Raw genomic sequence first — 123,259 nt, forward strand, 5'->3', positions numbered from 1 at the left:
TTACATAGACTTCCGTTGATTTTATAACAAGTTAATGATATTTTCTGTCGCCTAATCCAACCCCTGCACTTACTCATCACAGAAACGTGTGCAAAACACTAGATATAAATAAAAACATGTTTGGCCGATTTGTAAGCCTTTTTAAGTGAGAACCAGTAAAATGTCCTCACTAGTCAGTTGTCATAATATTTCACTATATAAGTGAGGACATTTGGCCCTCGCAAGTATAGTCAAACCTGTACACACACACATAGGCGTAATAGTTTTTATAGTGAGCTAATGACATGTTCTATCCCCTAACCCTAAACATACCCTTCACAGAAAACTTTGCAATTTTACATTTTTAATACAAATTTGTTTAGTATTTTTATTTAGCGATTTGAATTATAAAGACATCGGAATGCCCTCATAATGTAGGGGCCGTGGCCTGAATACACTCTACAATATAAGAACTTTGGGTGCTCATATTGCACACCTTCCAGCCAATCAGAATCAAGGTTTTCTCCAGAGCGGCTATATATATAAATAGACTAAATTAATAACTTTTTTACAACAAAAATGAATCATCACTGAACTTACTTAAGCTGGACTGAGATGCTATTTTCTTCTAACTTTGTTGCCAAAAGCCCAGTCCATATGCTTGCGGCATTGTAGGCGCTTTGGACGTTGGACAGGGATCATAGGCACTCTGATTGGTCTGCGGCTACACAGCCCCTTACGCAGCAGAGTGCGGTGCACTGTGTGTTGTGACACATTCGTCCCATAACCATCTTTAAAATTTTGTGTGTCTTGTGCCACGTGTTGGCACGGACCAGACAGGATAGCCTTCGTTGCCCTCGTGCATCGCTGAGCCTTGGGTGCCCAACACACCCTGTCGCCGGTTTGCAGTTTGCCCCTCCTCAGACCACTGTTGGTAAATTCTCACCACTGCTGTCCTGGAGCAACACACAAGCCTTGTCGTTTCAGAGATAACAATTTGGCCCTTGTCAAAGTCGCTCATATCTTTATTCCTTCTGCATCCAACACATTGGTTACGAGAACTTATTGTTTGATTACCATCTAATCTACCCAGACCTTAAAACAGTATGTGGCCAGTATGTTTTGGCCCATGACTGTATATCATAATGTAATTTATTTCTGTGATTGCAAAGCTTAATTTTCAGCAGCCATTACTCTAGGTTTCAGTGTCACATAATTCTTCATAAATCATTCTAATATTATGATTTTGGTACTCAAGAAACTGGTTTCCCCCTGAAGCTAAGCAGGGTTGAGCCTGGTCAGTTCCTGGATTGGAGACCTCCTGGAGGAGGTGTTAGTGAGGCCAGCGGAGGTGCTCTGTGGTCTGTGTGGCTCCAAATGCCCCAGTATAGTGATGGGGACACTATACTATAACAAGCACCGTCCTTCAGATGAGACGTTAAACCGAGGTCCTGACTCTCTGTGGTCATTAAAAATCCCATTAAAAAACCCAACTGACTCTATCACTCACTCTCCTCTCCACCTGTAGCTGGTGTGTGGAGAGCGCACCAGCTTTGGATGTACAGTAGTACATAGTATGTACATAAATGCTTCATTCATTCAAAACAGCTGTGCTGCTTAATTTTTTTGTGGAAACCATGATACATTTATGGGGGGTTCTTTGATGTATTGAAAGTTCGAAAGAACAGCGTTCGTAACATTTATAAATGTTTTTAGTGTAACTTTTGATCAATTTGAATGCATCCTTGCTGAATTAAAGTAATTATAGTTTATAAAGTTATAAATATGGATATTTTTCTTACAAAAACACTTTGCTGCACTTCATGGCCTTTATTAATCCACTGGAGCCATATGGATTACTTTTATGATGGATGGATGCGTTTTTTGGAGCTTCAAAAATTCAGGCTCTACTCACTCCCATTATAAAGCTTGAAAGAGCCAGGATATTTTTTTAAGATAACTATATAATTTTTTTTTATATAATTGTGTTTGGCTGCAAAAAGTAAATCATATACACCTATATTGCCTTGAGGGTGAGTAAATTATGGTATAATTTTAATTTTTGGGTGAACTATCCCTTTAATTTCTTTTAAAAAATCGAACTGTCCCAAAATTTTGATGTGTAGAGTAGACTAACTGTAACTCTATTACTAAAAACACCAATAAGCAGCTTCATACATAGACATAATGAGAATCCAGAATGTACGTCAGTGACCACAACAAAGCTTTAACTGCTGAGAATCATACACTGTTCTCAGAACTGGGTTATTTCCAGTACTATGTCTCAGGTGCACTTTAAAGGAAATAATAAGAAAAGAAAAGAAAAGAAAAAGACACCATAACTGACAGCACCTGGTTGAACAGAAGACACATGCAGCAGTTAGAGGAAGTTTGTTAAGGGTTGTTTATTTGTCATTACTTGTCACGCACATGTCCAGACAAGTCTATAGTGACGTTTTGTCACACTCCAGGATTCTTGTTTCAAAGAACATGCCATTTCTGTATGTGGACTCTGTATCATTGTCATTTAATGTGCTCTCTGTCGTGTGGAAAGGCTCTGGCAGTTGTAGCGTCTGTCCTCTGTAACTAGGATTCGGATAGCAACAGGATTTCATAGAACTCAAGTCAGTAACTTCATCCTCCTCGTCTACCTCGTCTTCCTCCTCAAAGACGACAAGGCCAAAGCCTTGCAGTAAAGTGCTCTGTTCAGGAATCACGTTTTCACTGGGTTTGCTGAGGTCTTGACGCTGCAAGAGAACAAATTCATGCACTTCCTCCGTCTGTCTCAGGTCCTGCAACACAAACATTTTCTCATTTGGAATAACATGCTCTGATGAATCATGCACATTAAGATCAATTTAATTGCAAATATACCCTCCATTTATTTTGCTTCACTTTTCATTAGTAGGTCAACTCTATAGTTTATGTCAATCAGTTCTGTGAGAGGATTTTGCAAAATAACTTTTCTCGGTCTGATAGTTGCTTTTGAGGTACGTCACTGCAAATGCGCTGATGTGACGTTGTGGTTGATATTTTTACCTCACCGCAGTTTTTTTGTTTGTTTTTTTGCTAACTGTGATGGAAGATTTAGATTGTGGGTCATTATGTAGCATAATCAATCATGCCCTTTTTAAATATTGAGGTTGTTTCATTGGAAATATGTTTCGATTCTTCAGCAGTTTGTGTTGCTAACCTGATCTTGCGGACATCTGATTTCTGATGTATCAATCACAGGACTGGGTACTTTAGGTATCAACTTACTCTTAAATCTGCAAAGCAAAAAAGACAGTTAAAGAAATGTTTTAGTTAAATACATTTACATATAGCAGATGGTGCAAGTCTCTCTCTCTCTCTCTCTCTCTCTCTCTCTCTCTCTCTCTCTCTCTCTCTCTCTCTCTCTCTCTCTCTCTCTCTCTCTCTCTCTCTCTCTCTCTCTCTATATATATATATACAGTGCTATGCATAAGTTTAGACACCCATGCTAAAGTTGACTAAAAAGAGGAATAAAAAATCATCTTTTGGAAATTGAACTTAATGCCTTAATTAAAAAAATTAGGAAAAATCCAACCTTTAAGGACACCAATTTTATTTGTGAATGAATAATGTATCGTAAATAAATAAATGTTCTTCCTTAAAATACAGGGTGCATAAGTTTGGACACCACTATGTTAAAGGAGCTGTATGTAAGAAATGTATTTCAATTAATCATAAAATGGCCCTGATATGTCACTAGACATTAAGAAATCATGTTCATTTCAAATACTTATATCACTGAGAAAAGTAGTACGGCAAGGATATTGTCATTTAAAAAGTGAAGTTGCAGCCCTCAACTGATGTTGATGTTGTCATCTTGTGTTTTGGCCTGAAGCGCCGCCCTCCATCTATCTACCAATCACGAAGTAAGTAGTGTTTCTGCATCCGGGTTGCCAGCTCTGCTCTAGTTACCACAGCTGCAGCTACAAACTGCAGCCTACGTTCCTGCTGGATCCTGCAGCCTATCTGGCAACCTCGAGTCAGGGGGAGGGGGAGGGGATACACCGCTCTATACAGTAATTTGAAAGTGATTGCAGTACCAGTTTTGGCCACAATCTTACATACAGCTCCTTTAAATTCCCATAGAGGCAGGCAGATTTTTATTTTTAAGTATTTTTTTTTTTTTTTTTTTTAGGATACTATGCATCCTGATAAAGTTCCCTTGGCCTTTGGAATTAAAATAGCCCCACATCATCACATAGCCTTCACCATACCTAGAGATTGGCATGGGGTACTTTCCATAAGATCATCTCTCAATGCAAATCAAACCAGCTATTAGGCTAACTGAAATAAAACCATGCCAATCTCTAGGTATGGTGAAGGCTATGTGATGATGTGGGGCTATTTTAATTCCAAAGGCCAAGGGAACTTTATCAGGATGCATAGTATCCTAAAAAAAAATGGGAAAAAAAAATACTTAAAAATAAAAATCTGCCTGCCTCTATGAGAATTTAACATAGGGGTGTCCAAACTTATGCACCCTGTATTTTAAGGAAGAACATTTATTTATTTACGATACATTATTCATTCACAAAGAAAATTGGTGTCCTTAAAGGTTGGATTTTTCCTAATTTTTTAAATTAAGGCATTAAGTTCAGTTTCCAAAAGATGATTTTTTATTCCTCTTTTTAGTCAACTTTAGTATGGGTGTCTAAACTTATGCATAGCACTGTATATATATATATGTTTTTTTTTAAATGTGTAATATATGTAAAACAATAAAGTTGTAACAATACAAGATTAAAATTGTAAGATTTTGAGAATAAAGTCAAAATTACAAGAATAAAGTGGTAGAATTATGTAGTAATATTTTGAGAATAAAGTCAAAATGATGATCAAGATGAGATTAAAGTTGTATGTTTTGTGAATAAAGTCAAAATTACCAGAACAAAGTCATTGAATTATGAGAATAAAGTTGTGATATTTGTAAAAATGAGAATAAAGTCAGCAGTGTAAGATTAAAGTTGTAATATTTTGAGAAAAAAAGTGAAAATTAAGAGAATAAAGTTGCAGAAATGCAAGATAAAAGTCATAATATTTTGAGAATAAAGTGAAAATTAGAATAAAGTATAAGATTAAAGTTGTAATATTTTGATAATCAAGTGAAAGTCGCAGAAATGCAAGATAAAAGTCGTAATATTTTAAGGATAAAGTCAAATTGATGACCAACAATAGATTAAAGTTGTAATATTTTGTAAATAAAGTCAAAATGACCAAAACAGTCACTGAATTATGAGAATATAGTTGTGATATTTTAAGAATAAAGTGAAAATGAGAATAAAGTCAGCATTATAAGATTAAAGTTGTAATATTTTGAGAATAAAGCGAAAATGAGAATAAAGTCGCAGAAATGCAAGATAAAAGTCGTAATATTTTAAGAATAAAGTCAAATTGATGACCAACACAAGATTAAAGTTGTAATATTTTGTAAATAGTCAAATTGACCAAAACAGTCACTGAATTGTGAGAATAAAGTCGTAATATACTGAGAATAAAGTGAATGACTACAATAAAGTCATAGCAATACGAGATTAAAGTTGGAATATTTTGAGAATAGTCAAAATTACAAAAATAAAATTTGTAGTATTACGAGAATAAAGTGGCAGAAATATGAGATAAGTCGTAATATTTTGAGAATAAAGTCAAAATTACCTGAACAAAGTCATAGTATTACAAGATTATAGTTGCAATATTTTCAGAATAAAGTCAAAATTATGACAACAAAGTCATAATATTCCTTAAAATTACGAGAATGAAGTAGTAGAAAAACGAGATTAAAGTTTCAATATTTTGAGAATAAAGTCAAAATTATGAGAATACATTTGTAGCATTATGAGAATAAAGTAATAAAGTTCTTATATTTTGAGAATGAAGTGAAAATTTCAAGAATTGTGCCGTAACAATATGTGATTTAAGTTCAATGTGATTCAAAAAATTTCAAGATTCAATGTAATTAAAAAAAGTAAATAAATAAAGTCAGATATTTTTTTTTAAACAGTGTTCCTGAAACCATGGCCTTTTTTAGCTCTGTGGTCTACCAAAAAAGCTACAGGTTATGTACAATATAACACAATAACATATCTTGGTGATCAGTCAGTTCATCTGTGATAATCTCACCTCTTGACAGCAACAGAGCAGATTATAGTACACAAGAGGGCAACCACTAAGACGCTAAGGATGGTCTGCTCCTGCCATGATAAGCCTGAATGAAAGGGCAGAACACATTTGCTGTTGGCAGGTATATTCTCACACTTCATTGTGTTTACTTCACACAAAAGCAGATAAAGGTGTCAGTTCTGCATAATCATTTCTCATTCTGAAATGACTGTTTTAGTACCCATTTCTTCTGAGTGTGTTTCAAAGTTCACCGTTGAGTTCGGCCCTTTACCAGCCATTGTTTCTCCGGCTATAGAAACGGTGTAAGAGGCCCCTGGGTGGAGTTTCTTGATCTCGAAGCTGGTTTCATTTGCTTGGACTTCATGGAGTGCTGAAGCAAGAGGAACGGAGTTATAAACAATTTGTTTATAACAGGTTATTTTGTTGGCTATACCAGTAAAAACTTGTATCTGCAGTTGTGACATAAAGGTTTCATAGCATATAGATGATCAGTAAAGCTACAAAATTTGCCTTACTCGTGTTTCCCTGTCCTGAAATCCAAATGAGATGATGCAGTAGAAATCCTCGCTGCTCCGCCACAGGAATGGAAAGCCAACTCACCACAGCTGATTCATGTGTCACATTAGAAATATTCACATTCCCTGGACCTTCAATAGGTGCTGAAACAAATGCAAACATTCCATTGTGAAAACTAGAGATAAATCTGGATTATATCTTACATTGTGGTCTTCGTGTTTCAATAACCTAAATACACTCTTGAAAGAAATGATATCTGCGAGGATTTCCAGTCCGGATTTAGACCGTACCATAGTACCGAGACAGCTCTCATTAGAGACACAAATGATTTGCCCTTATCATCCGATCGTGGTTGTGTCTCTCTATTAGTGTTACTCGATCTTAGTGCTGCATTTGACACTATCGACCACAACATTCTTTTAAATAGACTCGAAAATGATGTTGCCATTAGTGGAATTGCACTAGCATGGTTTAAATCATACTTATCTGACCGTTATCAGTTTGTAGCAGTAAATGAAGAGATGTCTCATCGATCACAAGTTCAGTATGGCGTACCACAAGGCTCAGTACTAGGACCGCTGCTGTTCACTCTGTACATGCTACCATTAGGAGATATCATTAGGAAACATGGAATTAGCTTTCATTGTTATGCGGACGATACTCAGCTGTATATTTCTTCAAAACCAAACGAAACCTACCAATTCACAAAATTAACGGAATGCATAGATGATATAAAAAATTGGATGACTAGTAATTTCCTACATCTAAATTCTGAAAAAACAGAGATTCTAATTATTGGACAAAAAACTCCCTCACGTAATAACCTAGAATACTGTCTAACACTTGATGGCTGCTCTGTTAAGTCTTCGTCGTCGGTTAGGAACCTGGGTGTGCTCTTTGATACCAATCTTTCATTTGAAAGTCATGTGTCTAGTATCTGTAAAACTACATTTTTCCATCTTAAAAATATATTTAAATTACGCCATATGCTCTCATTGACAAATGCGGAACAATTAGTTCATGCTTTCATGACCTCAAGGCTAGATTATTGTATTGCTCTACTGGGTGGTTGCCCCGCACGCTTAATAAACAAACTACAGCTAGTTCAAAACGCAGCAGCTCGAGTTCTTACCAGAACCAGGAAGTATGACCATATTAGCCCGATTCTGTCAACACTGCACTGGCTCCCTATTAAACATCGCATCAATTTTAAAATATTGCTGATTACTTACAGAGCACTAAATGGTTTAGCTCCGCAGTACTTGAGCGAGCTCTTAACGCATTATAGTCCTTCACGTCTATTGCGATCTCAAAATTCCGGCCAGTTGGTAATACCTAGAATATCAAAATCGACTGCTGGCGGTAGATCCTTTTCCTATTTAGCACCAAAACTTTGGAACAGTCTTCCTAACATTGTCCGGGAAGCAGACACACTCTGTCAGTTCAAAGCTAGACTAAAGACACATCTCTTTGATCTAGCATTCACATAATACATTATAGACTTCTATAATTCAGTGTTAGGCTGCATAGATTAGGTCAGCTGGAACCGGGAACACTTCCCATAAATCCTGATGTACTCGTTACATCATAAGAAGAATGGCATCTACGCTAATTTTAGTGACTTTTGTTTATCCCGAGGTTTTCCCGCAGCCTGCCAGATCCAGGCCGTATCCAGATCTGATGAAGGACCTTCGCCTGGACCCGATCCAACGCAGTGCTGAAGTGCCAACTAGTCTCTCCCTATGGAGGATCCCTTTACCACTCTACAGATAAAGCGTCGTCGGGAAACTCAATTCGCGTATCTACCCTAAGGAAACACCAGTACTTTGTTTAGGCTTGGTTTGTAGGGAATTCCAAACCTGCGCTCATATATTCAAACGCACATAACTATAGAACCAATTCTTAATGCGCATGTGATCGCCATCAGCGTTTCTCACAGGATCGCGTTTAAAGTCTGTGTAGAGAGAATGGTGTCGTCTTAGCGGCCCCTAATTTAATAACAGATGATTGTTGCGACGGAAGCGAATCAATCAAAACTAACTTTAGCTGGAAAATAACTTTATTAAAGAACCGCTATAAAGCCAAAACAATCTCTGTTACCTTAAATTATACGTTTGTCTCTGTAAAGCTGCTTTGAAACAATCTACATTGTTAAAAGCGCTATTTAAATGAAGATGACTTGACTTGACTTGACTAAACAAGGGATGCATGACATACCAGTACCATATCGGTTATTTACGGAGCCCCGGCCTAAAGGGGTGATGAAAAAATATAAGATGGGAGGGACAATTATTTCTCAATTTGTGAACGCAAAAGCATTGAAATATAATTTTCCTTCTTATCTCATTATTTTTCCATCACCACGTCCCTTTAGGGCAGGGTTCCTCAAATCTGGTCCTGGAGGGCCACTGCCTTGCAGAGTTTAGTTCCAGCCCTAATCAAACACACCTGAACAAGCTGATCAAGGTCTTCAGAGTTACTAGAAAATTGCAGGAAAGTGAGAACGATAAACTCTGCAAGACAGTAGAAAATCCAGGGCTGGATTTGAGGAACCCTGCTTTAGGGGCACCGTAGTTATTGGCCAACACATCGTCCAATATAGGATATTTACTAGAGCAATTAACCATAATTTTACATTTAGCTGTCATCTAACGCATACTTAAAGGGGACCTATTATGCCCCTTTTTACAAGATGGCCCCAGAATGTGCCCCATATTCATGCTGTAAATGCCCATTTTTGAGTGGAAGGAAAAACATGCTGTTTTCATGCCTGTGTCTTTAAATGCAAATGAGCTGCTGTTTTCCAGAAGAGGACACTGCTAATGATTTATGGGGATTAAAAAAGGAGGAGTGGGTGGATATTTACCACTATAGGGTGATTGTGTACACACACTGCAGACACACATTTATGTTCAAACACCATGTAAAAGTGAATTTTGCATAATAGGTCCCCTTTAAATATAATCTTTAAAAACACTAATAATTTAACTGTTAAATATAATTTTATCAAATCTCACAATACTGTACATTCTAATGATTTACTTGATTTATTTTAGTTTTAAGTGTTTTATTTCAAGAATATATTTAGACAAAATTGTACAAAATTTTAATATCGACCATTTATTGGTCATAACAAAAAGTTATCAGCTTATTGATAATGGACAGAATCTTATGGCTGAACGTACCTCCCTGTTCTGAGTAAAAAGGACACATGTCAACAGTTTGAAGATGTTTCTTTCTCATGATGTGAAGAAAGTAATAATGACGTACAAACTTCTCCACCCCTGTAATTAAAACCAAAGACACGAATTAGCATACGCAGCACATGTTAATATGACACATGAACATAGTGCTCTACATTGGATGAATGATTTATCTCTACCTTTTTCAATATCCTTGAACGATGCGTTGCCTGAGCTGTTTACTGTACTTGTTCGGGTCTCACCGTTTTCCAGCTTGTACCATTCTAAGCAGGTTTGATAATTCTGGGTGATATTAGAGGGCTTGTCACAATCTGAAAATTAAAAAAAAGTTTCCATTGAACAGTTTTTTATTTTATTTTTCTTCTTAAAATTTTTGTTACATGAGTAATTTATGACTTAACACTTTAGGACCCCCTTCACCAAAAAACACACACACTTTTCACTTCCTTCCTGCTGTAAGCGCACACACTCAGATATTCATTCACACACAGTACATGAAAACCCAAGCTAACACACTCACAGTTCACACTTGCAGCACACTTACTGCTCAGATGTTTCACAGCGGGAATGGTGATCTCCCGTGGAGGTGAACTTCCAACCTTGTTAGTTGCAATAATGGAAATCCTGGCCTCTGAATATGTTATTGAGGTTTTATAGGTTCGATCCAAAGTTCGCTTTTCCTTTCTCTTGGGTTTTTCACAAGCCCAAACACTGACGTTCAGCTTGTACCATACACCCCCAACAGACTCTTCAGCAGATGGTTCCTAAAGAAAATCACATTGGAGCATCTTTCAAATCAAATTTCATTCATTTTACACCAACAAACAGAAACATTTCTGATGTCCAATGTTCTTCTTATACTTACATCCCAGGTGAGATTAATATGCCTGGTCCCATTTGTCCATTCTTCTACAAGTTGGCGTACAAGAGGGAGGCTGATTTCTGCAGAGAGGTGTTACATTTGTTAACCAAATATTTTCAGATGCTTAAACTTATTAAAAACTTCTTATTTGCACTCTATTGGCAGATACAGCTGAAATCGAACCTAAGGGAACATCCACCACTGGGCTCCAGTCACTCCAGAGAGTTTGTAGTGAGTCTTTACATAGATGTGGCTGCAGTTTGGCCTGTCGTCTCAGTTGGATCTGGTAGATCTTCTGTTTCTGTAGATGTAGCTTGTAGGAATCTATAGAGATTCATCTCAGTCAGTTTTTATGTTTTGTCATTTATTTGTCTAATCATTTAAAGGGGTCATACATAATCATACATTTTTTTACACACCAAAAATAATGTATTTAGTTTAACTAAAAGTATTAGCTTTTCATTCCTAATTTCCAACATTTCTATGACCTTTAGAACCGTTGTCTGTTGCTGTACCTTTAAGAATCCATGTAGCCTAAATACAGTCAATGTATTTGTCAAATTGTTAAAGACTCAAAGGATCAGAGACAGAGGGCCCTATTTTAACGATCTGAAACGCAAGTATCAAGCGCAAACGCAAGTAACTTTGTGGGCGGGTCTTGGGCGCTGTTGCTATTAAACCGGCGGGATAAATGACTCTGCAAATCTAAAATGGGTTGGTCTGAAGTAGCTGCATTACTCATAGGTGTGGTTTGGGCGTAACGTGAAATAAACCAATCAGAGCGACATCTCACATTCCCTTTAAGAGCAGGCACGCTTGTTCCATGGCAGATTGCTATTATAACGGCGGATTTGCCAGGCGCACGCGAGGATCAGTTCACAGCCGAGGAGACCGACGTTCTCGTCAGGGACGTTGAGGATGGAGAAACACACCCAAATTAACTTTGGTTAAACAGGCGTATGATAATTTGGGTAAATGTGTAAGCTAGATGTATGCTTTTATAATTATCTATCTATCTATCTATCTATCTATCTATCTATCTATCTATCTATCTATCTATCTATCTATCTATCTATCTATCTATCGTAATAATGTATGATTTGCAAAAATGAAATGTTTGTGTGTAGATGAGATAATCAAAGTGTATGCGCGTTGTGCACACGCTACATTGATTATGGCCAAGCATGCGCCCTTAAAATAGCATCTGAATAACATGCACAACATGCCACTGACTTTAAACTAGTTTTTTTTCGGTCAGTGGCGGAATTGTTTTCTAAACCTGCAAAATAGCATGAGGGAACGTTTGCGCCGGAACACGCCTCCTCTTTGCGCTGAACCGCCCCGGGGAGCGCAAGTGTATTTCTGAAACCGACGTGCGTCTGTGGAGGGAAAAGTCCGCTGTGCGCGGGTGCAAAATAGGAATGATACATGCGACGGTGTACAAAGTTAATTGCGCTGGGTGCAAGATAGGGCCCAGAGACTGCATAAAAACTGACCTCTGAAAGGATCTGCAGAGCAGTAGGTGCTACACAAATCCACGTTTGACAAATGTTCTCACATTTTACTGTTAAACTTTTTATACTGTTAAACGTTTTTTTATGAGCGTTCAGGATATACAGCAGTGCATTGTTTCGCACATCCTGTGGCAGCAGGTTCCATAAATAAGGAGCTGCATAACTAAAAGCTTGGGACCCCATAGAAGTAGTGTGAGTTCTAGGGAGAACAAGTGTGAGTGAAGAAGATGATCTTAAAGTCAGAGAAGGAGTATAAATATGAAGAAGGTCTAATAAGTATGAAGGGGCAAGGTTATTGAGTGCTTTGTAAGTAACAAGAAGAATTTTAAAATTAGTACGATATTTTTTCGGGTACTCTGTAGTTCAGGTTTGAACGACAAAACCAGACAGATACCCCTTTTCCACCAAAAAAGAACTGGTTCAGAACTGGTGCTGGTTCAAAGTTGGTTCAACTTGCGAACCTTCTCAGAACCGGTTTGTTTTTCCACTGACTAGAGAGCCCAGCGAACGACGTCGTTACATCACTGTGTACGTTGCCATAGGCTACGTCTTAGCTTTCCTAGAAATGCTTTCGCCAAATTCAAGCATAACAATTACAATGGCGGACTACATCGTCTGTCTGCAAATGTTTCTCCTTGCTTTGCGATCCTATATTGGGGTCAGAAGAAGACGTTTAGAACACATTTGTGCAGCTCAATGTATCATTCAGATGATCTTTTTTCTGCACTTTATAAACAGAGTAAGGAGTCTAACCTTGGATAGTGCTGTCCTCAGTTTCAAATGTCGCCTATAATTGCAGAACACATCATTAACAAAATAACAGATTCAATTCAGGATATGAAAATATCAGATTTTCTTAAATGTCTTACATTTTTCCATTCAGAGTCTCTCTCCCTCCATCTGATCTCGTATTTAACACTTTTATTATCCTTTGGTTTGTCCAGTTTGAGAGACAGGATTCCAGCTGACCTTTTCATTCTGGTAATCTGAGGTGCACTGTATTTGACTGTTGACAACATGAGAGTGACACGTTAGGCGCGACATACCATGCAAAATGTTATGCTGATAATATAATTAATTATTTACAATTAAATTTATAATAATGTAACTAATAATTAATAGAATTTATTAATTAATTATAATACAAATTTAAATGATAATGTATTATAATATACCATATTACCATATCATATACCAATTTATTAGAAACAACTTTAGAATCCCACCATATAAACTATCAGAAAATAGCAGTTTGAATAGATCTCTAAGACTGGGTTCTTACCCAAGCATTCAAAGATGACTGAGATTTTGCTAGAATTGCAGGTGAGATTGTCCACTTGTGTTTGTACCCATACGTCCGTATTTCTTTTTGTGTTTCCTAGTTCCTCCAAGGGAATATATTTCTCTGAATGATTGCCAGATTTTGCACACATAATAAAACTTTTCTTTTCACTGTCCCTGTGCACACCAGGAATTGAGATTTAGATTCATGCAGACTGACATACATAATCAAGCCTATGTATCTGTTATTTAGTATAGTATAGCAATAATAAATACATTGTGGCAACTCAATTTAATCTGTTCATCATATAAAGCAATCGAGTTTCTTCAGAAAAAAATGGATTCATATCATATGGATTAGTTTTATTATCTCTTTATGAACTTTTTGAAGCGATAAATAGGTAATTATGTAGACTGTCAATGGAGGGTCAGAAATCTCTCAGATTTAATTTAAAATATCTTTATTTGTGTTTTGAAGATGAACAAAAGTCTTACGGGTTTGGAACAGTGTGAGGGTGAGTACTTGATGGCAATTTTTTCATTTTTGGGTGAATGGGTGAAAAAAGATTTTTTACCCAAATCCTTTAACTTTCAAAAAGAATCTCTCACCCTAAGAAATATTCCTGGAGTATAATGTTTGACAACTAGCCCCGGTCTCCCAAGTATTGATTTGTTTTACAATATGTGGCACATTCTTTAACTCGGAGGTTTACAATGTTTCATAACTATAAAGACAATGAGATTTGTTCATGTTACTTTTTAATGTGTTGGTTGAACTTACCTGATAAAAAGAGTGTGTGTCTGATTCTCCTTAGGGTTTCTCTTATCCCATTTACACATAAAGTCCTCTTCTGGCAAAGTTGAATTTTTGTAACACCATGGACTAGTTGTAGGTATACATCCTGCTGCTTTAAAAACATTTACATCATGGAAAAACAAAATCTGTAAGTTTGACTGTAGTAACTCACCTGATCCCAGCAAATACGTTTCTTAAAGAAGTTTATTATGGTCATTAGGGCTGCATTTATTTGATCACAAATACAGTAAAAACAGTAATATTGTGAAACACTATTACAATTGAAACACATTGTTTTCTATTTTAGTTTTGTTTTCTATTTTGATTTTAAAAATGTAATTTAATCGTGTGCAGCAAAGCTGAATTTTCATCATCATTTCTCCAGTCATCAGTATCACATGATCCTTCAGAAATTCTAAAATGCTGATTTGGTGCTCAAAAAACATTAATATTATTATCAATGTTGAAAAGAGTTTTTAAGAAAAAGAAATTTTTGTGAAAACCATGATACACTGTATTATACACTGTATTTAAAAGTTTGGGGTAAAAATTATTCAACAATGTATTAAATCGATCACAAGTGAGAGTAAAGATTTTTACAATGTTACAAAAGATTTCTATTTCAAATAAATGTTGTTTTTTAAAATTTTCTATTCATCAAATAATCCCGAAAAATAAAATCATGTTTTTCACATAAATATTAAGCAGCAAAACCCATTTTTAACATTGATAATAACAATTGACAATAATTGAGCATCAAATCAGCATATTAGAATGATTTCTGAAGGATCATGTGACACTGAAGACTGGAGAAATGATGCTGAAAATTCAGCTTTGCCATCACAGGAATAAAATACATTTTTAAATATATTCAAATAGAAAACGTTATTTTAAATTGTAATAATATTTCACAATATTGTTTTTAAAAACTACTGTTTTTACTGTATATGTTTGATGAAATGCAGGCTTGGTGAGAGCAAGAGACACAGAGTCCTCTTGAAATTGTAATTATCGCAAACATTTGACTACACAAAGTATTTGGCTTTTTAAATCAGATTAAACACCTTAAAGAGCAGTTCCTTGAATTTGTTTACATCCTGTGGTTTTATAGTTGTTTAATGGTGGTTTAGGCAAATGGTGACTGGGTCACAGCTCTGATAAAATCTACACACCATCACAATCTTCTGAAAACTACATTCCTACTACTAGCATAAAGTCTATCAAGCTGATCTCAATATCATCTTCCGCTGTCTGCGGTGTTGTGTATGTGCCGTTCGCGCTGATAACATCAGCAAACATACCTTCAGTCAGACTGACAGAAACAACAAGCAACAGCACAGCCACTCTCATCCCCATCGCTTCTCGTGTTCGGAAAGGTCCTCACTCATAAGACATGGCGAATACACAGGCAGTTCAAGACGATCTTTGTACCCTGAGTTCACATTAAAAATCGTTGGGTTGGAAGTCATCTGGACTAGACTCATGAGGGGTTAGTCTGATATGTATGAACTACTCATGTGTCTTTCTGGGGCAGAATGAGGTGCAAACTACTGCATCACCACAAACCACAACACGAGAGCAGCAGGGGAAGCTCATCGCACTTCATGAGAATTAGCAGGTTTGGTTGCCTGCTACACCCCTGTTTTTTACCTTCACTTTCAAACATGAACATGCGAGGTGGAGATGCTACATGGGTTATATTTACAAATTAAATCATAAACCTAATTGTACTGTACAAACCTATTGAGATCGCTTTCCAACAAAATCATCATTAACCCGACGTGGGTGGCTTTTAGTAAAGTGCTTTAGAGTAATCAGGATTTGACTCCTGAAACTGACTCCATTTTTACATCCTCATTTCATATGTAGCACACTACATTTTCCTTAACACACACTTCCTTGAAAACTTTTCATGAACTTAGAATTGAAATACTTAAAAACAATGTGAATACTTTACACTTGAGTCAGACAATGACAAAAAAATCCCCTTTCACTCATTCATTACAGCAATGAAACTTTTAATGATGCCTCATAATCCATCATGCCAACTATTAAACCTCCTAAATGTTTTGTTATGCTGGTTTCTGTCAAGTGATTAGTGCGATTTAGTTTCACTTCTTTATAGGTGTGTTTGTGGGTGAGATGAATAGGAAGGCTTCAATAACCGCACTCTGTATGCGGCCAGTATTACAAAGATATAAATTGCTTCCTTAGGTTATTAATAGTAACTGTGTAGCTAAGCAGTGGTGGTGCATCGAGTGTTCGTCTGAGAGAACTTTCCAACTTCACTAACCTTCTTTTAGAACTCATGCAAATTTAGATTGAAAGTAGATCACAAAAACATGCTTTTATGTCTTGTTTATGACTGCACATTTTTTAAAAAGGTCACTGAAAGGTTTCCTGGAAATGGTGAAATCAATTTCCTTTGACGTTGACTCTTGTTCAAATGTCAAAAAAAGTGATTCACTTGTAAAAATTTCCTTAACAAATAAATAAATAAATAAATAAATAAAAATAGAAAAAGAAAAAAAAACTGACTGTATGTTCCTGGCTACTACTTGTTTCACTTTCACATTAAGTGAAGGTTTCCATGATGCACTGCGTTCAGTATTATATAAACTCAGAGAAAGTTAATTTAAGTAATCAAATGAGTTCAAGTAAATCTCAAATTCCCAGAAAAACAACACAACTATACTTGTCACTCACTATGGACTGTAATTACACACACCTGCAATTTATCATCTGCTCATTTGGACTTCCATTTAAGCAGCACTCAGTCACACAGGCTGCGTCCGAAATCACATACTCTCTTAGGTACTTGTTTTGTAATTAAGTAATTACTTCACGACCGCTAAACGCTCAGTACGTTCTATATAGTATGAATGTGTGTAGTATGAATGTAATCTGGACTACATTCTACATGTTGTCGTCATCATGTGACCTACCAGCGTCAGTTATGTCACTTCACTGTCATTTACAAATTCTCTCCCGTGGCCTCATGGGATAGTAAAGTGTCCATCGAATGCACACTTAGAATCTCGCTGGACGTATAGGACGTCCGGGTTGTTTTTACCTACTCTTTTATGAGTGCTGTGTTCGCAATGAGTGCGAATTGCACAGCTTTTGTCACATACTGTTTTTCGCCTACTTTATAGTAAGGAAGTACAGTATGCGATTTCGGATGCAGCCACAGTCATTGGATGAATCTCAATCAGCTCCCTAGCTCCCAAGCTCATGAATCAGTACGAATCCAGGTACTGGTACTGTCTTGCGATGTGTTTATGCTGACATATATTTTAAAAAGTGTTTTCTTTTCAAATCTTCTATCGCATGTCATAATTGAGTTGGCACATGCACTATATGTTTCGCTTCAGTAATGTGACGGAATTCTGTTAAGGGAGCATAGTGAGCGTCGATGCTCCCTGTTTTTTGTGGAGCATTGTGGGATTTTTTATGGCGCGAACATAACGGACGTAAGCCAGTAAGAGGTGTGTGTGTGTGTGTGTGTGTGTGTAAAAAATCCCACAATGCAACCTCACTCCCCTGGCCTCAAGAGGCGTATAGCGTCTGCGGTGTTTAGCATCCTTGTTAGCGCAGCCACCTCCCACATCGGAGACCCTGGTTCGAATAGATTAGGACCGATTACATTTGGTGCCGTGACCCAGATGGGAGTGAGATTTAGGGGGGTGAGTGTAACAGACGTAGGCCAGTAAGAGCTGTAAGAGTAAACCTCACTCCCCTGGCTTCAAGAGGCACTAGCAGCTGTTGTTTTTAGCTTTTTTGTTAGAGCGCCCGCCTACCACGCTGAAGACCCCAGTTCGAATCCCACTCGGAGCGGGTCGAGTAAGACCGGTTACACGAATGTTCCAGTGCAATGGATCGATTTTGCGATTGAGACAGCCTTTAAAATGGCCGACTCCCTGATCAGTGCCCTGACTATTGAACTAGGGATCTGATTGAGATTCACCCATTGTCTGGCCTTATTTGTGTTTGCGTTAGTGTTGAAGGATTACAGACTCACCTTCTCATTTATGTTTTGTGCCAGAAGGATTTAAATGTGTTTGCTTCTCTTGTAGTGTTAAATCTCCTGGGCTATCAAAGATAAGTGACTGTATTGCTCAAGTATTTTCTTCTTAAGGATTTGAATCTTACCTTAGTCTTGTTCCTGTCTCAGTTATCCTGTTCCTTGTGTTGTTAATATAGAAGAAGAAATGTTGTACTCTGGTGTTTTGTGGACTTTTGTATTTGTACGTTTGTACCTGTTTATGTACCTGCATGCTCTCACAAACTGTTCCACAGAGTATCTCTACATTCATGTTTACGTTTAAAAACTGTGTGCACTGCCTATGCATGAACCTGCATACTCAACTGCATTGTCATCCAGTCTTGCATTAAACTCCCACTCCTAGGTTCATCTCTATTTCCTGTAGTGGTGTGTTACGATATATTAAACACAATGTACAATGTGTTTTGTTTATGATTTGTTTAAATTATCCTGGAAATGTACATCAAACTTTCTGTGGGGAAAAACAAGTCTATAACCTTTTTTTGTAAACTAAAAAAATCTCAAAAGTTGCTAGTATTGATGTATTATATTCCTGTTTATGTATATTTTGCACATTGCTGAAAATGCTTAATCAACTTAATAAAACCTAATAAAAAATGTTAAATAAATATTGATTTATTTTATTTAAAATAACCTACATTTGGTGTTAATTACTGAATAAGATGACGAAAAATCATGATATTTGTCATAATTTCATGATCAACAATTAGATTTCTCTGACTTTCAGATATATGTCGCCATCTCGTGTTCAAAATGTGTATTGATCATAACAATTTCTATATCTACCTTTGTAAAACTAAAAATAGTAATGTAAAACTATTACTAAAAAATGTAGGCCTAATAGGTTAACCAGCTAAAAGTATTTTAAATACTCACAATGTGATTTTTCTGTTGTTACAAGCAAAAAATAAAAACATAACAGTGGCTAAAACTTTTTTGTTTCATCATAAGATTTGTCAAGATTATATTAATATTAAAGCATGTCTGTGAATGATGATGCATGAATAAGAATCTGTGGTCAGGCTGAATTACTCATATTCCACTGTTGCAGTATTGTACCACCACTAATATATTTTATTTTTGAATTAAAAAACAGAAGTTGTTACAGTTAGTCATTCTCTGTGTTAGCTGAGTTCACTTTTGTTTATCACCGATTTATAATCAGCAAAAAAGAGAGGGAGAGGAGAAGGTAGGTCCTCATCTCCATGGTAACTGAGAGACCTCAGCTCTCTTATTTTGCGGTGTTCCAAGTCCTCAACACAAATTGAAAGAGAGCAGAAAGGAAAGCCTCAAAATATTTACCATAATTTCTGTTGATGTAAATATCAAAGCCAAGTGCATATTGGAACTCTTACTTTCTTCTATTACATATTTGTCAGAGGATTTAAACTATACTGTTTACAAGGATGTGCATGCAGAGTTAGCTCATTGCATTGATGTCAACATTTGTAATCAGGAAGCAGTACTTCTGGTATATGTGCAAAATGCAAGTCTGCACTCCTGCTTGTGCAGCCAGAAGCCAATGCAATCTGCTGATTGGTCAAGAGCTGCCCTGACCATGAAAACTGTAATCATTCATTTCATGCCAAGGTATCAAGATAAAATATCTAATAGATACTGAAATGACAATATTCCAATTTTAGTAACAATTCATTAGGTATTTATTCATTAGTTTCTTGTAGTATCTATATTACTAGTTAGATACGAGTAACGATCTTTGGTTTAAATTTAACTATAAAGCTAGCTTTCTAACTATTCATTACATGTGACAAGTAAAAAAAAGCAAATGGTAAGACAAGAAGTATTAACAACTGACATGGATACTACCTTAGGTACAAGTGTAACGGAGGCCAAAGACTGCAGTCTTTGTTAGCGCACCCGCCTCCAGTGTAGGACTGATGTCCCGGGTGGGACTGAGGTTTAGGGGGGTGAGTGTAACAGAGGCAAGCAAGAAGGAGCTGTGCGAGTAAACGTCACTCCCCTCTGGCCTCAAGAGGTGCACTAGTGACTGCCGCTTGAGACTGCGGTCTTTGTTAGTGCACCCACCTCCAGTGCAGACGCCAGTTCGAGTCCCACACGGAGTGTGGCGGGTAGGACTGGAAGGGTGACATGGTGCCATGACCCGGGTGGGATTGAGGTTTAGGGGGGTGAGTGTAACGGAGGCCAGCTAGTAGAAGCTGTGCGAGTAAACGTCACTCCCCTGGCCTCAAGAGCTGCACTAGTGACTGCCGCTTGAGACTATGGTCTTTAGCGTCCTTGTTAGCGCACCCACCTCCAGCGCAGATGCTGGTTCGAGTCCCGCTCGGAGTGTGGCGGGTAGGACTGGAGGGGTGACATGGTGCCATGACCCGGGTGGGATTGAGGTTTAGGGGGGTGAGTGTAACGGAGGCCAGCTAGTAGAAGCTGTGCGAGTAAACGTCACTCCCCTTGCCTCAAGAGGTGCACTAGCAACTGACGCTAGAGACGCCGGTTTGAGCGGACGAATAGGACAGGGTTACATTGGTGCCGTGACTCGGATGGGTCTATTAGAACAATTGCCTGCAACGAGTCACTGAAATAGGTAACAGCATAAAAGATTTTTGTATAAGCTGCATCTGAAATCGTATAATTCCCTACTATATAGTAGGTGAAAAACAGTATGTGACAAATTAAGTTTACCAATTCACTTACTTAGTAAGTACCCGGGTGACCTACTTCTTCTGGTGAGATTCTGAGTGCACATACAATGGACACTTTAATATCCCATGAGGTCACAGATCGTGAGGATTTGTGAATGGCAGTGTATTCACCACTACATTCACCATGCTGTCATAATAATGTGACCTACAAGAATCAATTATGTCACTTATAATTGATTCTTGTAGGTCACATTATTATGACAGCATGGTGAATGTAGTACATCTGGATTACATTCATACTTCACACACTCATATTATAGAACATACTTTTTTAGCAGGACTTTGTGAAGTAATAGGCCTACTTATTCAAAATAAGTACCTAGCCTAGGCTACTCAAAAGAGTATGCAATTTTGGACACAGCCTCTACTAGTTGAATGCCAGATAGGCTGTCATTTAATTTGAGAATTCAGCAGTGTTACCAGTAACAATGGAATACTGAGTGGTGTAGCAAAGGAGTGTATTGTATGACTAATTGAAAAGACACTATCAGATCTCTTAGTATAAAAATAGAATAAGTAGCCTGGTAAAAACAAAATTGATAAGAGTTAGTTTTAAAGAATGTAAAAGGTCTTGCCAAAAGCTTGCCGACTTATGCCATGCAAACTATAATAAGCTATGAAGGTAAAATGTCTTTCGGGGGTTTTAGTGTTGTTTGGTTTTTTTTCAACCGCACGTTTTTGAAACACACCTCCTCTGACTCTGAGCATGCAATCACATGGGAGATGTGACCGCACCATTCAATCTCAATCATCATCTCTCACTCCACTTTCGCTTAGAAGCATGACATCACTTCAACTAAAAGTGTTCCTAGAGAATCTGTCTATTTTAATGGAGTATCTGCACTAGTACAACAGAAAACCTCACGCTGTCGTTTGGCAGATGTTAAACGACGATGTGTAAACAGTGGGCACTTTGTGTGTTCTCGCGTGAGATCTGAGACAAGGTTTATTTTCACCTGGTCGTGCTTCAAGGGCTTCTTAAAGATGAAGAGGAGAGACAAGCTGAAAATTCCCTCCCTCACTTTAGAGTAAGCTCAAATATTCTTTTCGTTATTCAAATGTTGGTGATTAATTATTTACTCGCGATGGGGGAAACCCCTCTCGGAACTGTTGTGAGAGACGAGCCGACAGCCACAACAGCGAAATTTAAAAAAATAATCAAACGTTTAATAATTTCTCTTCGATTTCTGTGTGTTTTTGATGTTCGATATTGATGTAAATTAAACAGTCAAATAAAAGTAGCGAAGTATCTGTGGCGCGCGATGTCATTTAGTGTTTGCTGTACGGAAGAAAATACTGCGCTGTAGGATATATGGGACACACTACGATTCAACATTAAGCGATAAATGTGTTTACATTAAAGGTTAAAATACTCCATTATGGATTAAATGTTTGTTGTTTGTTTTTTAGCAAGAAACATTTCCTTTTGTTTCATGCGCAGTATTCAACCACACAGAAAGGATTGTGTTTTTAGACCTAAAAGTCTAAGTTAAATGTTCTGTGATAAACAACAACCTATGTTTATTTGTTCATGGCTTCTTCAGCTTTATGTTTGTACACTTTTGGAATTTAAAATTCTACAGTAAAACTGTTATCTGGTTAATTAACTGTAATATCTTTACAAAAGAAAAGTTATAATACATTTAATTGCACATTACATGTAACTTTACAGTAAATACTTTAAAATGTATGTTCATCGACATATATTTATAAATTACTGTATAAAATGACAATGTATATACTTATACACACACACACACACACACATATATATACAGTAATATATACTTATATATGTATATTTATATATATATATATATATATATATATATATATATATATATATATACACACTCAATACTTTTACAGTAAAAAGAAATTAAGAAAAAATACAAGTCGCCTTACAATTTACAGTGAAAACCCAACACGATCTCATGAAAGTGCGTATCTTTACCACAAATTTTATTTCTCGTGCCATTTATACGCCAAAAATGTTTTTTTGCATGCATATGCTACGCACTGTAAACCCCTTGGTTAGGATTAGGGGTGCGGAGTGCGTGTGTATTACACGCCATAAAGTGCATGCACGCGAAAACTGCGTATCATATGCGCGCAAAAACTATTTTTGGCGAATAAATTGCACGAGAAATAAAATTAGTGGTATAGAAACACACTTTCATGAGATGGAAAAACAGTATGATGCATAATGCTTCACATCTAATCTTATTTTAAAAAAATTCTTATATATTTCTTAGCATTTAATTTTTTAGGGTGTTACATTGTATGTTGTTTAGTTAATGTTTATTGCGTCATCCTAATATGTTTGTATGGCACTGTGCACTCTCTATACAAGTATTGGCGGTCTATGGATAGGCCCACTTGTTGTTACCGTATTTGAATTAGTCATTTTTAGAAACCACGGTTTTTACAGTAAATTTAACAATATTGTACATTGCCATTGCCTTCTAGTCAGATTACATGGAATCGTCTTCACTACAGTGACTTTTCATTGGAATCATTCCACATCACGTTTAATAGAGGGTTGCAGATGTGCTTTCTATATTGAACTCTATAATCACAGGATCCTACTATGATTGAGCTTTTTAGTGAGAACACATGTCTGAGTGTTCTGACACTCTCCTTATCGCATCCGTATCGTTCTTGCAATGTTTTTCTGCTTTTCTGACACTTGCTTCTGCCTGCCTTCAACATGATCACTGCAGCTTTCCAACCCTGTCCTCCCACTCTGGGCTTGGAGTGAATATAGCCGACCCCACAACCCACTGCATTTTCAATCCCAGTGTGTAGGAGCACACATCCGAAGCCTTCCTTCGGCAAAAGCATATCCAAATATGATTGAGGATTACTGCTGATTTGTAGGGATTTTCTGCTTTGGGTTCCAAAAGCACTGCATCGGATCTGTGAGAAGATACAAAGCTGTTTGAATTGTGTGTTTTATCGAAGACTGCGTATTTTGAAGGCAAATGAAACAGAGAATGGTTGAAAGCGGCATAACATCAGATTGTTGAGCACAGGGGGGTAGTATTCACAGTTGGGTCGTCTCCAGTTTTCTCTCTTCACCATGACAACATCTTCACACTTCCACAGCGCTCGTTGCTATCTGTTGCGGTGAGAATATACAGACTGCCAGATGGTGGCAGCCCTATTTGTACAGTCACACATATTTAACGTTCCAGTTAGCTTTTAGGTCACCAAAATACAAATTTGTTATACAAACCAAAGTTCATCAAAGTTTGACCGGAGCACTTCTAGAATGGAATATTTTAGAACGGCCAGTACTAAAACAGCACATTACCCTCATCAAGGTCACACTAATCAATACCTGTCTAAACTGGCTTCCGCTAACAACATGCCTCGTGTCTATTTTGATTTGCTCCATTCAGCCTGACGTGTAAATACCTGTCGGGTTAGCCTGAATGTGTTTTAGGCTACTTAGCTGATGACAACATTGAATGGCATGAAGGAAACATGAGAAATTGTGCTTCCAGCAGTTAATGGCCTTATCTTGATGCCACTAATGCATTTTGTGGAACTGAAATTCATGGTGGCAGTAAACAGTAAATGACTTTGAAGGTCACACATTAAAGTAATTTACTGAACTTTATCACTGGAAAACACCTGCCGCCTGCAGGACCAGACTGAAAACTGTTGACAAAAACAGTGGACATTTGAGATGATATGCTTTTATATAGCTAGAACCCTACTAATAATCCAATTAATATGCTGTTAGATCTCTGATGAATCATGTGGCATGTGTGTTCATCATACATGATGCATTCCATCTCATTGCCTGACATTTTCCATCCGGATAACTGCTGCTTGTGGAAATAATTAATTATTTAAAGATGCTGTTAGTGATGTTTGACATCCTAACCTTTGTCAGACTACTGGTACGAGTATGGGTTCAACGATGTTTACACGAAATGATAAAAACTGAAAACGTTTTGCTTTGTGTTTTTCGTGTACAGGCGACAATGTTTTCAAAACGATCCCGTTCACACAAATCCGCAAAAACAACTAAAAACGTTGTATTCTGCTGCCAGGCCAGTAGTGGGCGATGTCACTTTTTAATACACATGCGCGCATGACATCACCATTGTCAGAAATTCATGCTTTTGTAGTTTACACGGAGACGGTAATGATGGGTCATTCATGAACGATCCGTTCATTGCGTCTGTCACGTGACAAATGAACGAAAGACTCGGATGGTAAAGTAATTATTTATGTTCCCTGTAAATTATGTTTGACTGCATTATAATGATTTCTTAATTCAGGATAACATTTAAAAGTATAGCATTTAAAGCCACTTAAATGAACGAAATGACTCGAAAAAAGATTCGTTCATTTTGATGAACGAGATCGAACAAGAGAGTCAGTAAAATTATCCGAACTTCCCATCACTAGGAGACGATAATGGTATCCTTTTCAAAAACTTTGAAACCCTTTTTCAAAAGTTTGCATATTCAGCCCCCAAAACGCCGTTGACGTATAAATGAATGGCCAAAACGGATAAAAAGTTTTACGCTTTTAGGGTACGTTTACACAACAATAATATATTAAAAACGGAAAAGTTTTTCTTTTGCGTACAGATGACAGCATTATCAAAATGAAGTCGTTCACATGTATCCGCAAAAACAACGAAAACCGCTGTATTATGCATGCTAGACCAGTAGTTGTACACGTACTACACATGCGCATGACGTCACCGCTTTCACAAATTTGCGTTTTTGTTGTTTAGACGGAGACGATAATGGTAGTGTTTTCAAAAACGTGCACTTTCGTGTAAATGAACTCCAAAACGCATACATTTTTTTCCTGTTTTTAGTTGAAAGTGGTGTTCTGTAAATGGCCCCTTAGTTGAAAACAGTGTCGTGTAAACAACCCCTAAAATAGACTGTTTTCATCTATTCATCCACACGGCGTCTGTCCAAAACCAGACCCCCAAAGACATGTCAGCACACAGAAGAACTTCCAAGGTTGCTGATTGGCTAAAAAAGTCCAGGCCACGCTCCGATTTTTCTTTTACTGTTTACAAAACCTGTCACAAAGACAAATGTGATTTCTCAGGACACCTATTTGAGTGATACACTACCTTTCAAAAGTTTGGGAGTAATACGAATTCATATTTTTACTCAGCAAGGACATATTAAATTGATCAAAGACATTTAATGTTGCAAAAGATTTCTAATATAAATAAATAATGTTCTTTTATCAAAAAAACAGCTTCTTCAAAAATATTAAGCAGCACAGCTAAATTTCAACTTAGATAATAATAAGACATGTTTTAGGAGCACCAAATCAGCATATTTCTGACGGATCATGTGACAATGAAGACTGGAGTAATGCTGAATATATAACTTTTCGCAACAATTAATTTTAATTGCAAAATAAATGTAGAAAATAAATAGATTGCAAAATGCATCCAAAATAAAAGTTTGTTTACATAATATATGTGTGTGTACTGTATAATTATTTTGTATATATAAATGCACACACATGCATGTATATATTTAAGAAAAATTTGTTATTTATACATAAAATATTTATATATATAAATATCTATACAGTATATACATGAAAATATTTATTAAATATATGTAAGCATAAGCATGTGTGTGTATTTATATATACAAAACAATTATGCACAGTACATCCACATATGTAAACACAAACTTTTATTTTGGATGCGATTAACCACGATTAATCGTTGCACAGCCTGATCAAATGCCTTGTTGAACATAATACTTTTTTTCCCTGAAAACTTTATGCATAATGTTAAAAGAATCGCTAACAGCAGCTTTAACGTGGCCTTTTCAAAGTCTCTGTTCATCTCATTCATTCATTTGTGCATTTATTTTTTCTTTCATGTGTAATGTTTTGCAGCACCATGATTCCACTTAATTAATCCCTTAAGCACTTTAATTTGCAGTGCTGCCCAAAGCATGAAGAAACACCAACAGAAATACAGTCTACATGCACTTAGTCAGAGTGCTAATGCATGTAAACGTGTCTTGCTTTTCAGTTTGTCACCCAGCCAGAGCCCCATCATCCTGAGTCCATGCAGTCCAGGCAGCCCCTGCAGTCCTTTACAATCCCTTCATCCCTGGAGGTAAGACAGCCGATTCACAAGCCAAAAACATTACATAAACCTGCGCCGGTCTAGAGAGGCAGAACTGTCTCCAGTTAGTCAGCATGAAAAACACATCTTATTGATTTTTTTTATACTCATATCTATATGTAAAGCTCATGTCATATGTGTATGATTCATTTGGACACCAAAAGCCCCAAATGTGTTTTGCCCATGCACATTGCACCCGCATGACTGACTACTAGCTGATACTATGTATCTTCTTTTTAAAATCCCATTCAGTAAGACAATATTATGTAGTATGAGAGTATTATTTAAAGGTATAGCGGAGGATTTTCCCGAATTTTAGAAAAGAACCGCCCTCTCCACTTTTTGAAAAAATGCACATGCGCAACACTCTACCTGCTCCCGAGAGGGAACGCCTATTAAACGTGTGCACGAGAGAGCATGCACGAGCTAATAGCTTACATTAACTTTTACTAGCAGTGATTTTAAATGGATTTCTACAAATAGCATGCCAAATTTTACCTGTCAAGTAGAAACTTCACGACTGAGGCTCAAAACTGTGTTTTGAGCGCATGCCATCGTGTGAATCGTGTGCACGAGCACGTACGACGGCCTTACGTAAACATATCACCAGAATGATTGACACTTAGGAGGACCAATAGTCTTGATGATCCACCCGGAAAAAGAAAATCCTCCGCTATACCTTTAATTATAATTCAAAATCACATGTAAAAACCAAAAAAATAAAATAGTATGACATGATATATGGAATATAATGATATACTTTTTCATCATATAAAACTCAACCACTTTTGTAATTTAAACATTTTAACTTTTACTTAAAATAGTTGATTTATCAGTTTGAGATGGTTTATCCAAAACTATAGCTTGTCAAAAATAATAATAAAAAGTTTTGTTATAATAGTCTACATATTTTTTATTTATATTCATATTTTTTTAAATCATATATACATTATATAGCCAATTTGATGGTCTATTTTGACTAGCTCTCACGTGAAGATTTGCCGTCGGTGGAAAAATGCTTAAGCTAGGCATCTTAACGTGCAAAAATGATATATTTAGAAGATTTCTATGACAAAATAAAAATAATGATGAACAAAAAGCTTTTATTTAAAGCTGTTAAATGTGTGTTACATAATCAGATTCCAAAAATGAAGTACTTGTAATTAATTATATTACACTTTAAAACCTTCGTAATTAGACTACAGTTACTTTTTTATTGATTACAATACATGATTATATTATTCACACAATGGCAGTAAATCAATCATCATTTATTGATTATCCCTAATCCTTCTTTTTCATGTTTTCAGTTTTCTTTCCTTTAAAAAAAAAAGCACATCGCTTATATACATTCAGAAAGTCTTCTAGTTTTGTGAAATTGCACACAGAGACCCCAGCCACTAGTCGGGTGGCTAAAATTAGTCTACACGGAAAATGGAGAGGCCACAAAGCATTTGAACTAATGGATTTACAAACATATTTTTACCTTTAATGAGTGTTTTCTCAACACTGCATATTGAATCAACTCCTGTCAAACACATAAATTATTATTTTCAATTATCACCAAGTACTTAATTTGTCTTTGGAAGGCTTTTGTCTTTTAAACACATTTATTATTTATTTTATTAGGCCTATGTTTTTTTAAATTATTTATTTAATTATTAGCTTTTCATTAAACTCACAACAACCTCCTGAAGTTCCCCTCACGAACCCTCAGATTATATTACCTAAAATGTGTAATGTAATGACTTATATATAATTTGACGCTCTATTATTTTGACCAGCTCTCACATGAGGATTTAACGTCACTGGTGAAACGTTTACGTTAGGTCATACCATCTTTCAGATTCCCTATTGCTTCTATCTTATTCATTAAACGTCAATAAAATATATATTTAAAAGATGGAAACAATTTTTTTTTTCGACAAATAACAAAACGGTTAGTCGGTCAAAACAGAGACGTTTTAGTCAGAGCCTCGGCTTAGACTCCACTCCCCCTCTTCGCAGCGAGATGGTACATCCCAAGCGTATCACCCGGCAATCAATCAACACTTGAAACAACCTCAACAACACAGCATCTTACTCTCAAACATGGGCTCGACCGCTCCTGTTATCCGATGCAAGTCGCATTTTGGAAAGTAATTAATTAACTTGTTGCTATCTCAAGACGATATCGGAAGGTGCTTTCAACAGAATGTGAACGTCTAAACTTTTACGAAGTTGCACGGCGAGTCCAGGCAAGCAAACAGCAGCGTGCCTGCCACACAAAGAACAGAGATGAACCGCTGCGCGTCAGACGCAGTCTCCCGCACGACATGATACAGTCAAGAGTTGGACTCTTCTTTCGGGTTCTGTTGCTCGGTGTTGCTTGGACGGTGGTTGACACTCTGATCGTGTGCGATTATGTCTGATCCAAGTTCCTGGAGCGCGTTGCCTGGCAGCAGCAAAGCTCATTTTTTTACGGGCGCGATGCTCAAGCGATCCAAAAGGTAACATGCAACATTATACGAGATGACACATTGAAAAGCTTTGAACTTGCACAACTTTTGGGCGTTTCTTGGTCGATCTATAACGTTAATCATGAATGTTGTTGTTGTGTCTCAAAACAGTGTGCGTCGTAGTAGCCTGTCTAATCAAGTATGACGCACTATAAGAGCAAGGATTATGAAAACTGTTGGCTTGGTTTTATCTAAACCTTTATTTCGAGCTATCGATGGTGGCATATATGTATATGCATTGATAGACCTCTGTAGCTGCAGACTAGCTCGAGATGAAGGTGCAATGCATGACTTTGCAAGAGCTGTTGGGAGAGAAAGTGACACATCACATGCACATCTTGAGTCCTTAGGGTAACGTTAATGGAAATGACAGCTGTGTTGAAGGACATCACCTCTGATGTCCAGAGTGTGCAGATGTTTCAGTATTACTCATAGATTTAATCTTAAACACAAAAAAGCAACATTATTGTAACACTATGGAGGGTGTGCTGATCTTTAAAGGGTTCGTTCACCCAAAAATGAAAATTCTAGTTCAGTAATTACTCACCCTCATGTTGTTCCAACCCCGTAAGACTTTCGTTCATCTTCGGAACATGAATTAGGATATTTTTGATGCAATCTGAGAGCTGGATCACTCCTTCATAGGCTGCTAGGTAATCGATATGCCATCCCAGAAAAGTTAGTAAAGACATCGTTAAAATAGTCCAAGTGGGTCAACCTTAATTTTGCGTTGTGTAACAGCGCAGCGCTTCTGGGTTGTACGTCAGAACGTAGGCTCACTATTGGCCAACGTTGGTCATGTGTGTGATGCTGGCCAATAGTGAGCCTACGTTCTGACGCACAACCCAGAAGCGTTGCGCTGTTACACTACGTGAACTCACTCAGATGCCCAAACAGAAGAAAATGAATAGTGGAATAAAGTCGTTATTTTTGTTTGTTTTTGCGCACAAAAAGTATTCTCGTTGCTTGATAAACTTAAGGTTGAGCCACCGTAGTCACTTGGACTATTTTAACGATGTCTTTACTAACTTTAATGGGATGGCATATCGATTACCTAGCAGCCTATGAAGTGAGTGATCCAGCTCTCAGATTTCATCAAAAATATATTAATTTGTGTTCTGAAGATGAATGAAAACCTTATGGGGTTGGAACAACATGAGGGTGAGCAATTACTGACAGAATTTTCAATTTTGGGTGAACTAACCCTTTAAATCCTTTGTCACTTTCTTTCGTTAACTTTGCCGTTGGCAATCAAAGCTGGGTTGGATTATGATGAAAGGTTTTTAATAATCCCTCTCTCCTCTTGTTTGTGTGTTGCAGCTGTCGCAGCAGTAATAGAAAGAGCCTTGGTGTTGGAACGCCATCGCCCACCCGCCCTCTGTCTCCTCTGTCCGCCCACACAGGTAATACTCGCCGACACATGACACTCGCACTAGGAAAGCTGACATTGAGCTGGCCTGTCACCAATGAGTGGTTCATGTGGCTGGAGTAACACAAGCCTGTACACTCCTTCACCCTCATGTCTCTTACTATCCCGGCTGAAGGGTTTACTTTTAGTTAAAGGGATAGTTCACCCAAAAAATTAATTAAAATGTGAAAAATCAGATCCTGTATGTTGTTATTTTGTTCTGCAGATCCCAACGGATATTTTTTAAGAGCCTACATGCAGCTCTTTTCTACACAACAGCAGTTTGTTAGTTACCTTGTCTATCAACTCCAAAACAGAACTCTTATGAATTTACACAGTATTTCTGTCTTCTGAAGCTGCATGATAGCTTTGTGTAAGGAAAAGACCAACATTTTAACAGTTTTCCAGTAATAATCTTCCCCCACAATGACCAGATCATTTAGTTAAGTGACTTAAACTCGAGAACTAGATCAGTATCAGAATCTCAAATCAACTGAATGATTGTTTCACGAACCAACTGAATGCTTGGTTCCTGATTCAACTGAATGATTGGTTCCTGATTCAACTAAACGATTGGTTCCCGAATGATTTGCTGAACGATCTGCTCACGAATCAGCTGAATAACATTTAACTTTAAGTCATTAAGTATAGCTAACCAACTATATTTTAATGTTACATCTTTGTGTAATTTTGGCCAAACAGGATTGCACAAACAAAGGCTGTTTTTTCAGTCTGGTTTCCCTAACACAGACACACATGTAGTCCCGTCCAAACACATTTGTCGTTGGTGGAGTCAATTTTGCCATATCTGGCTGTTCAAACAGAGTTTTGATTGCACCACTGTGTCTAAACTTTTTTGGGGGGGGGGTTGGGGAGGACTTATAGTTGTCTCTACGAATTAAGCTGGAGCAAATATTTCAAAATGTTGAAAAAATTACACGCATCAACTTTAAACTCCATACAGTGAACCAGACACACTTTATGTTACAAAAGAAGATAAATGTGTGTGATTTGTTGAAGTCATCTGACGTCTATCAAATCCTGTAGCTTACGTAACACTGTGTGCTCTGTTGAAATTTCCTCTTGTTCCCCTTCCAGCTGCCAGCAGCCCTCTGGACAGCCCACGAAATGTGTCCACTGCTGTTTGCTCTCTCAACTTCCCTTTCGCCCGCAGGTAGACAAGCGCACTTTTTCTTTTTTTTCTTTTTCTTCAAATAGATGACGGGATCAGTATCCTTGATATTCTTCAGCATTTACCGCTTTGTCAACTAGTGTCAGGTTCATATTGTATAGAGTTGACTCATTTATTCTCATGGATCTTTCTATATTGTAGACCTCACTAAGTCTGTTGCCTATTTTCTCTCTCTTCATCCCTCTATTTCTTCTTAGCCACCTGGCTCGAGCTGACAGGTAGCCAATCTCTTTTTCACACTATAACCTGGCCAAACCTTAATCACCTTATGTATTTCTGTGACTGTGTACTCTTTAGACACTACCTGTTATTTAATTTTTTTTAATTGCTGCTTTGCATCACCATGTCTTTCCTTATGCTGGGTTTATACTACACTGTTCCATTTATGGACATTTAAAAAAGGATGCACTTGGGAAAGTTGTGAAAATTCTATCAAATATTTAATTGAAATGTATTTAATTATTAGGTACACCTGTTCAACTGCTTGTTAACGCAAGTATCTAATCAGCAAATCACATGACAGCAACTCAATGCATTTAGACATGTTCAATCTGAGCATCAGAATTGGGAAGAAAGGTGATTGAAGTGACTTTGAACGTGGCGTGGTTGTTGGTTCCAGACGGGCTGAGTCTGAGTGTTTCAGAAACTGCTGATCTATTGGGATTTTCACTCACAACCATCTCTAGGGTTTACAAAGAATGGTCCGAACAAGAGTAAATATCCAGTGAGCGGTGAAAATGTCTTGTTGATGCCAGAGTTCAGAGAAGAATGATCAGACTGGTTTGAAGCTGATAGAAAGTCAACAGTAACTCAAATAACCACTTGTTGCAACTGAGGTCTGCAGAAGAGCATCCCTCTTGAATGCATAACATGTCATACTTTGACGTAGATGACTTACAGCAGCAGAAGACACTCCGGTGACACTCCTGTCAGCTAAGAACAGGACACTGAGGCTACAATCGCACTGGCTCACCAAAGTTGGACAATAGAAGATCTGAAAAACGTGACCTGCTCTGATCAGTCTAGATTTCTGCTGCAACTCCAATGGCAGGGTCAGAATTTGGAGTAAACAACATGAAAGCATGGATCCATCCTGCCTTGTATCAACGGTTCAGGCTTCTGGTGTATTGGTGTGGGCGATATGTTCTTGGCACACTTTGTACCCATTGAACATTGTTTTAATGCCACAGCCTATCTGAGTATTGTTGCTGACCATGTCCAGCCCTTTATGACCACACTGTACCATCTTCTGATGGCTACTTCCAACAAGAAAACGTGACATCTCACAAAGCTCAAATCATCACAGACTGGTTTCTTGAACATGATGATGAATTCACTATACTCAAATGGCTTCCACAGACACCAGATCTCAATCCAATAGCGCACCTTTGGGATGTGGTGGAACGGGAGATTCACATCATGGATGTAGAGCCGACAAATCTGCATCAACTGCGTGATGCTATCATGTCAATATGGACCAAAATCTCTGAGGAATGTTTCCAGCATCTTGCTGAATCTATGTCACAAAGAATTAAGGCAGTTCTGAAGGAATAAGGGGGTCTAACTCGGTACTTGCGAGGTGTACATAATAAAGTGGCGTGTGTGTGTATGTATATATGTGTGTATATATATATATATATATATATATATATATATATATATATATATATATGTGTGTGTATATGTATATTATATGTATGTGTGTGTGTGTGTGTGTGTGTATATATGTGTGTTAATATATAAAGAGAGAGAGAATCACTTGTTGTGGTCTAAGCGCCCACATCCAGTTTTGAGTGATAGTGTATCATTCTGTCTCCTGAAATTCTCTTTTTCTCTCCACAGAGTGGAAGGGAGACGGTGGTCTCTGGCTTCACTTCCGTCCTCAGGTTACGGGACCAACCCTCCCAGCTCAACTGTCTCAGTATGTGGCTTTCATTTATCTACAATTCAAATCTTACAATTATGTGCTTAATTAACATAAATAGCTTTTTGTTTGAAACAACATGAGAGTGCGCATATAGTGACAGTTTTCATTTTCAGATGAACTTTCCATTAAAACCCTTTAATAGTGAAAGAGCAAATGAGAAGGAATTGTTCCTGTATGAATCAGCTCTTTGAAACTTCCTCATGTTTCTACATACCTAGACAATTATTGATAGACAATTATTGATAGGTTTAAGGATGGTTTTCGGTAAATTTGGGACTGTTTTATATTAATTGTGGCCATGTATTTGACGATGCATTTGTTGTTTTGCAGTCATCTTCCTCATCTCAAGAACGACTGCACCAGCTTCCATACCAACCCACACAGGACGAGCTTCATTTCCTGTTCAAACACTTCCGAAGTTCGGAGAGCATAACTGATGAAGATGGGCGGCCCTCTCCGTTTATACGACCCCGATCACGTAGCCTTAGGTAAACAAGAGTGTCCGGTATCTGTGTGCTACCACGCTAGTTCTAGCTAGAGTTAATGCATTGTATCACTCTAGTGATGTTTTCCTGATCAATCGGTGTCACTTCAGAGTAATCGTCGACATTCCTGGAACTAGTAATATGTATTATATGTAGCTAGTGTAATGTTGTAATGCCTAATATTTTAAACAACCCCATAAATGCATTAAACATCTTATCTTTGGGGATTTAAAACTGGTTGGAGCCAAGGTGTGAAACTCAGTTCCTGGAGGGCCACAGCCCTGCAGAGTTTAGCTTCAACCCTAATTAAACACACCTGATCCAGTTAATCAAGTCCTTCAGGCTTATTTGAAAACTCCAGGGCCATTTCTCAATATGCGTTCTTGTCTGTTCTTGTGGACTTGTGAAATGTCATCAGTCGCTGCCCAAGTACTGTTCCAATTCAAAGATCACATCTAGCCAAGTACAGTTCAAATCCCTGGATGTGTTCGTGCTCCGCCCCTTTTATCGAGGATTCATTGAGAGGTGACTTGAGTCAGCCAAGTATCCCAGAATGCATCTCGCACCAACCAGCAAGCGTCAGTAGCAGAGGAGAAAACCCATGTAATTTAAAAATGCTACTTTTATTGTGTCACGAAATCTAGTATTAATGTAGTTTTTCAGGCGAGAATGTAGGCTAGTTGTTTAAGCTCAAATTTGTGGTTTATTAATAAAGAGAGTGAGCGCCTATTTGGAAATTTGATCTGACGTTTTCGGAGTTGTGAGATCCAGGCGATCACCGGGCGCTCATTAACCCCGTCTGGAACAGCCTTACCTCGGGTTGTCCATTTCACGTTTGCCGCTGGCTCTGATGTTTCTGTAGTGGTTAAACATGAGATATAATTCGTCTTGTGTAAATCTAACGGGTGATTCCATCCATCCATCCATCTTCTTCCGCTTATCCGGGGCCGGGTCGCGGGGGCAGCAGTCTAAGCAGAGATGCCCAGACTTCCCTCTCCCTAGACACTTGCTCCAGCTCTTCCGGGGGGACACCGAGACGTTCCCAGGCCAGCCGGGAGACATAGTCTCTCCAGTGTGTCCTAGGTCTTCCCCGGGGTCTCCTCCCAGTGGGACGCGCCCGGAACACCTTCCCGGGAAGGCGTCCAGGAGGCATCCGGAACAGATGCCCGAGCCACCTCAGCTGACCCCTCCCGATGTGGAGGAGCAGCGGCTCTACTCTGAGCTCCTCCCGAGTGACCGAGCTTCTCACCCTATCTCTCACCCTATCTCTAAGGGATCGCCCAGCCACCCTGAGGAGAAAGCTCATTTCAGCCGCCTGTATACGGGATCTTGTCCTTTCGGTCATGACCCAAAGCTCATGACCATAGGTGAGAGTAGGAACGTAGATTGACCGGTAAATCGTGATTAATATGTTTAATATTTTTAAAATGTAAACGAAAAGAGGCAGGGTTGTTGTATATTTTGTTTTGTTCTAAATATACATTCAGAGAAGATAATCAATACGTGTTGCCTGAACCACATTTGTGTGGCTATTAATGTTTAAGATTTTTCAAATGAAACGAAAAGAGGCAGAGTGGTGTTTTATAACATATTTAATCTTATTGGTGACTAAAATATACGTACTGAGATAACCAGAGTAGCCAGAGCGAGCTGAGTGACGCTTTCAAAACGCTTCTGTACCATTTGCAAAATTGCTGGACTCGCGTCCTCCCGTCCTCGGGAGTTTGTTCTTGTACTTGGCAAGTCCGAACTACCAAGGGCGCAAGTCCGAACTTTGCGTATTTGCTATTGAGAAACGCCCCAGGTATGTGTGTTGGAGCAGGGTTGGAACTAAACTCTGCAGGGCTGTGGCCCTCCAGAAAAGTTATTTACGAATGATTGTTCTTAAGAACAATCTTAAGAAAAAAGATGAGAACATTCTTTAGAGAGGTTTTTTGGAATACTAAATATTCTTATCTTTTTTCTTAAGTTAGAAAATAAGAAGAAAATAGCAGTTAAGAAAAATGTTAAAAACGTTTTTTGAATCCGGCTCAGTGTGATCTAGTTGTGAGCATGCATCCTCTGGCATATTGAGCTGTGGTGTTCATGGTGGCTATTAGGGTTTGAGTCTGGCTTGCACAATTTCACTGACTAATCTGTGTAGTGAAAATAAATTTTGTATGCACTTTTTTTTGTATATTTTTTTTTTCTTAAGATTTCACCCAAATGTTCTGTCATTATTTACTAGGGTTGCAAAATTCTGGGAATATTCAAAGATGGAAACTTTCCATGGGAATTAATGGGAATTTAAGGGAATTAACGGGAATTTATGGGAATAAACGGGAATAAACTGGGAATTTTCAAAGTTGAAGGTTGGCTCTTCATAGGGAACTTAAATATAGTTGAGGAAAGTATATTTTAGCATAATCTTGACTAAAACAAACAGATGCCATTCAAATACACTTGAATATCCAAGCCATTCCTCAATCACATGCACATAGCACACTGCTTACTGCATGGCTAGAGACCACACCCCCTACTGGCACTGTGCATGCCTCCATCACATGTACAGAAGCCTTTTGAAGCACAAGACTATTGAAGGCACACATTAGAGCCTGTGGACTAAACAAAGTGAAGTATGTTTTGATGATATTATGGGGAAATATATTTAATAAATGTTTAAATTGCAAATATCACATACAAATGTATTCATCTAGTAGATAGCAAGCTGATAAGTTAGATGCTAAATAGAGATGCACCGATTACAATTTTCTAGGCCAATTCCGATTTCCGATTTTTCATTGAGTTGTTTGACCTGCCGACACTGATTTTAGCCGATTCCGATTTAATCGCTTTTCCTTTTTTATTCAAAATATTCACAAACTTGCTAACCATGTCATCAACTAGCCTATCTGATATTCCGATTCTCAAATACGTGTAAGTGAGTGTGTTTGGTTGTTTATAAACCTTTATAAATAATCTTTACTATAACATGAGATGGGCGCCGCAATGTTGTCCTGTCAGTCGGATTTACAGCACGTGAATTAATCAGTTTCTCCCGAAATAAATGCAAGAAAGTGGCCGGTGAACTGAGAAGAATAGAGTAAACTTTATAGTTACTTCCACTATGTTTGTCTGATATGAATAACACATGTCGGCAAATTATAGGACTTCTGTTTATATTTATGCTTTGATATGTATTACATTACAATTAATTCCCAGTTAGTTCCCCTAAATTCCCATTAATTCCCATAATTCCCATTATTCCCATGGAAAGTTTCTAATATGGAATATTTCCAAAATTCCCCAGCTTAACTTCCCATGGAAATTTACCGGAAACTTTCCGGAAATTTACCGGAAATTTTCCACCCCTTTGCAACCCTATTATTTACTCACTCATTTTGTTCCAAACCCATATGACTTTCTTTCTTCCACTGAGCACAAAGGACAAAATGTCAAGACTTTTTTTCCTGCTTTTTTCCATGCATTTCCAATAAATAAGAAGTTTTTGGTGATAAACAGACTTATTTAGTAAAATCTTGACATCCAGCCTTATTCATCCTGCATTAATGATATTTTCGATTACAAATTCGCACTTTGACTTGATTTGGTTTGGAAGATTTGGTTACTTATAAATGATTAATTATGGTCTGTACCCAACACAAAGCTACCATATGACTTCTAAAAACCTCAGTCCCCCATTTATTATAATTGGATGGAAAAGAATGACCAGAAAGAAAGTCATATGGGTTTGGAATGATGTGAGGGTGAGTAAATAATGACAGGGTTTTCATTTTTGGGTGAACTATCTGTTTCAGTGATGTTGCATGGCTTGCTGTCAGATTAGTGGACTCCTGACTAATAAGAATATCCAGGCTTCCCCCCATCAAAACAAAAGGAATTTTTTTGTTTTGCAAAAGAACCTCCCTCGAGGCTGAGTCAGAGAAGAAATTTCACTACGGTGTAATTGAACACTGGGGTTTGAAATTTGCATCTGGCCAATTGAGATTCAAGAGGACGATTGAAAGTAGAAACTAAAACTAAAATCTGATGAAGGTTTTTGTTTATGTCGCCCATTCTGTGAGGCAGCAGTCTGTTGGTTTTGCTCTGCTGCTGTGCAACGCCTCACCTTTAGCTCACATCTCTGCAGGATTCAGAGGTTTAGATGTCCACCCACAATGCTTCACGCCTCAAACATTCGCTCGCTCAATTGGTTTTTGAAATAAAAGGGGTCTAGCTGGAATGATTATCAATAAAGTATTTAACCTTTGATCTACATGATGGAGGTTTTCATCTGTTCTTTTCCTTGTTTTAGCCCTGGACGAACTGGTGGCTCCTTTGATAATGAAATTATAATGATGAACCATGTCTATAAGGAGCGTTTTCCAAAGGTATGTACCGCCAAACTCGCTGAACAGATTATTACCTGTTTTTCCTCCACAAATCTGAGGTGTTGAACGTTCTCTCTGCTGTGCAGGCTACCGCTCAGATGGAGGAGCGTTTGCTGGACGTCATCAGGCACTTTTCCCCAGACAGCACCCTACCGCTGGGAGACGGAGTCCTGGGATTTATCCAGCACCAGTTGGTGGAGTTGGCCAGGGACTGTCTGGATAAATCCCAGAAGGGCCTGATTACATCTCTATACTTCATGGAGCTGCAAGATAATTTGGACAAAATGCTGCACGAGGTGAGGCGGGAATCTCTAAAAAGAACGCCTAATATTTCTAATTTATACAAGATATGTATCACTTGATGTGCAGTGGACAGCTACGCTGAAAGTAAATCCAGATATTTATTTCCGTATGAGACAAATTGTTGAATTTGGAGATGTGGTCTTCTGTACACATGTACAGAAAAGCTAAAAACAATGTAAAGATTATAGTGACATAATGGCTACATTCACCTGGTCAGTTTTTTGGACAGCCATATTTATGGAGAAATATTCATTTCAAATTGTTGCATATTGTCATGGACAGGGGCAAAACATACTTTGTGAAAAGACGTTAGTCAGTCCCACTGAAGAACCGCAGAACATTTTATCATCAACACATCTTAATCGTGCTCTGAACCACCTTTAGCAAACCCCAAGTTTGTTTGCAATCGTGCCAAGACCACCTCGATCAGGCGTTCTCGGAGCGATTGTTTTAGTGCGGATCCGATTGCCGTGTTCACACATATGCCTGAACGAACCAAACCACGGGAGAAAACGCGCCAGGTTCCGAAACAAACACTCAGGTGTGAAAGCCCCCTAAATTAAACTTGAAACTTTGAAGTAAGACTGAAATAGTATTTTCTTGCAAAACGTACTCCAGGCTCCAATCTTTGTTTTAACTCCACAAAAACATTTTCTCCAGTGTAGGAGATTTGGCCTGGCAGGTATTGTACGGACTTCGACATGTAGTATGGTTCTTATGTTTGGGCGGCACAAGTTTAAATCAGGTTTGAGTTTGGTGGTTAGTCCTTTTCATAACTATATGAAGTCATGTTCTGCTGCTTTGAAGCCGTATTCTGCTGCTTTAGCCCCTGTCAACTTGGTAACGCTGCCCTTTTCTGATTATGCCAAAGTCAACGGGTGTTCTGAAATGGTGGTTGTGGTTTGGCAGGAATATCAGGTTGACAGTGACATTAGGTCAGTGTTGGGTTCTGTCACTGGTGTTGTTAGTGTGCTGCCACTGGCTTTAAAGGGCCAGAAACATCACGCATTCTCAAGAGACTGTGACCACTTCCACTAATGAGTGTGAAATATGCCTCATTCGTTATGGTGTTTTTACACTATAAATACTAATTTTTTTATGCCTAGCAAAAAAGAGCATCTGTTAGCTGAGAGTTAGCAGCGTGTGCTCAAATTTGCATACATGTGAGTGTTTGCGAGCGCGTGTATCTGCGCGTGGCTTCATGTATAAATGTATGCGTACCCTTCAGCAGAGGTTTTGAGTAGAAATATAGATCTCCCCGTTCAAGCTCCATGCTCATCTTTGCAACTACAGGGTGTTAGTTTCCATAGCAACGCTTACGCCCACCCTGTATGTAGTGTTCAGACAACCCCAGGCAAGACTGTCAGATCGCTGCTGTGCAGTGGATGTCGTGCTCATAGATAAGGCTATTAAAGTGTTTCCCACTTCCCTTAGTCAGCGGTGCCAACACAGGCCCCTGATGCCGCAGTCATGCCGCAGTTTAACTGCTCTAACCATTCAATCATCAAACTGATGTGATTGATAGTCAAATCCTGCGGTTTTGTGTTGGTATTGGATAACATCAGTCCGCTCTACACTGATCCTCTGTCACTCTCTACTCCCTTCTGGGATCTGAAAGTCTTTGTCGGTTGACTGATATGTTGCAGAGGTCTAAAGAGCAGGTTGACCGATGGCTGACATAACGATAAAAAAAGATGTGAACAAAATGAAAAGTTTATTATCTAGCCTATAAACAGTGTTGTTGGTAGATTTGAAACTGCAGGAAGTTATCTTATCAGCCTTGGCCAATAATATTAAAATGGAACAATTTTGGCTGATATATTGGGTTATCACTACTTTAAACATGTTGCATTAATGCTGTTTGTTACAGTATATGGGAACCTAGATTAAAGTCAATTAAATGTTATCAAATGTCTCAAGTGTATAAATAGTCAATAATGTAAATGGATAACTGCAAATGATCTGAAATTATTTTAAATATGATAAAGAATAGTTGGAATAAAATATTTATTATTTAAATGTTAGAACATACTTTATTGTTTATATTTACTGTTTATAATAAGTAATTTGTACTATTTAATATCAATATGGTGTATAACTTTGTATAAGATAATAAATCTTAATAAATTAGTAAAGCTATAACATTTATTTCCAGGGTTACATCTGTATTTTTAGACTTTTGGAAATCGGTTTTATTTTTTCACAAATACCTTTTATTTTTTCTTAATTTATGAAATAATGAAACGTAACAACAATTTGAAGTTTATTCATTTTAATTTGTAGGGCCTTATGAAATGTTTTATCTTTTTCCCAAATTAATTTTTACATTTTTTCTGAATTCATGAAATCAAATTTAACAATTTATTAAAAGTTTAATTTAACTAAATTTCTGGGCCATATTAAATGTTTTGTTTTTCCCAAAATTTTGTTTTCTCTGATAAAATTTTTCTGGATTTGGTTTTAATGGTTTAATTTGATGAATTGTACAGTCCTACTTTCTGCATACAGAAATCATAGGGCTCTGCTCACTATAGTTATTTTGATTAGCGAAGTAATTGATCATTGCATTTATAATTGTATGTATTTATTAATTTCCTAAATTGTTATCATACTGTATCAAAGTTGATAATTTTCTCAAATAATTATTGAAAGTCACAATACCCCATGTTAAGCATGGCCCTTGATCATAAATAGATTGTAAATGTTGACATCTTTGCTCATGTAAACATAAGGGAGTCGGACAGCCTAAAGCTGGGCATCATTATAAAGCTCCGTGCTGCAGGGGCACAAGTCACATTCAAGTCTGAGCTAGAGAGAGAGAGAGAGAGAGAGAGAGAGAGAGACTCGCTGGCTGCAGTGCTAAAAAAGGAAACAGTTCATTGTTTTGATGTGACGGTTCGTGTCGAGTTAGAAGCATCCATGTTTCCCTCACACCCCTCTTGCAGTGGCATTTGGCTGTCTGCGAAACATGAGTCACACATCTTATCATGCTATGAGGCTCTTTAATGCTGATTTGATAGCATGTCTCCCTCACTTTGTTCAGCTTCATCAAATGCATGAAAATGCAGTAATTTTAGTTTGTCGTAGGAGTCCCCTGACCGAGCTTGATCCCTTGTTTACTCAGCTTTTCACCTAAACAACCTTACGCAAGGAGACAGCAGCTCAAGATAGATTAAACTGTTTTATGTGCTCTTGGTTTAGGATATAATATCTGAATAATGTTTCAATGTCCTGCGCAATCTTTGGATTTTGCAGTCTAATGCATGTTAAATCCAGATTCAGTGAGAATGCAGAGTTGATTAAAATTCACACAAGTGCCTGGAAAGGATTTGATCCTGTAGCACCAGAGCATAAGTAGCTCATTACCTCCCACTCCCACATCCCACAAGCCAGCAGATTCCCCTGCACAAACAAGAAATAACATTCCAGTCACTTCGCCAAATACTGTCCAGTGTTCAGGACGGACACAGTGTTCTTGTGTTATTTGATGACTAACACAGTTTGCTGCTTAAATGGTGTGCCTTATTAAATTAATTCACATCTTCAGTTTTGTGACATTTTAATTTCCCCCTGAAGTCCACTTATTATGTTAGACAACATTGCTCAAAACAGTCGTACTTTAGTTTTTCCGTTTCCACCCCGCTCTTTTTTTTTTTTTTTTTTTTTTTTTGCTACTGTACCTTTAAGACAAGTATATGTATATGACCTCTAATGATTGTTAAGGGCGAGCTAAGTAGCTGGATACTGAATAGTTATGTACACAAGGGATGTGCAAAACATACACTACTATCAGTGTTGGGAAAGTTCACTTTCTACATGAACTAGTTCAAAGTTCAGTTCACAAATTTTAAAATGAACTAGTTCAGTTCATAGTTCATACTCAAAAAAATTTGAACTAAGTTCACAGTTCCAAAAATTAACTAGTTCATAGTTCTTTTTTTCCATGTTGCTTCAAAATGATTGCCACAGCCCATATAGATAATTATTTTATCAGTTTTAACACTGAAGCCAAAGCGTCAGATTTTTCCCATCCTCACCGACCTGTCATAAAACTCGTTTAAATGATCATGACGCCAACATGCTGCTTTTTGTTTTGATTTGCAACATTAGTGATGAGTCGTAAATGAACAGTCCGTTCGTTGCGTCTGTCACGTGACAAATGAACGAAAGACTCGGAAGGTAAAGTAATTATTTATGATCCCTGTAAACGATTTTTGACTGCATTATAATGATTTCTTAATTCAGAATATGATCAAGATTGCGTAGGTGGATGTGTTCGGGGAAATAACATCATTTTTATTCATATCTTGCACATCTACTGCAGTCAGATTCACTCGTGTTCACTCTGAAGGAATCACTCACATGGCTGTGCACTTGTAATGACACAAGGATGTTAAGAGGCTAAAAGCAGGTTTAAAACTTGCCCCATTGAAGTCTACAGGGTGCAAATTTTAAAAGGAGGATAACACGGTGTAGGCAACACTGATTTTTGTCGTTGTTCTCTGTATTGACAGCACTCCAAATGTACAAAAAAATTAGCTCAATGTTAAAATTGACCGGAGTTCTCCTTTAAGGCCTGTTTACGGTGTGTTTTAGCCGGGTTTTCGCCTGGAAGGCTCTATAGAATTCTGGCACCCTATTGAACGAAGTTAAACTGAGAGAGTGTGCCGTTCACAGACACCAGAATGAACGAGTTCACAGTATCGTTCATCAGGCAGTAATACAGTACGTTCAGTTCACGTTCGGCCAAAATATGAACGAGTTCATGAACTATCGTTCAATGAACGTGTTCAGGCACAACACTGACTACTATTATGTTTGGGGTCGCTTATTTAAAAAGAAATGAATCCTTTCATTGAGCAATGATGCATTAAAATGATCAAGTGACACTTTTATAATATTACAAAAGTTTTCTATTTCAAATGAATTGTTCTATTGAACTTTCTATTTAACTTCGTTTCTAAAAAATATTAAGCAGCACAACTGTTTTCTACATTGATAAAAGAAAGAAATGTTTCTTAAGCACCAAATCATCAAATTTGAATGATTTCTGAAGGATCATGTGATACTGAAGACTACAGTAATGATGCTGAAAATTCAGCCGAAAGACTGAAACTATTGAAATTACTATAGTATAGTTCTTCGGCAATAAGCCGTCTTCTCGTGATACATTTTTGAAAGAAAGATGTAAAAAAAAAAAAAAAAAAGAGCAGCATTTTGCTTAATATATGCACTATAGTACGTATTCATTACATTTTTATTTAAAGGGGGGGTGAAATGCTCATTTTCACTCAATCTCCTGTTAATCTTGAGTACCTATAGAGTAGTATTGCATCCTTCATATCTCCAAAACGTCTTTAGTTTTATTATATTTATAACAGAAAAGATAGGCTGTACCGAGTCTTTCCGGAAAAAACCGAGCGGCTGGGGGCGGGCCGTGTGGGCGGAGCTTAGCTGTGCTAACCGATCTAACAACAACACAGAGAGACATTTGAAGTAGTTTACTCACCGCATTGCGACAGCGAACCTTTATCATTGTGACTGCTCGATCCTTAAGCATTAGACGATCTGCAAATCGTCGATCTGGGCTTTGTTTATAAAACAATCATCGTCGAAATGCAGGGAACAAAGAGTCGTGCACAACCTCCGTTGATGCTTCGAAAAAACAAACTCCATCCACTATTCCCTTAACGCTGGGTTCTTTGGGAATCTGTGCAGGGTTGTCTTGCCCTGCCAACCAAAAACCCACTTCTTTGGTGACATTGACTTCCCTAAAAGCCGAGCATAGCGCTTTGAGGTAACGTACTGCTTTCGCTCTCGTCTACGAGTGCGCGCGCGGCCGCGGTTCTTCCGGCAGAAGTGCCCTTAGGACCCATATAAGGAAATTCCGCTCTATCTTACGTAAGACAGAGCCATACTCGAAAAAAACTTTCCGAAACTTGTGACAAACCGGAAGGAGTATTTTTGGAACAAAAATACTCCTTCAAACGTACAACTTAACTTTTGAAACTTTGTCCATGTTTAGCATGGGAATCCAACTCTTTAACAGTGTAAAAAACTCAGTATGCATGAAACAGCAATTCACCCCCCCTTTAAACTTTTGTCTAATTATTTTATGGATGTTTGAATAAATCTGTCATGAAAACAAGTTATTACAGCCACTATTTAGAAACTATAAAGTATTTATATTTCAATGAGGAATTGGAGTAGAAATTGAAGTTGATATAACACGTTTTTTTCCCCTTATTTGCAATTTAAATGTTTACATACAACTGTTTTTTATGCCAGTGTTGATTTATAAAATAAATTTTTGCTTTGGCTTTCAGCTGAATGAAAACTTAAGTTTCATTGTTTGTGAAACAATTTTATTTCATGCGGTTTCAATCAACTTTTTCGGGCAAAATGTTTTTCTTTTTTTCGGCCAAATATTTTTGATTGGCTTAAATTTCGGTGCATCACAAAATATCTCTTACATAGAACTTTACCACATACATGGTACGATTTTAGGAGATCAAGACAAATCATGCAATACCCCTTTAATATAGTGTGTGTTTGTCTGTCTAAGGCTCTGGAGCGCTCTGAGAGTGAGGAGGTTTCAGTGATCACACAGCTGGTGAAGAAGATCCTCATCATCATCTCACGTCCTGCACGACTGCTGGAGTGTCTGGTGAGATTCTGCACCTACACTGATTCACAGCCGTCCCGTGAATGTTCCTAACGGCCTGACACTCCTCAAACTGTGCTCCTTATTTTTACTGTGTAGGAGTTTGACCCTGAGGAGTTCTACCATTTACTAGAGGCTGCAGAAGGTCACGCCAAAGTCGGCCAGGGCATCAAAACCGATATTCCCCGATATATTATCAACCAACTTGGGCTCAACCGAGATCCTCTTGATGGTGCGATAGCTGTCGTTTATCTCATGATGGTTTTGTTCAGAAAGCCTGTCAGTTTCTCTTTAGGCTCATTATGTTGTGTCTTTCATCTGTTTTGACAGAAGTTGTGCAGTTAGAGGAGCAGTACGACTTTGGACACACACTGACAGTTGATTCTGAAGAAACGTCTGAGGTAAAAGCACAACAAAAAGATATGGAGCATTAAATAGCCTTTCTAGGTTTCATAAGACGTCACTAACGATACATCTCTTCCTGTTGCTTGCAGCAGAATAAATCTTTACCCACACCACTACGAAGAAAACCGCTGGAGAGCGATTTTGAGACCTTAAAACTCATCAGTAATGGGGCTTATGGGTAAGCAAATCTAGGTATTCAAATCTTGATATTCTAGGTATTATCAACTGGCCGGAATTTTGAGATCGCAATAGACGCAAAGGGCTATAATGCGTTAAGAACTCGCTCAAGTACTGGGGAGCTAAACTATTTAGTGCTTTGTAAGTAATAAGCAATATTTTAAAATGTGTACAATGTTTAATAGGGAGTTTACATGGTTTACATGATTACATGATGACAGTGCACACTTGTGAGACAGGGCGAGCGTGGGTTAATGCAGATGTATTTGGAGGTGAGGTTTTGTTATTGGCCCTGGACATTTTTTGTTATTGGCCCTGGACATTTATATTTAATTGGTGTATAGGTTAATAGGGGCGCACCGGAGGAACATTTTCATTGTTCCTAGAACACTATTGTGTTTACCGGTATGTATTTTTTTGGCGTGTTCGCCCACAGGGACTGGGAACGATTTTAGTTCTTGGAATGGCTTTTGGGGGAACTAAATGAGCTCCTTCAGAGTAGGGTCTTACGTCACTGATAGTTCCTATAGTGCTGGGTTAGTGTACGCTGTTTGGCCGAATGCGCGTGAAACACCAGTACCCGCTTTTTAAAACATTTTTTTATTAATTGCAACTAAAGGATGATTTCAAGCTTTCAAATTCAAGGAATTTTCTTCACCAAAAACTACTAACTGTGAATGTGTTGGCAATTCAGTAGTTGGAGGTTAAATTACCTTAAGAATATATCAGAAAATAAAGACTTCTTGAATTAAAATGTCAAAAATAGGAGACTTTATAAAAGAGGTTTGAAATATTTCTATTTACAGTGTTTTTTTTTTTTTTTATGGTGTTAAACATCTATTTTAATCAAATATTGAAATTGAAAGTGTGTGTACACATATGTATAAATAAAAATATAAATAATATTCTTTCATGGCCCTAAACCCACCAGTCATCAGGCCACAACTCAATACTTTATTTTTTAATATGTGTTTATATGAAGGTCTGTGATGTATCTTGCTGTGTTCTCCATCTATCCTGCAGGGCTGTGTATCTGGTAAGGCATAAAGAAACTCGACAAAGATTTGCAATGAAAAAGATCAACCGACAAAACCTGATTCTGCGAAACCAGATCCAGCAGGTGTTTGTGGAGCGAGACATCCTGACATTTGCAGAGAACCCTTTTGTGGTCAGCATGTTCTGCTCCTTTGAGACCCGCAGACATCTGTGCATGGTCATGGAGTATGTGGAAGGTAAACTCAACAAAATCTGTTGTGAACATGTATGTTTAAGTACAAATTGCCATTAAACAATCAGTCAGAAATTAGACCGATTTAAAATCACCATGAAATCAAAATGGACAATTGCTGGGTTTTTTTGTGGAATTTATTGTTAGTGTTTATTATAAATGATTTATCTGTGCACATCATTATTTTTTTGTTAAATTCATGCCCTTGTATTCTTTAATCTATATATATAGTTTGAATATATTTGGTTTTATATATACATTAGTCAACATTTGAAGTGGATCAAAACCTTTCATCAAAGTTATACATGAATTTTGAACAATAGCCGTTCTTGTCTTAGGACAACTTTGATTAACTTTTTTGATCCACTTCATATATAAAATGTTTTATTAATTATTATTATTATTAATGCATGTATATGTCATAAACATGTATAAATAAATATGTCTGGGCTAAATGATCTTCAGGTGGTGACTGTGCCAATGTGCTAAAGAACATGGGCCCACTTCCTGTGGACATGACCAGGATGTACTTTGCGGAGACAGTTTTGGCACTGGAGTACCTCCACAGTTACGGCATTGTGCACCGAGATCTCAAACCAGACAAGTGAGAAAAGACCTACAAACCTCTTAGGCAACTGTGTGGAAATATAGCTTGTTAAACGGTTCTGTTAACCCTTCACAGCCTCTTGATTACTTCAATGGGGCACATCAAACTCACTGACTTCGGGCTCTCCAAAATCGGCCTGATGAACATGACAACCAATCTGTATGAGGGCCACATTGAGAAAGACACCAGGGAGTTTATCGACAAGCAGGTGGGCATGAGCACAATACTCCTTGGATACAATTTGTCAATTTTCAAGAACTGTTATTGATATTAATGTAGAGTCAATCATTATGTTGTAGGTTTGCGGCACTCCAGAGTACATTGCTCCAGAAGTGATCCTGCGGCAGGGCTATGGGAAACCCGTCGACTGGTGGGCCATGGGCATCATCCTGTATGAATTTCTGGTGGGATGTGTTCCGTTCTTCGGGGACACACCAGAAGAGCTTTTTGGGCAGGTTGTCAGCGGTGAGTTCAGATGAATGTGTTTTACAGCTGGTTAGACACAGATGTTATTAAAAGAAACAGGAAGCTTTACCAACTGCTTTAAAATGAAACCGTGATCAAAGGATTTGATACTCGCTGTTTCTTACGCAGATGAGATTATCTGGCCAGATGGGGATGATACTCTTCCTGTAGACGCCCAGGACATGATCACACGATTACTGAACCAAAGCCCGCTGGAGAGACTTGGAACAGGTGCTTTGTCTTTCATTCATTCATGCTTCAATTGTTAAGAATTGTAGCTATATATAGTTTGCACAAAAATGCAAATCATCGTGTTATTCCAAACCAGACATATGACACATTTCATCTGTGGAGGAAAAAAGAAGATATTCTGAGAAATGTCTCAAAGTTTTTTTTTTTGTTTTTTTTTCGCCAAGTCAGTGGTCACCAAAACTGTTTGGTTATACCAACATTCTTCAAAATATCTTTTATCTTCCACAGAAGAAAGTAAGTCATACGGTTTGAATGGGATGTCTGGGATCATACAAATTGCCCGCATTTACATATCCACGTGTACATGTCAGTGACACGTAATTTTCCCTCACAAAAGTTTTTTTGTGAGAACAGTTGTATTTTTGCTAAAAACTTTGCATTTTAGTCAATATAACAATGGAATTAAGCTGTTTTTGAATTATATATATATATATATATATATATATATATATATATACACACCAGAGAGTGTCCAAAACTGGTTGCACAAAACTATTGTATTGCTATAAAAATATAATAGTATGAAAAACTAACATTACCTCGAGTAGAATGAAATGACAAAAAAAATATGATATGGCCTATTTAAGTTAAAAACAAATTCTTTAGAGTTCGCTATCCTTCAAACCTCATTTATACAACTATTTTATGTAGAGATTTGGACAAGTATGACTTCCCGTGTGTTTGTAGGTGGGGCTCCAGAAGTAAAGCAGCATTTGTTCTTCAGTGGTCTGGACTGGAACGGACTCCTGCGTCAGAAAGCTGAATTCATCCCTCAGCTGGAGGCCGAAGATGACACTAGCTATTTTGACAGTGAGTTCCACTTATTCAACACAGGAAAGAGGTTCTGGGAGGTCCATAAATGCCTGGAGCAAAGCGCTCTGGAAATATCAGCGCATTCTTGTGCCTTATGCAATGAGGTGCAGTTATTATTTCTTCACTGTACTTGACTATTACCCCCTAAATCCTTTGGTTTTATTTCCTCTGTAGCACGATCTGAACGCTACCATCATTTGGCCTCCGATGAGGATGATGAAACCAATGATGAGGAGTCTTCACTAGAAATACGAGGGTTTTCTTCTTGGTCAAATCGTTTCAGCAAGGTTGGGTCCTTTTGCTGTCTGCGCATTTTGATAATGTTGAATGCTTTTTTTATTACGTGTGTGACTGAACAGTCATAATCATATTGTTTATTTCTTGTACTTGCCACTTTCTTTCACTGAAATTCTTTTTTTTTTATTTTAATCTTTAATTACCCATTTTATTTTATGTATTTTTATTTTTTTTGGAGGCAGAAACAGGCTTCCATAAACCACACATTTGATCGCATTAAATAAAGAAATAAAGAGTAGTCAGACAAATGTTTGAAATACGCACACATGAGATGAAGGCTCGTATCAGTATCACATGGGTTTTACTAGGGCTGTCACGATTCCTCAATTAAATATGAGTACTCAATTTGAAAAAATCCTGGATTGCAATTTACCCATGTCGAGTAACTGGCAAAATAACAGAAGTGGCGCATTCCACGTATGCGAATCCATGAAGCGCATTATTAGACCAAAATGTTGGTACTCAAAAGCGCTTCCTTCCATGTTTTCTGCTGCGCGTCGTTTATTTTTACCACACGTGAGCACCAGTTATGTGCACCCCTGTATATATATATATATATATATATATATATATATATGCGTTTTAATAATTGGCATGCGTGAAGGTTATGTGTGGCTCTGTTCACAGTAAATGCTGCTCCACATGAACTGTTATCATTTACATGCACGGAGCGCATCTCAAACTCCGTCTCTGCATCTGCTGTGAGGTTGGGTTACTTTACAACGTTTATTTGGGAACGCAATGTGCGCCATTTCATCAAGTTTGTAACGTAAACCATTTGTAAACATTATAAATATGCGAACTGTTCATAGCGATTTAAAAATGTGCACATTGTGATGTCCATTTAGTCTTAAGAATCACTTCTATTGTAAAAAAAGTGGCCAAACATGAAAAATTAAGTAAACATTTGAATTAAATGTTGTTTGGTCAATGTTAAACAAGGATTTGATCTGTTGTAAGAAAAGTGTAACAACACCAGGCCGTTGGCGTCCTCTGCAGACATTTGAATATAATACATAATGTACATAAGATGATTGTTCAAATACATAATATATAAACAGTGTTGGTCTAAAAAACCATATGATTACTTGTTTTGATGCTTTATTTGAACCAAATATTATTGTCTCATTGTTATTATATGTAAGGGATAATCCACAGCTATCTTAGCATAAAACGATTTTAATGCACAGGCAAAGAAGATTTTAATGTGGAGGCAAAGAACTTCTCAAAGAGAAGTGCATTAAAATCGTTTAACGCACAGCTAGCCGTGGATTATCCCGCTTATACCATGGTCATTTTGCCAGCATTGATAACTTAAGGCAGTTATTGATGTCTGCAGCGTAATATTTAACCGGAATTGACATTATTTTCGTCAGTTAAGGCTCGTTAGATCTAGCATTCTGCCCTCTTTGAATCAGACACAGAGAGGAAGTAGTGTGTAAGATTGCATTTATTTGATGAATAAATTATAGCATTTAGTTGAATGAATTATCGAGAGAGAGATTCATATCTGCATCTGTTCAGCTTCTCTATTAATAATGAAGCTGTGAGTTTAATTACTTCAAAATGGCAGTGTAACCCCTAGTTTATGAGAAACATAATGTAGCAATTCATTAGCGAAGCTGTTTTATTACTAAAATTCACAGGGCAGCGTTAAGTTTCTGTTCGCCTCCCTGAATGTTTCTGTGTGTGCGAAGCATGAACTCTGGGCGAGTGGCGGATGTACGTTTCAATGAAAACAGTGCATTAATATAAAATGGTGAGTAAACTGACTTGGTACTACCTGTGCATTAAATGTTTTTTTTGCACACCTTCCAGCCAATCCGAATCGAGTATTCAGACAGACCATGGTATAAATGTTTCAAGTCATTTTAAAGGCTTAGGTCTTTGCTTAGGTCTATTTTTATTACCACGAAAAAATATCCGATTACTTGATTAATCGTCAAAATAATCTACAGATTACTCTATTACCAAAATAATTGTTAGTGACAACCCTAGTTATACCTTTTAATAAATTAATCATGGGTGGTACATATAATATTTCTATAATAGCATCTGTAATTAAACTTGTTTTTTTTAAAACAAGACCCATGTTTTTAAGTGACCCAGCTAAACATGGGAAAAAATTTTCTGTTGTGTGGCCATTTTTCTCTCTCTTTCTCTCTGACATTTCTTATCCATAATTGTGTAGGTGTACAGCAGCACAGAGCACCTGGCCACCCCGTCCCTGAGCTTCTCCTCCGACCGCAGTCACAGTGAGGAGATAGAGGACCGGGCAGACACTCACTCTCCTGGAGAGATCCGACGGCAGGCCTCCACTGGAGACAAGAGGCTCTCGGCTCAGAGGGCAAGGTGCGAATCGAGGAATCAAGAAATGTATTCAACCCAAAATAAAAATTGTCATCACGTGCCATTACAAACCGATGGAACATATTATACAATACAAAAAAAGTTATAATAAATAGACATTTATTAAAAAAATAAAAACTATACCCATTATAGTATTAAGTTCTGGTTAGAAAATTATTCTACTTATTGCATGGTTCTCTGAAATGCATGATTCTGATCAGTTGCGACATTCCGAGATCAGTTATTCCCCTGTAATGATAGTAATTCTGTAATATGATCTCTCGTCTGGGTATGTGAGGCCAGTGCTTCTTTCATTTCCCTCTGCAGACACACTCTCATGTTATTTAAATGTAGCTGCTGCCATCTTGAGCCACAGTTTTTTACTTTACTTACTTTAAATTAGGATTTCAGTATTAGTAATTGGCATAGGTAATATTTTTGAAGTGTTCGTCTTGTTGCCAAAACGTATGTTTTGTACACTCGAATGCATTATAAGAATAAACAGGTAAGAACTAGAACTGTTTCTCATCCATACAATGGCAGTGTATCACAGAATGATCCATGCGTCAGTTTTCAGGTGGTGTACGGTAGGGTTTGATGAAGAAATTTTTTTGGTGTTCTGTGAACGACTGCATTCATGAGACTCTATTAAGTCTATTAAGCCGCAGTTCACTCCGACTTGCCCAGAAAATCACAAACACGCAGTTGTATACAGAAGACCGGTCTAGGCTCAAAGCCTATTGTTGCACATTGTTATTTTTACATTGTTGCGGTTTACTTTGCGGTAACAACCAGCTGTATGTACATTATTCCTTATATGTATGTTTTCATTGAGGTTATTTGCCAGCATTTTGAATGCATGTTTGAATTTTTTTTTTTTTTTTTTTTTTTTTTTTTAGCCTGCGCCCTCGAACTTCATCCAGCTCATCTCAGCCCGAGCGTGCCGTGAGCCCCCTAGTTGTGAGCAGCACACACAGCCTAGAGGCCATGCCACGATTCGCCCTGTCCACCGATGATGAGGGTAAGTTGACAAAAAAATTGGCATATTTTAGATTTTTTTTGTTACCAATTTATTGCCCTTTACAATATTCAAAACACTGGTGGCCTAGTAGTGGATACGTTCTGGCCACATAAAGATGGGAAATGAGGATTCGATGTGTCATGTTCCAATCCTGTTGTCCCCTCATTTCCTTTACTCTCTTTTTAAAATGTCAAAAAGGACCCATCAAAGAAAATCTCTTGCTATTATGCATATTCATACAGAATTATATACTGTAGTAAATGTGTCCGCTAGCAATCAAATTCAAGTCCTTGTAAATGATAGTAATGTGCTACATTCACTGGGTGGTGTTTTATTTTGATGCAAACCTTTTAATTCTGCAGCTGAAGTTGTTGTATCCAGCCTGCGACGACTCCGACTTCGTAGCAACAGCACAGGAACGAAACACTCGTCGCCAAGGGAACAAGGGACCCCTCAGTGCTTTGGAAACCAGCTGGAGACGCCTGACAGACAGCGACTTTCACCAGGACGCAAGGTCCCCAAGTCTGCATCAGTGTCCACCCTCTCGCTCATCATCACGCCAGGTCAGACTCCAAATATAGTTACCATAGCAGCTCTAAAGAAAATGGTGGTTCTCTTCATATCTGGAGAGTGGATTTGTAGATTTTGTTAATGTAATGGTTTTGTTTCAGATGTATAAAACAACGTTTTTGTGAAGGAAAAAAAAAAAAAAAATATATATCTCTTGTGACACATTTTTCTTCCTTTTCCCCAGATGACGGGAGTGGCGGCCTGCAGGCGCGCTCCATTTCCCCTCGATCGTTTTCCTCTAATCCATCATCCCGAGACTCCTCCCCCAATCGAGACCTGTCACTCAGCGTCAGCAGGCTCCGCCCCCCAATCATCATCCACAGCTCTGGGAAGAAATACGGCTTCACCCTGCAGACCATTCGTGTTTACATGGGGACCAGTGACATCTACACCATAAACCACATGGTCTTGGTAAGCAGATAATCACTTCTAAAGCCTCTTATCGGAACACACTCGGTTTACACCTGGTATTAAGTTGTGTTTTGGTAGATCAGATCACAAGTAGAAAAGGGAGACACATTCCCGTTTACACCTGGTGTTTTAATCTGTCACTTTTGTCCACTTTCAACCTCTTCTGTCCTGATTTGTTCGAGGGGAGGGTACATGTATGGGTTTTTTTCAGATCTTTTGAACTAACTGGCAAAATAAGCACACGCAATTTACATATGAACGTGAAAGGAGACCGGGAGCATCAGCTTCCGTTTCTGCTCTGACAGTCGCAAGACCACGCCGAGCACTGAGTGTGTTAGAAATCAGGAATGGCGAGAAAACATTGTGCTTGGTACGTTTTTCGTCTTCCAACTAATCTTGGTTCTCCGGCCAACAAAGTACTTCCAGCACTTCCCATAATGTTTACGCGTTAGGTCAGTTGACAGAGAGAAGGCGGCTGTTCGTGGCTCTTCGTACACATTCGACCACATGAGCATTTACTCTACAAAATCAATCCAGTCAAATGTGTTTTCAACTACCTCTGGAAGTTGACAAGCTCAAAACATTTTAGAACCCGTTTATACCTGTATTTAGCATCGTCCACGTGATCCGGTCGACCAAAACGCATCTTAATACCAGGTGTAAACGGCCTCAGACATTGAGTTTTAAAGATGGATGGTTCAGTCTGTTTATTCTGACTCCTTTTGTTGTTTTCCTCTGTCAGGGTGTGGAGGAGAGCAGCCCTGCCCATGAGGCTGGACTGAGAGCAGGTGATCTGATCACTCATGTGAATGGAGAGTCTGTGCAGGGTCTAGTGCACACAGAGATGATGGAGCTTCTCTTGAAGGTATTTGAACAGCAGCATGTTGGGATTCCTTGAACCATTGTTTAATATTCTGAACTAGACCAAAAACAAAATGTCAGTTGAGGAATTTCACACAAAAAAAACATTTTGAAACCCTTACTTGAAGCTGTACTTGATAGGGAATTTATTTTTATTTATTTTAACCATGTTTGTATGCCTAAAACACATTTAACCATAGTGAAATCACTTTATCCAAAGCTTCAAGTGGCTTTTTAGTTTTATTAAATTGTGGCAACAGCAATATGATAATAGACGCCAATGTTTAAAAAAAAAAAAAAAGAATTAAATGCAGTTAATAATATATAATAAATAAATGCTCATAGCGTTACTAGTTGAAATACATTTTGACAAAAATAATTTCTGATAGTAATAATGCTGATCAAACTACTGAGAAGAATGATTAAAAATATCTGCAATTTTATTGACTAGCCAAACATTTCTACTTGTAATAATTGCACGTTACTAGCTCAAAGTGAGTTATAGATAATAACTCACTTTAAATTAGAAAAAATACATGTTTGAATAATTACTTGTCAACAGATATCTAAAATAGTAGTTTTGACTAGACATTATTGATTTTAGTTATCTGTAAGGCAGTTATGACTAGTAATAATTCATATGGCAGATATTGACAATGTCATTTTTGGATTAGTAAAAAAAATCGAACATTTTATTTTACTGTCTGTAATTCTATTTGGACCTGTAAAATTCAATTCTTTGTAGTAAAAATGTAATTAACTAGTCAAAATAAATTTGCAGATGCCTTTAATTGTTCTTAATAGTTCAAATTGCATTATTGCTTTTTTAATTATTGCAAAATTGAATTCTGACTAGTTAGGGGAGATTAATAGATCATCGTTTGTGTAATAGATTTCTTTTGTGTAATTTGTCAACTAGTTTCATCTACTTTCATTTGGTCTTTTTAATATACAGAGCGGTAACCAGGTGTCCCTGCAGACTATTGCACTAGAGGACACATCTATAAAGATTGGGCCGGCACGCAAGAGCAGCTGTAAAGGAAAGATGGCCCGCCGCTGTAAGAGGAGCAAATGGAGGGACAATCAGGACCGGTCAGGAAAACTCTTGTTTTTAAAGCTCTCATATTATTTTACATCATTACATTACATCATTAGTGGTTGATTTTTAAATGGCTGATCCCAATACTCAATACTACTAGTGCAGGGTAGACAGTGGAAGCTATAATCCCTCTGCATACATAATGCAATTTAATGAGCGCAAATTAGATGCACATTTATGACCTGTAATTGTTGAAATTGAATTAACATTTATTTTACACTCTATTTATTTTATCCGTTGAAATGGTTACTGGCTGATATATTTGTCTATTGCTAATGTTAGTAAGGACATTCAGTTCGATGCCGCTTGCAAGAGTTCATCATTCATCGATGTTTGCCGTTACCCTGAATAATCTCGTGTTCACCCAGGAGGCGCTGCATGCTGAAGAAGCTGTCCAAACAGAGCACCGTCATGCACAGCAGCCGTAGTTTCTCCTCCGGCCTGCATCACTCGGTGTCTTCCAGCGAGAGTCTGCCAGGCTCTCCCACACACAGCCTTTCCTCCGGACCCACAACACCCTGCCGGAGCCCCGTTCCCGACCACACCGCTGGTATGACCCGACTTATAGATAGAAAACATGAAACTGTTTGTCAACCAGTAATTAATCAGTTTAAGTTGGAGAATATATATTGATAAAAAAGTAGGCGCATTTATTTTTATTTTCTTAAAATAAAATATTTCTTTATAAACAGTTGTTATATTATAAAATGAAGAAATATTAAAAATATTTAAGGACTGGATTGAAAATCTTGATTTCTCAATTTTAGTCGATTCTCTTTTTGATGAACCAATATCGATTCTTAATTCCCAGTCTATGCTCTTTTCAGTTGTTGCATGAACACAACTTCACGAAATATTGTTTTTAGCGCACTTCCCATCCAATAAATCACACTAAGCTTTGTTACTTTTGATATATAAAACGGACAGAATTTGAACACTGATTTTTTTTATCACAAATGTCATGAATAAGTATTGTTGTGGTGTGACAGATCGCTGTAGCCTCAGTTCAAGCGAAGCAGCAGCACAAAGCACATGTGAACCAATTATATCTTACTTTTTACTACTAGTTACAGCATAACATAAAAATAATTGAACATCTGAAGATATGTTGAAAGATACAGTACGACTTACTGAAATGCGTCATGTAATTGCTCAATGAATATTTCGGAAAGACGTCAAAACAGCTTGTAAACAATGTCACGCAACTCTGAAAAGAAATTCAATGACCATAGCTTGATAGTTGACCAGAAAAATACTAACTAATAACTTTAGAGAGAAGCATTTTGCTAAATATATGTAGTATATTACATATTCATTGTAGTTTTTATGACAGCTACCGTTTAATTTTTTTTTGTACTGTACATGATCTATAATCTAAATGAATTGAATTGAATCGAGATCAGAATTAAATCGATTTTCAAACTTGGGACTACTATGTCTAGGTCACTTAATTTAATCAGAAAATGCCCAAAAACTTTTGTTTATTGTATATATTATAATATATTAAATATGTCGTTTATTAATTATATTGTTAAAATTGTCACAAAACATTGCAATCTGTTCAGAAGCCAGCCTGCCCCAGAACGCCTCTCCATGCTCCAGCTCTCCCAGTTCACCAGCGGTCCAGATGCGGCCCAGCTCGCTGCACGGCCTTGGCTCGAAACTTGGCAACCAACGCTACACTAAAGTGGGGAGAAGGAAGTCCACCAGCAGTATCCCACCGTCACCTCTGGCCTGCACCTCTTCGCCACAGGCCCTGTCCCCCCAGCGCTCCCCATCACCCTTACCCAGCATCTCCAAAACCCTCCACTCCTTCCACGGCAAGACCCTCTCGCCCCCCACGATCATTCGGCATGTGGTCAGACCCCGGAGTGCAGAACCTCCACGTTCCCCTCTGCTGAAGAGGGTCCAGTCTGCGGAGAAACTCTCAGGGGCCTTATTTGCTGACAAAAAGCCCCACGCGCCCCGCAGACACACGTTGGAAGTCCCCCACTGCGAGGTGGATGTACTGGGAGATGCCGAGGCAGAGGTGGCCTGTGGTGCAACATATTCGGTGGATCACGGCAGGCTGGGTGGGTACTTTTGCGGCCAGAGAATGAGGGACTGGCCTGGTGACCGAATGGAGCAGATCGTTGTAATGCGCAAGCTGAATCTCTCCGAACGCCGAGATTCCTTCAAGAAGCAGGAAGCCGTGCAGGAAGTGAGCTTTGACGAACCGGACGACAGGGCAGCCCAGATTCCCGCTCAGTCGGCCAAGCAGATGCTGGGCGAAACGCAGTCGGAGGAGGAGTGCATGGCGAGGAGGAATCCGCTGGTCCCTCAGATCGCCGTGCAAGGATCAGAGAGCGAGGAAGCGGACGATTGGAGGCTTTGTTCGGATGAAGACGAGGAAGAGATTGAGGAAAACGTGTCACATACGCTGAGTCAAGCTGAACCTCAGGCTGAATGTGCTGCCAAAGACACCCAACGCTCCTCAGCAACTACACATGAAGCCGGCGAGACCACTGCAGATGCAGCAAAGCCAGAAAAGCGCCAGAGTCCAGGAAAAAAGCGAATTGAAAGAGAGGTAAATGAGTAAAGGACTGTTGCAGCACATCATCATCCCCGCGGGCTTCACGACGCACCCGGCATCACGACGTTTGTTGCCACGCAGAATTCAAACAATTACTAAGTGGAGTATTTTATTAATGTGTAAATGGAAGTACGATAGTCTTATGCAGGGAATATGTATGCTTTTTTTAATTTATAGTGTACTGGAGATGTGCTGTTGGCCAAAAAAAAAAAGAAAAACTTAAAGGTTGCTAGTACATTTTTCTCACCTTCTGTGAACGGGTTGAGGAGGGGATTTGAATGACTTGATTTTTTTTCTATGAAAATGTGCAAAAGCTTCGAATCCATTTCATCCTCCAAGAGCTTTTCATTTTTGCACCGACATTGTGTGAGATTTTAAAAGCTGCAGGTTCACATGATATTTGAATGGAATTGTCATGTGGCCCTTTTCATGTATTATTCCACAATCTCAAAGGGTCTCCAGAGTGTTTGAAATGATCCGTGTGAAAGAAAAATAGGACTGTTTGTGTCGACCATTTGGGCTTCAACTGTGGGAACCCCACAAGTAATTTGAAATGAAGTTACATGTTGGTCAAGGTGTCAAAAAACAGTTGTTTATGTGAATTTTATGCATCAAACCAAATAGATCAGTTTTACACCTTGTTTTATTTGACCATTTTTGTTAAGATGAATTTAGATTTAGAATATTTTAAATTAAATTCCTTTCCAGATACTTTAATTAAATGATGCTAAATTTAATTCATGAATTTAAAAAAAAAATTGTTCTTTACTTAAAATTGAACCCAGAAAGGGATAATGTTTGGTTTTAAGATATTTAAGGTAAAAATTTTCATGTATTTTCACAGAGTTCCCACAATTCGTTTTTGCATGTTTTTTTTTTTTTTTTACTTAAATATTCTTCCTCTACTTTTCTTTTTCACCCAGGTTTGTTCAGTTTACCTGCAACCTAAAACATCTCAAATTTTCACAGGTGCTAAAATGAATGGGCTCACAGACACACCTGAAATATTTGAAGAAATAGTTAAGCATGCAGTCACACACCTCTCACTAGCCAGTACTCATTTACACAAGAAATCACTGAGTAACGAACCACATCGTCATGAGTTTTTTGACCATTGGCCTGTCGCGAGTACTCACAAGTTTTTGTACTTGGAGAAATGTTTACATTTTATATATATATGGATTTCTACTGTGCGAAGGTAACTTAATTACAAATGTTTGCAGAACTGGAGTCAGTGGGTGGAGGCTTTCACTAGATTATTGTTTAAAGTTCGGTGTGATGTCATTGTTAATAGACACTGCACACATCAGACTGGATGTTTTTGTTCATATGCATGACTCTCTTCCAAAAAATTTTTTTTTTTTTTTTTTTTTTTTTTAACTCTAAATTGTTATTTGGATCTAATATATGACAGTATTTTAATTGCATATAAAATTGCATGAGAAGGTTTAACAGTCAATTGGATGCTATCAGTCAGTCAGGACTTCATTTATGTTGGACCTTCAGGAAAAACGGCACATGCTTGACCAATTCAAGAAAACATTTCTGTTGTATTTTTGAGGTTTGTTAATTGTGACCTCTCCGTTTAACTTTATGCACCAGGCTAATGTAGTCGTAAACACTCTGTGTGACACAAATTGGTGTAAATTTGAATAGGCTGTATTTTCCTGCCCATCAGCCGAACGTTTGCATGCTGCATGTTAAGTAAATGCACCGTTCACTTTGGCATGGCAACCTGAGTGCAATGTTTAATGGTCAAGTATAACCGAGCCTTTGAATTACAGTAATGTTATTAAAAGCTTAATGTTATGCAGACCCAGTTGTGACATTTTATCCCTCTGTAATCACAGACTTTAGTGGATGAAGTGTTTGTCTTGTGGATGTCAAACCCACTCTTAAACATGTTCAGACGAGACTGGGTCACGATGTTGCATTCGCACTAATGCTTCACAGCACTGAAAATCCAACATCTATATAACCTGCTGTGCTGATGGTTTCTTCCATTTTTCCAGAATTGTCAGGACTTGGTAATTGGTATGTTTGTAAAAAAATAAATAAAAAAAATACTTTTTATAAATATTTTTTAATGTTAACTGTTTGTCTGATGATGTTTTGTAATAAATCATTCTCTGGTTAATATGGAATATAAATGACTTTTGTTTTTCTTCATATATATATATATATACATATATAATTACACACACACGCGCACACAATTCTGGGTAGTAACTGATTACATCAGATTCCAAAATCAGATCCTTAATCAGATTCCAAAAATTAAGTCTTGAAATTCGAATATATTACATTTTAAAATACTTGTACTTCAGACTACAGTTACTTTTTTATTGATTGTATGATTACATGTTATTCTCCCAGTGGCAGTAAATTACTCCTAATTTATTTATTTTACTATATCTTTTTTTTATATTTTAAATTTTCTTTTCTAAAAAAGTCTATGCATTCAGAAGCTCTTCCAGGTTTGTGGAATTGCACACTGACCCCAGCCACTAGTCATGTGCCTATCACTGAAAACAGCATTTAATCACTGGATCTACAGAAATCATTTCACTTTATCATTTATATCATTTCACATGTTTTCTCAACATTGCCTATCTAATCGGCTCCTGACAAACGCATAAATTAGTATTTGAATTATCACTCAGTGAGTCATTAAACCATGTGTTACTGTCTTTGGAGGGCTGTTGTCTTTCAAATACATTAAAATGTACAAATTCACACCATTTCATTTTTATGTATGCAGGGATTTCCCAGATTCCACCAATAGCTCTGCCAACTCTTATGAAGCACTGCGAATGACATAATCAAGCCGGTCTCCCTACGCTTTCAAAATACTTAAATATTTGTATATATATATATATATATATATGCATATTTTGCAATTGCTCCATGGGATTGTTGTTAAAGGGATAGTTCACCCAAAAATTCTGTCATCATTTACTCACCCTCATATAATTCCAAACCCATAAGCCTTTTCGTTCACCTTCGGCGCACAAATTAAGATATTTTTGATCAAATCTGAGAGCTTTCTTTCCCTCCCTTTCATCTCAATTAGATGATTCTACCACTTTGACGCTTCAAAAAGTTCATAAAGAGATTGTTAAAATAATCCATATGAATTGAGCGGTTTAGTCCAAATTTTCTGAATAGACACAATCTATTTTTATGATGATCACACTGAATTTAAGCTTTTATTCTTCTGTTTAACACAAAAGAATATATGTTTAAAAATGTTGGTAATCAATCAGTTGACGGTAGCCATTGACTTCCATAGTCATGACTCCTCATGAGCAATGGCCTCCAGTTCAGTAATATTCTTTGGCTTGTGTGCTGCAACCGCCTTCTTCAAATCCCACCCGAGACTTTCTATGAGGTTCAAGTTGAGTGTGATGGCCACTGTAGAATCTTCCAGGACTTCTTCTGCAACCAAGCCTTGGTGGATTTTGAGGTATGCTTGGGATCATTGTCACTGAAGGTCCAATGACACCCAAGCTTCAGCTTCCTAACTGTGACGGCATGACGTTTTCTCCTAGGATTTCCTGATACTTCAGTGAATCCATCTTGCCATCCACAAGCTGCAGGTTTCCAGTGCCAGAGGATGTAAATCAGCCGCAGAGCATCACCGAGCTCCACCATGCGTAACTGTAGACAGTGTTCATATGCTTCATTCTTCTTCCTCCAGATACACCACTGATCCATTTGGCCGAAAAGTTCCAGTTTTGTTTCATCGCCTCACAGAACAGAATTCCAAAACTTCTGTGGCTTATTTAGATGATTCTGAACACTTTTCTTGTGCTTTTGGATCAGTAGTGGTATATGTGTTGGAGTTGTGACATGCCTTACTGTGCAGCTGAAACCTCAGTGCCTGTTGCAACCAAGTCTTGCAGGTCCTTTACAGCCACTCAATGTTTTTTCTGAACCTGCTTTCTCAGGAATCTGGTTGCAGCTTCCTTTTTCTGTCCCCTCCAGGTAGTGTAACCACTGTTCCTTTAACTTTGAACTTGTGAACTATGCTTCCACCGGTGTCTCTAGGAACATTTAGTGCCTTCGCAATCTTTTTGTATTCTGTTCCTTGTTTGTAAAGGGCAATGATATCTTCTCGTAACTTTTTGGACCATTCTTTTGACTTTTGAGCCATATTTACAACATGCAGTCAAACGTGACACTCAACAAACCTAGCCAGTTCAGATATTTCATGTGTTCTAGCTCAAGCACACCTTGTGCAACTAATGAAGCCCTTGATTATTTGCATCAGCTGAGCTTGAGACAACACCTGTTTTGCAGATTTGTGCTTTTGTGAGGGATTCTATTCAGGGGGTTGAATAATTTTGAGACTGCAGAAGTCAGTTGAATTTAGGGAAACCACTTGAAACATTCAAGCTATTTCAATTACTTTTGTTTGATTTGTTCATTGCAAACAGCTGAAATTCTGTAAATTTTGACAATAAACCTGATTTGCAATGGGGGTTGAATAATGTTGATTTCAACTGTATATTTGTTTTTTTGTATGTGTGTGCAAAAACTTTTAACATTATAATTGAACCTTAACCCTCATGTGGTCTTCGGGTCATTTTGACCCGGAGAAGATTTTCTTTTTCCCAAAAATACTAGTTAATGTTATCGCATTGGACTGAAACTTAGTGACTCTGTTCCCAAAGGGTATAACTACTTCTCAAATCTTTTTTGAAAAATTTCGTACTTTTTTTGCGGGGGTTTTGATACCTTGTTACACTTGTGGTCTTCCCGGGTCAAAATGACCCGCCTATAAAAAATAGCTTATAAATCACTCATTATACCATATTTTCACCCAATCTTGGATTCAATCTTTTTGTCAACTTGTTCTCTTTCAATTAGGACTGGTTTTATATTTCTATTTGCATCTAATTAATCGTAGGCCTCATTTATTTGACAGTAGGGATCTCATTTTTTGAGTAAAAAAAACATTATTTTTGAATAATTTTGGAAATATTAAATGAAATCTGAAGAAAATTGGCACTGTTTATCACACTAGTCTACTTTAATATTTCACTAGGAATTTTATTTTGAAAAACTTTTATTTTGTAAAAAATGGTACATAGTCACACTTGTGGTCTTCCCGGGTCAAAATGACCCGCCTATAAAAAATACTTATAAATCACTCATTATACCATATTTTCACCCAATCTTGGATTCAATCTTTTTGTCAACTTGTTCTCTTTCAATTAGGACTGGTTTTGTATTTCCATTTGCATCTGATTAATCGTGGGCCTCATTTATCTGAGAGTAGGCATCTCATTTTTTGAGTAAAAAAAAAAATATTTTTGAATAATTTTTGGAAAAATAAAATAAAATCTGAAGAAAATTGGCACTGTTGATCACACTAGTGTACTTTAATTTTTCACCAGGAATTTTGTTTTGAAAAACTTTACTTGTGTACAATATGGTACAGAGTTACACTTGTGGTGTTCCACTGGGCCATTGAGGGCCATTGTGGGCCATTGTTTCAATGGGCCATTGAAAGTTAATGGGAGAGACCAATGCAAACAATGAATGGAACAACACAAAATAGGTATCATTTTAAAGCTTAGAATCTCAGCTTTTTAATGCATCTAATCACTTTGATCAACTCCTAACGAGAGCTGAGTTATCACTCTAAAACAAGAGTGTTCCCCCGCAGGCGCCACCTAGCTGCGAAATAAATAATCATAATATTTTTCAAAACTGTTACCTTGATCAACTTAAAATAGGTGTCATTTGAAAGCTTAGAGTCTGAAACTTACAATGAATGTAGCCAGTTTGATAAACTCCTAAGTAGTGCTGAGTTATTTGCTGATAAATAGAAAAAAACAAATTCATAATTTATAAACTACTTTTTTACTACATTCAGCAATATGTCAAATACATCATACAGCTCAGATAGTCCTGTGTCATATGTCATTTGAAAGGTCTCAATTAGTAGAATACAGCAAGCATAATTGTTTCAGGCTTTTTTCTAAACTTGAGTGAGATTTTTGTAAAAGAAGCCCTTCAAGAGACCCATGTGTAAACCATACATGGATGATGGAAGTTTAGACACATTTCCACTCGTAACTTCATGAAACATGCTCCGATTGTGGAAAATGACACATCATTATTTACAGCAGATGCTTACAATTAAAATGAGTCCAAACTCAACATAATCCATCACTCAGAACTAAAGATATTCCTCATGGAGTTCTAACACAAAAAATACTACAGACACACAGACTCACATAGCCAAGCAAGGTAGCTTAGACTTGGCCTTTTTACTCGTAACTTCATGAAACATACATCGATCATGGAAAATGACACATCGTTATTTACAGCAGGAGCTCACGATTAATAAGAGCCCAAACTCAATATATTCCATCAACAAGATCTAAAGATATTCCTCATGGCGCTCTAACACAAAAAATACCACAGACGCACCTAGCCAAGTATATACTCATGAAGCTCTCACGTTTGGTTTTTGCTCATAACTTCATGAAGCATGCACAGATCGTAGAAAAATGTACATCATTATTTTCAGTAGACTATCACAATTAAAAAGAGCCCAAACACAGCACAATCCATCACTCGGATCTAAAGATATTCCTAATGGAGTTGTAACACACAAACCCCCACAGGCGCTCACAGAGCTTTGAATATAGATGTAGCCTAGCACTTATGTCGCGTTTTAACTCGTAACTCAATGAAGCATGCATAAATTGTGGAAAATGGCACATCATTATTTACATGAGATTGTTAAGATTAAAAAGAGCCCAAACTCACCATAATCCATCACATGCTCATATGTGTACATAAACAATGAACATGCTCCTGAAAATGTTTCAGTCTCTCCCATTCACTTTCAATGGCCCATTGAAACAATGGCCCTCAATGGCCCAGTGGAACACCACAAGTGTAATTCTGTGCCATTTTGTACAAAATAAAAGTTTTTCAAAACAAAATTCCTGGTGAAAAATTAAAGTACACTAGTGTGATCAACAGTACCAATTTTCTTCAGATTTTATTTAATATTTCCAAAATTATTCAAAAATAATTTTTTTTTATTCAAAAAATGAGATGCCTACTCTCAAATAAATGAGGCCTATGGTTAATCAGATGAAAATAGAAATATAAAACCAGTCCTAACTGAAAGAGAACAAGTTGACAAAAAGATTGAATCCAAGATTGGGTGAAAATATGGTATAATGAGTGATTTATAAGCTATTTTTTATAGGCGGGTCATTTTGACCCGGGAAGACCACAAGTGTGACAATGTGCCATTTTGTACAAAATAAAAGTTTTTCAAAATAAAATTCCTGGTGAAATATTAAAGTAGACTAGTGTGATAAACAGTGCCAATTTTCTTCAGATTTCATTTAATATTTCCAAAATTATTCAAAAATAATGTTTTTTTTACTCAAAAAATGAGATCCCTACTGTCAAATAAATGAGGCCTACGATTAATTAGATGCAAATAGAAATATAAAACCAGTCCTAATTGAAAGAGAACAAGTTGACAAAAAGATTGAATCCAAGATTGGGTGAAAATATGGTATAATGAGTGATTTATAAGCTATTTTTTATAGTCGGGTCATTTTGACCCGGGAAGACCACAAGTGTGACAATGTGCCATTTTGTACAAAATAAAAGTTTTTCAAAATAAAATTCCTGGTGAAATATTAAAGTAGACTAGTGTGATAAACAGTGCCAATTTTCTTCAGATTTCATTTAATATTTCCAAAATTATTCAAAAATAATGTTTTTTTTTACTCAAAAAATGAGATCCCTACTGTCAAATAAATGAGGCCTACGATTAATTAGATGCAAATAGAAATATAAAACCAGTCCTAATTGAAAGAGAACAAGTTGACAAAAAGATTGAATCCAAGATTGGGTGAAAATATGGTATAATGAGTGATTTATAAGCTATTTTTTATAGTCGGGTCATTTTGACCCGGGAAGACCACAAGTGTGACAATGTGCCATTTTGTACAAAATAAAAGTTTTTCAAAACAAAATTCCTGGTGAAAAATTAAAGTAGACTAGTGTGATAAACAGTGCCAATTTTCTTTAGATTTCATTTAATATTTCCAAAATTATTCAAAAATATTCAAAAATAATGTTTTTTTTACTCAAAAAATTAGATCTCTACTGTCAAATAAATGAGGCCTACGATTAATTAGATGCAAATAGAAATGTAAAACCAGTCCTAATTGAAAGAGAACAAGTTGACAAAAAGACTGAATCCAAGATTGTGTGAAAATATGGTATAATGAGTGATTTATAAGCTATTTTTTTATAGGCGGGTCATTTTGACCCGGGAAGACCACAGGTGTTATAGGGTTTTGAACACCACATGAGGGTTAAGAAACATTAAAATAATTGTAAAAATCCATGTCATTACTACACGCACATGGCATACAGGAAAAAGATTGTTGCATGAATTATGAATTTGTTTATGATTCATTTGTGCCCACTTTATTCATTTGTTCCCTTGTTTTAATTTAGTTAAATCGTGGCTGTTTTCACTAAAACAAGGGAATTAATTAGCACAACGTGGCCACAGCTGACCTAAAACAAGGGGACGAATGAATAAATCATGGGAATGGCTCAGTACATTACAGATCTTAGCCTACCACATTTTTTTTAAACGTAGGCCTATGTACTTCATGAACAAGAGATACACACATTTAACATTTCCCACATGGGAAAAACACAAGTGGCTACAAATGCCAAATATCTGGTGTTCTTTATTGTTGAACCTTTTGGTAAAGTTACCAGATTCGTAATCGAAATTCTGTTAATGTTTAACCTGACTTTGTCACATTGTTTGCTTTTGTACGGATTAAACCGTGTACTTTGGCACTGTCCTTTTTCGCCCATTTCAAAACAACTGGTCTCATTTCCACTGCACAAGTATCTCTTCATGCTTTGACCAATTAAGAAGACCAGAATAAAACATTTTAAACATGGGAAATCATCCCTGCACCCCTACTCCAGCAACTATAGACAGTATTTACAGGGTTGCCCAGGTCAACGGGATCCTCCCAGACGTCACTCTTGATGGGACGGTGGCAAATCTACTGTCCCTAAATTCCAGCATTGCGCTCAACCTGCAGTATGCGACTGTCCGGCAGAGCCTGACTACAGACCAACTGGGAGCTTTAGACACCAACCTGACCTCTATTTTCGGACAAAGCACTTATGTATCTTACGGAGGTGTTGGAGTTGTAGCGCTTGCTTTATCTTTCCTGCTTGAAGCTCTTGTGTCCAGTATCGTCGGTCAGACGGATGGTGTGACCACAGACCCATTTAAAAAGGCTTTCGGATCAGATAACTCTTCGGAAATCGGCAGCATTGCGAGTGAATACCTCAAACTGGTGTCTAAGAGGGCCAATAACTTCGAGGAAATGGGAGAAATAACTGAACTCTATGACCAGAAGCTGAAATACGCTCTAATCGAGCTTTATGAGAGCATGACTTTGGATCAGCAGCTGAACACGTATAGTATTAAGCAGTGGATCAATGGAGCAGCGATCCACCTGCACATGAGGATTCATGGGATTCGTTTGGCTTCTGTCCCTAAAGGTACAGCGGAATCACTGCGTTTGTCGTACCGAACAGGTTTGGCGAGGTTAATTCAGCTCTATACTGCTTATTTGAGGCAGAACGTAAGAGAGCGGTCCACCATGCAAGGTCCTCCGGTAAAGGCGGGATTCTTAATCGTTGAACCTGGTAAGAAGGTTAGACACCGTGTGATCCACAACAACTGCCAATCTCAGGCTATTGCCACTGCTGTAGTGGCCCGAATTTTATCTGCACAGAATATTGGAAAGATCGAAAGGTTTTTTGATGAAGCTGGTCAAATCTTAGACCGCTTGCTTCAACAGAGAGACACTTTTGAAGCACGCAGACAACGGCAGATTAAATCTTAACTGGATGTGGATTTCCTTCTGAGGTGACTTTTGAGCTGTTTTTCCAAAAATACTTTGTTGTTTAAACACTGCATTGTTAAACTGCGCCACATGCTATTTTTGTTGAGTTTGATACCTTTGCCATGATATGCTAACTACGGTAAGTGCTGGATGTATTAGCATTACTTAATGAAACAGCTTACCAGATAATAAATACATAAGCTGATACCAGTATCTTACTGTTGATGTAATATAATTATTAAAGTGCTATTAACCCATTAAATTATGCTAATATTATGCACATCAATTGTAAAATGACACATTAAAGTATATATCTTTCGAGTCATGAGGCTGCCTTCCCTTAATTCTTGACTATGTGAATGCTGTTTTGAAAACTGTCAAGAACATTTATATACTACAGTGACTCATACTATGCTGCTTTACATTTTTTTTATTCGCGTTGGTACTATTTTCACAAGTAAGGTGTACATCCTCAAAACTATTAGTAGCCTACTAATATCACAACAGATCATCAAAAGTGCACTTTTTTCAAACATTTTAGCACATTTTGTACAATACACAATCACAAAGTATCCTTTTCACAACACAAAATAACTGATTCAACTGTTCCTGGTAAACTCTACATTATGGGGACAAAATGTCCAAATGAGGGGGTTGGTGCAGAGAGTTTTGCAATTTGTGAACATAAAGCAGGATAGAGTATGCATCAGTAGAAGGGAGACAGATGGCATCAAATACAGCATTTCACATTACAGTATGTATGCCATGTGATACTGTAAACAGACTACCATGGTAGAGACTGCCACTACTGTAACTCACCCTTCATCTGTAAAGGTCAAATACAGTATAGTCATATATGGTATACAGTGAGAACATTTACTGTATTGCCAGCAAACTCTGTTGTAGCACAAAACCTCATAGCAGTGTCATGCCGTAACGGTAACACTTTATTTTACGGTGCCCTTGATACAGAGTAATTACTTAATTAGGTACTTAGTAATAGATGTTGTAATAACATGTAACAAAATGTACTTAACATGTAACTAAGTTATGGAACAGCCAGTACTTACAGATTGTAATTACACACATGTTATAGGCAGCTACTGTTACACATGTGTAACAAGCCGAGTTGGATAAGGTTTATAGATACACATGAAGTACACTTAAGTACATTCTTGATACACTTTATTTTACGTAGCTTATACCTATGTAATATTATGTAATTACAATGTAATTAGGAAACTACTGCATGCATTTAAGCTGTGAACTAGGGAGTTAAATCAAACTAAGACAGAGATGGATAAGGAATGTATACACAAAGCACACTTAAGTACATTCTTGATACACTTTATTTTACGTAGCTTATGCCTGTGTAATATGTAACTACTGCATGCATTTAAGCTGTGAACTAGTAAGTTAAATCAAACTAAGGCAGAGATGGATAAGGAATGTATACACAAAGTACACTTAAGAACATTCTTGATACACTTTATTTTACGTAGCTCATCCCTGTGTAATATTATGTAATTAGGAAACTACTGCATGCATTTAAGCTGTGAACTAGTGAGTTAAATCAAACTAAGGCAGAGATGGATAAGGTATGTATACACAAAGTACACTTAAGTACATTCTTGATACACTTTATTTTACGTAGCTTATACCTGTGTAATATTATGTAATTAGGAAACTACTGCATGCATTTAAGCTGTGAACTAGTAAGTTAAATCAAACTAAGGCAGAGATGGATAAGGTATGTATACACAAAGTACACTTAAGTACATTCTTGATGCACTTTATTTTACGTAGCTTATACCTGTGTAATATTTTGTAATTGCAATGTAATTAGGAAGCTAATGCATGTATTTAAGCTATGAACTAGTGGGTTAATTCAGATGGATAACATATGTAGATACACAGGAAGTGCACTTAAGTACAATCTTGATACACTTTATTTTATGTTACATACAAGTAATGCTACAGAACATACACATTTACCATGTGTAACTGCAGACCTTATAGTCTAACATATTTAAGTACTTGTTGTTACATTGTGTTATACTAAGTACTTTCTTACATAATTACAGTGTACCAAGTCCGTAACACGTATGTAACAGACTCGGCTTGTTACACATGTGTAACAGTAGCTGCCTATTACATGTGCGTAATTACAATCTGTAAGTACAGGCTGTTCCATAACTTAGTTACATGTTAAGTACATTTTGTTACATGTTATTACAAAGTCTATTACTAAGTAATTAATTAAGTAATTACTCTGTATCAAGGGCACCGTAAAATAAAGTGTTACCAATTATTTCAGCAACCAGGGTGAATTGAAACATCTTGCATTGTTTGCTGTTTAATTAATTGATTGTTAAAAGTACTAAATTGAAAGAAGATAATATTGTTGTTTCGGTGATTAAACCAATGTTCTCATTACATATTACAATAATCTTGTGTTTGAAACAATGATTATGTGGACTGAAATCTGTATAACTGTAATGAAAGCATTACATCAGGTTTCGAAAGAATGACCAGCTGTGTTACAAGTGTGATCAGTTTGGATTTTTGAGAGAGTTTTGAAAATGTACACCTTACTTGTGAAAATAGTACCAAAGCGAATAAAAAAACTGTAAGCACAACAAAATGTGCTGTAAGTGATACTAGCCATTTTGCTTACACAATTTAGCCACTTTCAACCTCACAGAAGCCCCATGTCAGAAACAAATGGTTGTCACAAAAAAATGTATGTGATCAATTGAGGCGTATAATTTTTTTTTAATCCGGTAAGGCATGCATAAACTAAGATAGAAAACACATTTACCACATAAATCCCTTGATCAGCAGTAAAAATCTCATGCAACTTTTCTTCAACAGAGGATGTGTGATTAGAACTGGACTCATTGGAATCATCATAAGGGGTTGGTTGTAATATTTGTAATGAACTGTTACAACTATCCCCACCCCGAAACAGCCATACTGTTTTAGCATGTGGGTTAAAGTTAGCATGAATGCAAAGCATCAAATTAAACTAGAGAAATGGTTACTTAAAGTTTTGTGGTGGAAATCAAGCTTTCAATGTTGTTTATATTGTCTATGTGGTGTTTTTAATAAGACAAACCATGTGCAAATTCATCGGTCAACATATCATATTCTCCTTAAAACTGCAGTGAACCAAAGACAGTCTCAAAAACCAGTTTGAAATCGCTGGTGTTTCTGATGTCACAAACTACCTTGTAAACAATTACGTCAACGAGTGGATCTCTGAGCTGGTGTGAGTGAGTGGAGGCGGGGCTAATCTGCATATTCATAGAACCACGTATACAAATGAGGAAAGGGTGTAGACAGAGTTACATTCAAGCTATTTTAAGGCATGAAGAATTTTTTTTCAAGAAAAAAAAAAACGCTTAAATATATAATTTTGGTGATCAAAGATAAGTTTTAAGGGATAAAATGATTGACTACAGGGGGACAAATTTCAGATTTAAGTGAACTTATTAAGGCTGATCTGAATGATCTGTCCTGTTAGAATGGGGGTAGAATGTTCTCTGTTGATGGCCATTCAAAAATATGATAAAGATTTTACAAGCAACATATGAATTGCAAATATTGAATTACATTATACAGGACATGTTTTACCACAGAGATGTTTGGAGGGGTATTAAAAGCACAAACTGGACTCTGAAACTTATGTTTTCACTGTCTGCTGCATTTGTAGTCACAGCTCACGACAGTCGCTAATGAAGGGTTTGGGATTGTTCAGGTTTTTGTGGCGCCACCATTAAATCAGTGTTGTCATGACATCATTTCCTCTGGCTCCAGAGCGATTAATCATGACATTTTCAGCTCAGACTGCTATTTTGTTTACTATTTTTATTTAATAGTACATAAATACATTCATTTTGCAATGCATACAACAAACAGTTCTTGTTTTCAGAATTCAGTGTTGTTAGATTACGTTTTTTTTTCTTGACATATATGTGATATATGTAATTGTATTAGAAAAAAAATGTATACAATATTTACTCAAAACTCAGTACAAATATTTCTGTCAAGAAGGTGTGTTAATCGGCCAAACATCAGCTGATTTATGATTATATTTGTCTATGTATCACTAGAAGGATGTATGAAACCCTTTCCTGTGAGATTAGCTGATTGGAGCTCCGGTCGTGACGAGTTTGTAGTACGCCCCCTTCAGGCCCATGAGATAGTCGTGTGCGCCCTTCTCGATAACATATCCTCTAGACATCACAGCTATGATGTCAGAGTTCTGGATAGTAGACAGACGGTGAGCAATGACGATACATGTTCTGCCTTCTCTTGCTTTATCCAAAGCCTCCTGTACAGTCTGGCACACAGACGAACAAACATAGACTGGATGAGTTCTCACACAACTAACAAACAATGAAAATCCTCTAAAACTTGCGCTTTCTGGCTCACCTTTTCACTTTCTGTGTCCAGTGCTGAGGTGGCCTCATCCAGTAGAAGTATTTTGGGGTCTCGTATGATCGCCCTGGCTATAGCAATGCGTTGCTTTTGACCCCGGGAAAGCTGGGAACCTTGGGAACCAACATTAGTGTCGTATTTCTGCATCATGGGAGGAATAAACAATCAAGCAATTAACATTTTTGTCACACTCACAAGAAACCATTAAAGATTTTTAATAGGATTTTGTATCCGTTATTATAATAACAGATTAATAATAATTATATATTATTATCATTATTATAGCTCTTATAATTTCTTAGCACTTTAAATGTGTCTATTTTATTTTTAATAATATTAAAATATTTATATTTTGTACAGCACTTTTGGTCAACTTCATAAATTAATCATTTTTTGATCTAAAGATGTGAACAGCTTAGATCAGAATCTCCGAGCTGTCGTTTTGTAATTAAATTAGATTCCGACACAAAGTGAATGCAGCATTCATTCTAAATCCTTGTAATCCGAAGATTCCCAAAACTAACACCTCAGGAAGTGACATGACAAAGTCATGCAGCTGGGCCTTCTTGGCTGCGGAGACGACATCATCCATGCTGAGCTCTCGTTCATTGTCTCCATAGCGGATGTTTTCTGCAATACTGCAGTCAAACAAAATTGGCTCCTGAGAGACGATCCCAATCTTAGAGCGCAGGAAAGCAACGTTGACCCGAGTAGAGTCATGGCCATCAATGAGCTAATCGATAAAGAACATTGATTAGATCACAAACTCAATGTTTCAATAAAGATTTTAAAGCAAAAACCCCATTCAAAATATCGGTAAAAGATCTTAACCGTCTTCTTACCACACGTCCATTGTTAGGATCGTAGAATCTCTCCAATAGTTGAACGCTAGTGCTCTTGCCACAGCCGCTGCTGCCCACAAAGGCCAAAGTCTGTCCCGGCTTAACACTCACATTCAGACCATTCAGAACCTGAATATCTGGCCGGGTCGGGTACGTGAACTTGCAGTCTATGAACTCAATATCCCCTTTAAAATTATCCTTAAAGAATAAGAAAGAGAAAGAGAAAGTGTTATGTGACGGTCAAATTGTGTGTTCCTGTCTGTGTAGGGCAGGTGATTTTTAAATTGCTGTGCCAAGAAATAATGCAGAACTAAAATGTAATGTTAGAAATATTTTGTTTACATCTCCTACATTTCTATATGAAATATGACAAATACATTCCAGTCATAATAACAGATATTGTGATAAACACACTGTATTTTCCGGAATATGAGTCACATTTTGTACCATCATTCACAATCACCTGAATGAGAGGTATATCAGCCCATCAATTTGAATTAAGCCATATGTCGGCTTTATATTGCCAACTGATTTTCTAACAATATTCCATGAGTTATTCCACTGGACTACACATGGAATCTCTGGTTTCTCTTCAAGGTTTTTTTTTTTTACATATATAAACGTTTATTTTCCTTCTCTCGTTCACTTTTCCTCAAAACAACAGAAATAATTATCTTTACGTTTTTCTAATTCGGTAAATGACATTAAATATTGGTCAATGCAATAAGTCAATTAAACTACTGGAGATTACTGTGGTCTGTTTGTTCGCAAGATAAGGCATGTCAAGTTTATTTGAATAGCACATTTCCCACACACCTATAATTCAGTTTAGCTTTAAACTTGTAAAGGATTGTTTATAATAAACGTTTTTATAGCTAATGAATGCTACCATAATTTATACTTACATTTTTCAATCTTGTTCTGTTAAATTTGAAGGATTTGTTGTGGAGTGTGAGGCGGAACTAAATATTTATCGAGTTTAGAATATATGTAAACGTTTCGTTTTATTAACAGGTATTTTACATTATGAAGCGACTTATCTGTGTTTTTTCACTCAGCAATGCAATTTTGACCCTGTGAAACTTTTGGTGTGACTTTATTCCAGATAATACAGTCCATAAATGGTTGTTATTGATAATTGAATTACCCATTTGTCTCCTTCATTGCTGTAGGTGCTAATTTTGGGAATGTGGTCAAGTAGCTTGAAGAATCGCGCGGCAGAGATCTTGGCTTTGGCGTAGTCTGGAGTGTAAGAGGACGCTCGACCGAGAGCTGTGCCGCTGGTTACAATCGCTGAAATCACCCTGTTATTGATAGAAGCTCTCCAAATTATGAACATTTACTAAACCAGCAATATACTTTGTGGCATTGTTATCTCACCTGAAAACCATACTGAAGTGTAGCCCCTCTTGATAGACCAGATATCCACCGAATCGATAGGAGGCGGAGTTCGCCATGAAGACCACACACTGGGAAAACCCATAGCAGGCACCGTAAACGTTAGCCTTCTTCAGCGCGGCCTGGTACGGGGCCTCCAGCTGCGTGTTGAACATTTCCACAAAACTGCGCTCTTTTCCAAGGCCGGCAATGGTGCGGATGTTATTCAGAGCTTCTCCAGAAATCTGCGCTCAGAAACAGACACAGAGACTTTTAAAAAGCCTGATGCAGAAGCTGATGAGTAGGTGATTTTACCAATACTCAGTCTAACGTGAGCTCACCCGTCCTGCTGTCTCCATGGCCTCTTTGTCCTGCTTGGCGAATCCGGTAAGCATCTTAGCCTGAAACCCTCCAGAGAGAGCCAGGAAGGGCAGAAAGCACAGGATAACCATAGTGAGCTTCCAGCTGAAGTAGAAGGAGATGATAATGGCCACACCGATGTTGGTCAAAGAATTCACGATCATGCCGATCTGAGAACCTGTGGCCTGGAGTGAGAGTTTTTTGATTTAAATGTGCCGCAGATCATGTAGTCGTAATGAAAAAAGGATCAGCAAAATGTTTTTCTTACTCCCTGGACTTGTGAGGCATCAGTGGCCAGTCTTGTGGTCAAAGCACCAGGGCTGTTTCTGCGGTCATCAAACCAGCCGATCTCCTGCCCCAGCATTGCATGAAAACCCAGACGCCTCAGTCTACGTGTCAGCAGTTCCCCAGATTTAGAGAATGCATAGCCCTGAAAAACAGACAGACAGAAGTAGCTGTAATTAAGATCTAGACCACTAGATAAAGACCCAAAGCACTATATTATGTTTTATTAACAAAGTTCGGGAGGAGCACGTTCAGATAATTAAACCTAATTAAACACATGTGGAGCACATTCAGATAATCAAACCTAATTAGACCTGAGTGGAGCACACTCTGTTAATCAACCCAATTAACGAGTTAAGAGGTGTATAATATACAGCAAACTTGCCTCCGTTCGCTGACAGTTTAACAGCATCCCTCCACCACCCCTCCTCACTTCTAGTCCTAAATACTCTTACAACAACGGGGGAGTACTCTGGGTTCGGGCAAAAATTCTGAGCTCGGAGCCCTCCCCCCGGACAGCACGCCAAATACGCATAATCTTTACTCCGTTTAATTGATGTAAGTGTGAACTTGTGAAACAAACACGTGAAGACAACTGAGATCCTACAGTGTGACATGGCTTACAGCAGGGATAATATAGCCTACGTACAGTCTAACAAGCAACAATCATAAAGGACTACCATAGATCATTCAGTGTGCACTCGGCTTTAGTCATTAAAATATGGTAATTATAAATATTACATTATACTACTGAAGCTAAAATGGTCCTTTTCCCTTTCTTTGTTCTCAATTAGCCTTCATTTGAAAGCTAACAGTTTATTCTAGTAGCTTAGCATAGCACTAACTCATTACATGACACTGGTTGCGTCCGAAAACTTGCAAGTGCAACATGTTCCTGGTCCAACATCTTTGTTCCTTTCCGATCAACCAATCAGATTTCAGGGACACGTTTACAGTTATGTCAAGTTTAGGCTTATAACCAGGGTTCCCAGACTGCAACATAGTGTCGGCCCAGATCCGGCCCACATCTGGGATGTGTGGAGTCCACGTGTACCAGATGTGGGCCGGATATAGGCCGACACTATGTTGCAGTCTGGGTTAGGTGTTATTCACCTAACATTTCCCTTTGATTTTAGGGATAATTTATGGGTAGGGTTAGGATTAGGGGTAGGGGTATGGTTAGGATTAAATTTTCGAACAAGAATGTTGTTCCAGAATCAACAAAATATGTTGACCCAGGAACACTTCTAACTCTGCAAAATCAGGCTTGTTGCCTTGCTGCCCTACCAGGCAATGACATGATAGCTTAACTGTCATGGAATGGAACGCACAGGATTGTGGGATATCAAAGGCAGCGAAGGATGCATCTATGCTGCTTTCAAAACAGATCGATCAGATGAAAGTATCTAAGGAGACAGGAAGTGAAGCTAACATTAGATTCAGGGGTGCCTTGTTGCAGCCCTATCTTGGATTTTTAAGCTTTTGGACGCAACCACTGGTTTCCTGGCCCAGGCATTTGAAAGTAATTCTATCGCCCCCTTGAGGTTAGTTAACACCAATGACTATAACTATGCTATAATGCATAGAATTTTTGGTCTATCTGTAATAGTTTACAATATCTTTACGATATATATTATAATGAAAAGGCTTAATATGAAGACAAACCTGTAACACTTGTGTGAAAAACGAAACCAAACCAACAAATACAAAGAACAGACAGATGCCATTAATTTCCCTCCGTTGCTCAACAGGATCAGGCATCGAGAATGTCTGCAAGTAAAAAGAAAGAGATGAAAGCCATGCTTACAGAAAACACATGTCGTAGAGGAGAATAGCAGGCAGAAAACTCACCGCCAGGATCTGGCTGAAGAGGAGAGAGTAGACTGGGTTCACCCCTCCATTCACAGCGGCTCCAAAGCTTCCAAAGAGCATGTAGGGCCATTCGGGAGCGTTATATTTCAGAATACGAGTCACTGGAGCTGGTTCCACCTCCTCTACATCATCCTCAATAAGGCTGCTCTGTACACACATACAGTATGCACATACATGAGATGTTTGCGAGGTATGTCAGGCCCATGGAGGTGAAGAGATCTAACCTTTCCCATGAACTCCTGAGGAACGCAGGTTTCAGAGTAGGAGCGAGGACCTAGCTCTCCAGCAAAGGCCACTGAGGATTCGGGTACAACATTCGACAGCTGTGATCGAGATCTTCGGTGAATAGAAGCCCTGCAGATATAGTAAAAGAGAGAGAGTGAGGTAGAAAAAGTGAAAAACTATATTAAAATTGTATTCTCATACACACTTGTATTACCGATGGAGCTGCCTACTTGAGGAAAGTTTTTCCATCCATCATTTTTTATGCAATATCCCAAAATGCACAAAGAAATAGGTGGATGAAAACATAGCTAATGACATTTTGACCACTGAAATAGGAAGTGTCCCCAGTTTCCATTTCAACAATCTCACTTCAGATTTTTTTAATATTAGCTTTGCAACATGCTACCATCAAATTCTACTGGAATCAACTGATCATTAGTTTAGTCTCTTGTGGGTTCATGTCTAGCTAGGGTTTGAAAAAAGCTTAAGCAATAAAGTTTTTCACCATTTTTACCTCAAGCTAGCTCGATAGCTTCCTGCCCTGTTGAGACTCTTTCTCTCTGCATCAGGATCAATACTCTCAGCTTCCTCCATCTCTGAGAAGAGTGGGAGACATGAAGATTAGAATGACATATTCACTTCAAATCCTTTTCGTTCATTTGAAATAAAGCTGAAATAAAATAAAATATAAATATTGAATGAAAAACTTTAAATGAAAAATTCAACGAAAATTAGAAATGTTGCCTTGGCAACTAACTGAAATAAAAAAGTACAAAAATTACTAAAACTGAAATCAAAATAAATTAAAGATAAATAGTGAGAGTCATTGACAGCAAGTAAAAATAGGATGTTTTTCAGGTCGGTGGCAATGGGTTCAAAGTTAAAATAATTTGAACTTTGAGTACCACGTGACAATACAGGGTGCTTTGCTCCACAGAGTTCAATGCATCGGAGAACATTGACACTAGTCATGTGAACTGATCTCAGTACAGAGAACTAACAGTAGTAAAGAGAGAGTGTGCTACCCTGTTGGGCTTTTTGATTGAGGGCTTTGTCTCCTTGGCTCTGAAGAGTGACCAAGGTGAAGTAGACGCCCTTTCTATCCAGCAGCTCCTCATGTTTTCCTTGTTCCACGGCACGGCCATGCTCGAATCCCACGATCACATCTGCATTCTTTATTGTGGATAAACGGTGAGCGATGGAGATGGTGGTGCGACCCATTCGTACCTTCAACAGAGGATTGATGATTGTTCAACTCTTCAGTGATTTCGATGTACATTATTTTATTTACTTTTTGTAACTGCTGACCTTGTCCAAAGCCTCCTGTACGACAGCTTCACTCTCGTTGTCCAGAGCTGATGTGGCCATGTCAAGCAGGAGGATTCTGGGATTCCTCACAAGTGCCCGGGCTATTGCGATTCTCTGTTTCTGCCCGCCACTCATCTGGCCACCTCCCTCACCTACCGAAGTGTCAAATTTCTAAAAAGAAAAGATCGAAAAGTTTAAGATCTTAAACATTATAAAAGATTTTTTTTTAATGTTTTTGAAATAAATCTTTTATGCTAACCAATGCTGCATTTATTTCATTAATAAAACAATAATGTTCTGAAATATTATTACAATTTAAAACTGTTTTATATTTTTTGTAAATATATTCAAATGTAATTTATTCCTGTGATGGCAAAGCTGAATTTTCAGCATCATTACTCCAGTTTTCAGTGTCACATGATCCTTCAGAAATCATTCTAATATGCTGATTTGGTGATGATAATAATAAGAATAATTTCTTATTGGTATCAATGTTAAAACCAGTTGTGCTGCAAAATGTTTTTTGAAAATGTGATCTTTTTTTCAGGATTTTTTGATGAATAGAAAGTAGAAAAAAAGACATTTTTATTTGAAAATGTATTTGAAATTGGAATCTTTTGTAACATTTTAAATGTCTTTTTGTCACTTTTAAACAATTTAATGCATCTTTCCTGATTAAAAGTATTAATTTCTTTAAATACAAATCTTACTGACCCCAAAATTTTGAAGTATAAATTGGGGTTTAAAGGAGGGATTCAAATGTAATTTAAACCTAAAAAATAAACAGAAACCTTCAGGATTTTGAAATATTTGAAACAAAAAGGATAATAATATAATATAATATAATATAATATAATATAATATAATATAATATAATATAATATAATATAATATAATATAATATAATATAATATATCTGGGATAGGCTCTAGGCCTCCCGTGACCCTACAGAGGTTAAGTGTTATGGAGATGGATGGATGTTATGGAGAATGGATGGATGGATGGATGGATAATAATATAATATAGAGACCAAGATGGTCATTAATTATGATGTCTATGTATGTTGGACATATTTGGTGGTCTCCTGCCTGTGGTAAATCCATGATGAAGTTATAGGCGTTGGCCTCTTTGGCTGCTGTGATGATGTCGTCGTTCGAGACTCCAGGACGCCCATATCGAATGTTCTCAGCAATGGTGGTCGCAAACAGAACCGGCTCCTGCTCCACAATCCCAATCAGAGAACGCAGCCACTGGATGTTCAGGCCCCTGATGTCATGACCATCCAACGTAACCTGGAGTGAAGGAAATCCTTCTGAATGATGTTCACAAAAAAATACTGCAGCAAGTAAAAGAGATGTTTCTTTACCATCCCTTCTTTGGGGTCATAGAACCGTTGAATGAGCTGGATCGCGGTGCTCTTCCCAGCGCCACTGGGACCCACAAACGCTGTTGTCTCTCCTGACTTAACCTGCAGATTAAGCTGATCGAGGATCTGTGAGAAGGAGGAGAGTAGAGTTCATCTAAAGTAGGAACACAGCAGAGAGCCATCTGGTACTGGTGAACATTTCAACTTTACCTTCACTTCAGGTCGAGATGGGTAATGAAAAGTTACGTTATGAAACTCCAGATCTCCTTTCACTTTATCTAACTTATATCCAGCCTCAGAGAGACAATCGATCTCTGGTTCCTGAAAATAAGACAATATTCCTGTCAATCCATCACTCGGGAAGGTGTCGGACAGTCTCAGATAGATGTCAGACATGCAATAATACAGCTGTTTTCTTCTGACTGGCACCTGCTTTGAGCTTGCTGGGCTTTTTCATTCTGTGCATTTTTCTACACTTACTAAAATCCAGCACAGAGGGCTTTAACACTCATCTGCCATCTGTGTAAGATCATATTTTCGGTACTCATGGGATTGACATCTGTCTGATTTTTTTTTTTTTTCTGTATACAAGTGGCCAAATGTAGATTTTTTACATTTAATAAAATTATTCAATTCAATTGTTCAATTATTCAATTGTTTTCAGCATAACAATTAAAGTGAGTTCAGAATTAAAAAAAATAAAAAATAATTTTGACTTAAAAATAAAAACAAATGAAGGAAAATTAATCAAAAACATTCTTGTTCATTTTACATCATTTTACTCAAAAATGCTGTTTATTTACAGGTTTAAATTCTATTTATAGCTTTAATTTATATTTACTGTATTTTAGTTTTAGCTATTTTAATACTTCAACTTATTTCATTTCAATTAGCAATTTTAAGTTCATTTTAATAGTTTCATCTAACATTTTCATCTAACATTTATATTTTATTTCAGCTTTATTTTATTTAACAAAAATGTTAATAGTGTAATACTTTTTTTGTTTGTTAACAATAACAACACTGGATTTGAGACAGATATTAGTCTTTCCATGTGATTTGTGTGATGTCCGTTGTCCGCAGGGTTCTTACGCGGTCGATGGTCTCAAAGATAATGGTGGCGGCTCCTCTTCCAGCAGCAAAAGCCTCCAGACAAGGAGACGCCTGGCCCAAATTCAGCGCAGCAATAAGCACTCCGAAAAATACCTGCAAAACAAAACGTGATATCCAATCAATATCTGCGTTCTGCCTTTTCTGCCACATCTGTAATGTGAATAACAAAATGAACCTTGATGTGTGGGTTCTTTTTCATGTGCTTGCATGAGATCATGTGTGTGTACCTGTAGTAAAGTCCCTGGACTGTACTCTTGTGTGTCCACTACTAAACTGGACCCATACCAGAAAGCTAGTGCGTAACACAGGAAGATGATGAACCACAAGTATCCTGTGAAAAACCCCATGATCAGACCTTTCCTGATGCCCCATCGCTGGGCAGAGATCAGATTACGGTCATACCTGCGGAAAATACAATGTGTAAAGAGTTTGGAGGAAATAACACAGTCAGTACATTTCTGATTACAGTGTGGTGCGGGAGTCATTATGTGAAGTAAAGATGATGGTTAGTTACCTGTCCACTTCTTTTTTCTCGCCACCGAATGCTGCCACAGTACGAATAGAAGACAATACCTCATCTGCCACAGCACCTGCTTTAGCGTACGCCTGCAGCTCCATTCCCGTCAGTTTCGCCACAAACTAGACAAGCACAAGCAATCAAAACAAATGTAATATATTGTCAAGTCCTGGGTGTGTGTGTAATTTACATTGTAGAGTAAAACATTGAAGTATCATCAAGTTATGTTTACCACAGACCGTATTTTATTCATAAATTGGAAAAACCCCATTATAAAAACCCATTGGAAAATCTCGAGGGAACCGGTTTGAATTGGTCTTTCGTGTTTTGACGTCATTCCTTCCTTTTCATGCCGAATTTAATATTGGGGATTTTTCAGTGACTCTTTCTGCAGGTTACATGTTAAACCAGTAAGGTGGCAAAAGTCAGCGGCACCTCTGTCTGTGCTGGCCGTGATAGATTTAGTGCTTTTAGTTCAGGAAAGAACAAAATGCAGTTCACACAGAATGTTTTTTTGTTTTTATTTTTAAATAGGACCTATTATGCAAAATTCACTTTTACATGGTGTTTGAACATAAATGTGTGTCGGCAGTGTGTGTACACAACCACCCTATAGCCCAGTGGTTCTCAATTCCAGTCCTCGTGACCCACTGCTCTGCACATTTTGTATGTCTCCCTTATTTAACACACCTGAACCAGATCATCAGCTCATTAGGGGAGACTCCATGAACTGAACTGAGTGTGTCAGATAAGAGAGACATACAAAATGTGCAGAGCAGTGGGTCACGAGGACTGGAATTGAGAACCACTGCTATAGCCTAATGGTAAAAATCCACCCACTTCTTTTTTTTTTTATCCCCATGAATCATAAGTAGTGTCTCAGAACAAGCGGTTTGCAGATTGTAGCTTTTGTGACATCACAAATGTTTAGGCCCCGCCCACAACTGCTGACGGACTCTGCCCTATTAGCATAGACCCGCCCTGAGATAGCTGTACACAGTCTGACATGTTTATCTCCTTTGCCAGAGCAGCATTCAAGAAATGTATTCTTATTAAAGATACTAAAGTTATTCAAGAAAAGTGAGTGATTTTCTGTTTTTCCTTTGTTGTTTGATTCATATGAACAGCATAGCAGTAGGTACTGTATATTACGCTGCTTTCACTTTAATACACAGATCTAATATACACATGTGATTTCTTTACTTGCTGTTTACGTTCACAGACATAACCGACTGTGTTTGTGTGAACGGTGATTTTTTGACATTACTTTGTGTGTATTTGACAGTTCAATGTAAAAGACGCAAAAGAGAACTTAGATTAATACTCATGGGACGCTCCATCTGACATCCAGCTTTCTGTGCACATGCTTCGGATGTGTGCGCTCAGAAAACCATATATCAGAAGTTTAGACTGATTTGGCTTTAAAAAGCATGTTTGGCAGAGTATCTGTTGCGTGAACTGTAGTGGCTCCACCCTCTTCTGGAAAGCAGCAGCTAATTTGCATTTAAAGGGACATCCACGAAAACAACCCTTCTACTCAAAAATGGGCATTTACAACATGGTTTAATAAATTATCTGTTGGGTATTTTGAGCTGAAAATTCACAGACACATTCTGGGGACATCAGAGACTTATATTACATCTTGTAAAAAGAGGCATAATAGGTCCCCTTTGAGATGCAATGCAGTGTAGTGGAATAAACATACTCGCATTTTTCAAAGTTTTTTGACATGCCGTTTAAAAAAACGTGGGACTGAAAAACTCGGCACACTGGTCAAAGATGACAGTCTAGTGCATGTTGATATAAAAAAAAATATTTAAAAGCAGCAACAGAATGTGCCGGGCAATCTGCAGGTTTCAAAAACTCGTCTTTGATTAAAAAAGCAGATGACGTACAAATTTGTTAATTGAAATCCAGTCTGCCCACATAGTTATCATTATCTTTATCGTTGTCGTTCTTGGTGTGAACGGAGCTGTTGTGTTTAAAATGTGTGATCTTATGTGTGAAATGCATGAAATCTTATGTATGAAAAAAAGTCCTGATGAATTTTCTTTTCTCACCAGAGCCATGAGACCTGCTCCGAGCCCAATCAGAGGAGACACTGAGACGATGACCAGCGTTAGTTTCCAGCCCTTTGCGAAACCCATGAGGAAACCACACACGAATGTGGTGAAGCGCTGGATGAAGATCCCCACCTGATCAGCAATGGCATCGTTTATCTTGTTGATGTCACTAGGATTACATGAGATACACACACACACAATGTTAGGTAACTCTTGTTTATTTAGCATTTGTGCTCTGGAAAGTGTTTGAATGTGTCTTACTCAGACATGCGAGTGTTGAGCTCTCCCACAGAGGTGCAGTCAAACCAACCAATCTCCATCCTCATGACCTTCCTGAAATACATCTGCCTGATGATCTGAATCTGCCGTGCTGCCGCAGTGATCCACAGGGAGATCTGAAGGAAACAAAATGAGAGAGAAAAGCCTTTAATGGATACTATAATAAGGTCATGCAAAAATTATGCACATTATTGAAGTTTTTGCAAATTTCGTATTGCACATTTACAAAACAAGAAAGAACCAACAGTAATTAGTTGAAAAGTCTCACTTGGAGGTATCCAAGAATGAAGACCCCCGCTCCAATGCCCACATAATAGTAGGCGAAATTGGTCATTTCATATTCAATGTCTAATAGCCTGAAGCAGAAGAGCACACCATCATTAAATACATTTTTTGAAAAATTGAGAGAGAAAAATAGGAAATAATTTTCAACAGTAGAAAGTTTTTTTTTTTTTTTTTAAATGCCAGACACATACATTTGATTTGATTGAATATGTTTTTCTAATATTGAGCAGAAAAAAGATACACTGTTCCCTTGATACAAAGTAAAAAAATTCACTTTTTTGGGGGGGGGGGCTTTAATAAAATGACTAATAATTTCATTTTGGAAACATCACGTTTACTAATTTTCTCACACAATATAAATGAGTCTTTATACATTCATATAAATAGCTGCATTTTAGAAAGAGTGAATCCCTCACATGGGAAAGAATCAAATAAGTGAAAACCACTGCTTTGTTTATTCTCACCCGCATGATTTGGTCATGTTCAGGGCCAGGTTTTCTTCTTGTGTCAGGTTTCGCCACTGTATAGTGTTGTTCACACATACTTTCTCCGGGTCAGTAAGCTCATTGAGCTCGATGTCATACGCTATGAAGGCGTCCGTCAGCATCCCAAACACGAGCAGCATCAGCGGCTGCGCTGAACCGTGAGCAATCGCACACAAGCTCCCAAAAATCATCATCCAGATCTCCCGGCAGCTGGCAAAGCGAAACTGCAGGGGAAATCAATTTACATGTTCATCAATAATGTGATTATTTCAGATAATCAAAGTAAGGACTTAATTGCAGTAAGATGTTTACCTCTTCACTCCCATTTACATGTAATTTTCATTATTCTTATTATGCTGAGAAGTGTTTTGTGGTTATTTTTACCGCCGTGTAGGCCTACCCCACAGCACAAATGATGAACTCACATATACAGTATGTTACTGTTTTAATCTACTTTCATCAAATGCAAAATATATAGTGTAAAAACATTTCTTCTTTTGTATTAGTTTGTACAAAATTGGCCTACTGCAAAATTATGTACAGAACAGCTAAATTACACTGACAGGCCTAAAAAAAGTTTCTGATTGGATTTAAATAGGCAAATGCCTTAGAGTCTATGATTGGATCAGTTATGTTTCTAGCATGTTTGGCAACAGTTCTTCTAAGCCTAATTGATAGAGTGTGTAGCTTTTTATTTCTTAAACAACCATGTAGACACATCATGGCCAATCATCATAGCCAAGATTCATCAGGCTCAAATTGTGAAAGAATGGTTGTGAGGGAGCATGAAGAATCATTTTCACACATGAAGTGGCTCTGAGTCCAGTCCTTAAATTCATTGAAAGTCTTTTGGATGTGCTGGAGGAGACTTTACAGAGTGCTGGACTCTTGCATTGTCAATTTAAGTTCTTGACCAAAAATGCATTCACCAATTAATGGAAATAACATCACAACATTTATTTCCATCAAGAGGTGCATCAATTGTTGATCAATATTCGGATATACCGTGTATATTCGGATGAAATTTTCGATCCACAAAATCCTGATTTTAGAACACTGTTGGCCTTACGGACAATACTAACATGTCACTTACAGTCATTATAAACTGTACATTATGCAACAGGTGTCCATCCGTGCCGTGTAACTTTTTTTTTTTTTGGCCCAACTCATTGTAATAATATATCTCAGAGGAATTACCAGCTGAAAGAAGCCAACGCGGATGGCCGATTCTTCTTCCTTGCCATCTTTGGACCTGTGAATGAAATAGTTTGTGGTGCTCAAAGTAAATGTGAGAAAACAAGCTTTCATCATCAAGGAAAAGGAGAAAAAGATGACTTACTTTTTATCCTTTCCCATTGTCCTGTATTAACACAAGTTTAGTTTAGAAATATTAAAAATAAGCAATTCCCAATGCTTTATTTTAAATAAACAAATGTAGATGAAAAAAAAGCAGAACTTACATGTAATCACCATTTGTCGCTGTAACAGAATCAATATGTTCATTCGTGTCTGAATGGATTGTGCTATAGATTTGAGAATAGTTTTAAAAGATTAATTTTTAAACCCTTTACCCTCATCTGAAAATTCATAACCATCATTTTCCTGTCCAAACTTCTTGATGCTGCGCAGCTTTACGGTTCCTGGCATAGTTCTGCCTGTTCTTGTCTTAATGCCATTAGGAAAACAGATGCTTGAGGATAATTGCATCACAGAGGAACATAATGTATCATTTCAGATTTCAAACCAACAAAGTAAACTTACCTGGCTGATCCAAAGTTACTCTCTTTTTCTGAGATTTTTAGTTTTACAGTGAAAACTCTTCCTTGGATGCTCCTAAAATCCAATCATATTCTTAGCAAGTGTCTGGATAGACTCCTTCTAAGCTCCGGGAACGTGTCGGTTGTGAATCTCTCGATTGTTGCCAGCAGTATGTGTTTGTAGTTAAATGTCTTGGTCAGTTTGGCTCAGGTGAGGTAACTGTCCGGAAGGTTTGTTCTGTCAGGGAGGGTGAATGACACTGAGGGTGAATACAAACACTGACATGAGATAATTGTCCCCAAAAAATCAATTCGGGCACATATTCACAAGATGATTATTATTATACTGACAAAAAATCTCATTAAAGTCCCCCTGTAGTCAATAATTTGAACCCTCTCAAACTCAGCATTGATCACCAAAATTACATATTGAAACGCTTTTTCCTTGAAAAAAAATTCTTCAAGCCTTAAAATAGCTTGAATGTAACTCTACACCCTTGCCTCATTTAGTACATGCTGTTCTATGAATATGCAGATTAACCCCGCCTCCATTCACTCAAACCAGATCAGTTACAAGGTAGTTTGTGATGTCAGAAACACCAGCAATTTCAAACCGTGTTTTTGAGACTGTCTTTGGTTCACTGCAGTTTTAAAAAGAAAATCAGCAATGGTGTTGACATATGAATTTGCACATGGTTTGTCTTAAAGCATATTAAAAAAACACCACATAGACATATAAACAATATTAAAAGCTTGATTTTCACCACAGGGGACTTTAAGAATAAGATTAAGTTGTTAAAAAAATTTCAGGAGCATCCAATAGGGTGGCCATTTGTCATACAGTCTTTTATACTAAATAAGCCATGATTAAATGACTGTACTTGAATATTTTACATGCCTGAGATATGGGAGATGTCTAAAGATTCAGATGCATTCGGAGAACTGTTTCTGAATCAAGGTAAAAGCTTGCGAGGTCATTCACCTCAGCATGTTACTGTTCTGCAGGAACAGGACAGGGTAACCCATCATGCACTGCAGAATCAACATGTTTGAAAGGTACTGATCTACACCATTTTATAAAACACTTTTATAGTACTCTGATATAGCCTTGACCAATAAAACGAATTTCATTTTACGTAAGTGAAACACCCATCTATGTTGTAGGGAGATATTACATATTTCGTTTTTGTGTGCAAAATATTTAGTTGTATTGCGGCAGAACAAGCATGAGTGCGCGCTACACAGAAACCAAATACACAGACAGAACTGAATCATTAACTCAGAGGTCAGATCCTCCTGTAGCTCTGCCTCATTCCACACTCAGATTAATACGGTCAACACTCTATATGTGATTGACCTGATAAACTCTATTCTTTACTGCACTCTTAACAATCATAAAAATCAAACAATGAGTTTCCAAAATCTTTTAAATCATTCGAAAGTCAATTCAAGTCGAAATTCAAATGGAAGTATGTTTAAAAAAATAATTTTCTAAATAAAATGAGGTTGTTTCCTTATGCACTTGCATGCTGCGCATAGAGACAGAGCGCAGCGGATGGCCAAGGTGGAGCCGGAGGGACGATGGAGCCTGGTGGAGCCATAAGGCCGAGGGTCTCTGGTGGAGCAGAGGGAGAGAGGAGCCAAAGTGGAGCCGGCAGGTCGACGGGCCGAGGTGGAGTGATGGGATCAGTGGCTGGAGGCAGAGCCAGGGGATCCACCTGCGTGGGCAAAGCTAGCGACCGTAAGACCAGAGGCTTATCCATACAGAAAGGCATTAGGGAAGAAGATGAGGGGCTGACGGAACCAGCTGAGGCGGGTCTGAAGTGCTGGCTGACTTTTTCAGTGGATGAGGGAGAGGTCAGCGATGATAACCATGTTGGGTAGGACCAGCGGTGATGAGGGCACAGATGATTCAGGGCTGGGTCGAATTACTTGTCTGGCATGCATAATACAGCGTGATAGTACAGATCCGTGTGAATTGGAATCATTTTGATAACGTTGTTTTCATCTGTACAGAGAGGAAAAACTTTTGCCTGGGAAAAAAAAAACTTGTCATGTCAATGAGGTCTTCGCAGGGGATAGTCTAGTTGACATGGTCTCTGCTGACACTTCAAGGCTGTGTTGTGGTCGTGTCCAGGCGCAGGTCCTTCATCTGATCCGGATACAGCCCAGATCCGGCTGACTACGGTAAACCTCGGGATAAACGGAGAGACTAATATTAGTGTAGATGCCATTCTTCTTATGATGTAACACGTACACCAAGTGTTATGGGAAGTGTTCCCGGATGACCTCATTTATGCAGCCTAAAAATCATTTTACATGATTTGAATTATAGAAATTGATAATGTGCTATGTGTATGCCAGGTTGAAGAGATTGTGTTTTTAGTCTAGATTTAAACTGACAGAGTGTGTCTGCTTCCCGAACAATGCTAGGAAGACTGTTCCAGAGTTTAGATGCTAAATAGGAAAAAGGATCTACCGCCTGCAGTTGATTTTGATATTCTAGGTTTTATCAACTGGCCAGAATTTTGAGATCGCAATAGACGCGAAGAACTATAATGCGTTAAGAGCTCGCTCAAGTACTGGGGAGCTAAACCATTTAATGCTTTGAAAAGTAATTTGCAAGATTTAAAATGTATATGATGTTTAATAGGGAGCCAATTCAGTGTTGACAGAACCCGGGGTTATATAGTTATACTTCCTGGTTCTAGTAAGAACTCGAGCTGCTGTGTTTTGGACCAGCTGGAGTTTGTTTATTAAGCGTGCAGGGCAGCCGCTGATATGGGCGTTGCCGGCTCACACTCCTGGTCAGACTTGTGATGGGGTTCAACCTCCGGGCCAGGCGTGGCTGCAGGCTTAGGCTCCTGCATGGGCTCTTCATTAGCTCTGGCTCAGGGTCCGTTGTGGGCGTAAGCTCCCAGTCTGCGGTGGGCTCTGGTTTGTGATCCGTTATCAGCGTGGGAGATGATTAGCTGGTCTCTGGGCTTAGCTGCGTGACAGGTGCGAGGTGGGGCTGGACAATGGCGATGGTCTCTTCCACTTCGCCCACAGTGAACGAGGAACGATCAGTCCATAGCGTGAAGTAGATGTACTCCTCCAGCCTCCAACAGGGGTCTCCTCAAGGCAAGACAAATCGTATCTCATCATCCAGCCTGCACCAAAATTCCTTCATTAGGGTGAGGTCATCACAGTCAGCGTGGTGGCAGATGTTAATAAACTCCTATATAAATATACCTTTCCAGACAACAGCCACCCTGAAAAATAAAAATAATCTTTCCATTTTTCTGCCCTTTAAAGTTGATAGGTGGAACATTGAGGGACACTATATCCTAGTGATGTTACATATTTGACACTGAAGCTTCAAAGCGTGTATCGAGTACGCAGCGCAATTTCTTATGAAGCTCCGTGCCGGAGCGCGTATTGTTTTCAGAGAAACACGTGATCAACGAAAAACGAAGCCTCACTTTTTTCCAGTCATGTGAATGCTTCACTTTGCGTGTCGGAATGTTTGAACCCAGACCACTACTCTACAGGTTTTTGGAAGTTTAATTCCACTTACTAACATTTTTTTTAAATATAAATAAGCCTATAGCCTGTTACATGATCATATATTCTGACACATAAACAGCATAGAAATCATAAAATAATTAGACCAACATTTACTTGCATCAAGCAACCCTGTTGGAATTTTTATAATTAGTAGGCTATTAATATAATTGTTACATTTATTTTATTGCCACACTTTAATATGTGAATCATATTATCAGAAAACTGAACATTTAGCGTTGTCAGGCTTTTATTTGTGCTTAATGGATCAAACAACGGCGCTGCGCACTCAGTTACTCATAAACATGGCTGCTATAAATTTGACCTGCCACAAGACAGCGCTGTTTTCGACGATGCTTCAAATCTTTTCCCGAAACATTCAGGGAAAGCCTCAGTGCTTCATGAGGCTTCATTTGCCCATCCCTACTGTATCTTCTTTTCTGGTTCCAGTATTCTGTCACTGTTACGACCGCGGCCATAACACAAGAGAGGACATAGACAACTCAGCTCGTACAATACGCTGATTTCACGCAGCCGTTATTTTGAAATCGAAAGCGAGGCTCCGGTGGGAAGAAAACCGGAAGTGTCGCCTTTAATCATAGGAGAGTCGTGAATGCGATGGCGTATTGTTGTGTTTAATGATGTTTTGTCAATTCTAAAACTGTACATACATTTCTTTCATACTTTAGACTATATACAGTGAAATTCATTTATAAATAAAATATTTTTTTTTATATTATTCAGAAAGTAAAAAAAGAAGCAGGAATGAACTATATAAATATCCTATATTGGATATTAACATCCAAAAGTGTAAATCGCGGCAGCAGCTTCAGGTTGGTAGTCCAAAGCCATTGTTGTTTATCTTTACTTCCGGGGGTTTTCCCACCGGAGCCTCACTTTCGATTTCAAAATGGCGGCTGCGTGAAATCAGCGTATAGGGGTTTATTAACAAAATGATATAGACATAACGATAGGAAAATGAACCGGTCACACTTCAAATAACACAAAATAAAGTAGATAAACAAAAGTCAGGTAGCTTCCACGAGGCAGCATGTATCAAACATAACATGAACAATGCTGGACAAGGACTGAAACAAACTAAGGGACTTTAATACATAATGAACTAAATAAAGACAGCTGTGCTCGTTAAATTAATATCCATGATAACAGATAATGGCGGGAAACTAGAGCAAAGGTAACACAGGAGGTAACTGAGGAATACAAACTAAAAGTCCATGAAAATGAGTATTCATTTTAGTATGTTAAAAGTAGGCCTACATACGATTTAATCTGCATCATGGCCTTGCTAATTCAGCAGAAAAGTGCTGTTTGATTTACCAGCTTTGTGTGTGTAAATAGTTTTAAACGGTAAAATGTACAGGTTGTTCTGTAAATAGGTTTACATTTTTTTTACTGACAAGAATATTCAGCAAAAACGACAGATTTTATTTACCGTGTACCTATTGTGAGTAAAATTATTTTTATTTATTTTTTTAATTTTTTTTTTTTTTTTACAATTGGTTAGATTGTACCAGGAGCTTCAGAAAGTTTGAGTCCGTGGCAAGAAGTGTGTTTTCATCACAGGCTGTAACTGGCTTCAGAACGCTTCTTGGCCCATCTGGACACGAGCGGAGCCTGTTCTGCGGCAGCATGCCTGAGAGGAGGAGCTGGGAAAATCATGTTCATCAAGAGTGTCCACAGTCCATCTGGAGAACATGAAATGTGAGAGCATTTATACAGCTTTCACTTTGTTTAAGAACTTGGTAATAAAGGCAAGAAATTACACTACCATTCAAAAGTTTGGTATAAGATTTTGTAAATGTTTTGAAAGCTCTTATGCTCAACAAAGCTACATGCATTTGTTTGATCAAAAATACAGTTAAAACAGTAATATAGTGAAATATTATTACAGTTTAAAATAATATATTTTAAAACGTAATTTATTCATTTGATGGTAAAGCTGAAAAAGTCAATTCATTCTAATATGCTGATTTGGTGCTCAAGAAATGCTTTATTGTTATTAATGTTGGAAACAGTTGTCTTGCTTATATATATATACTTTTGTATATGTATAAAATATATATATTGGAAACCGTGTAACTTTTTTTTCCGGTTTCTTTAATGAATAGAAAGTTCAAAAGAAAAGCATTTATTTTAAATATATATTCTTTTGTAACAATTAAAAAAATTCTTTACTGTCACTTTTAATCAATTAATTTGTCCTTTCTGAATAAAAGTAAGCCTATTAATGTCCTGCTGACCCCAGACATTTGAACGGTATGTATATTGTGACCAGGTAGGCCTATTAGATTTGTAAAGAAATAATTAAAAATAAAAATCGATTGTTACCTGCACAAAGGGCCTTAAATTCTTCTAAACTTAATTTTAAAATAGTTTTAATGATCAATAATGACTAGCTTCCTGGAAAAAGCACATTTCTTAAGGGTAGGCCTACAGTATTTATATTTCATGGGTAGCCTATAGTTTATTTATTTATTTTTATTGTTTTATATTTTAAGAGGGAGTATATTCATTTTGGTGTAACGTTCTTGTGCATGAGCCAGGATTCTTCAAGATTAGCGTGACTGTGTAATCATTTCACATATATTATTTTCACATTTCTGCATTGTCCTTGTGTTGTACGTATTGTGTGAACACCTTCCAATGTGTTTAATCTCTGTAAAGGTTATGAAAGCGAATTTCTCTGAGATGCCAGATGGTGAACTGCGATGTGGATTGAACATGCCGGCTCAGCTGTGCAGCTCGTACCTGTTACTCCCCAGGGTGAGATGCACAATTTACACCTGCACCTCTGACTGTCTACTGCTAAAAGTGCTGTTGTAACAATTACATTGAGTGAGTACAGTATTAAGTTCCAGATTATAACCAATAATTGCAGAGACTATTAGTACAGGTTTTAGTTAATACATGCATATCGTTTTGACCGAGGTCATTCTCATATGGACCACCAACATGGTCACTGCTGATGGAGTATTTGATTTTGACAGCAGCTACAGCCACATTCCCGTTTGTAGCGCAATGGCTCCACCATGTGGCCAGTTGTTCATTTGGCTGCTGGGACAGCAGATCCAAATTTAGACTGTAGCACCAAAACTTTTGCAAACAGGGAGAATGTGACTTTAGCAGAATATCCACAGTCAATTTCAAAGGCCTTGCTATTTAAAATACATATATGAAGAGGTTGCTCAATCTACAGACTTGACTTTCTGAAATTGTGGTAGTTGGTTTTCTAAACATCTCCATTTGGATTATATATTTTATGCACGAGGAGATTTGACACTAAATGCATATGCTGATACATTATCAGTTATCAAAGACCAAAAATATACTGTTGTGCGAAAAGGTGTGGCAAGATAGTCAATCATCAGCATTCTAAACATTTACGTGCCAACTATTTTCTCAATTTCATGGTATCCCATTTGTCCCAGAATCAATTAGATAAATTGTCCCACCTTTATGAGAACGGCGTTCTAAGGACAATGACAACTAATTTTTTTTTTTTTTTTACTGTAAATAACCATTTATTCCATAAGTCTATTCCACTGTTTTAATTCAGCAGCTGCTCCTTAAAATAAAAAAAACTGTGAGAATATGAAGTTCATTGTCATTTATATGTCCAGTGTAAAATGATATAGCTTATGTAAATCAATGAGATTCTATTTACATAATATGCATATAAATACCAGCTGTCATTCTGTTTCCCAATGTCAAAGCTCTGGACAATACATGATTGAGAGCTGAACATGTAAAATATTGACATGTTCCTTATGCTTAAGTCTTCATAGCAGATACAAAACTATGTATTACAGTGCAGAAGGCACTTTTTTTTTTTTAACAAAGTTGATTTAGAGGCCTTAGAAATTCATGCATCATATGATATAGTTTATAGGACAACAGCCAACTTCTTAAAATTAAACAAAAATAGACAATGAAACAGTTCACGGTAAGACAGTTTTATTTCCATCATTAAATATAACTTCAGAAATGACCAGCGATAAAGATACAATTTGTTTTTGAATGTGACGTTACAAACCAAGTGCTTCCCTCTTTCATTCAACCTGCCCTGACACATTTAAACAGACTCATTTACGAATGCTCCTCAGCCAGTTTCTCTGCCTTCAGGACGACCTCCTCGATGGGGCCCACCATGTAGAAGGCCTGCTCGGGCAAAGGATCATACTCACCTAGGGAAAAACAAACACTATGAGCAACACTGAATAAAAACAGTATTATATTCCCAAAAGAGACTAATAAAAACAGCCAAGACAAACGGAAGGACTTGACCTACCATTGAGAATGGCCTTGAAGCCCTTGATGGTGTCTTTCAGGGGCACCAGCTTGCCAGCGTGTCCAGTGAAGACCTCAGCGACTTGGAAGGGCTGGGACAGGAACCTCTGGATCTTACGTGCACGAGCCACTGTGAGCTTATCCTCCTCAGACAACTCATCCATACCCAGAATAGCAATGATATCCTGCAGGGACTTGTAGTCCTACACAGAGAAGAGCAGGAACAAGGTCATGGATTGGAATTCAAAATGGAGTGAAGTGCTCCGATGAAGCCTATACTCGTTGGCGCTCACCTGGAGGATCTTCTGGACACCACGGGCTACATCATAATGCTCAGATCCCACAATGTTGGGGTCCATGATACGGGAGGTGGAATCCAGTGGATCCACGGCGGGGTAGATGCCCAGCTCAGCAATGGCACGGGACAACACAGTGGTGGCATCCAAGTGAGCGAATGTGGTGGCAGGAGCAGGATCAGTCAAGTCATCAGCAGGCACATAGATGGCCTATGAGAAACAACGACGTTGAAGAACATGAGATCTAGGAAGCAGGAGTGTGCTGTGCAAACAAAAGGAGGCATACCTGCACAGATGTGATTGAACCCTTCTTGGTTGTGGTGATTCTTTCCTGCATGGTACCCATGTCAGTGGCCAGAGTTGGCTGATAACCCACAGCAGAGGGGATACGACCCAGCAGGGCAGACACCTATGAAAACAGAAATAAAACCCAATCTATAAAACGCTAATTTCAGACTAACAGAATTCAAGTTTAAACTTCTAAACAATCCCAAAACTGACCTCTGATCCAGCCTGGGTGAAGCGGAAAATGTTGTCGATGAAGAGCAGCACATCCTGCCCCTCCTGGTCACGGAAATACTCTGCAACGGTCAAGCCAGTCAGAGCCACACGGGCACGGGCACCTGGGGGCTCGTTCATCTGTCCGTACACCAGCGCCACCTAGCGGGAACCAAGAGGACCTCATAACTTACCGCAGTTCTCAGGATGGACCAAATTTAACTACTGTATCAGAGGATATTTAGATCTACAAGTTACCTTTGAGGTGGTGTCCTTCAGGTTGATGACACCAGACTCAATCATCTCATGGTAGAGATCGTTTCCCTCACGGGTTCTCTCTCCCACGCCAGCAAACACAGAGTAACCACCATGAGCCTTGGCCACATTGTTGATCAGCTCCATGATCAATACAGTTTTTCCCACACCAGCTCCACCAAAAAGACCTGAAGAAATGAGAAGGTGCCTTTAGTCCAAAATCAAAACAAACATGTTCTGCTACAATTTGAATTTTAATAATAAATAATAATAAACCATTCAAAAGTTTGGGGTCAGTAAGATCAACATTTTTGAAAAAAATTAAAATAAAATAAAAGCTGCATTTTAAATAAAATTGTATTGTAACTGAAATTTTACTACAACTTAATATCTTAATCTTATTTATTCCTGTGATAGTTGAATTTTCAGCATCATTACTCCAGTCTTCAGTGTCACATGATCCTTCAGAAATCATTCTAGTAATGCTTCTCAATGTTGAAAGCAGCTGGGCTGCTTAATTCTTAATAATTTTCTCATGATTATTTGACAAAGAAATCTTTTGTTAAGTTACATTAATAACTTTACTCTCATTTTTGATCAATTTAATGCATCCTTGTGGAATAAGTCACTTTAATTAAAAAAAAAAAAATTAAAAAAAAAAAAAAAACACCTTGCAGACCCCAACCTTTTGTATGGTAGTGTATATATACACATACCAATCTTGCCACCCTTGGCATAGGGGGCCAGCAGATCTACAACCTTGATTCCTGTGACCAGGATCTCCTGTTCGACACTCATGTCTGTGAATTCTGGTGCCTCAGCATGGATTGGGGCAGTCCTGAAGAACAGATCACAATATTAAACTTTAAAAGACATTGCTACAAATATATCTTCAACGATAAATGGACAATTATATACTTTACAAGAGGCATAACAGCCATAAATTAGCTAGCAAAAACAAGGTTGCTAAGTGCGCTTCATATACTCACTGTTTTGTGGAAATTGGTCCTCTTTCGTCAATGGGTTCACCGATGACATTCATGATCCTGCCAAGCGTCTCAGGTCCCACAGGGATTCTGATGGGGGCACCAGTGTCAAGAACCTTCTGACCACGCACCAGTCCCTCAGTACCATCCATAGCAATGGTACGAACGGTGCTCTCCCCTAAAGAACAGCAAAAACTATCATTTGCATGTACAAATTCATCATGACTTTACAATTCAGATTTTAGCATTAAACGATCAGTTTCAGTCAAGCTTTAGACATGTTACCCAGATGCTGAGCGACCTCCAGGACTAGCCTGCTGCCACGGCCAGCAACTTCCAGGGCATTGAGAATGGGGGGCAGACCCTCGTCAAACTGGACGTCCACTACGGCACCGATGACCGCAACGATACGCCCGCTGGCGGCGGCAGCAGCAGCGGCAGGAGCGGCATAATCCCTGCCTGAAGGGGAGGAAGAGGAACAGCTGAGGATCACATGCAACTGACAGAAGTTACCTATTTGTAATTTAAACCAAATTACAAAAAAAATACAAGCTATTCTGAAAGTCGTGTCGATGTAGTTTGCTTATTGACCTGAGAAATCAAAACAGGCAATTGAATGCACCAAAACAAGTCGATGTTGTATAGATAAAGCAGTTCAAAATCTGCTGGGAACCGCCTGCAATATGCACTTAAAACTTGTGAAGGTTCATAAACGAGGTTGCATTAACTCGTGATCTTATTCCACGTTTATCTGAGCCATGACCTCGCGAGCTGCGAACACAGCTAGCAGCGCGAGCCTCCTCTCCATGACACATAAAGGTCATTCCCGTTTTCCTACCAACCAGAATTAGTTGTTATCATTAAATGAAGTATTCCATTATGGCAGCATATATCTACCACAAATCAACATACACGCAGAGCATCAGGCGAAAGCAATCATTGAAAATATTCCAGTAAAAACTTTGCGGCCTGCACTTGCTGTCCGCATGCTGCCATTTAGCAGTCTCGCGCTGGCGGTGACGTTTGCTGTCAGAAGAGCTGAGCTAAAAGCAATCAGTCTAAAAAACAATTATTTCTACTTACGAGAAAACAGTGCTGCTGGAGCTCCGTTGAGGGCCTTCAGGGGGGTCACCCCGGGCTTAAGGGCTTGCAAAGCCCCGGTGCAGCAGCGTCCCACAGCTCCCAACATCGTTAAAATGGCTGAAGGTGGAATGGGGCAGAGGCTCGCGAGCTTATATATGGTGCCGCTTGCGCCTCACACTGCGCATGCGTTTCAGACATGGCGACCCGGGAACTGAGCGTCTACGCATGCGTCAGTGCTGAAGGACAGACTGGGCATCGTTACAATGAACTGAAATAGCATTATACTGTCTGTATGTGCAGTGGGGAACCATTGAGCAATGATTTGGAAGATTTTGGCCAAATGTAATAACGTAGTAGCCTATAAATATATAAGAGCGCATTTACACAAAATCATGGATCAATAACAGACCGCCTTGGTATTATTATTATGATCTGGAATCGTCTGTTTACGTAATATCCACAGGTAGTAAGTCTGTGCTTGCTCCACCCACAAATTCTTGATAAAAAATGTAATAGTAAACTGATAAAGTTATTGTTACATTACACTGTTTACACATCCCCTCGATGTAAATTTTTCTGGAATAATTTTTTTGACTGTATTCACTGGAAGAAAGCGTGGTTACTCCCTGAGAAATATTGTATGTCCAATAAAATAAGAGAGGTACACTTTAAGATTCTTCATAATGTTTACCCAACTAACTCACAAATTTCCTCTTTTGTTGATATCTCTGACCTTTGTGTATTTTGTAAAGTTGAGAAAGAAACTTTGCTTCATTTATTCTACCACTGTAACCAGGTTAAGCCTCTTTGGCAAAGCTTGGGTCTCTATCTTTCTCATTTTGTCAATTGTGATTTAAACTTTTCATTGAAGGATATATTCCTTTATTTTTCTGGGAGTGACTGTGCTATTGATAGTGTTGTTAATTTCTTTGTGTTGCATTGTAAATTTTTTATTCACAAAAACAAATTTCTCAAGACTTTGCCTAGACTTGAGGCCTTTATTGCTGAGATTTCCCTTATTGTTAAATCTCTTAAACTCATTGACAATAGTAAGAACAAGAAGTTTCTTAACTACTATGAACAGTTTTTTCTTATTTGAGGAGGCAGTTATTTATTCTTTTTATTTTTTATTTTATTTTTATTATTATTTTTGTTCATGTTTTCAATGCAGTGCTGTATATTGTATTTCTTCGTTAAAAGAATATCAATAAAAAAAAAAATAAAAAAAAAAAAAATAAATAAAAAAAAAAAATAAAAAAAAATAAAAAAAAAGCTTGCTCCACCCACATCTGTTTTAGAGCACAATAAACATTAATGCTTTTGAGCAGATCATTAGATATAATCGTAAATCGAAATATCAGGGTTTTTTTTTACATACATTTATTAACCCAATGTCAGTGACGATTCCTAGCCTATGTTAGCTAGCTTGTGACCTCTAGATGTCGTTGTTGTGTAAACCGTTTATCGACTGAACAGTTTTAGAAATTTTGTCAGAAGTTGTGTATGAGTGACAGAGCTGTCTTATTAGTATGTGAATGGCCAATAAAGCCCATTATGATCTGACAACAAAATAAAACTATAACATAAAATATAAAATATTTTTTGGTTCGATTAGATTAAAAAATATATCTAATCTGCAATGCATGCAGGGTAGTTAACCCTTATTCATATTAAGGGGAAAACAGGGTTACAAAAACGTATTGCAAAAATGTGAACATTTAGAATTTTACCTAAGTTTAATGTCCAAAACCTAATATTTTAACAAAAGGAGAACTGATTTTTAACGATATAGCTTAAGGGACAGACAGACCTGCTGTGAGCTACAGTACGAGGTTGTATTATGTTTTTATTGAATTTTGCATTATTTCAATCCACTTATGTTTATTTATGTAGCTTTACACAATCAGCATCTTCAAAGTAATGGGATTGTAGTTTGCTCCATCATAAAAGCAGTGCAGTCTTTTTTTCTTCAGCAGTGCAGTGTTGCACACAGTTTTGTACATTTTGTCTTTTTTTTGTTCGATTTGCACATACTTTTTTGGGCTTCAAAGTAAAAAATGTTAATGTTGGTTATGGTTCATGCTTTAACCCCTTACCTGACAGGGATCACTGGTGATCCCAGATTATTTTAGTTCAAAATATGTTTGAGCTTATATATCTCAATATTAATAACAGTCTGGTTAATTTTGAGTCTTGAACTATAAACTCTCAAGGGTTGGCTTTCTAAATGTATGTGTGTTATGTTTCTATTCAGAATTACTTATGAGCAGTAACCTTTTTATTTTGGGCATTTCATGTATGCAGCACTTGCCAAAATTGGGGGTGATGAGCAAGGGGTTAAAGCAACACCAAAGATTATTTTGTACCTTAAAATAATGTTTCCATAATCGTTTCAGTGGTTCATCAACTCGTAACAGGGTGAACGGCACTTCTGCATTCGCTTTGCGACCCTCTATCTGTCGGCTGTAACCGCATTATGCAAGTGTAGTTCTAATGAGACATAAAAAACTACAAATTTGATTTGCTTTACGGCAAGCGTTACTACAGCCGATAGGTGGAGCCTATATAAAAAATAGCCGTTTCTGATGTCGCAATACATACTTTCATAAAATCATGCAACATAGCCTACTATACCTTGTCTGTGGACATCGTTATTTCCAAAGCCGTGCTGGATAAACAAATAGCGTGCGTGCGACGATATGCTAAATTATTTACGACAGCGGTAATGGACAATTCCGCTTCCAACCTGTAGGGGGACCGAAGAGGAAAAGCGCTTTGGTATTGCTTTAAAACTCTTTACAGAACACAAAAATTGGTTAAAAAAAAATCAATCAGAAAAAAGAACCAAGCAACCAACCTTTTTGAAGGCTGTAGGCAAAAATTTTTTTGGAAATCGTACTTTTTTGTACTAAATTACTGATGAATTTACTTGAAGGCTTGATTTCAACGATGACGATGTCAAGACGGAAAATATTAATCATGACGATAATTAAAAGTTTTTAAATTAATTTAAACATAGCCTACTGTTTACGAAAAAATATTATTATTGCAAGATTATTATTATTATTATTATTATTATTATAACACTAACAATGTTTTTAGAAGAGGAGTAAAAATGTATTAATAATATTGTTGTTGATCCAAATCCAATCATTGTATCTCTGTCATGAAGGCCGTAAATCGCTTCAGGACTCAAGCTCGAGTCATCAGGTGAGTTAAAATGCTGAACTGTGTAGTTATGCAACCACAACTAATTTCGGAAAATAAATAGAATAGAAATGTATATTTGTGAGTCTCTGTGCGCTTTTTAATTAACCCATCCAGCAACAACAGTATACCTCCGATAATACCATCGACCATGAATAATAATGTTTCCAAAACCATATTCACAGTATGACAGCATATTGTAAACATACGATTATAACTTACATCTGCAAATAAATGAAGTGAATGCAAGTAATTTAATAATGTTTTTAATTAAACATACAAATGAAGAAGGCCTGTTAAAATAATTTTGTTTGTATTTGTGTACACTATTACACATATAAACATAAAAGTGCATATAGCCTATATTCATATACAGTCTGGTCATGTCTTATGTCTTAAGTGTCTTTCTGTGTCCTTTTATGGCTGTTTTCTGTCATTCTGTAGCATCCGTTTACATCAGTAATGGGAGGTAAGTGGTGCTCTACACTCTGCTCTACATTGTTTTCCTCACTGAAGAAAGGTTGATGATTTCATAACACATATAAGTTTTCCTCTTTTAAATTCTTTGATAACCAATTCATTGAACATTCACAACCCTGAAAAGCTGCAGGTCGATATAATGTTTAAATCTGAGTGCTGAATCCAGATTGTGAGTCTAGCACAGACATCGAAGGGATAGTTTAGTCAAAAAATAAAACTCCATCCTTATTTACCCACCCTCATGTCATTCTCAACCTGTATGACTTTCTTTCTTATGTAGAACTCCAAAAAGATTTTTGGAAGAATGTCTCAGCTGTTTTTGTCCACACATTGCAAGTCAAAGAGGTCCAAAACAACATAAGACCACTTTGACTCAATATGGACAATGTTGGGTGAATGATCCCTTTGTATATTGTCTTTTATCTTGATTCATAAAAATATATAAAAATAATACCAGACATTATAACCATACTCAGAAAAATACCACAAACAAATAACGACACTCTAGCAACCCACAACACATGGTTATTATAGTTGAACTTCTGATATTGTCAATATTCGGCAATATTATTGACTGGAAGGAGAGCAGCGTTCTTCAGGTAGCGCTCTTCCAAACCGTTGGGTCGTTGAGCTTTCTCAGAGATGCAGCTGTAAGTGTGATCCAACTTGATTACAGTTGCCAGCTGTGAAAGCTCACACTGGTCTTGAATAGAAGAGATGCCCTCCACCAGGTGTGAGGGAAGAGCCCTGGTTCTTCTCGGGCAACGCTACTCCATGATGATGACTGGAGGAACACTTTACAAATTGGACAAATTGATAAAACTTGTCAAATTGTAGAGTTGTGAAGAGCTTGTCAATGTGATCAGGCGTCAGGGACAGTTGTGTTGATTTCAAATATCAATATTAGTACTGACATAGAATGTTGAGGCTCATTTAAATGTAAACAACACTTGATATCAGCACTGGGTCAATTAGAGCAGCATAACCTTCCTAAAATAATTGCCCAAGTTTTTTTGCATAAGTCATCTCCTGGCCACCTCTGGTAAAATTGCCCACATCCTGTTGAACAGATCATGCAATTCTACCCCTGTAGTATAATGTTCTATGTCAAGAGTGTGACTTAGGCCGTTTTATTTTGCCTAAGTCAAAAGACAATGAGACTTAGGCAATTTTACAAGCTTTTCAAGATGGCAGCTGCATCAAGAAGAACGAAAATCTACTCAACCTCTGAAGTTAGGTTCCGTTTTTTGTGTTTTCTGAGAAACCTGAAAAAATGACTTGGGCAATTATTTTAGGAAGGTGACAATGTACTATATACTTTTCTATTACCATTATCATCTTCATTCATTTATCTATTTTTCATCTGTGTCTGGACGTAGTGGTGTCTGTTAAGGCCAGCACCACTGATAGGAACTGTGCTATATTAGTGGTTCATAAATGAATCTGTGTGTTGAAAGAATCCTTTAAGGGTACGAATCATTCTTCCACTAATTCATATCTTTTGTTCCCTGAAGTCTCTTCCATTTAAAGTGCACAGCTGGTTTGGTGTCTTTTCCTCACTACAGCACAAGCCGGAGTATGGCCTCTGAAGAAGCATTTCAAGCTGTGAATCTACTAAACGAAACTGTGTTTGGAGTCTGAATTAATCTCACTTGTGAATGAATATACATATGCACATACATGTTTGTTTAAATAAATAAAAAAATTCTTGTCCTTCCTTTCTGTCCTTTTTCTAGTTTGGTTTAAAAAAAACTGGTCTGAACAAAAACAACAGATCTGCTCATATTATGTAATTAATTCTGTTTTTAACTTGTGTCTTGATTTTTAGTTGCAGACACCAATGATGAAAAGCAACATGAGGTTGTGAACAGCTTGAAGTAACTTTAAGTTATGAACAAAATGCACTGAGCTGCTGAAAAGAAGAAAGCAAAGTCAAGTCACCTTTATTTTTATAGCTTTTTTTTTCAATACAGATTGTTTAAAAACAGCTTTACAGTGATAACAGATAAATTCTGTTAAAAAAGAAGTCAGTTTTCTTCTGATTTTGTGGTGAAGGTTCGAGGAGACCAGGGGCCGAATAGAAGAACACAATATTGTAAGCTTCCCCCCCAACACCCCACCCCCCCAAAACCAAACTTTCTGTGCACAGGACCAGGCAGAATCTCATTGTGAAAATTTGCATCCTTCAAATCTATCATGACAAACCAATCCTCGGATTGAATTTGAGACACGAAAAGCTCAATCTCTCAATGCTCGATGGCCCCTTTGCCCTGGAGAGACTCTAGCTCCTGCGTAAGCAATGGAATTTGCTCTGGTTTCACCGTAGTGGGAAACGTGGAGTTCGAGTTTTGAAATTAATCCTGTAACCACTCTCTTTTGTTCGAAGAACCCAAGAAGAGATGTTGGGCAGAAGTTTCCATGCTGCCAAACTCTTGGAAAGAGGAACTAGTTTTACACTTTAATTTTATATGGGAGGGAAGTACCAGCTTGGTGCCCTGAAACCGCTCGCTCGCAGGAGCTAAATGAATTTAATGAACATTGAAGACTGGGCGCAAACCCCACCATGAACCTCCGCTCCCGAAGCACCATAGGTGGCAGGGGTGGCGAAGCGATTCCTGAAAGGGTATGGGAGAGAGAGGAAGCTTGTTGGCAAACTACCTCCCTCTCTCCCCCTAGGGGGCCCTGGCCTGGCGTGAGGACTTCTTTTTCTTAGCCGCAAGAGCAGGGATGACTCTCCTGAGGTCAGGTTTGCCCCCTGCAGGCTGGGAATGGGAACGGTGCCCGGACCCCCAATTCTTATGAGGGGGACACGGGCAGCCACACTAGCCCTGTTCCTCCCTCCTTGAGCAGGGGGGCGCAGGACGGGAGGTGGAAAGGCCAGCCTGTTGGACCTGGTGAGGGATAAACTGCTGGAACACCTCTGTATGTTTCTAGCACCACCTAGCACCTATCAATGACTGTGCAAAGACGGTGAGAATGGAGATTGGTGAGGAAGCGCTCATCCAGCTTACAGTGTGCCACTTCCATTCTTTGATCGGGCCTCACTAATTTAGCCACCGCACGAGTAACGACCTCAAGCAGCTCCTCATAAGATTTTGACGATGAGGACGGTCCGCCAGCCAGATTCTGTTCATAACCCCCCTCAACGCCTAGCTCCTCGAAGCTAGACACCCCTGAGCGGAAATAATCGCAGAGTGAGCCTCCAGATCCAGAACGGGACCCTCGGAGTCTGTAGAGAGAGCGAGAGAATGGAGTCAACTCAGACTCCTCTAACAGCTTCATCTGCGAGCCCCATAATTTAAGTCTATATGCGCCGCCTCAGCGGACGCGGGACTCGAACCGAGCTTTAAAAAAGAAAAAAAAGATAAAGAAATTAATACTTTTATACATCAAGGTTGCAATAAATTGATTCAAGTGACAGTAAAGACATTTATAATGTTACAAAAGATTTCAATTTCAAATAAATGCTGTTCTATTGAACTATTGATCAAAGAATCCTGAAAAAGCTATTTTATAATCTCGAGATAATTCTGACTTTATAACTCGTCATTGCGAGTTTATATCTCACAATTTAATTGGGAGAAAAAAGTCAGAATTGTGAGATAAAAATTACCTTTTTAATTGTGTGGCGGAAACATGCTTCCATACTGGATTGTTTTAAATAAAATTAATTTTGTTTGAAATATTATGCTAAACTCAACAGTAGCCTACTAATACTGTAAATGACAATACGGTAATAATCTTCACATGAAAATACAGTAACACACTGTAAACTAATTTATACCTATACACTGTAAAACCTAACAGTCAAATTTACTAAATGAAACAAGTTCAGTTTACTCAAATATTTCAAAGTTTATTATACTTAATAGAAAAAAGGTGAACTCAGTTATTAATTATAACAGAACTCAAACTGAATGAGTTACAGCATTCCTTTGTTTCCGGCTGTTAAAGGAGAGTAAATGTTAAAATGAAGTGTTATATTATGTTTTTGTTTACTCAGAATTAATGTAGGGGGTGATCTGTTAGTTTAATGTTCTGTTATTTTTTAATTTGAAAGAGTTTCTGTTATGTCTGAATTTTGGGGCATTACCATTGTGGAGAAGAGTACATGACCAAAGGCACACATAGAGAAGCCAGTTACATTGTGTGTACCCTGATGTGGATGTGTAGCAAATGCTGAGGTGTCTCAGCGGGAGCAGTAATTGTGTTGTGTGCACAGATGGTACAGCAGTGCAACTGAACAAACACGCCTGAGCTGTTGCTAGAACTGCCTGTACATGTTTGCCCTGTACGATAAGAGATTTCAGTAATCTGTGTGATATAAATCCAACTTGCTCAGATTGGCTTTGATCAATCACTTGTGTATCTGAGGCAGATTTTTACAGTGTTGTTGTGATTTGTATAGCTCTTGGACCAGTGCGAGGTTTTTGTCTGTCGTGGTTATCAGGAGGAACAGATTGTTGAAAAGCAGGACACATTATGCTGTTTGGAAAGTGTTGACAGGAAGTTGTCGTATTTTTTCCTCATTTAACACTGTAAATATTTGCGCTCATTTTTATATCTGAATGTGCTTGTCATTTCCCTCATCACAGATTATTCAATCAGATAGTCAAATAAAATGTTGCTGTTGATGTCACGAATGAGACTCATTTTCCACAATTACTGAAGTCAACTAGCCTGGCAAGCCACACCTACATCAAGATGTTAGGTCTGGCAACTCTCCATAGACACGGCTCAATCCGAGGGGCGGGATAAACGGCTGTCTTTCAAATTCCCTCTGCACGCAATAGGAGCGCTTCAACCAACCAGAGCGTTTTCCCAACAGCGGAGCTAGTTGATAGATTCAACTTTTGCCATATCTGGCCGGCAAAACTACGAACACATCTTCCTTTTTTTAAGAATGACTTAAGTGCTGTTCTTTGCTCTTTTCTCAAAGAAAAACCTAACTCCAAGTCCTCCAGAGTCGCGGCCAAAGCCGATTCGAAAGACTGTTCTCCAGCAGCCGTCATTCTTTGTTTTCAAGTAGCAGGGAACCGTTGCAACTCTGTCGTTATTATGTTAAGCCCGCCCCACCTACTCTATACACGACGTGATTGGCCTGACCCAATTTTGGTTTTTACAGCTCGAAAGTCAATAGAGAGTTGCTAGACTACCCTGGCTGCAAAATACATTTTGCTGCCGCTAGGGTGCGTCTAGATTTCTAGGCTAGAAGTCAACTAACAGACAAGAAGAACAGAGAATATGGTGATGAACGTGTCATCATTCAGACACAGTAAAACAATAACTTAATGCTCACTTAATCTTTAAAAATATTAATAATTTAATAACTCTGTTAATTGTCATCTTTAGTGAATCTCAAAAGCAATGTCCATTTTTTAAATTACAATGCTGTGATGCTTAAATTCACTTCTGTCATGACAACTCTTGAGTGTTTTGGTAATGGGAATGAAAATGTTGATATATTTGGTCTTGGAATAGGAATAGATAGATAGAGTAGATCTGCAACGCTGCTGCTGCAGAGCAAGGGACTTACTAGGCTAATACATACACGACACGCTGCTGTGAGCCAGTTAGACATGCTCCTGCTGTACAAAATAGTGTACATTACCCGTAGCAGATCTATATAGGTGGAGCTGGGGAAGGTGGAGGGTTTCTGAAAGCGTTCTGCACTGCTACAACAAATTCTGACCTATTCGAAGTTTGAGCAGCGAGCTCATTGGCTGCTGATAAAGCAGGAACCAATCAGCTGTGCCCTATAGAGAATAATGTGATTGCAAGCAGGTTGAGTTGAGGACCTATACTTCATGATAGAAATGTGTATTTGTGGCATTTAAAATGATTGATATTAGTAACTGTTTTATTTTTAAATTATTAAGACTAAACAGTATATACATTTTGTATAACATCACCGTAACATGAAAATAATTAGCAACTTATAGCCTAGGTATCTGCCAAAAATGTAATATCCGTGCATCTCTAGTTTTATGCGTTTACAGATATACTAATATAATAATAATAATTTAATATGTACAACTAAACATTTTTAATGTAAAAAACAACACAATCAGACCACAGATAATACCATTCTTGAACAGAGACTCAACAACGTGATACACATTGCAAATAAAAAGGTGTCACGTCTGAAGATTGACTTATGTAAGTTAAATCTTAAAACTGTAATAATAATAATTGCCACTGCAATCTTTCAGAGTAAGGTTGATCTTTTTCTGCATGAGCAAAATTCATCCTTCACCAGCCAAAATTGTTCAAGATTTTCTATTTCTAACTTCAGCTCAGTCAATTTGCCAGATCTGATTTGCCAGAAAGGACAGGAGCGCTGGATAAAACACTTTCAAACTGATCCTGCATTAATCCTGTATTCTTCCTTTTCATACTATTCTGAGCCTGAGATGATGAAATGATGATGTGCTTTTCTTATTTCACCACCAGTTTTATGCCAAAGGTCGGACTGACCCTGTGAGCTGATGGCAAGTTGAATTCGTTCGTGGTCTATTACATGTCTGTTCATGAAACATCTTATTTAAAGACCTTGGTGTGACTGTGGATATTTGGCAGGCAGTTCGGAGGGTTGAAGGGTTTGATTTAGCACACAGCATGGTCCAAACTATGAGTTATCACATCATTTCCCTTCGAGAACTCGTTGGTTATTGAAGGGTGGAGTGGAGCCCCGGGAAGGTGGGCGGGGCTGCAGCGGTGGGAGGAGCTTGGGGAGTTTGTTGGACTGAGCTGAATGGCTGTGGTGTCCTGAAGAGTGGGCTCACTGGTCTCCATCTCGAACACGGCTCCCCCCATCCTCATCAATGGCCAGTGGTCCCGTCCGGAAGACAGCCGAGAAGTCTGTCCGATGGGTCGGCGACTGCAGATGCAACACGCTCCAAAAAATGAAAAGGCCACCAAGAGGAGGATGGGTCCGATGATGATGGGAGGGTTGTTTAAGGGGAGGAGTTTAGTAAAGGCTAGAGCACCCACCAAGGTGATGTTAATGCCCGCCAACATGATGCAGAGCCCGCAAGCGCAGCAAAGAGCCGGGGACGGCAACCCTGGAGAGCGGAGCGCCCTCCTCTCACCTGACTTCTTAAGTCCAGTGCAGGCATCTTCGTTAGAGAAAATCATCCTCCAATATTTATGACCTTCTCAGCCACTGCATAAAACAGGAGAAATGAGAGAGAGAAAACAAGGAGGAGAGCAGTAATGAGTATTATAACAATGTGCTGGTCCTCAAACATCCGCCTGCCTGTTTGTGGGTCATGTCAGCACCAGCTCTGGGCCGAGCCAATTTAATTAGTGCCGTCAAGACCATATGAGTCGAAAGCTTTGGCTGTGAGGAAATTACGCTTCCATATAACTTTATTACTTGCAAGACATGTTATTGTTTGCATGACAAGGCGTAACGGTTATGTAAATGTTTTAATCGGATGTTATGTCTGAATAAGGAATTTAATCATGAACATCATATATACATATATTCACATATTCCACAATTACAATTTCATAATCAAAGTAAACATTCTTTTACATTTATGCATTGAACTGATAGATTTTATGATAGATTCATTTTATTTAAATTTTGAATCTGATTATCCATATCTATCTATCTATCTATCTATCTATCTATCTATCTATCTATCTATCTATCTATCTATCTATCTATCTATCTATCTATCTATCTATCTATCTATCTATCTATCCACCCACCCATCCAACCACCCATTCATCCATTCATCCACCCACCCACCCATCCATCCATCCATCCACCCATCCATCCATCATCCATCTATATCTGTCAGTTGCTTTAGACGTTCTGGACTGGCGTGACCTACTACTTTATATACATTTAATCTAAAACAACGTTTTAAGATATTCAATCTATATCAAACATATTTAAAGTCAGTAATTTAACTGCGGGCGGCATTACTCTCGTTTATCTTGCATAATGAGCAAGAACGATTCCCAGCTCTTCAGGTAAAAATAAGTTCGTCTGACTTTAAACTCACCAGAAGATGAGATTTCGAAGAGTTGCCCGGTGTTGTCCTGTATTTTAACGAATCTTCAGGAGTTTCAGGTAATGTTATTTCGCTCTTCAACTTCAGCCGCTGGAGGAGCGCATCGTTTGGCTCTTGGAGGTTTGTGATGGAGCGACTAGGCTGAGCACTTCACAACCGAGTCATTCCGCTCATCGCCGCACGGGGCGCTCTCGAGTTCCTCATGATTGCTCTAAAGACGATATATGAAACCTGTTGTCCTCCACTCCATATTAATCTTCAACGCTTTCAGGTCTGGCTGAAACATTGCAAATTACATGATGCATCATATCTGCTCACACACGGTTTGTAGAATATAAATTCACTTGGAAACAACGTTACAACTCGAGGTACTCGTGATTGACACTCATATTCAAGGACACACATTCTGTCTTCATCTCCTCCACATGGCAGACTGAGAAATGATGAAAACACTCTTTTCAGTGCAAGAAAGCCTTGAGGAAAGGTTTAAAGATAGTACACTCCGCTTTGTCGTCTATGCTTTTCTTTAATGGGTTTATTTGCGTTCAGGTGCTAACAGTGAAGATAAGCACTGACTGTTCATTCAGGTCATTTACATGTACATTTTGCAGGGAATAATTAAAAATAATTTACAAGAAGGACCATAATGTTCTCTGGCCCTGTAATTAAATATAAAAATGGACAAACTTATTCCAGAAGTACACTTAAAATCCATCATCATACTTTTATTCTTTAAAAAGAACCAAATGTTTGCCAAGTTGACAGAGTTTTGAGCAATTAATTTTTCCATGATGACACTTGTGATTTCTGGATGGTGATCATTTAATTGAGAGCAGTGTGACATACTATATCTACCTAAGGCCTGGTTTCACACACAGGGCTTATAAGTCAGGATTATTACATTTTAGTAGCTTTTATGAACGTGCCTTAGAAAAAAAACATTATTTGTGTTGTGTGTCTTGAGATGTCTACTTTAAGATATGTCAGTGCAACATGCTTTCAGTTAAAATAGCTCAAACATGTATTTTAGTCTGGACTAGGCTTGTGAAACTGGGGGCATTACTGTGTTACAGCATTTTGTTTCACTAATGGTGATGGACAACAATCATCTTTTATAATAATTTGTAAAATGAACTAGTGATGGCAAAAAGTGATTAGTTATGGTAAAAGAAATGAACAGTTACAGGGTCTAACGTCTACAATTTCCTTTACAAAAAAAAAAGAAAAAAGATTTTAACCTTAAATCTTCATGATTGGCAGATGTTATCAGTGTAATCATAATCATCAAATTCAAAATAAACTATTTCTATTGCTATCCACAATGAAAGCAGTTAAGTGATCGTGACATCTTAAAGACTCGAGTATTAGCCAGGTTTCAGTGCAAACTGCTTTATTTCTCAAAATTGGAAAACCAAATGAACACCTCAGATCTGTTCCAGAGTGCTTAGGGTTTAAATGGCCATTCCATAGACATCTGGATTTAGACTAAGATACTGCATTACAGTATCATACAAGTACAGAATACTGAGAACCATTAATATGAGGTAGCGCCCTCTAGTGTCATCCCTGTAAATGTTTCCCAACACATACTCAAATCTACATACATGGATAACCACTAAATTCTTACCATTTCATCTAACCTCAAGTAGCATTTTGAGCAACAAATAACAGGAAAAATAACTGTGCATGTTTTATAATTTGATAATACAAAAGACAACTGAGAGGTCATTTAGTTATTTTGCTAATTAGGAGCTCTGCCCCCAAAAATGGCACAATTTCCACTGAATGCAAACTAAAAATATAAAACTTACTCCACCTAATAACTGAGTCGGCTGCAGAACGGGCTCACTGCCCTGATTCATAGAAAAACACTTCACATTTTCAACAAAATAATGTTCAACACTCTAAAAGACACTAAGCAAGAACCATGCAAAAATATACATTAAATGAAAAAATATAATCATCTGAAAAGACAAAAATACTGTGCAATATTGACTAACTGTTTGAGCTGAAAGTAACTGGTCAAACGTCTATAATACCTCATGAGCACCCTTATTAAAGCAGCATACCTCTCGATGGTGTTTCCATACATAATGATACACTTCATAACGTATTTCTAAGATATGTTACTGTCAGGCAGCATGGCTTTACATAGCTCAAATAAACCAAAACATTATTCACTCAACAATAACTATAAACACTAGACTTTTGTTAACACAAAAAACAAAACAAAAACAAATAGAAAATAATGGTAAAAAGTGACAAAGCAAGAGGTCCAGTGCTTTACAGTAACTTAAGTGTTTTTAAAAAAAAAAAAGTTAAAATAAATGCTAATATAGATTAAAAAGCCTCGCTGATGTTTTTACATTAAAATGAAAGCATCTGTTAATTCCCTTAGAGCTGATCACCCTTTTTATATCTGACTGTAAAACACCACCAGCCATAAATATTTGGTAATAAATATAAAAAAAACAAAAAAACAAATTCTGATGCCTAAAACACCCAAAACTCACATTAAACAGAAAGACAATCAACCCGAGTTGTAAATGAATTAGAAACATCTGCATGTTTTTGGTTTGTATACTTAAGGTTAGTCTGTTCCTGTGCTACAGGTTGGTAGCACTGAGCTTATGGTGCATACACACGTGTGTTTGCTTTACGGTTCGTTCAAGAACCCATTCCGTTTGCCAGAGAGTGCACGTGTATGAAGGGTTGTAACGCTGGAGCACTGTGGACTGGGAAGGCATCAGGTGTTGGTGCGTAGTGCTTGAGACTGAGCTCGGCGACGGGCTAATCTGGAGTTGGAGGGAGGAGAGAGCCTCATGGAGCAGACGACGGCACAGGAGTCCTCCTGCTCTTCCTCCTGCTGGGACAGTTGCCGATTGAACGCGATGGCTTCAGCTGCGAACTGTGTCAGGTCTTTAGTGCTGCAGTTCCTGTGGGTTCAACCAGAGCGACGGTAAGAAACATTCCAGAAACTGAAAAATATACTTCATACTGAATCAAATCAAATACCTTTGTAGAACACGAGGAGTTGAAAGAACTCTTTCAGGTGCATTCTGTAAAATAAAATACATAATAATATAACTATATATATATACTGTATAACTGTTTGTATAATATACACTACAGTTCAAAAGTTTGTGGTTGGTAAGAATTATGTTTTGAAAGAAGTCTCTTTTGCCCACCAAAACTCCCATTTATTTGATCAAAAATACAGTAAAAACAGTAATATTGTGAAATATTAATAACAATTTCTATTTGAATATATATATATGAAATGTATTTGTGTTATGGCAAAGCTGAATTTTTGCATTATTACTCCAGTGTCATGTGATCGTTCAGAAATCATTTGATTTGGTGCACAAGACAAACATTTCTTATCATCATCATCAATGTTTCAACAGTTGTGCAACTTAATATTTTTGTGAAAACGCAACAATTTTATTTTAAAATTATGAAAGTTCAAAAGATCAAAAGCATTTATTTTATTTAAGTCTTTACTGTCACTTTTGATCAATTCAATGTGGCCTTTCAGAATAAAAGTATTTTTTAAACATTTATTTATTTATTTAATTTAATTTAAAAGGTTACAATGCACAAAAGTAAAATTATTGTCTACCACACTTGTCCATTATCAGAAATTCCATATTGTTCATATAGTTCAAAATCAAAAAGGCTTCAAGGAAACTAAAGAGAGCAGAAGACTCACCCCCTGCACCCAGGGATGCTTCAGGACCTGGGCGGCACTCAGCCGAAGAGTGGCATCTCGCACAAGCAGCCGCGAGATCAGATCTTTGGCACCGGCTGAGATCTGAGCCCAGACTCCATCCCCAAATTCATATTTCCCCTCCTGAATCCTCTCAAAAAGGTTGTTCTGAACGGGAGAGAACAGCACTTTAAAGGTCTCTACATGGATAAAGTGAATTCTGTACATATATTTGGATTAGCGTGTGCCTTACCTGGCAGGCACGACACATCTCTCCTCGTTCCCAGCCGCAGTTGGTGCCGCAGTGGCCAGTGAAGGGGGGGCTCCCGCTAAGCAGGATGTAGAGAATGACCCCAAGGCTCCAGAGGTCACAGCGCTTATCATAGAAAGAAGCCTCATCCGTAAAGACCTCGACCACCTCGGGAGCCATGTACTCTGCTGAGCCACACTAAAGCAGAGAACGCACCTCTCAAACAGTGCTACTCAACACGAGAACACTACTATAACACAGTTCTAGCGTGTGAAAAGCATTGAGAAAAAATCTGAGGTTGTTTACTGGTGTGGTGAGCTCAGGGGTGGTTATTGGGGTACAGGCACTGTTCAGCTTTACTCCACTCCCAAGGTCGAAATCACAAATCTTCACAGGAGAAACCTGAATGAAAGCAACAAACTCATTACAGTTAAGACTGGCTAGATTTTAAACATACATGTTCTATCGATCAAAAGTTTGGGGGTGAGTTATTTTTAAAAAAAAATATACTTTTATTTAGCAGCTAGGGATGCATTAAAATGTAAAATTGAAAAATGCATTAAATTGACAATAAAGACATTTATAATGTTACAAACGTTTTCCCATTTAAAATGTTCTTTTGAACTTTCCATTCATCTTAAGCAGCAAACACCGTTTTCAACATTGATACTGATAATAAATGTTTCTCGAGCACCAAATCAGCATACTAGAATGACTTCTGAAGGATCATTTGACACTGAAGACTGGAGTAATGATGCTGCAAACTCGATTTGATTAGTTCATTTAGATTAAATAGTTAGAGTTCATTTAAATTGTAATAGTGTTCCACAATATTACTGTTTACACTGTATTTTTGATCAAATAAATGCAGACTTGGTGAACATAAGAGACTTCTTTCATTTTTTAGTTCTTGCAGACTAGTCTCTGATATTATTTCCCTATGTGTATTCAGTAAATGCTACAGCTTATACATGATTCATTTGGTTAATTTTGCATGAGGTACAGATATTTCCTTACATAACTTTTTAATCATGAATCATACAGTTTTTGACATAATATGTATATATGTACATGTAAATCAATACTTTTAATGTATGTACTGAAAACAGGCTACTTTTATTGCTGCTCAATATATGATGCTTTTGACAGAGAGATTAGGGGAGGAGGACAAAGTAAATGTTTCTAGAGAATGTTAAGTGCTTATTAAGAACGTAAAAGGACGAACTGAAGGTTTCAGGCATGTCTCTGCTTATCAGTCAAAATCTGCATGACCTCTGTTGAACAGTTTATCTGAGACACGGCAGTAGATAACTACTGAGCACAGGCCCCCTCTTTCCATCATACTCTTGGTAGAAGACATATTGTTCCTTTTCTCTCTTATGTTTCAAGTTTAATCTGCAAATGCTGTGAGAAGTTAAGAATATTGCTTCTTTCTGTAGTCAAGGTCGGTAGGCCTGGGGAGAGTCTAGGGAGTCAGATAAAATGTTTCCAATTAAACATTATTTACGCATGTAAGGTAACCATATTATGGGATGATGAGGAAGAACAATTTGGATGAACATGAGTCAGAAACCCATCATCTTTGAAAGTCTTTGTTCTATGATAAATGAAAATGTATGATTTTACTGAATAAAATATTTTTAAAAATTGTGGCTTTCTGAGGTATGTTTCGTTTGTAAGAGAGACCCTGGATCGCGATTTCAGACAAATACATTTCAAATACATTCGAATTTTACCACTGAGAGGCCTGACTTTAATTTTACTGTTGAATTTGCACCACATCTCTCAGAATTCTCCAAACCCTAACCCTTATAGCCCTGCAGACTACACAAGAGGGCTTGTCATGCTGCACCTAACCTCGGGTCATCGTCGATCTACACCCTGCCTATAACCCCAGGTAAAGGAACGTTTCACACTTCTAATTTAGAAGCGGGGTTAGCACTGCTTTTTCCTTTCACACATCGTCACTCACAAGTTTGGCACTGCATGACGATGTGTGAAACGATGCAGGGAGAGAATAATACAACTAGATGCTTAACGTCAGACACCCATCACATGCCTCATATTCACATGCTTTGGAAAGTCACAGAAACACGTGTTGTATAAACAGTTTCAGAGTTTGAGGGGAAACATGTCAAATGGTGATGGAAAACACGTTAAATGGAGTGAATAAGAGACCGTTTCATTGTTATAGTCTGAAAAGTCTTGATAGTACAGTCTGCAATATATAATGAAGATGCGCAATACTAGAGCCTTTATTTAAACAGGGCGAGTGCGGCGTTCATCCAATCAATGACACTGACACCGCAAATAAAAAAATAAGGATGTTAACCCATGGTTTAGAAATGTATAGTGTGAAGAGTCATCTTATAAATAACCAGAATTAATTGTAAACCCTGGGAAAATTTCGAGCAGTGAGAAACGTGAAGCAAGATAACCCAGGATTCGGTTTACCCGGGGTTTAGAAGACAAAATGGATGCATTACCTTATCAGTATATTCACACAGGATATTTTCAGGCTTAAGGTCCCGGTGAGCGATTCCTGTGGAAAAACAGAAACAAGTCTGAAGTAAACCGATTCGCATGAGTCATGGTCAGTGAGCTACAGTAGGATTCCACAATCTACAGTAGGGGCTTTCGCACCGGAGGAACCATTTCATAGCCATTTCATTTCATAACTATTGGCTAAAGTACCCGGATGTCGGCGTGTTCGCACCGCAGGAGCTAGGAATGATTTTAGTTCTAGGAACTCTTTTGGAAGAACCAATTTAGCTCCTACTTCAGAGTAGGGTCTAAACCAGCACTATAGGAACTATCCGTGACGTTAGTGTACGCGGATTGACCAAATGCATGCAAAACACCAGCACCCGCCATTTTTAAAACAGCTATATGTAAACAGACAGATTATAGACTATATATTTACTCCAGAAACTAACTATACGAACATGGAAAACAGTGATAGATGGGCCACTTAGCCTTTACGCGGAGGAGAAAATCCAACACAACTTTGAGAGGACAAAAAACCAAACATGATTATGTATTTCTGCTCAGCTAGCAACACTGGACATCAACCACACAGTACACACTAATAACTTTTCATATACTGTCTTTCTATGTATAACAGTTCTAACTAATAACGTATTAGACAAGACTGTTAGACAGATCGTAAACTATAATGAAAACGGAGAATGCGTTTGTTTGCTCAGGCTCTGGCGTTCTGATTCTGAGCGGCGTCAAAGTAAAGGTCCGCCACGCCGTCAAAATAAGTCACAACAACGAGCACGGTTTACGTCATTTCAGAGTTCCTACTGGCGGTGCGAATGCAACAGGAAAACGTTCCTATGGGAACCGTTAGTTCTCGGAGAACCACCCAGGTGGTTCTTTTCTAGAACTATCCGGTGCGAAAGCCCCTATTATTTACCTTTGTTGTGCAGAAAGTCCAGTGCATGTACTATGTCCCGGACCACATGACTAGCCTCTCTCTCATCAAAGTATTTTCGTCTCTGGATGTGTGTTAAAATGGAACCTGAGAGGAAAAAGAGAAAAATAATCAGAAATAAAAACTAACTGAAATTGAGACTGCATTTGTATTTCACTACAATATAACTGTACCTCCACGTAACTTCTCAAACACCAGATAAAAACAGCTGTCCTCTTCAAAAAACTGAATGAGCTCCAGAATGTTCCTGTAAAGAACATACAATGGATGCAGTTGTGCAATTACAGTATGTATACTACTAACTACAATCAAGTATTTATACAGTAATTTTAATATAAAGTACAGTATTTTCTTTTTATTAAAGTATAATGACTATCCACTTGTTAGGTCTGACACCACTGTTTCCAGGTTTGAAAAATGCTTCAGATTCCAAAAGCAAACACCAAAACGTGCTAATATACACTCAAGGCATGCTGTAATACTACGGGAAAACTCATGATCCTAACCTTTATCTCCACAGATCTTATTCACAGCAGCGCCATCTTTGATTTTTAACGGGAATGAAAGCGAGGCTGTGAGGGATAGACACATCTCTTGAGTGGTCTGTACTGTTATTTAATGTGTTTTTGGATTGTTCTGCTGATGAAACACTGCAAAAATATCTTTCCGAGAAATTTCAGTAGACAAAAAAACTCAACACAACATGAGCTGTGGAAAATTGTAACTAATCTAGGAGCTTTATACAGCTTTTTACATCAGCAAGTCTATCCCTCACAGCCTCACGTAGCTTAATTTTGTGATTTATATATAAATAGTGCTCATAAATGGATGTTGAGTGTGATCTCACTTGAAACAGAGTGGAGAATAGTGATGGGTTGGTCATGAACAATTCGTTCATTTTGAACTCAGGACTACCGAGTTGTCTCAGAGAGTGATTCGTTAATTTTGTGTTGACCGCGCATGCGCAACATCCTATAGGTTCTGTACTGGACACAGAAATGATTAGCTCGTCTCTTGAGTCTTTTGGTTCGGGTCCGAGTCTTTCGTTTTTCCTGTCAGTCCCATAGAGGCTATGCAGCCAGTACCGGAAAGACAAATGATTAGTTCACCTTTCAAGTCTCGACTCGAACCCGAAGTCGATAGACTCGAAACGTGAACTAATCAATTCTGTATCCGTTACTACAGACTGCACAGTTCAGTTTATGAAGATGTCCCGGGATAAACGAAAGACTCAGATCAGGAGGAGAGGTAATATAACGGACTGCATAGGCTGAAGACCCAGATAAATGAATTAATTGTTTCTGTTTCTCATAATTTGGCCTTTTCCTTGCATTGCAATTTTTTTCTTATTCTAAATGCGATCAACATTTGATGTGTTTGGGGAATTTGGCTATTAACATGTAACATTTTAAATACATTCTGGTGAAATAAACTAAATGACCCGAAAAAAGATTCATTCATTTTGATGAACGAGATTCAAAGATCCAAGTCAGTAAAATGATCCGAACTTCCCACTACTAGTGGAGAATTGGACACGGAAACAGAATTCGATACGTCAAGAATTAACAAGCGGATATTGGAATATGATCTTACTTATTTCCTTGACACTGGTAAAGCGTCTCCACCTCTCTGAAAACTCGGCTGCGACTGTGACCAGCTTTCTTCTCGATTATCTAAGAAACATAACCACACAAGGTTTATCATGTTTGTTTGACAACGAACTAATGCAATATTTATCTAAAAAACCCTCTCACCTTCACAGCATACTCATTGCCATTCTGTAAACACACACAGCCCTGGACTTTAGCATAAGCGCCCTGACCCAGCAGCTCATCCGTCAGCCTGTACAGATCTACAACACACACACTTCGGAGTTGACTCATACCTTACCCAATCAGGAAACGTTGTCAGGAAATGCAATCAAACATCCTGAAGTTATGATGGTGCATGATAACAAATCATGAACATTGAATAATGCTGAGAGTAAACCAAATAAAGACCAGGAACACAATATGAGGAGTAATACGGTTTTTTTTGTAATGTCCTTATATTATAATGATGGTATAATACCGCTAAATTTGCCTGTGAAACTGTCCGCGGCCCGAGTTCTGCGTTTCTTCTTCCGCCGTGTAGCCGCATCCGTGATGTTGATTGGCTGACTGCTCTCCATTCCTAATCCTAAAGTAAAAAACACAAAACCGCAGATGTTATATGACAGATCTTGGGTACTCTGTTAGAATTTTCTTTTTAAAATGATTTCAAGATTTGAAGGATATGTTTTTAAATGTTTAGCCCTAAGCAGCTGTACCTGCGGGGGTTTGGGAGGCACAGTTGGAGGCATGAGGAAGCGGGCCACGGTTCTCCACTTGGCCAGACGCCAGAGTGCTACTGGTTATCTGAGAGAAAGAAAGAGAGAGAGAGATTTACGCTTAAAACAAAGTGATAGTACACAACATCAATATTCCAGTGCTTCTAGAGACATATAAAGTGCATTTCACACACTTTTTAATTATTAAAAACTCAATCCATATTCACCTTTCAGATTTCACTTCCAAAATATTCATTCTGTTTAAAAAAATACAACCTATAAATCTTCAACAGGCAATTTTCATTCCATTTATTTTGCTTTACAAATTCGCTTCCACAAATTCAGTGGGTAAAATCCAACAGAAAATGCAACATTTTACATCCGGGAACTGCAGGAACAGCAGTAGAGCATAATCTCCACCTGATGTTAGTCGACCTCAACAGAAAGTCCGGAAGTAAAAATCCCATTCATTTTCTCTATAGCAGAATTCATTTTGAAGGATAACAGACCTACTGTGAGCTACGCGGCGGCTAATCAATGGTAAATGCTTTTGTTGAAGTCATTAGCCTGCATTATTTTATAGCTTATCAGTGGAATCCTGCAAATAAATCTCCACCAATCAGAGAATGACAACAAGCAAATCATGCCAAAAAATAACTCTTTAGCACCTATCCAATCCAATGAAGCACTCTGATTGACGTAATTGAGTCAGTCTCTCTACACTCTCAAACTACTTACATTTTTGCGTGCATAATAATGCATATTTAGCAAAAAAACATAAAATGCACTGTTTTTAATTCGATTACGTTCTTTGCAATGGTTCATGGGACTGTAGTTATTTCACAGCTGTTATAGTAAAAATGTCTATTTTCAAATATTTATTTGCCTTGGTTTAGTTTAGTTGGAGTGAACAAGAGCCAGAGTTTGTCATTGACAAACATGCATGACAATGTATGCGAATGCGACTATCTTCTTTTTTGCATTATATGCTCCTCCACGAATATTTAATGTGCATGACTAAATTATCATCATATTTTAAAGTCGGCATGAAACAGAAGTCCTTTCTTCTCTATTGTGACGTATATCCGAGTAAACCGGCTTCTCAAACAGGAAATAATTTAGGGTGGGGCTTGATTTTGTCCATAGAGAAATGATTGAATCATTTGATTGTGGTTTGCTGTCACTGCAAGAGGAAGTTATTTTGACTAAGTATTATGAGGACACATGCTTTTTTTTAAATTATGATGTGAAGGGATAAATCATAATAAATACTGCAATATTCCAAAAAATTGTATTTCATGGTGACTTTAAGTTCACTTTGATGTTCTGTAAACATGAACTTCTATCATAGAAAGAGGAAGTGAACACAAGCTCTAAAACTTGCAGTGTGCTCTTATCAGATTTCTCACTCTGTTGCATCTCCCCATTTCCACTACGAAATACATGTGCAAGCTCTGAGACTCACAAACAAGTCAAAAAGCCCGTTTTAAGGCAAGTCGCGATACTTGCCAGTACCTGACGGGAGCACTGGAGCGCCTGAAGGTCCGAGAGCTGAAAGAAAAAACAGACACGATCATTCCAGAAGCCGCGCGAGACGGAGCCGTGACAGCGCTCGCGCCGCAGGGAGAACTCGTGACGTCTGCTCTGCAGCGTCACCTGAGTGCCACACACGGTACGTGTTTCTTCGAAGTAGGTTGAGTGAAATCATGCCAAAGATATTAGTGTCGTGACATTTGGTCAAGTTCTTATCATCTGGCTTCTGAGTGGGAAATCCAGCAAACTTAACATGATATATTAATTGTATTACTTAAATACAGAGAAATAATGAGAATAAAGGAGGATTAAATTATATGGCATATATACGAAATTATATTAAATAACGCTGATTGGGCAATAGGCGGGAATATTAATTAGAGTAGCAGCGGGGTGGAAAATAGCATATTTAAAGCAACAGTAGCTGCTAGTCAATGCTGATTGACCGTTCATTCACAAATTCTAGCAATCCCTTATGACTTTCTCCTGTATTGCAAAATAGTAGGTAGAATGATAACATTGATCACCATTCACTTTAATTGTTTGAAAAAGAGAAGCAATGAAAGTGAGGAGTCTGAGGTTATCTTTATGTTCCACGAAGAGTCGGTTTGTGTGAACATGAGGGTGAGTAAATGACGTTTTTTTGAGTGAACTATACCTTTAAGAGAAGAAGAACATGAACTTAAAATGAGTGTCGAAAACAAGCAACAAGTGTCAGAGAACCGAAATAGTGTAGCAATGTCAGCAGAATTGTGACAGTGCTAAGTTAACCGAAGACATGTTCTTTTTGAGTAACTGAAACTCATAGTTTTAATACATATAACTCGCGCTTACAGAATTAAGTAACGTTACACACGTTTGTTTTTGCGACCTGGCGCGAACCGAGCGACCCAATCGATGAAGCCACGTTATCACATGACACAGATTACGCCAGCGAGCTGGAGATATACTTGACCTCATGTAAAACACCATTTATACACATATATAATATTTATATTAAAAAAAAGATTCAAACCTGAAAATTGCGGCCGAATGAGTCTAACGTTAGCTGTTCAGTGAGAGCCTCCGCCATCCCCGCTGTACAGCACCGCAGCAGTGAGTGAGGAGGAGGAGGAGGAGGAGGAGGAGGAGGAGGACAACAGAAACCACAACAGCACCACCCCAATCGCGCCAAACCGCCCTCCTACTGATGGTCACCGAGACTGCGGTGTATTTCAAGAGGGTGACGGGTTGGGTCATGAATATTAATCAGGTTGCGTGACTGGACGAACGAGGGGAGATCACGAGGTGACGCAAGCATGACCTAATGAATATTCATGTGCGAAGACGTTTCTGCCACCAGAGGGCTATACTACCACGAATCTGATTATGGGAGTAATACAGGACTTGTGTCGGTCAAATTAAATAATTAGACTCATACAGTGAAGTGAATACAACTCTTTTAAAGTAAATGCTGACTACCGTGTCGGAGAGAGTCCCTATAAAGGAGTTATATTGGATGATATTTAGGCTATTTATTTAATAATGCTAATCTGAATTCTCTGCTGTGAATGTTTCCCACTCGGGCGTTTGTCAGCCATTCATTTCTTTTTTACAGTGTTAATTTAGAAATAATTCAGTTCTTTTTAATCCTAACCCTGCATAAATCAGGGTTGCCAAAG

General features: G+C 37.9%; 5 protein-coding genes across 14 annotated transcripts; 1 reads left to right on the forward strand and 4 right to left on the reverse strand.

The window, feature by feature from the left end:
* Positions 1-2,361: 2,361 nt before the first annotated feature.
* On the reverse strand, positions 2,362-15,833 carry il12rb1 (interleukin 12 receptor subunit beta 1). Its single transcript, XM_079858027.1, has 15 exons — positions 15,603-15,833; positions 14,287-14,413; positions 13,507-13,682; positions 13,094-13,230; positions 12,978-13,011; positions 10,894-11,034; positions 10,714-10,790; positions 10,393-10,612; positions 10,028-10,159; positions 9,831-9,929; positions 6,645-6,788; positions 6,350-6,499; positions 6,130-6,214; positions 3,173-3,248; positions 2,362-2,771 (listed from the first exon to the last, which is right to left on the reverse strand). The coding sequence occupies exons 1-15, from the start codon at positions 15,655-15,657 to the stop codon at positions 2,424-2,426; spliced, it is 2,001 nt and encodes a 666-aa protein (XP_079714153.1). The 5' UTR covers positions 15,658-15,833; the 3' UTR covers positions 2,362-2,423.
* Positions 15,834-21,805: 5,972 nt separating this feature from the next.
* On the forward strand, positions 21,806-61,294 carry mast3b (microtubule associated serine/threonine kinase 3b). Of its 7 annotated transcripts, none has more exons than XM_079858376.1 (28): positions 21,848-22,073; positions 27,089-27,175; positions 31,003-31,085; positions 32,189-32,264; positions 32,480-32,500; positions 34,125-34,203; positions 34,540-34,697; positions 38,989-39,064; positions 39,151-39,360; positions 45,933-46,034; positions 46,131-46,263; positions 46,362-46,432; positions 46,526-46,614; positions 47,637-47,845; positions 48,307-48,445; positions 48,524-48,656; positions 48,748-48,913; positions 49,043-49,144; positions 49,853-49,975; positions 50,153-50,265; positions 52,467-52,627; positions 53,524-53,645; positions 54,008-54,208; positions 54,400-54,626; positions 55,369-55,491; positions 56,443-56,579; positions 56,955-57,136; positions 58,152-61,294. In XM_079858376.1, exons 1-28 carry the CDS (start codon positions 22,030-22,032, stop codon positions 59,162-59,164), a joined length of 4,380 nt encoding a protein of 1,459 aa, XP_079714502.1. In that variant the 5' UTR covers positions 21,848-22,029; the 3' UTR covers positions 59,165-61,294. The 7 variants fall into 7 exon arrangements, with proteins under 7 accessions (XP_079714497.1, XP_079714502.1, XP_079714496.1 ...); XM_079858370.1 differs by having other exon boundaries at positions 21,943-22,073; positions 58,155-61,294; XM_079858371.1 differs by lacking the exon at positions 32,480-32,500 and having other exon boundaries at positions 21,806-22,073.
* Positions 61,295-71,018: 9,724 nt separating this feature from the next.
* On the reverse strand, positions 71,019-87,882 carry abcb11b (ATP-binding cassette, sub-family B (MDR/TAP), member 11b). 2 transcript variants are annotated; one of them, XM_079858380.1, is made up of 29 exons: positions 87,678-87,882; positions 87,488-87,581; positions 87,377-87,395; positions 87,256-87,276; positions 87,114-87,168; positions 85,896-86,140; positions 85,415-85,502; positions 85,129-85,262; positions 84,865-85,036; positions 82,802-82,926; positions 82,515-82,689; positions 82,267-82,380; positions 81,385-81,495; positions 81,175-81,300; positions 80,897-81,100; positions 79,809-79,979; positions 79,526-79,727; positions 79,015-79,096; positions 78,500-78,629; positions 78,255-78,422; positions 78,069-78,173; positions 76,387-76,548; positions 76,100-76,303; positions 75,762-76,003; positions 75,529-75,685; positions 74,382-74,579; positions 74,066-74,272; positions 73,534-73,680; positions 71,019-73,441 (listed from the first exon to the last, which is right to left on the reverse strand). In XM_079858380.1, the coding sequence occupies exons 2-29, from the start codon at positions 87,561-87,563 to the stop codon at positions 73,241-73,243; spliced, it is 4,041 nt and encodes a 1,346-aa protein (XP_079714506.1). In that variant the 5' UTR covers positions 87,564-87,581; positions 87,678-87,882; the 3' UTR covers positions 71,019-73,240. The 2 variants fall into 2 exon arrangements, with proteins under 2 accessions (XP_079714506.1, XP_079714507.1); XM_079858381.1 differs by lacking the exon at positions 87,488-87,581 and having other exon boundaries at positions 87,377-87,439; positions 87,678-87,872.
* Positions 87,883-95,177: 7,295 nt separating this feature from the next.
* atp5f1b (ATP synthase F1 subunit beta) lies at positions 95,178-98,825 on the reverse strand. The gene is made up of 10 exons (XM_079858382.1): positions 98,646-98,825; positions 97,848-98,021; positions 97,566-97,740; positions 97,293-97,414; positions 96,580-96,764; positions 96,325-96,483; positions 96,110-96,232; positions 95,821-96,033; positions 95,529-95,730; positions 95,178-95,424 (listed from the first exon to the last, which is right to left on the reverse strand). The coding sequence occupies exons 1-10, from the start codon at positions 98,749-98,751 to the stop codon at positions 95,327-95,329; spliced, it is 1,557 nt and encodes a 518-aa protein (XP_079714508.1). The 5' UTR covers positions 98,752-98,825; the 3' UTR covers positions 95,178-95,326.
* A 13,496-nt stretch (positions 98,826-112,321) lies between these two features.
* Positions 112,322-122,804, reverse strand: mknk1 (MAPK interacting serine/threonine kinase 1). 3 transcript variants are annotated; one of them, XM_079857545.1, is made up of 14 exons: positions 122,614-122,780; positions 121,581-121,616; positions 120,066-120,153; positions 119,828-119,935; positions 119,512-119,609; positions 119,351-119,430; positions 117,931-118,004; positions 117,740-117,844; positions 116,805-116,860; positions 114,625-114,720; positions 114,322-114,516; positions 114,072-114,236; positions 113,375-113,418; positions 112,322-113,295 (listed from the first exon to the last, which is right to left on the reverse strand). In XM_079857545.1, exons 1-14 carry the CDS (start codon positions 122,668-122,670, stop codon positions 113,106-113,108), a joined length of 1,392 nt encoding a protein of 463 aa, XP_079713671.1. In that variant the 5' UTR covers positions 122,671-122,780; the 3' UTR covers positions 112,322-113,105. The 3 variants fall into 3 exon arrangements, with proteins under 3 accessions (XP_079713671.1, XP_079713672.1, XP_079713673.1); XM_079857546.1 differs by lacking the exon at positions 121,581-121,616 and having other exon boundaries at positions 122,614-122,804; XM_079857547.1 differs by lacking the exons at positions 121,581-121,616; positions 122,614-122,780 and having other exon boundaries at positions 120,087-120,151.
* Between the last annotated feature and the right edge of the window lie 455 nt (positions 122,805-123,259).

Source organism: Squalius cephalus (genome assembly GCF_949319135.1).
Source record: "Squalius cephalus genome assembly, chromosome: 22".
Lineage (NCBI taxonomy): Eukaryota > Metazoa > Chordata > Actinopteri > Cypriniformes > Leuciscidae > Squalius > Squalius cephalus.

What these genes read in the sequence shown, in the direction of transcription:
- mknk1 (XM_079857545.1), bottom strand. Translation starts at nt 122,670, where the DNA reads ATGGCGGAGGCTCTCACTGAACAGCTAACGTTAGACTCATTCGGCCGC. An exon ending in TTTCACAGGCAAATTTAGCG is followed by an intron (nt 119,610 to 119,827) that starts GTATTATACCAT and finishes TGTGTGTTGTAG; the next exon opens with ATCTGTACAGGCTGACGGAT. An exon ending in CCCCTGAGCTCACCACACCA is followed by an intron (nt 114,517 to 114,624) that starts GTAAACAACCTC and finishes TCTCTGCTTTAG; the next exon opens with TGTGGCTCAGCAGAGTACAT.
- atp5f1b (XM_079858382.1), bottom strand. Translation starts at nt 98,751, where the DNA reads ATGTTGGGAGCTGTGGGACGCTGCTGCACCGGGGCTTTGCAAGCCCTT. An exon ending in GGACCAATTTCCACAAAACA is followed by an intron (nt 97,415 to 97,565) that starts GTGAGTATATGA and finishes TCTGTTCTTCAG; the next exon opens with GACTGCCCCAATCCATGCTG. An exon ending in TCACCCAGGCTGGATCAGAG is followed by an intron (nt 96,233 to 96,324) that starts GTCAGTTTTGGG and finishes CTGTTTTCATAG; the next exon opens with GTGTCTGCCCTGCTGGGTCG.
- abcb11b (XM_079858380.1), bottom strand. Translation starts at nt 87,563, where the DNA reads ATGCCAGGAACCGTAAAGCTGCGCAGCATCAAGAAGTTTGGACAGGAA. An exon ending in CAATCAAAAAGCCCAACAGG is followed by an intron (nt 79,097 to 79,525) that starts GTAGCACACTCT and finishes CACTCTTCTCAG; the next exon opens with AGATGGAGGAAGCTGAGAGT. An exon ending in TGGACACAGAAAGTGAAAAG is followed by an intron (nt 73,442 to 73,533) that starts GTGAGCCAGAAA and finishes TCTGTGTGCCAG; the next exon opens with ACTGTACAGGAGGCTTTGGA.
- mast3b (XM_079858376.1), top strand. Translation starts at nt 22,030, where the DNA reads ATGAAGAGGAGAGACAAGCTGAAAATTCCCTCCCTCACTTTAGA. An exon ending in TGGACAAAATGCTGCACGAG is followed by an intron (nt 39,361 to 45,932) that starts GTGAGGCGGGAA and finishes TGTCTGTCTAAG; the next exon opens with GCTCTGGAGCGCTCTGAGAG. An exon ending in TTTTGGGCAGGTTGTCAGCG is followed by an intron (nt 48,914 to 49,042) that starts GTGAGTTCAGAT and finishes TTTCTTACGCAG; the next exon opens with ATGAGATTATCTGGCCAGAT.
- il12rb1 (XM_079858027.1), bottom strand. Translation starts at nt 15,657, where the DNA reads ATGGGGATGAGAGTGGCTGTGCTGTTGCTTGTTGTTTCTGTCAGTCTG. An exon ending in TGAGGACAGCACTATCCAAG is followed by an intron (nt 11,035 to 12,977) that starts GTTAGACTCCTT and finishes GAATCTCTATAG; the next exon opens with ATTCCTACAAGCTACATCTA. An exon ending in CGCTGTGAAACATCTGAGCA is followed by an intron (nt 10,160 to 10,392) that starts GTAAGTGTGCTG and finishes TTTAATTTTCAG; the next exon opens with ATTGTGACAAGCCCTCTAAT.